We start from the raw sequence: 122499 nt of genomic DNA, 5'->3' as shown, positions 1-122499 counted from the left end.
TGGGCAGTTCGTGTTGCTGGCTTGCTGCTACTTTACAAGGAACATGCGCACTCAGGGCGTGTTTGGTTGCTGCCCTGGCGAGTATTTGCTTGGCCTGGAGCTAGCCGGATTGGTTGCTTCCCTGAATAGTGTCTATGCTCAGGCAAGGGTGCCGGACTCAGGCCACTAAAAATGAACACCTGAGTCAGGCGTGGGTATGTGTCTGATCCTCCCCCATTGATTCTTCATTGATGTGACTGCTATTAACACTTGTCAACATCTTACTCAAGTAAACAAAATGTTTATATATAATATATTCACTCAGGCGTAGGTTTTCAACCAAACAACAAAACATCACACATGCCTGGTCAGGCACAATAAAACACAGCTTTTCTACCACACAGGCATGGATTTTTCTCAGGCAAGTCACTCAGGTCACCAACCAAACAAGCCCTCAGAGACTAGCGGCGGCCGCGGTTGAGAGAAAGGTGGTGATGCCAACAGCCCGACATACATGAACGGTGATGGTGGATTGGTGGGGTGACTAGAATATATATATGGTCACCCCACCATAATATATATCGGTGTGTGCGTGTGTCGTGGTGTGAGTGCAGTGTGTGTTAGTGTGAGTTCTGAGTTGTACCCTTCTAAAAAAAAGAATATATATCTCGATTTCCATTGGTTCTTGCCTTCTTGGCTGATGTTCTTCTTCGATCTAATAACTCAAAAGGTCGGAGCAAAGTTTGCCGCAAGTTGGATAGCGCAACTCCCGGTCTCCTTTTCAGAAATACGCGCGCGTGCAGTATTTTGGCTGCACATAACACACAAATTTCTCGTTGGTATAACCACAAGCAGAGTGAGCTATACGCAGAGCACGCAGCTGTTCTCACTTCTCAAGTCGTCGATCGATCGCTAAGGCATCGATATATTCATCTGCAAGAGAAGTTATGCAGAAATAAGATCCTTTCCCAAGAGAACAAACAGTACAAGGTTACACGGATCTGTGGATATACTGATGGCATATGCTAAGCCTCGGGTGGAGAGATGTGGAATCAGATTCTGATTTGCCCACGAGGAAAGCTCCATCGATCGGCCTGGGGTTTCCTGGACCGTCAGATCGTCTGGATAGCATCCCCGTCGTATCGGACGGCTGCGAGGAGCTCACCTTTCGGCCTTGATTGTGACTGCACGGACGACTCCGGCCAATCAGCCAATTGTCCGGGAAACTATTTTTCCACGCAAGTAGGCGGTCAACGTATACTTATGTAGTTATATAGATCCTCTGGTTTAAATTTGTAGGCAACTTTAGAAAAATTTTAAGGATTAGCATGACACGGAGAAGCTGCGGTCGATAAAAAGAAGGAAATAAAGCGGGATGTCAAATCGAGCACCGTCCAGGTTTATCTCTTCTACTAGACACTGAACTCCAAAGAGCAAGAGAGACCAATCCAACTCTGAACTCTAAAGAATTGGAGATCAATCAAACGAGTAACGACGTATGCCAAGAAACACCTAAATTATATAAATGCCAAAATATTATAGTTGTAATTATTAGCTCACATTTTTTTTCGGGAAAATTATTGATTTGATAATACTTTATATGTTTTCGGATAATTGTCGCAACTCCCCTATTTAAATTTGACTAATAACAATTTTGTTCTGTAGGTTAATAGAATCACGGTATGAGATTTATCTCACGTTATATTGCTTTCGTAATATGCAGAGTTATGGGTAGTTTAAGGCGAAGTCAGATAGATCCCAAGCCTAGAGCTCACATGCGGGCCATTATATATTTTCAAACGTTATATGGTAGATTCATATAATCCTAAGGGTTTTTTTTTGTTTAGGTTTATTGGCTTGAACTTTTGACCTAAGTTTTTCTTATATGTTTTATTAGCCAATGGCTTTAGAGCACTAAGTTTAATGGTGAAGTCATACATGTCATAGTTATGGATAACACATACCCAATAATAATCGACTAAGCTCGGCAGAGTCCACCATATACTAAGTCTTATACGGAATCATACCTCGTATATAGAAGGAGTTCCGGATAAGGAAGGATAAGCAAAGTTCTACATGGAAATGCTTACCATCGGCCGTCCAACCAGAAATAAAAAATCGGACGTCTCAATCTAAAAGAACAACAGTGTAGGTGCATGGTGAAACAGTTGGTTAGGTGTACTGATAAGCCAACGGAGCATGCATGCAAATATGTTTCAAAATTTAAATGATTTTTTCTCTTAAACTATTTGTCTGAATTTCAATCTAATTATATCATTGGATTCGTTACAATTAAATCTTTATAACAAGATATCACATGACTACATTCCGACGACTTTTAATTTTACTTTTTAAATGTTGCACACATTGTTACTTAAATGTTCCAACAAGCATTTGTTGATGTTTCACTAATACATTAGCAATGTTTCATGATGTCTTTTTTTACATGTTTCAGCAAATATATTTTTTATGTTTCAACAATAATTATAATTCGATGTTTCAATCTAAATATAAAAAATGTTTCATTAGTCGGGACTTAATGTTTCATGTAATAATGATTATTGTTGCCATCAATACTTTTTATATGTTGTACTTCTTTGGAACAATTTGTGAAGTGGGTTGAAACATCTCCACAAGTGATGAAAGAATTATTTTAAAATAGTTCAACACAAGTTTGTTTTTTTCTAGAACACATATATATTTTTATCAAAAATATATTTATGTGAGATCTTGTTATAAATTATAGATTGGGTATATATTTTAGAATAAAATTTTGTTTAAAGTTTGATTAAGAGATAGAAAGTAATAGTGCCTCAGGCCACCTTGGCAACTAGCTCTACTCCTGCATTCATGATGCATGCATGCGACAACCTCGCTCCTCCAACGCGTCCTTGCATACAGATGAGGAGCAGCATTCGATATTTGAAAAAAATATTGAATGTATGATTTGTAGCGTCCGATTTAAAAATATTTCAACATAATTAAGTATTTGTGCAAAAATCTAATGGTATAATTGAAATTTAGATCAGATATATAATTTTGGGGAAAAATATTTACAATTTGAGGAAAAAATTAGACACGTGTAATAGAAGGGAGAGGGAGAGAGAGTATGCAAGCAGCAGCGCAAGCAACATATGTAGGGCAGGCAAGCAACGCGGCATGGAAGCAACGCGGGCGTGCGGCAGTACGGGGGTGAGCGTTGACCAACAAGTGAAACATTAAGTTATATATGATGAAACAAAGAAAACAACAACTGAAACATTTAAATATTTTTATGAAACATGGTGAAGATACACGTTGAAACATGTTGTTGTCACATATGAAACAACAAGTATTGACGGATTGAAACATATGTTTTTCTTTTATCAAAATATAATCATGTGATATCTTGTTGTAAAGATTTAATTACAACGAATCCAACGGTGTGATCGGATCATAGATTGCATTAGTAATTTAAAAGAAAAATCATTTTAAAGCTTGCTAAAATACATGCATGTATGCATACATGAGGTGGAGAGAGAGTAGTAGCAGTTAATTTCAGGAATTTTGTGAAACACACCGAAGACACATATTGAAACCTATCACTATCACGTATGAAACATTTTATTCTAACAGTTTGAAACACATGTTTTTCTTTTGACATAATATAATTATGTGATATCTTATTGTAAAAATTTAATTGCAATGAATACAACGGTGTGATCGGATCGTAGGTCAGATAAGTAATTTAGGAGAAAAACTATTTAAAGAGAGGAGGAAAGAATGAAAAGAAACAGTTAGACACATACGGAGTACGTTACAGGACAAGGTTCGTTCTCACATGCGCTCGTTTAGACGTCCAATTTTTGGTGTGATGCCGGACGTCCGAGCCGTAGCGCTCTCCGAGTTCTACATGGAAACTATAAGGACTATTCGGATCGTATCCATATTAGTCTTCCTAGTTCTATTTGGACAAAGAGATATCTATGGGTATAAATACAAGACCCCTTAGAAGGAGAAGAGACACACAAACCAATACGTCGCCAGATATCGATATCATAGATTAGCCTAGACAGACTCAATCTGGTGCCCGCGGAGGCCGACAAGAGGGATCTAGCGCCGTATCTGATCTCGTCTCGACGAGCTCGTATTCGAGAGGGGAAGACTACCCTATCGTCGACTATGTGTTGGTGATCCATGCCGCCAAGTCAACGACAGCTAGATAAGTTATCCCAAATATTGTACTTGTTTGATTCTGATGAATAAGTGCAAGACCGGCTTCGGCCAACAGGAGTAGGATTGTTACCCTCCTATGAAGAGGCCCGAACCTGTATAAAAATCTTTGTTTCTGTCTCTTTAGCTTGAAAAGCCAAATATAAAAACTGCTCGTTTGTTTAAGTTTAGTTTTTTTTTGTCTCACAAGCTGGCTTATAAGTCTAAAGAAAAATAGTCTAAATAGGATTATAGACTTATACCTATGATTCGTACATTTATAGTTTAGTTGTCGATGATGCCACATATATAGTTTATAAGCAGTCAAGCAGGGGCGGAGCTAGTGTTATAGCAGTGGTGTCACATGACACCAGTGGTCTTTGGCCTATTCCATGTACTCCCTTCTATTCTTCCATGGATGACACCAATGAATATTGTCTATTGACACTAATACTCAGCCATAATTGGCCCATTCTTCGCACGATTGCTCAACCCATAAACAACATCTGAGTAACTAACACGGGCAACAGCTAACAAGCTTGTTATTTACAACCCAAAACTAGTACGGATTGAAACAAGTGGATACATTTTGTTACCACATGTATGAATATGATGGAAACAATTCTTGAAAAGAAAATTACCACGTGTTAATGAAACGACTAGTACAGATAAAATGTATCAAACATTAATATTACTAGAGAGTGTGGATTAATACACAAGTTCATCGAAATTAGTTGGTCTCTTTAAATTTGTTACTCGTCACTATTTTTTATGATTTTTGCATACATCATTTGCAGCACATGATTGTTAGATAGTCGACTATAACACCTTATCGACCTAAAATCCTAGCTCCACCATGCAATCAAGTACTAATCATAAGCCTTCAGAACATTCTAGCTACCTGCTGCCGGTTTCCGTCGTAATCGTGAACTTAAACTACATAGCTAGGACAAAAAAGAAAGTATAGTTCAATAAATAGAATAGTGATCCTCCGAACTAACAGATTTGTTTCGTAGGTTACGCAAGAGTTTAGAAGAATGCTTAAGAAATCGATCCGGTGCTAATTTAAGTTTTTTTTTTCCAACTATATCGCACTGAAACATACTCCTTATTATCAATTATATATCCTCTTCTGATAATGTTTGGTAGTAAGGTGACTAACTTAGTAACGTACCCCTAAACTCTGCAAAAGATGAGGATAGAGCTAACTGTCCATTCAAACATTTTTTTTTCCTACCTGACATACTGATGATATTCGAGATCTTGAAGGCAAAATCAAATTCATCAAGGCCATAATCAAAAATAAAATATACATATGAGATGGCACAAATGAAAAAACATAAGGCCATTCTCAGTGAAGCGTCATTTTTGTATTTTCAAAGGTGCCACATAAGCACCAACACATTTAATTGATCATTGAAACAACTCACACAATGCGTGGTTTTATTTTTATTGTTTCATAGATAGCGCATGCAAGAGATAAATTGTATTAGAAATAGTGTAAACATGGTTTCATCTAGATGAAACTCATTTCATCTCTCACTTTATTAATTTCTTGTCACATCATAAAAGATATATTGACATGACACCCTATTTAGTGAGAATGGAACTCTTATTAGGAATGGTCTAACGGTGATTGGTGAATCTTCCTAACGGTGATTGGTGAATCTTCTATTAGGCTAGACATGCAATCTTCTAAAATACTCACTCTGTTTATTAATAATTGGCACGATACACTATTCTCTTTCAAACACTCATCTTTCTAAAAAATATTTATAAACACTAAAAACCATGTCATGTATTAAAGTGGGTTATGCTTTAAATATAAGTATAAAACTTTTGTTCACTCCGGTCTACTCCCTCCATCCTAAAATAACTCAACCTAATATATGGTGAGATCCATCCTAGTGTACAATGAATCTCAACAAAAGCTTATTCGGATTTCTTGTATTAGAATGGATTACAACATATTCTAGGCTAAGTTATTTTAGGACGGAGGGAGTAACAATTTAAGAGTAATCAATGGTCAAAGCTTTAACTGAAATATTAAAATTGTAGCCCCGAGTAACAAATTGTATTAAGATGGATCACATCACATTCTAGGTTAAATTATTTTAAGATGAAGGGAGTAACAATTTAAGAGTAACTAATGGTCAAAGCTTCAACCGAAAAATTAAAATTGTAACCCTTATTAACAAATAATCCTTTCTACCACCTATAAAAGATATCCTTTCAACCACCGAGAGAATTAAATGATGCTTCAGGAGAGGATAACTTTGCAATGACAACGTTGATTTTATCATGATTCCAGAAACTAGTCGAAGCAGACATATCTCATCATATCCATGTAATGATCAATAATACTTCTCCCCGTCCCAAAATACTTCCTATTCTAAATAGTTTAGCATAAATTAAGATTTAAGAAAAAAACTATAATGTCTCTTATTTAATAATGTACGGTTAGAAGTGAAATAATAATTGAGGGGTATAATCAGAAGAAATTTAAACTGACAACAAGTATTTTAGGACAAAATGTGAATTTAGTAAAGACAACTATTTCGAAAGCAATGTAGTATAAATTTAAGAGTACATCATTCATGTTATCATTATTTAGTAATTACTCCATTACTCCCTCTGTTTCATATTATAAGTCGTTCGACTATTTTGCTAGTAAAAGTTATTTAGATTCGACCAAGTTTATAGAAAAAATTAAAAAAAATCTACAATATAAATATATTTTGATGATATGTTTGTTTTATGTTGAAAATATTACTATATTTTCTACCAACTTGTTTCAAACTTAAAGAATTTTGACGAGGACAAAAATCAAACGACTTATAATATTAAATGGAGGGAATACTCCCTCCGTAAAAAAAACGCAACCTAGGACAGATGCGACATTTTATAGTACAATGCAGGGTGTGTTTAGTTCACGCCAAAAATGGAAGTTTTATTGAAATTGAAACGATGCGACTGAAAAGTTGGAAGTTTGTGTGTGTAGGAAAGTTTTGATGTGATGGAAAAATTAGAAGTTTGAAGAAAAAGTTGGGAACTAAACTCGGCCGCATATTCATTGTACTATAAAACATCACATCCCATCTAGGTTAGTTTTTATGGGATCGAGGGAGTAAGCAATAAGGTCCGTATCCTTTTCAATTTAAGACCTACTACTATAAGACGTACTCTCTTCGTTCCATAAAAAACCGATATAGTATTAGATGTTAACACATTGTAGTACTACGAATCTGGATATGCCTATATCTAGTACTAGTTAAGTTTTTTGAAACGGAGAAAGTATATATTAAGGGCCCCTTTGAATCGCAGGAGTGAAAAAACAGAGGAATAAAAAAACACATGATTCTGATAGGAATGCAAGTGTAAAACAGATGATTGTAAAACACATGAATGACCGTTTAATTGGACCGTGGAAAAAACGTGGGAATCAAATGAGAGAGATAGACTCAAAGGAAATTTTTCAAGAGGTTAAAATGGATGTTAATTTTTTTTTACATTTTTCCTCTAGAATAGTAGGAATAGGAAAGTTTCCTATGTTTTTTCTTTTCTCATTCCTACGAGTTAAAAGGTATGGATAGTGTAGGATTTCAGTTTTTTTTTCTTCCAATTTAAAGGGGGCTAAGCTTTGGTGGAAAGATGGCTATTTCCCAGGCACAACATAATGATACCGACCACTATAGCGAAAAGGCAAATAAAAAGACAGTAATAATAATGCCAAACAATTCCAGCTCCGGAAGAAGGAAGAACGCGGCGGTGCTCTTGCTCACAAATCACTCTCAAGGCCCCGGCTTAAACGCCGTTAAGCCATGCCGTGACGATCTTTCCCACCGGAGCGTGGGCCCCGCCGCCTCCTGGCCCCACACCCAATCCTCGGCCCAACCAGCCCCACAAAGGCCCAGTCGCAGCGACCCAGCAAAGGACGCGGCCACGTGGACGGAGGCGATCTCCGCTGCGGGGGTGGATCCCGGGGCAACTGCGGGAGCGCGCGGCTTTAGATTTCGTCGGATCTCGGGCGGAGCGGGCCCCACCCCCACACCCTCCCCACCTCCACTTGCTCCACGTCACCTCCCCCCGTCTCCTCCCCCGTTATCTATCGCCTCCTCCTCCTCCGCCTTCCGCCTCTCACCACCACCGCCTCCTCCTCCTCCGCGTCGTCGTCCTCCTCCTCCTCGCGGCTTCCAGCTCTGGCCGTAGCAGCAGCAGCGCGCGCGCGGGTGCCTGTGTCCGCCGCTGCTCACGGCTCCTCGCCGCCGGCTTGTGCCTCCGATACGTGAGCTCCCCACGGTGCGGCGCCCCGCCGTACGTCGCCGCGTGCGCGACAAGAGCTCGGTCGCGTTGGGGTTTGGGGATCGATTGATTTATAGGCTTTTTTGTTTTTGTGCGGCAGGGGGTGCGAGGGGGTCTGGAAACCGGCGGATCTCGGCCGCTCGCCGCCGGAGTCCGGCACGGGTGGAGGAGTACGGCGACCCGCTTTTTTCTTAGCGATTTTCTTTCCTCTTCTCTCAGGCTGAGGCATGCTTCGAGCGCTTCGTCCGTTCTGATTTTTTTTAGCCCGACTGTTTGAGAATCGTCTGACTGACCTGATAAAGCCTAATTTTACTGCCATTTTAGCTCCCCAAGCGCCGTGAATTGGTAGGACTTTTGTGGGAGGCGCTGGTTTCTGCTCTACTCACAGCAAGTTTCTAAAGTAGGTGAATCCTCACGGCTCCGGATCTCCTCTTTTGAGGATTTCCCCCGAATTTTGATCAGATGTTCGATGCTTTTCAGGACTCGGAAGCAATTGATTGTGAAGTATTCCTTTCAGTTCGGCTTGAAGTAGTCCTCTCAGACCATTGCCGCATATAAGAGTAGCTTATTACCTTGTATAGGAAAAAGTAGAAAGCTTATTCCGAGCATGTCTTGTTCATAATAGACTGGACTCTTTGATTCCTGTGTGTTTCTGGCAGATCCAAGTAGCTGACTGGGTGCAGCATATGCTTTTTCTAACGTTGGGCGTATGATGCACCCGATGCACCCCACAATCTGTGAACTATCCCTAGTCACTCAGATCAACGGCGCATTATCTCTCTTCCAATCTGGTTGATGGGTAGCGCCTGCGAAGCTGGTACGGACGAGCCTTCCCGAGACGATGTTAAGGGGACAGGGAATGGCATCCTGGAGAATGGTCATAGTCACAAGCCAGAGGAGGAGGAATGGAGGAATGGCATGGGAGAGGACTTACCCAATGGGCACAGTACACCACCAGAGCCCCAGCAAACAGATGAACAGAAGGAGCACCAAGTGCGGATTGTCCGGTGGGAGAGGTTCCTCCCTGTGAAGACACTGAGGGTCTTGCTGGTGGAGAATGATGACTCTACCCGTCAGGTGGTCAGCGCACTGCTTCGTAAGTGTTGTTATGAAGGTATGCACTGCAAATTGCAATACCAATTTATTGTTAATAAGTTTTTCTATTTTCCGAGGGAAGTTAAATTACTTTTATGATCACATATTCGTATTGGAGAATGGAGAGTAAGATGAAGATTTTACCTCGGTTTTCCTTAGCATGCTTTTCAAACTACTAATGTTGTTTTATGTGAAAACTTTGTATATAAAAGTTATTTTAAAATATCAAATAAATCCATTTTCAAATTTGAAATAATTAAAACTCAATTAATCATGCGCTAATGACTTTCTCGTTTTACGTGTACATATTTAATCTTCATGTTTAGCATGTTCAAACGGGGACTAAAGGTTTCCTAACTACATATTTATTTCTCAATTCCAGTTTTATGTTGCATTCAGTTGTGATTTTTTCTATACAAGGGAAAATTTGCTCTCTCCACTATATAAAAAATATGTATTGTGCATTGTAAAAAAGAAAGTGCGGTTGAGTCACATTTTTGAACTTAGACGCGGTAAAAATTCACCATGCTATGAAGCTATATTTAGAAAAAGGCATTTTTTGTCTAATTATCTCGCTTAACAATTAGTTGACTTGCCCTTTTTTCCTTAAGAAGAAAGGTTCCAAATATTGAATATCACTATCTTTATGCATCAGCTGATTGGTCTCATTGGCATGGTCATTCTTGGTAACCAGAGGGGTATAGTGCATAGGCCTGCTTCCAATACGCACGGCAGGCACTATAGTTAGCATAGACAGCAGACGAGTGCATATTCCAACACATGGCAGTTGAAGATAGACTAGTGGGCCAGATGTGGACTGGGGATATTCTGGTGATTTTTTCTATATAGTCTTGAATTTAGTTTTAAGTACTCATCCACATTCCTCTCCCAATGAAGAAAAAAAAATGGAACATAGTGCCTCTACATTTTACTACAGGCTGCCCGCAGGACCAATCTCTTCTGTATCCTGGATCAAGTAACTGACATGAAAAGACCTGCTATAGGCATCGGTGTTATTTTCTGTTAGCACCACGTTCCCCCAATTTTCAAATTTGCCATACCATCAAGTCATCTTGGCATCACTACTCCCTCCTCCCTCTTCTCTTGTTAATATGCTCAACTACCTTATTATTGGCGCTGGATCCAGGGTAAAATGCCACTAGGGTCACTCTACTTACATGATGGTAGCATTGACTATTTACAAGAGCAATTTACCATACCGAAGGAGCATTGACTATGGACCTGATGCTTGCATGCTGGACCTGACCCTGCTGATTGTGAATGCTTGCATTACATGATTTTTCTTCTGCAATTTGATTGGGCAGATTCAAGAGGGTTCTGCGCTTCCAGATTTCCAAGTGCAGGTGCTGATGCACCAACTGCCATTTTCAGATAAGAGTGTGATCTGGTCACATAGGTGTGACACTGGATTCCTGTATTTGCCATGCAATGCACCATGGCTTTGCCCTGGATTTTATCATTAGATAACTCTAACAATAGTGCTATTCCTACAGTTTCATTTTTGGTTTGTTCTTTTGTCAATCTTGCTTCCACTCTCTTCTTTTAAAATTTTTTACAAGACCTGAACCAAGCCCAGACATTCATGTGCTAAAGGCCTGCTCGACATTAAGATGGTTTATGAATTTATGATAACCTCAGGGTTGTCGATAATAATAGTTCCATGACAGGATTCCCTATGATTCTGTCCTCTCCATGAAATTAATCATAATATTACACATATTTGAATTAAAAACAGCATACATAGATAATATACTCCTAGATTTCTGTTTTCTTTAAGATTCCTAAACCTGTTTAAACTTTAAGAATGGGGAGTACTGGATGCAACACCTACTACTACTACCTGCTAGACAATTAGATTGTCAATCTTGGTGGCAATTGTCAAAATATCGAATTATGCTGAAGGAAGCATTTTGGAAGTTACATGATCAAGGCCAGTAGATCCAATTGTTTCTCTCTTTTTTTTCATGTTGAACTCAACCACATCTATTATTTAATTAACCTTATTACACTAGGTAGAAGAAGATTTGAATAAGGTGCACTGACTGATTTGAACAACTCGATTATGGTCAACTCTGACCTAATGATGTAGTTTGTTTTCTAACTATCGTCTTGTTCAAATGTTTTAATAGTTTTGTATTTGTACTGGTATTGTCTTGTCATCGATGAGTGTTCTGCTTTTTATTAGCAATTAGTAAAAACTGGATAACTCTTGATTCATCATGTTTTACCTTTGTAACTCTGTTAAATGTCAATTGGAAATTCTGTAAGAGAACTGACCCTTTTCACGTTGTTGCACAGTGCACATAGTGTCAACCTGTGCACCTTGTGTCAACCAGCTACTACAATTGGACCATTTGAAGCCCCAATCTTCACTTAACTGTTGATGTCAAAATGATTCTAAGTTAATATTAATTTGGATATTCCTCGTATGCCACTGACATCTGACATATAAAGGGACATTCTGTGGAAAAAGAAGGGGAAAAGGCTCTTGTATATGAAATCATGATCTGTTATTTACTTGGTCTGATATATTTCCATTTCCCGATATTCGATATCAGCAGAGGGTGGATATGCATGGAACTAACCACAAAATCTAGGTAGTTACATTCTGGAAGGTTACCTATAAGTTTACATGATTCCTTTTTCCAGTTTGGACTCTGAGAAAGTTCTTTTTTTGTTCTTATGGAAGGCTATGCAACTATAGTGTTTTGACAAATGTTGAACTTGTGTTCCTACTGTCACGTAGCAATTGAAGCTAGAACTTTACAACGTTGAGCTCAGCCTCTGCAATGTTTGTTGTACTCGGAGGAATAATTAAATACATCTTGAAGTGAATTCTATGGATCGTAAACATGTTAATTGCATCATGATTGGTTTGTTAACCTGGAAAGTATGTTTATTGTATGTTATATGTCTTACTAGAATTATGCATGCTTGTTTCTCTTAGCACTGAAGGTTTATCTAAAACTATGTTTTGCATTATGTTAGTTTATTGATTTGGCATCTACTGTATCTCTTTCATTCTAGTTATCCCTGCTGAAAATGGGCTACATGCATGGCAATGTCTTGAAGATCTGCAAAACCACATTGACCTTGTATTGACCGAGGTCGTAATGCCACGTCTGTCTGGCATTGGTCTGCTTAGTAAGATCACAAGCCACAAAATTTGCAAGGATATTCCCGTGATTAGTAAGTAGCATTCTTGCTCAACCACATTTTTCACTTACATACTGTGACACATTTCTACATAACCTTTTAGTCTGAATATGTTTGACTGATGCTGATGTCATTCTCATGCAGTGATGTCTTCGAATGACTCAATGGGTACAGTCTTTAAGTGTTTGTCAAAAGGAGCAGTTGACTTTCTAGTGAAGCCTATACGTAAGAATGAACTTAAGAACCTTTGGCAGCATGTTTGGAGACGATGCCACAGTGTAAGTTTGTTTTTTTTTGTTGGCCTACCTTTAATGTGGGATCAAGTCCCCAACTCTCCGTGTAACTCATAGTATTTTGATTCTAACTTCTTTGTCTGAATATTTTTTATGTGACTAATCTGAATATAATTTGTCTATTTGTAATTCAGTCCAGTGGCAGTGGAAGCGAAAGTGGCATCCGAACACAAAAGTGTACCAAACCAAAGGTTGATGATGAATATGAGAATAACAGCGGTAGCAATAATGACAACGAGGATGATGATGACAATGATGAAGATGATGACGACTTAAGTGTTGGACACAACGCTAGGGATGGCAGTGATAATGGCAGTGGCACTCAAGTAAGAGACCGTTTACTACTTTTCGAAACAGTGTTACTCTTATGTGTTATGTCTATTGCTAGATATATATGAATATGAACGCTAGTTAGAACTTTTTGCTAGCATTCATCGCAAATTAACTGGAAATACATATCAAATTTATCCGCTGTTTTATAGTGGGTATATCAACCTTATGTTTTAACCCTGAATTCTTTTTCATGGAAAATAATACAAAATATCCAAAATTCTAAATTTATACTAGCAAATAGAGTTGCAATGTTTCCTCCTTTCTTTCTATCTATCTATTCCAAATATGAGTTGGCATGATCTTTCATGAGGATAGCACACTACCTTTTATCATGTCAACTGCCAATAGTTTCTTCATATGCATGTTTGTTTATATGGTAAGAAACCTCTATTTTGTGCAAGTGATCAGACTTTATGTCCGATGGTTTTGTTGTGGAGGTTGAAGAGACGATTTACTAGGGGACTGAATCGTTAGTGGTGAATTGGTGACATGTTGACTGGTATTCTATCCGGACATAAATATTTGATGTTTAGGACAATATTTGATTAAACTTTTAAAAATTCCAACCATCAATAATTTCTCAAATGCTTAGTTTACAAACAGGAAATTTGGTAGACATCGATTTTCCTTGAAAAGTACTATTATAATATCATAAACTTACTAGGTTTTATAAACTTATTCTGATATAGAATTTATGGTAAGAATTTCAAATTTTTGACCAAATCTTGTCCTAAATGACAGATATTTATGACTGGAGGGAGTATCTGTCTATCAGTGATGTATGTATAGAAACTAGAGGGTGCAGAATAGAAAACTAGGATTTATTGATTTATTTGCTTGATTATTAGAAAAATAACAATATACTGTAAAACTTCTCCACACTATTGAAATTATTGCCATGTTTCTCTTACCGCTAGCTAAGTAACGATTTGCTTTGGAGTTGTATATGGAGTTACCACAAATCAACAGTGTCCCAACTAAGGCCCCGTTTGGCAAGTCCTAAATCCCCACCCATCCCTGGGGATGGGCCAGGAAATCTGATGGTGTGAGGATTAAGATCCATCAGTTTTTTTAATGAAATCACTATCGCCTCTTTCTATGATCTCAAATTTAAGCCATACAGGATTAAACACTACTACTACTTGTTTTGTGGAACATTTAAAGACCCATGCAAAATAAACAACTTACATGTGCCGATGGCCACATAATAGCCAAACTGATTATATAACTCTTGTATAAGACTTTACAGTAAAACTGACTTACATGCTAATAGGTGGATTGGTGAAAATGTTGCATTCTAATGTTGTAAATGAAAAAACAACTTCGCGAACAGTTTTCTCTAAATGTAGGACAATTGTGCCAATGTATTCTCATGCCATCAGCCTGTTTTAAAACGCAGAGTTCATGGACAAAGCGTGCAGTGGAGATTGACAGCCCACAACAAATGTCTCCTGATCAACCATCCGATCTACCAGATAGTACTTGTGCGCAAGTAATTCACCCCACATCAGAGATATGCAGCAACAGGTGGTTACCGACTGCAAATAAAAGGAGCGGAAAGAAACATAAAGAAAATAACGGTACTATGCTTGATACATCCATGGTAATATAGAAAACGTTACCTTTTTGTTCAACCCAACTATACTCATTTTTCTTTCTTTTCTCAGATGACTCCATGGGGAAGTACTTAGAAATAGGAGCTCCTAGAAATTCTAGTATGGAGTACCAATCTTCTCCAAGAGAGATGTCCGTTAATCCAACAGAAAAACAGCATGAAACTCTCATGCCCCAAAGTAAAACAACAAGAGAAACAGATAGTAGGAACACACAGAATGAACCAACTACTCAAACTGTTGATTTAATTAGTTCAATAGCCAGAAGCACAGATGACAAACAAGTAGTTAGAATCAATAATGCTCCTGATTGCTCCTCCAAGGTTCCAGATGGAAATGATAAAAATCGTGATTCTCTCATTGATATGACATCTGAAGAGTTGGGTTTGAAGAGATTGAAAACAACTGGATCTGCAACTGAAATCCATGATGAACGAAATATTCTGAAAAGATCAGATCTCTCAGCTTTCACCAGGTGCAAAAAATAATATCAGTGTCACTCCTGAGTTATGAACATGGCAATAAATTGCGTACTAATGTTTTCTTATCTTGCAAGGTACCATACAACTGTGGCTTCTAATCAAGGTGGAGCTGGATTTGGGGGAAGCTGTTCACCTCAAGATAACAGTTCAGAGGCTCTGAAAACAGACTCCAACTGCAAGGTGAAGTCAAATTCAGATGCTGCTGAAATAAAGCAAGGCTCCAATGGTAGTAGCAACAACAATGACATGGGCTCCAGTACTAAGAATGCCATCACAAAACCTTCTTCAAACAGGGGAAAAGTGATATCACCATCAGCTGTCAAAGCTACCCAACATACATCAGCATTCCATCCTGTGCAGCGTCAAACGTCACCTGCTAATGTTGTAGGGAAAGACAAAGTTGATGAAGGAATTGCTAATGGAGTTAATGTGGGCCACCCTGTAGATGTACAAAATAGCTTTATGCAGCACCATCATCATGTTCATTACTACGTCCATGTTATGACACAGCAGCAGCAGCAGCCATCCATTGAGCGAGGATCATCAGATGCTCAGTGTGGTTCATCCAATGTATTTGATCCTCCCATTGAAGGTCATGCGGCAAACTATAGTGTGAACGGGAGCATTTCAGGTGGCCATAATGGAAACAATGGGCAAAGAGGACCTAGTACTGCTCCCAATGTTGGGAGGCCAAACATGGAGACTGTTAATGGTATCGTGGATGAAAATGGGGCTGGAGGTGGCAATGGAAGTGGGAGCGGTAGTGGTAATGACATGTATCAGAATGGGGTCTGTTACCGAGAAGCTGCATTGAACAAATTCAGACAGAAACGGAAAGTGAGGAACTTCGGAAAAAAGGTAGCCTGTTTTCAGTTACACGCCTATCAAAGTCATGAGTCCTAAAATTAGTAGTATTAATCACTTGAACTCTTTGAGGGGGCTATGAATTCTACTCAGTATAGCAAAAACGAGTGGTAGTATATTCTAATGATTGGGTAAACAAAATGACAATTGATACAATTTCTTCGTACGGATGTGAACACTACTTTTGAAAAGAGTATAAAAAAGTGTTGTTTCTTCCAAGGGCGGGCCAAACTTTAATAAGTACCAGGATCGAACCAGTGAATTACTACATTCCACAAAGTAATTCATAATGTCTAATAAGGGGAGTATGATCTTTAGGCAATAATCGGTTTTGACACTGTTGTTTCACTTTTGAGGAAAAAGACACTTTTTTCTTGCTGCTGTGCCTGACTAAGGTTAGCATTGAACCGGTATCTTTCTGATGGCTTTGTCCGCCTATTTTCAGGTGCGCTATCAGAGCAGAAAGAGGTTGGCTGAGCAGCGCCCTCGGATCCGCGGGCAATTCGTGCGACAATCTGGACAGGAAGATCAGGCAGGCCAAGACGAAGACAGATAACTAAGAACCACCTACATATCCAACATGGCATCTGCTTTGACGGCTGGAGAGCTACGCAATTCATTCCATAGCTGAAAGCAGCTCATCAATCCCCACATTGGAGTGCTCAATAAATAAAACCCATATGATTATTTTCTGTGCCTGACTCCAGATGAAATTTGTGCTATGCAGTGGACCACGCATTTAATTTTAATATGGCAATCGGTAACAACTTAGATGCGATGGTTATTTGTGACCTCCAGTTCCCTTGCAGAGATCCACTTGGACACTTTGTCGAGAGTCTAAGGAGGAGCAAACCATCTGACATTTCTACCGGATCATGAATGCTAAATCTTTACTACTACATCGAGCTGACATCAGTGAGGGTTCAACTGTTCATTGCGAGACATTATTTTCAAGTCAAATAGTACATACTTTTCTGCTGGCTGCATTTCTTTTTCATGTTAATTTCCGCTGGCTCCAATTTTGTGGTTGACTACTGTTATGGAGTAATGGCAACCCCAGTGCAGTAATGACGGTTTCTTTTTAAGTTTTGCTTTAGCTTTGTCTTGTAATGAACCTCTGTGATGTTTGGGATTTCTTACAAAGCCGGATGCTGACGATCTTTCCTCTAAAAAAATTGCCATGGTAGGCTGGTTCAGATAACTTTCTGGACAAAATGCTTTCGTCGTTTTGAACCTGAAACCAGTTACGCTATGAAATGATGCAACTAACGTAGTGTAACGATGCCTATCTAGCACGGTTGAGTAAAGACAATGCTACATGCGGGAGAACCTCAGCTTACTGGTTCTTCCCAATAAACTGAACCTACTGGTTTAGTCCTCAATTGATACATTCTGTGAAAACATTTCATGAACATTTGCCTAAAATACAGGAGCGACACGCATTACAACTTCCATTGCTTCTGTGATTCCCGTGTCTACCGAAGTGATACATCAATATGCAAGCTAATGTCTGCTCCCAGGGTAGAAAAAGTCAGCGCCGTTTTCCTTCACTCTAAAATGGAAGTTCCAAATTCTCTGTGCTTTTAGCCTTTGCTCCCTGAATGTACACTTGTTTACCACTGAAAGCTGTTGAAAATGTTTGAGCAACTTCAATAGTTATTATAAATGAAATATCCAACCCTGGTAATAAGATTCTCATGCAAGTTTATCAACAATTGCTACATTTTCGACAGCGTGGATTAATAAGGGCAAGAACCTACCTGTCCATGAACATCAGCAGCTAAACCAGTGCTCAAAGGTGCAGCTCTGATCACAAGATCTGCAATGTAGCGCAGATGCAAAAGGACCCCCACACCTTCCTCACTCGAATATATATCCTCATGAATAAGGAAGACCAACGAGCAATTCTGCCAAGTCATAAACAAAAGGCAAAAAAAACATGAGTGCAAGGCAAAAATTACAGAGATCTCAGCAACTTTTAATAGATCTAACATTTACCATCTCAGAGGTAAGTGTAACACAATAATGCAAGAAGTCCAACACATCATCTACAGAACCACCTGCTGCAACTTCTAACAGTGAAACATCATCGATCATGAGAGTAAAGCGGCCTGTATTATCTCCTGTCCTGCTAGCGTCGATGGCTCTTTGAATGTCACCATACAGTCTAACAAAACTATCAGAAATGGCACCTCCCTTTGCTCCACCTGCGTACAGAAGCAAAGCAAACCTGTAACTCAGTAATTATGCCTTTATGCAATATCATTTGGAACGAATACAAGGCATTGATGTGATTGCTTGCCTGGGAAGGCCTGCAAGTCAAAAAAATGAAGCCTCTCACTCTTCCTATGCAAGGATAGGTTACAGCCCTGGTAAATTTGAGAAGAAATCATATTACATGCTATATTTCAACTAGGAAAGGCATCCATTATGCATAGCACTGTATAGCAGCTTGTCCAAATCAAGGTTCATAATAACGGTAGTGGAAAGGAATTCATGATTTGTAATAAAACGGTTATCCCATTCCCACCCTCCAGTGTACCAGTAGAAACTTTACTAGGAAATTTTATCCCATCTCATAAGGCGCAAGAACTGTTCAGTTCCTGGCTTGGCCGGTTATACAAATAATAAAAAAGGTTGTCCCAGATAGTACATGAGCTTACTAAAGCTAGAAAATAAGCATATATTGCTAGTCTTATCTGGTTGAGTTAAGAATTTCTGTACACCACAGCTAAAATAGCATAATTTAGCATGTAGTGCTCATAGCAAAAACCAATCTTCTCATGATTCTCGGTCATCATACACTAATAATTTCAGCTTTCTATCTTCCAATGATAATTGATTTCAACCTTCTAGTTCTGGTGCAAGACACCTTATTGAAAATTGAACCAAGAGCTCATTGACTAATGACTAGAATCTCGGAACAGTTCAACTTCTCATAACATCTGGTGAACTAACAGCCCCATCCCCTTCCATGCGCACTTCGATCCTACTTCCTCCGTTTCACAATGTAAGTCATTCTAGTATTTTTTATATTCATATTGATGTTAATGAATCTAGATAGATATATATGTCTAGATTTATTAACATCAATATGAATGTGGGAAATGCTAGAATGACTTACATTGTGAAACGGAGGGAGTACTATTTTGTTTTTCCCATCCATCCTTAATCAACACTAACAAATGTGTGAGCTCCACGGCATTAAAAATCTAACATGCACCATTAACCCGAAGAAGAACGGCAGGCCCTTGACGCAATTGAGTTGAGAACGAAAACTAATTGCTGGTCTCGAATTTGATAGCGGAGTGCTCAAAGTGCGACTTGTAAATGTGAATCCCCCGGTCATTGGGGATAGGTCAACGAAGCCAATAGACACAAGACATGTTCGACGAAACGCGGGCAAGGGAGTCGAGCGGATCGAACGGAGCGGAGCGTACCATCTTACGGAGAACCCGGTCGTAGTGGGAGAAAGGCTGAGCGAGGGCGAGGAGCGCCGCGGCGCCGCCACCGGCAAGCGCGCGCTTGAGGAGGAGGTGCAGGGCGAAGGCCCCGGGCGCCTCGACGCGGTCCTCCACCACCACCACGCGCGCTCCGGAGCCCATTGCCTCGCTCAGGAAGTCCCCGCCCCCGTACTCCTCCATCGGGGCCTTGGAGGGCTGGACCCTGATCGCCGCCTCCTCGCTGGCCTCCGCCGCCGTCTTCAAAGGCCCCGCCGCACCTTCCCTGCTCCCTTCACCGTCCCGTTGTGCTCGCCGCCGGTCCGCCGCCGCCGCCGCCGCCGCCGAATGACTGAGAGGAAAACCTACCGCGAGCGCGAGGACTCCACGCCGCCAACACGATGGCCCAGGCACGAGACGGGCACGCCTCAGTAGACGGGCCGTTCCGGCCCACGTGCTCGGCAAGCAGCCCAAGCACGGCCCAAGAGCTTCACCGGCCGGGCCGTGTCGACCCGGGCACGACGGGCCAAAAGCAGCACGGCAGCCCGTTTAGCCCGCAAAATATATATTTATTGTAATAATAAAAGAAAAGACAAAAACGGAAGGTAAAAGAATAAAAAATGAGGGCGAATGGGAAAAAAATTGGGAGAAATTGGAAAACACGGGAAAAGAGAAGATATAGGAAAAAATAGATAAAAATATACTCCCGGGAAAAGAGAAGATATAGGAAAAAATAGATAAAAATATACTCCCGTTATAAAAAAAACTTAAGGATGAATATAAACATACATATGCCCATATTTATTTATAGGAATAGACTCTTTTTTTTTAAACATAGGAAATAGTTCAGATTTTTTTAATGGAGGGTGTACATCCCTATGATCATAGAGGGGTACTAAATAATATATAGTGGGCTAGTAGTGAATTAGGATCGTTATAGTAGCTTAAAAGGGATCGCAGACACTATATTCTGATAGAGGATGAAAGAAGTACTCGGATTTTTTAGTTTATTGTGTATATATCATGAGTTCAAATTCTATTAAGTCCAAATTCAATGTAGAAGGTAGAAATAGGCATGTATGTAATACTGTAATTAATATTTAGATCTTGTTGATTCTTATACCAACCAATATTTGTGCATTGATGAGAGTCAGCTGCGGAAAAAAAACATTTAACTTTAGCTTTCAATTTTCAACTCTAGTAAAAATAACGATTTTTATAACGTCGTATTAAATAATCGTTACTGTTATTATTAAGCTGCGGTAGCATCCGTAACATTACAAGTCGTTACTTGGAAGTCTTTTTACAATAGCGGTAGCATCCTTACGGATGCTATTGTTGATATAATAAGTCATCTTTATCCCCACTATTTAGTATTATTCACGTGATTGGTATTACTTCTGTAAGAGATAAAAAGGAGTTGGAGAGGAGCAATTTTTTTTATTCTCTCTCATCCGTCAACATTTTTTAAGACTACCGGTATCCTTCGATATTGCTGCACCTTTGCACTGAACACCCCCCAACCTCTCTCTCTCTCTCTCTCTCTCTCTCTCTCTCTCTCTTCCCCCGTCTTCTTCCATCGCTGCCGCAACGGCGCGCGCTTGCGCGTCAGGAGGAGAAGTCGGCGGCGGCCATGGGGAGCTGCTTCTCATCGGAGGGCGGCAACGAGAGCAGGAAGGAGTCCGCGGAGAGGCCACAGATCACACCGGACGAGACGGCCGCCTCAGGTAATTAATGCTACGGCCTACGGGCTCTCCTCCCCTTGCTCTTGACACCCTCTGCTTCCGCGAACGTGGCATCGGTTCTTGGCCATAGCATTGCTTCGGAATCTGATTTCGGCGCTAATTAATTTCTTGGTTTCGAGTTTCGACCCGTTTATGGGCGATGACTGGTCGAGCTTCGTGGTTTTCTGACTTCCTATGCGAGGGTTCTTGACTCCCTTCTTGGATTCACCGGGCGGGCGATGGTTGCTGGCTCTCGCGCGATCACCGTGGTTTTGGATTCCTCCCCTTATCTTTGCTTCATCGGTTATGACTTGTGATGTTCTTAAACGTATATTGAGATTTTTGCTCGTTAGCATCAAGGCATGGACCTGAATTCTTTTTATTACTGGAAGTTGGAACTTGGGATGCTTTGAACCTTCTAAAAAACAGTTCAGAAGGCACCATGATTTTTCTATTTTCTAATCCGTGCTATGTCGCAAGTAATCAGATTTTTTTTTTGGAAATTTAGATAGTCCGTTTAATTTTCTTGCCGATGGTGTAACTAATGTCGTGGAACGTGATTCTGGGCATTGAATTGCCCTTTCTTTCATATTATGGTTTGCCTATGCTGTTCTGATTTTCTTTGAAAGGTGTTGAAACTCTTTACTTGATTTCTTGCCAGTGGAGTATTGATTTCGTAAAGAAATGGTGTTTGGGCATTGGCATGATTTTGTCCTGATCTCCTGAGTAAGGTTCTCCGCTTGGGTGTTTCTTGTCAGCTTTCACTGGCTTTTCTTGGAACGGTGGGAGTAATATCACAAAATACGCGTGTTTTACTTTTTTGTCTGTATTGCTTTCGGTTGTTTTGATAACAATACTAGTAGAAATACTTTTACTTTGTCTTATATATGTTAATGTTATTACCTTATGTTCTGCAAGCTTACAATGGTTTGGTTTAATTTGTCTTCTTTCTCTTGTTGAATTTAAATAGCTGACACCATTGCATTAGTGTGCCTCATGCTCATCTGCTATCATTGTTTCTGCAGAGATGGATGTGAATTTAAATACCACAAATGCTGATTCCATCTCGAACCATGGTATGGAGAGGCTTATTCATGGCCAGTCATTCACCTACGGGGAGCTGTATGCGGCGACAGGGGGCTTCAGTGACGATCGCTTTCTAGGAGAGGGCGGGTTTGGCCAGGTGTATAGGGGCGTGCTGGATAACTCCCAGGTGGGTACATGCAACATGTGTTTCTGCAAATTCTTTAGTTGATTAAGGTTTGTATGTAGTACCAAAGTAAGATGATGTTTTGTTGCTAATGTATCTGGGTGAACATTACGGGTCTCAGGTAGAATTGAAGCTGTTAGACACAAAAGGATTGCTGTAGTATTTCCTTTCATGTATATTATTCCTCTCGAATTCATGCTATTGTTAAATTGATAAGAACAGTTAGGGTTTGCTTAAGGAAAATGTGAAAGTGTTTGATGCATGTATCATCTACGGGTGTTCGGCATGCATTTCGGCGTAGTAACAAGGAAGATGTCCAAGTCAATCATTATCCTCTTTATTATCCTTTCTGTTATTTGGTTTTGTCCTTCTTAGTCAGTTTGGTGCTCTTGTTGGAACTTGGTTGCTGTTCTTTCTTCTGTTGCAGCTCTTTTGTGGCAACTTGATCTCTTTGTGGTTGTTTGTACTTTGCTCTTGTAGCAGACTACTCTCTTTATCTCCAATTGAAGTGGCCTCCTGTAGCATTTCAATTTTTTTGTCTGTGAAAATTGATAGCCGTGACTCGTGAGAAGATCTTGTAGGGTCTAATTCACTTGTGTGCCACTCTAATTCTCGAACCATGCAATTGGACAGGAGGTGGCTATAAAGATTCTTAATCTACAAGGCAATCAAGGAGACAGGGAGTTCATCACCGAAGCTTCAGTGTTGAGTAAACTACATCACACAAATCTTGTCAAGCTTATTGGCTGTTGTCAGGATGGTGATCAGAGGCTTTTAGTTTATGAATACATGCCTTTGGGTTCCCTGAAAAGTCATCTCCATGGTATGTTAGTATGTTACAAACTAGTAACATATATAGTTCCCTCCTTCATTACACTGCTTCTAAATAATTAGAAGTTTGTCTAATCAGAACTGGGTCTTAATTTTTCCAGATCTTTCCCCTGATAAGAAGCCTCTTGACTGGAACACAAGGATCAAGATACTTGTCGGGGCAGCTAAAGGCCTGCAGCACTTGCATGTCAATGTTGACCCTCCCGTCATAAACCGCGACGTGAAATCTGAAAACATTTTGCTTGGAGATGGATATCATCCAAAGCTTTCTGACTTTGGCTTGGCAAAGATGGGTCCAACTGGTGATGACACTCATATTTCGACTAGAGTGATGGGCACACTTGGATATTGTGCGCCTGATTATCTTGAGAGTGGTAAACTGACCGTCCAGTCAGATATTTACAGCTTTGGTGTGGTCATGTTGGAGGTCATCACAGGACAAAAGGTTATAGATGACAGTCGAGCTAAGCCTGAGCGAAATATTGTTGAATGGGTAAGCCATTTCTTCCTGTTTTAACTTAATTGTGTTATTTGCTTCTCCTGCATGCACAAGTCTGCTCATGAAAGAGCACATAACACTATCTTTATATAATTACTTCAACTATTTGATCATCTTAGACTAGTGTGCTTCTGTTATTTTTATTTCGTCTCATCATTGCAGTCGCGATTTTTTTTAGTCTTACATATTATGTCATGAGAGAAGTAGCCAGTAAAGATCGATTTTAGATTCTAGCTTCATCCAGGGTTTATTTTACTCCCTCACATTCAACTTATATCCTTTGGCCGAAATCTATTTTCTTTGTGTACCTTGAATTTTAAGCAAAATTGGAAGATACCAACTGTTAACAAAGGAGACAAAACAGCTGATATGTTAACTGCTTCCATTATGGCTCTTACATGCTTTGTTACGAGTTATTCTTTCGCCATTAATTTGTTGCATAATTTCAGGCCATCCCCAAGATCAACAAAAAGGATTTTCCCAAATTAGCAGACCCGGTGCTTAACGGTCAGTACCACATGAGGTCCTTGTTCCGGGCCCTTACTGTTGCTGCTCTGTGTGTTGACAGAACAGCCAACCGGAGGCCAGATATCACAGCAGTAGTTGATGCTCTTACTCAGATCTCAGAGTCACAATCCAGCAGAAAGCGGTGGTCATCTCGTCTGCAATCATCTGTAGGTTCCAGTGCATCGACTGAACCGAGGATAGAAGATTGGAACCAAGCCAAGGATCAGGGAGAAGGCAGCTAGGAAGCCCAATTGCAGAACAGCAACATGGTTTCCCTGTCACTATCAGTCTCAAGCCTTGCTCTTTGTGTCGTGAGCCGTGATGGTTACTGCCTGAGAGTAGTAGAAACTGAAGAACAGCGCTGTTCCATTTCGGAACATATGGTTGAATTTCTGGAGGGAACTTCTGTTCCTTTTCTTCTGTACATGGATGAGGCTTGTCATTTTGTTGTCTTTCGACATAGAGCTCCATACTCCGAAAGCATCTCCAGATGGTTTCATGGCATTGCTCCTATGTTGAAATCAGGATGAGATGGGTCTCACGTTTGCTTCCCTTTGTTGTATGGATGTACTTAAAAGGGATTAAAGTTTTTTTTGTGTTTGGATACAACTTTGTTTTAAGGTTACACCGAGGTTCAGTTCAACCTCTGTCCATTTGTTGTATGGATGCACTTAAAAGGGGTTAAAGCTTCTCTCTTTGGATACAACTTTGGTTCAAGGTTATACCCAAGTGTCAGATCAAACTCAGTCCATTTGAGTATGGATGCACTTAAATGGCGTTGAAGTCTCTCTTTGCATTCAACTTTGCTCTAAGGTTATATTTTGTTTTCAGTATTCCTCTTCTTTCTTGTTTTGGCCAATTGGCCGCGTAACTCTTGACCAGCCATCAATAAGATGGTTATAAGGTAGAGTCTCTCTACCTTTCAGCGTCAAAAAAATATCTAAGTGCTTGTTCAACCTGCCCATTCCGGGCAGTGCAAATGCTTCGACTTGTCTAGTTTGCCAAGTCATATGCAATCACTACAATGTTAAGAGTGATTTACTGTCGTTAACGAGGTACCGGTTTTATACTTTGTAGATACCTTGAACCATAAAATTTCTGTGTTATGGCAGTGACAGCTTGCGCATAAATGGATATGTCTGGTATAGAGGTTCAAGGAAGAAATAGGCATAATCTCACCAAAATTCTGAATGACCATTCCTGATTTATTATATGATCCAGTGGTTGATTATTATTATTTATTTATTTATTTTAAAAAAGAACATTCTCAGTGGAGACTCGGTGTTTACACAACATATGAAATTAATATGCTTAAGGCACTCGTGTGAAAGCAAGTCACATGAATAAAAAAACATCATTTCTTTGCACTACTCCTGCACAACTCTTCCCGAAGAGGTATAAAAACAGCTCTTCACCGGTATAATACCACGACATCGTCGCAAACTAATCTAATGTGTATGGGAAGTAGTGTGCCTTTTCTTTCTCCTATCCGGAACTAACTATCGACAATCTTAATGAAACTAATTGAAAAAGAAAATTTACACGGATGCATTACAACAATTCGAACCTAACAAGGAAGCTGCATCTGACAACTGGGCTCGATATGATACATATGACAATTTCAGCAAAACTTCATGGGAAATTCATGTTGAATCTTCCCGCGGGCAAAACATTGATGCTTGCATGAACGCATTTTTCTGGTGATCAGGTAATCCAATCCTTAGCAACAATCATGTCCTGATTCGACAGGAGTTTAGCCTTCAGGTGTTTCAGTGGAACTAGACTTTCCCTGATAAAAAAAAAATCAAAGTTAATGAACAATTGTACCTCAAGTTTGTATCATCTTCCTAGAGCCATTTGGCTCATCATGATGTTAATATTTTTTTTTTCTTTTCCAAATATGAAATAAAGAGGATATCCCCTTTTTTTTTACTCAAATTAAGTCGTATCTTGAAGCATTAAACAAATCAAGGTACCTTGCTTTTCTCTAGCCAACCAAGGCCCCTAGAAAGCAAGCCCAATCTCCTGTTAGGTGCATCCTGGTTAGGATCTTGATTTGGCTTCCCAGACTGAGGGGCAGCACGAGGTGAACTACAAAAGAATCCCGAGTAAACGAAGTGTCACCATGCAAAGACAGTGTTAGAAAGTTGAATGTTAAAAACCAACAAGAAACATCAGTAATATGTCATTTGTAGCTAAGGATGATTTATGTTAATAAATGAATGGAGTACTGAGAAAACGAAAAGGAACTATCTGAAGCATCACCACTAGCAAGTATGATACGATGCAACAAAAGCAAATTAGTCATGCCCACTGCTCCCTAAATGCTTAATGTGTGGTTTTGTAAAACTTTAGGACCATAAATACCTGGGATTATGTGCCACATTCCGAAATTCCTGTGGTTTTGTGCAACTTATACCATAATAAGTGTGTTTTATGAAATTTACTTAATTAATAATTATCATTTGATCAGAACTCATCCATGATACTGGACATATAGCATAGGAGTTTAAACATACCTTGGATTGAAGGACTGGTTGGCCTTAAACTGCCCTGCCTGGTACTGCTTTGTAGCTTCCAACATAGTTTCGGCCATTACAGCTCTCTTCTCCATTTGTCGAAGTGCTGCCATCGCTGCGTCATACTTCTCCTGAATGTACGAGGAACAAAAAGGTTATGCAACTCCCTTTTTACAGATATTACAAATTGTACGTGTAAAACTAGCAGTTTGAGAGAACATCTTGAAGCAACCTGGAGCAACTGAGCAGCATATTTCTTATCAGCAGCATCTCTCTCAGCAGCTATGCGGGCATCTTCTGCCACTTTCTGTTCCTGCTCCATTCTTATCAAAACCTGCAGGCATATGTAAATATGTATATATTTTAGCCAACCAGATGGCATAAAGCACAGGCATACTAAGCTGTAAGATAGAACCTGAAGCATTGCCTGCTCTTGCTCTTGCTTGTCTGCAAAGGACTTTCGCAACTCAGATACCTCTGCCTCCAATTTCTCAACCTGAGAATCTTTTCTAAGTCAAGAATGAATATGCCCAAATTTAAGCCCGAAGGACAAAACAGATTTAAGGACTATAACTACACTACTACTAGGTAATCTTCAAGCAATTGGTTCAATTATAAAGAAGTCTTGGATTGCATTAAGTTGTGCAGTCCTGGAGGGGAAAGAGAAGCAATTGTAGATAACATCTTACCTTAGCACTCAACATATGTCTGTTGTCCTGCTTGACCATTTCCATCAAAGCAGTTTCCAACTCCTCGCTTCTGAGAGCATGACATGTGTTAATAGATCATGATAGGAGTTGGACACAGTACAAAACTAAGTTAATGGCCCAAAACATTACAGCGACAACTTAGATGAAAGTATGCATGAATTTGACGAAGACTTTACCAATTATTTTAGATGCAAAAATTATTTAAAATTTACTGTGAAACTGAGAAAAGGGGGAATTATTCTTAAAGAACTAATTACTCTTGAATGCTGGGAGCTGGCCTATCTGGTTGGAAAGAACCAGACACATCTTTGATGGAATGCTCCAAATAAGTTTAGATGGAGAAATTCCCTCCTTAACGATTTATATTTAAGAGTTCCGAGTTTTGCAGGTTGTTATATCTAGCAGTGGCTGGGATAGCTTCCGTACTATTGCTATTCTTCTTTGTAACTATACCTGTACAATTTAACTATGTGGATAAATAGATCCAGAATAGAAGCACAACAAACCTGAGTTCAGCTGATCTTTTCTCCTCGAGCAGTTTGCACAGCTCAACTTTCAACCATGTTACCTGTGAGCATTGCTTGAGTAGTTGAGTATAGAAATTCATCATGTTTAACATAAGAAAAGGTAACTAAAAATTCCATATTGGCAAAAAAACATCTGAATATTAAGCTCAGAAAGGAACGTAAATATTGATAGGAACCATTCAATTATACAGAAGGACCGTGACACAAATTCCTGAATGTCAATTATCAGAATGACCAATAAATTTGAATGCATATTATAAGCACATTGTTTTTTTGTTTCTGTTAGAGAAAACATCAGCTCATTCAGTACAAATAAATCAGTACAGAGAAGTTCTTACCTGATCTTGAAGATCAATGCCCTCTTCCAACTCATTATCTAGAGCAGAACTAGTAAGGTAGGTTTCTAGATTTGCTGACCCAGAATCTAAAAATTGCATTTCCCCATTCACTTGCAAATCATCTTCCCCTTCCTTGGAATTAACTTGTGGGCATAGAGGATCATGTTTAAAGCTGTAAAGTTTAGTTGCTAAACCCTTCTTATCTTTCCAAGAATGGCGGTCTTTTGATCTTTCCTCCATAGCAGATATAATATCAGGCCTGTGTTTTTTCCTTAACTCCTGCAGCCCTATTTCCCTGACTGCTTGAAAACCCATACAAGCTGTCAACACAAGTTGACTGCTGTCAAAAGTAGAGCCAGCAAGAGATTGCAATAATGTAATTGCATCTCCAGCATCCTTTGTGGTCACCAGGGCAGGCCCTACAAATCAACATACAAAGACAACAGTGTAGATTACACTTACACATCAATGCTTATTAGAAAAGAACAAATAATAGGAAACAATAGCTTTTTCAGGGATTAAGTTATACCATATAAGTCGAGCAAAGCAAGCGTTGTCCGGAACAACATCGTTCGATTTCCTTCAAAAAGGATCACATCCCAAACACGAAGAACTAAGAGAATGCAAAAGTTTCAATCAGATGATGTTAAACCTAACTATTTATTAACATACATGACAAGAATATGTAACATTCAAAAAATAATAGAATGGGATTCTCATTATCCTAACAATTTGGTATGCATGTTTCGTTCAATTTAAGGGACTGGTACCGAACATCAAATGTATAAGTATGAGTATATATCTTAATGAAAGCACCAAGCTATTGCATAAAACCTGACCACTTTCCCATGGAAGCATATTGATGAAAATTGAAAGAAACCATGGTCCAGTCACCCATGCCACCTGAACTCCCAGGAAATCCATATGCTTTGCTGAAAGAGGGTTGTAATTGATGTAAGTACAGAGTGATACACCACAAAGTTGATACATTATGTGTTCAAACAAATAAAGTCATCTCAACATTTCAACTGAATACAAAAGCATGACCAGGACCATGTTTTTTTTAAGATAATGTGAAATGCAGAATGCTACAAAAGGACAAGTGTAGTAATAATATCATTGAAATACAAACCAAGTTTTGGGAATCTTTCTCGTACAACTTCCTCAAGAACAAGCTGGTCAACCTGTAAACGGGCAGTAACATTAACGAGGATTTTGGGAAACATTACATGTATCATGAATTAAGAAGTACCTGAGATTCAATCATTTCCTCAGTGTAATAACCATCAAAATACTCATCAATGACCCCCACCAGAGCCCTGAAAATTCAAAATGATGAGCGAAAACGAGAAAAATAAAGTGGAATTAGAGTTAGCATACAATCTTGAAAATACAAAGAAAAATTATCAATCAAGTATCTTTTTTCAAGAGACAAGGCATTTAATAAAAGCATACCAGAATGCATGCTCTTCAGGCATGAATAATAAAAATAGGCCAGCAAAAAAGTTCATGGCCTGCAAGAAGAACAATGAAGATATAAGGTAAAGAGTAAAGGCACTCTAGTTATATTGACAAAAGAAAATGCAACAGATGTTTCTGAGCCAGAGTAATGGTGTCTAGCATATAGAACATTTAATGATTTTGCCAGCCTTGCAAAGCTAGCTAATAGTTGAATTGCATATTTGGAACTTGGGATAGACTTAATTGATTTTAACCTTGTAAATCACCTCTGAAGTTACAATATTCATAATTCGTTTGTCAGCGTGGATGATTGAAAAGTGAAAAGTTTCATAGTTCACGATGGATCTCTCAGTATAAAATACAGCCCTCATCAATTCATCTTTTACTCAAAGGTAATACATTATTTCGCAGCACATGCATATGATTATAAATTGGGTAATTTTACCATCCTTGAGAAGGTACCACATTTTCTAGTGTAAAATTTGGTATCTCTAGGTACCAAGTACCTTGAGGTACCAAATTTCTAGTGTAAAATCTTCGTACCTCCAGGTACTTTCTCAAGGACTATAAAATTTCTCATATACTCCTCCGTCCTACAATATAAGGGATTTTGAGTTTTTGCTTGTAACGTTTGACCACTTGTCTTATTCAAATTTTTTTGCAAATATAAAAACAAAAAGTTGTGCTTAAAGTACTGTGGATAATAAAGTAAGTCACAAATAAAATAAATAATAATTTCAAAAAAAAAATTGAATAAGACGAGTGGTCAAACGTTGCAAGCAAAAACTCAAAATCCCTTATATTATGGGACGTTGGGAGTAGATTACAAGAGGTTAAAAACTAACATAAAATTATCCAATGAGCATTTGTTCACCTGGCAGTATCCAACTGATGGGTTATGCCTTGCATATGCTGTTAATAACCGTCGCAAAGCATTTCTCCCGTCCTCATCTAGTGCAGGGTGTCCCGGAAATGTTCGAGGCAAATCCTATAATGATAACAGGCAAATCAAGCATTCAAGTGTGTAGAGAGTAGAGACCTAGAACAGTAGAACTTCTAAAACATGACATTAGTTCCTCCCATTTCAAATCAGAGAGCAACCTTCTCTATCTGTCCCTTCCACTTCTCTGGGGGCTTTTTCTGTGCATTTGTCTGATCTTTCAACTCTTGGTCCTCAGGGTTCTTTTCATCCAATTCCTCAGTACCTTCATCTAGTAATTTGTTGTAGTACCCAGTAATTTTACGAGCACCAACACCCACAAATGCTTGCCACATCTGCAATAAAATCAACCATATGTGAGTGTAGGTATATATCTATTATAAGGATATAAAAACAGTACAGATAATTCTGGTTACAGTTGCACCTCTCCTCTAAGAGCCATTGGCACACCTCCACGGACCAAGCTCTCGAGTTCCTCCCTCCAAGGGAAATAAGACTCGCCATTGCCTCCCTCCAAAGCAGCACTGGCAGAATCACCTTGTTCCCTGTCCTGTGCCTGCTCCACCTTATCTGGATTAGAGGATTCCTCTGCTGGATCCCCTCTACAACTCTTATCTGCTGCCCTTTCCTCCTCTTCAATTGATGCAAGCTGTGCTTCACCATTTCCACACATGTCATTTGCAGTGTACCTTATCTTGCCCACTCGAGAGCTCATCATTTTCTCAATGATTCTGATTGATGCCCGCACCCGCTTCCCAGACTCAACTCTTATAGGCTTCAGTTCATCCAACAACCCCTTATCCAAGAAAAGTTCTTCTAACTTTTCCGAGTTGTCATTGTTCGCTTCACCTAATCCTTCCAAGGCGCCATGAGAATCTTTTAATCCTTCAGAATCACCATTCTCATCATTTAATAGTTCCTCTGAACACCCAGTCACCTCCTTCAGTTCTTCTGGAGCTTTGTCCGATTCTACGGAGTTTGCAATGCTCTCCTGTTTCAGGTTTTCTGAGTTGGCAGATACATCATTGATATCGTCCGCCTCACCATTTGCTTCTTGCGATTGATTGTTGCCATCAATTTCCTTCGAATTTTCTGGTGTATCGCTCTTTTCTGCATCCTCTTCTCCCTCCTCTTCTTCATTGTTGCATTTTATTCCACCCCTATTGCTATTCTCTAAGTTTTCAGCTCCATCAAGGTGTTCTCCACCATTGACATCTCCAGCAGCAGAGTACTCTTTGGAAGGTGAAATGCTGGTTGTGATGTCATCTGCAGATTCAGCCAACCTGTCCAAGAAGTCCTTCCATCTGTCCGCTCTCTCCTCTTCTTCCTCCTGATAAACCAAACAACAGCCAAAAAAATAGTACAGTATGTATCAAAACTTAACCTGAAACAAACAAAAACAACGCATTTCCATTTCTACTCTGGCCCTGGTAAATTACCTTGTAAATCTTGGCATACTCGCGGAAACGCTGCAGATGCTGCGGCCGCACCGCGAATCCATACGCATCCCTGCGCCAAACCTCACCACCATCAACCACAACTCCCGAAGGCAATTCCAACCACCGCATCATGCCACACAAATCCTAACCCAAATCCAACCTAAACGAACAACGACGTATGCAACAATACAAGACAATAAATGCTAGCGAGAGGGAGGCGGAGGAAAGGAAAAGGAGGCGCCTTTTATTGGGTTTTACCGGCACTCGCCGTCCATGGGGATCAACGCGCATTAAAGAAGAAGCGACAGGGCGACCTCGGCACCGCACGCCATGGATTGACCAAAGCCATACTAAACCCTAGCCCCGCGCCCCGAGATCCACGCACATGGAATGGGGAAAAAAAGAAAGAAAAATTCCGCGAAGGGAATCAAAGAATTGCGACGGATCGCGGCAAGGTGGAGCTGCGCGCCCGTTAATTGCACCACGCCCCTCCCCGCGCGCGCCGCCCGAGGCCCCAGACGCGAAGCAACGGAGATAGATATAGAGAGAGAGAGAGAGGAATAGAAGAACAAGAAAGAGAGGAACCGCAGATTGGGGGGGAACCAGAAGACGAAGAAGAAAAAAAACTCGTTTTTCGCATCGAGGCTAGAGCGGGAAGCACGTGGCGCGCGGGACGACGATGCCGCGGCGAGCGCGCGCGCCCTCGCCTTTGACTCCTGCTGCTCTGCCTGCCTGCCTGCAATCTGCATGGCTTCGCTGTAAGCAGCTCGGTCTCGGCGATTTACCTCTTGTACTCGAAGTCGAACGCCGCCGCGCCCATGGCGCCCATGGCGGGCGGCGGCGGCTTGGCGGCGCGCGCCGTGGCGGCCGGGTCGGGGAGCAAAGCAAGCAAAAGCAGAGCCCTTCTTCTTCGAGCACCTGTCACGTGGAGGCGTGGACCTGTATACTGGAAATGGTGCGAGCCGAGCCGAGGGTGCAGAGATTGCAGCGCTAGTCAGCCTTGGAGGGGAGAACGGGAATAGAAATCGAATCGCCTGGTTTGACCTGGATTTGGAGGTTGTACTACTCCTACCCGTTTGGTATAGGGAGTGGTTGTTTACAGTTGTGCTATATTAGAGCAAGGTCAACAGTATAGCCAACTGCTGGCTCCAAAACATTTATAGCCAATCTAATAGCTCATTCATACAGTAGTTAACTATAAAAATATACTACACCATTAATACATGGTCTCACCTCTCATACACACATAATATTTTAGAGTCCGTGTTACAGCCGGCTATAAATATGTAGCCCGCTTTTTTCTTTTTTCTTTTCGATATATGGTTACAGCCGGCTTATAACCTGCTATTGTACCTGTTCTTAGTAGTACTAGTTGATTGATGAATGGTCCATGGTGTCATTCACTCGTGTGGTGTGTTCTTGTTTGTGTCAGGCATTTGGCCATTTGCCTACACTCCTGTAGGATAATCTTTGCTCTCATCCAGCATCTGGCTCGTCGTTTGGTGGTTTGGTGAGGACCGGATAATCCGTGGGCCAGCATCCTGATGAAACATGGTACTAGTACCAAATCGGTTGATGGTGTCACCTGTCAGCTCATCATGCGATGCAAGCACGCCCACAATCCGAATTTTAGACAGCCGCATGCCTGCATCTTGTTTGCGCTTCTGTAGTTACACCTGCCTGTAGTCCTGTACAAGCGGAATTAGTACGCTTGAGTGTCGGGCTGAACAGGACGCGATTCCTACCGGACGGTACGATCCATCTGGGTCCCTTTTGTTCGTCGCCGCGCCACTCGCCAGCACATGGCGGGGCGAGGAGAGCGCGAGGCGGCGCGGCGCCTGGTGGATGGTGACCGCCGGGGGCCGTGCAGGCACGGGGGGGTGGTTGGGTTGGGTGGGGTGGGGTGGGGGAGGAGGAGCTCAGCTCGCGCGGCGCGTGCGACGACTGGCGGAGAACGAGAAAATCAGCGGTCGTGGTCTCGCGTGATGATGGCAAAGCAAATCAACCCTTCCGCCCGCGTACCGGGCCGGCCTCGCGCGCGAAGCAGTTGCGTTAGACCACGCTCCCCCGCGGCCCGCGGGTGTGCAAGCGCGAGGGCAGAGGCGCGGTCCAACTTGCGTGATGGTGAGACGGCGGTGGGGAGGCTCGGGGCCCGGTGATTTTGAGCGGACGATAGGAAGAAAACGAGCCGGGTAGGTGAGACGGAACTGTATGGGCTTAGGCCAGCGGCTGAGCGGCCTGCTGGATAAGTACTTTGGGAAAAAAAAACAATTTTAACCCTCTTTAAAAAAAATGGCCCGCGCAAAGCATCATTATATTTTCTCTCATATAATAGCATATATGTTTTCTCATTATATTATTCAAATATATTAAAATGACAAAATAATTTTAAATTTTGCAATAACTTTACAAAACTACTAATGTGTAATATTCATATTATATTTTATATACGTGTTAATTATTAATTATTTTTAACATCAAATTTTAATTATTTGTAAATTATATATATTCCTATATGGACTCTAGACTTGTCTTTTAATATTTCTTTTTTTTAATTCCGAATTTTCTGTAAATTGTATTTCTATATAGACTATATGCTCTTCTTCCAATATTATTTATTTTTATTCTGAATTTTTATTATTTCTAATTGTATTTCTATGTGGACTCTAAACTCATCTTTCAATATTCTTTAATTTTTAATTTCGAATTTCAGTTACTTCTAAATTGTGTTCCTATATTGACTTTAAACTCTTCTTCCCATGTTTTTCTTAATTTCAAATTTTAGTTATTTGTAATTGTATTTTTATATGGACTCTAAAAACTCTAATTTTAATTTTATTATATTTATTCCAAATTTTAGTTAGTTTTAAACTCGTATATGGACTCTATACTCTACTTCTAATATTTCTTATTTTTTAATTCCGAATTTCTATTTTTTCCTAATTGTATTTCTATATGGACTCTATACTCTACTTCTAATATTCCTTATTTTTAATTCCAAATTTCTATTATTTCCTAATTGTATTTCTGTATGGACTCTATACTCTACTTCTAATATTCCTTATTTTTAATTCCGAATTTCAGTTTTTTCCTAATTGTATTTCTATATGGACTCCAAGGTTGTCAGGATCGGGATACTAGGTGGTATCGTTTTGCTCAAAGTAATATCGTATCGTAGGATCGGGATACTATGAGATTTTCTTTTTTAAAATTTAATTAATATTTATATTAATTATATATAGCCATTCTATATAAAAAAAGTAGTAATGATATATGTCATGTAAATAGAGACATTTATCAAGAGAAACCACGTTGGTTTTGATATATTTAACTGATTTTCATATAAATTTGAGCATATTTAGTTACACTATTTTCAAACCATGTTATTTTAAATAATATTTTGTAGTATCGTAGGGATCGTAGGATCGAGATACCACCTAAGATTTTGTAGGATCGTGCAGTAATGAATAGTAGGATCGAGATGCTATGAAAAATAGGATACTAGGTGGGATCGGTATCGTTTCGGCTTAGTAGGATCGTAGTATCGTAAGATATTAGGATACGAATCGGGATACTGACAAAATTGATGGACTCTAGTATTCTCTTCTATTATTCCTTATTTTTAATTCCGAATTTTAACTATTTCTAAATTGTATTTCTATATGGACTCTAGTGTCCTCTTCTAATATTCCTTATTTTTTAATTCCGAATTTCAGCTATTTCTAAATTGTATTTCTATATGGACTCTGCCTTTTCTTTTTCTCCGATTAATGTGAGAATTTCTAAGCCATGAGAGCGAACGTGGAGGCTCCTTTTTTCTATTCCTTTAATAATATAATAGATAGGTCGAATCTGATTCGTATCACTTAAACCGCTACAACGACTCCTCAAACTACTAAAAACACTCTAAACTAACTTCCTTAACTGTTTTGAGAGTGGTTTTTACTAATATAACATCCACGTGGCAGCCAAATTATTTGATGAATTAAAAATAGATGTGCACCCATATGTAAGTAAGTGACCAAAAAAATACGGAGTCCATATGCCAGAGCCACTCTTTCTTCGTTCTTTCAGACGGGCTGGCACAAGAACCCACTGAGTGTGTCGTCATTGCCGACAGCCTTCTCGTGCCTTCTTCATCGCCGCTACATCCTTGCCAGAGCACACCAAGAGAGATGACGAAGCACAAGAAGCGACGAGATTGAAGGAGCTCATCCTCTCCTTGGTGGGGCCGCAACCCATCCTACACCACGGCACCGTAAAGGCCTCATTGATGCCCTCAGCCGGAGCTTCTTCCTCCCGCTGCAGCTTCTTGCTCAATGACGTCGCGATGACCCCTCCTCTCTGACACTCGCTGTCGCCGGGAATGGGGATAAGCCCCTGCCGCATGGTCTTGTCCGCAACGTGGGCAAGTGCCATAGGGAGGGATAGCGCCATGGAAGGTTGTGGGAGGGGGAACTCGGTCTCTTCAATCACCAACAATGGTGGCTCATCTAGCGGCTCCATGAGAGTGTCGAGGTTGGCTGTCGAGGAGTGTGCCGTTGACTCACACTCTGCCGCCTTCCTCGGTTGATCCGCTTTCTCACTCTGCTGAGTTTGGACCACCGCCGCTCCATCCTTCGTTCGGAGCGAGATATAGGAACTGGCATTCTTCCGCCATTGCATCACCCCAAACGCCCAATGAGAGCAGAGAGAGAGAGAGGAAGAAAGGAGATATATAGTGTTATTGGCAAGTGGGTCCTACATCTTTTTTTTATTATTTTCTTTTAAGATTGGTTGCCACATAGATATCACATCAATCAAAACCACCCTCAAACCCATCGAGGGAGTCATTTTACGCTGGTCTTGATTGATTGAGGAGTCATTATACCCGGTTTTGTGGTTGAGATGTACAAATCATATTTAAAAATTTTTTCCTAGTACTTTCCACCGTTTGGCCCTCTTTGAAAACTTTGTTTTATATACTATAGTAGAAGAACTTTTTTCTAAAAAAGGTGGAACCCTTTCAAACAGGAACATAATATTTGTGGTCATGTAGGTATACATAGGATGGTCCATGAAAAAGTTTTCATCGGAGTTTATTTGTGAGGAAGGACCAAAACTCCAAAAGAGATTATTCACGCCAACGTGGTATCCAGTCCATCATATGAGCTTCTCTAATCGGACAGTTATGTGTGTCCATCGGGTTATTTGGATTCACACGTCGAAATGTGAAAACCATTCACTTGCAAAACCACAAACATGCGAACTATATCCACCACCACATGCCAGCTCATTGGACATTGGTGTTGCAAAAGCTGTAGAAGTACTAATTTCATCGTGCTTTGGTGCCGAGGCTGGAACGTCGGTGACCTGTTGCCCTTCTAGCTCGGCACGGGATCATTGATGCACTGCAAAAGCGAAAACACCATGCTGCCGGCCCGGTATCAAAACAACGTCGACCGTTTCATTTGTGGCACAGTGGCATAGTGGGTTTTGCGTCAACCCAAAACGCCACCACACTAGGTGTTTGTTTAGTTCTTAACTTTTTCTTCAAACTTTTAACTTTTTTATCATATTAAAACTTTTCTACACACATGAACTTTAAACTTTTTTCTTTAAACTTTTAATTTTAGTCAAACTTCTGATTTTAAGGTGAAACTAAACACAGACTAAAATACTGGGAGACGGAAGGTATAGACGTAGCGACGGTAGCTTCGCCTAGCCGCGTCGGTCCGAGGCCTAGGAGTACAGCATTGTAGCGGCTGGCTAACATCAACGTCGCCGCCGTCGCGTTCATACGGTGGTGATGATGGTAGTGCACCCGTGCGGCCCATGCAAAAGCCGCGCCGGCGAATCGCCATCGAACGTGGGGACCTCTCCGAAACGTGAGGGCAAGAGCGGAAGGGAAGGATACGATCAACCCAACCTAGAATCGAATGCCTCTGGCTCTCCGTCCACCGTCCGCCACAGAAAATATCTTCGTCCATTTCCCCCTGACCGCAGTGGCCCACAATACAGTAGTACTAGCACTACTCCCCGGTGTCCAGATCCAGATCCCGGCGTCCCCATCACGTATACGTCCGTGGCGGTGGCCGCCGCTATCAGTCGGCCAGCCTAACCGAAACCCCCAAGTTTAGCCGTGCGATGCGAGTGCGTAAGCGTAACTCCTCCCTCCTCCTCCTCCCACGTCCCCCGCACCTTTCCCCCCAACCCGCAGCCCAAACAAGAGGGAATCGACCAATCAATCCATCAATCAATCAACCGATCCGACCCATGCCCCCATCCGTCGCCACCCACGCATCCCTCCTCCTCAAAGCCGCCGCCGCAGCCGCGCACCTCCACCCCAAGCCCTTCTTCTCCCCACGCGCGGCGCCGCCGCGGATCCCGTCTGCCCCCGCGCCGCCGGCCGCAGGAGGCAGCCGCTACCGTCCGACGACGACGACGACGGCGGCGGCGACGGCGACCAGCGCCACCGCCGCGTGCCGCTGGTTCCGGTGGCCCCCGCCCGCGCAGCCGCCCGTGAGGGGTCTGTGCTCCTTGCCGCATTCTGGCGGTGGCGGTGGTGGTGGTGAGGGTATGGGATCTGAAGGGGTCGGGAGGAGGAGGCGGGTGGTGGCGCCTGCGGTGAACGGGGTGGCGAAGGACGGGGCGCCACAGCCGCCTCCGCCCAAGCTGCTCACGCTGCCCACCGTGCTCACCATTGGCCGCGTCGCCGCCGTGCCGCTCCTGATAAGCAGTAAGTTCGAGCGACAGCTTGTTTGTTCCTTTTAACTTTGGGAATTTTTTTATGCGTTTCTTGTCGGGTTGTGACGCGGTCGTGTATATTGATGGAACTAGTACCGAGAGCTTTGATTTGTTGGCGACTTTCTTTCGTGTGCTAGTAATGTGGGAAATCTGTCAAGATGATCAGGGTTGTCCTTCGAGCACAATCAAGTTCCCCGAAGATAGTGCTGGAAACGCTAGGAAATTGTAGGTTATCTTGCTGCGAGTAATGTGCCGGAACAAATTGATTGAGGAATAGTTGAAACTGGAAAGTTTTGGAGTACCCCAGCTAGATATGCTAATCCCCTATGTCCCTCTCGTTCGTGGCGCATATCCATTTATTGCATAAAACAATTATTATTGTGCTTAATCGTCAAGGAAATGGAATCAGCAGATCGGTAGATCAGGTAGGTAATAATTCCTGAATCGTCAGAACAATAACCATAAATGGAATTGATGGTCCAAAAGATCGACACTATCCTCCGTTTTATTTTTAACATGCTGTGCTGCTAACTGGATGATACTGCTATCTGTTTTTGTATCCGTAATTTCCTAAATTCAGAACATGGTGCATCGCAGTAGTTGACATATAGGGGCACCTGTGCAGATAGTCTTTACTGCCTCTTCTGTCTATTGTTTTCCAGGCTAGGCCTGTCTACTCTACTTAGAACTGTTAATATGCACTACTCACTAGACTTTGTATCTCCTATGTGACACAGTGCTGCGCTTAGTCTGCTTAGTCTATTTCATCCAAACCTTCACAGGACCTTTTTCCGTCCTCAATTTTTTTACTGTATCCCATGTTGTGCCTGAGAATTCCTAAGAATCCTCCCATATGAACCCTGTTGCATTATACACATTACTCTTCCCACCCATTGGGGAAACGAAGTGGTTTTCTTGTTAATCTGTGTGCTAAGAACATGTTCATTTCTTCTCCCAAGACACCTACTTTTTTATATTTTCCCTTGTTAGACTAAGAAAGCATGCCTCAGTCACTGTATTTGACTTTTTTCTAGAACCATAGGGCAAGAAAAACCTTTTCCAAGTCCAGTTCCGTTATAATGATGCTGAAAGGTTGTCCTACGTGATGCTTTTCACCTCCTATAAACTGAAGGGATATTCAAATTAAAGTATCCTATCAGCACTGCATTTTTAAGTTTCTGGGATAATCACTATATATATAGAAGGTTTAAATATCTAGCTCCAATGTACATCCCTTTTACAAACATGAGGAGCTTTTGCATTCATTCACAGTTTACATCCATTAGCTTTATCGAAATGACTAGTGATGCTTTTTTGGTTATCAATGATTCATGGAATTTCTGCAACAGTTAGATGGATTTGTACAAACTTATCATCTGTAGAAAGTAAGAAAATGTACTTGTTTGTTTCCTGAGGTCAAATAGTATGTTTACCTGACAATAACCAGCAGGTAAGGTAACATCAATGTAGTTGAACTTATCGAATCACCTTTACATCCTTTAGCAGTTATGCTCTTTCTTCTATTTGGATATTGTCTTCACAGTCTTTATTGAACCTTTGCCTATATATTTCTATCAGTTTACACTGATCAATACTGGTTGATATGCATCTGGTTCTGGTGCCTGTTTGTTTATTTTTGACAGACTAATGCCAATTTGTCGCTCTGATTTATTTACATTTTAACTAACAGCTTAATATTTGTATTGCGACCAGCTTTCTACATGGAGGGGCCTTGGGCAGCAACTGCGACAACTGGCATCTTCCTTGCTGCTGCAGTCACTGATTGGCTAGATGGTTATATCGCGAGAAAGGTGTGTCACAAATACCGATTTAATAACATGCCAGACAAGGTGCTTACCAGCATTTTTTTAGCCCTTTAATTGTTTCCTCACACAATTTTCTGTACAGATGCAGTTAGGAACACCTTTTGGTGCATTTCTTGATCCTGTGGCTGACAAGGTTGCTTTTCTCTTTCTGCTCACTTCTTAAATTGCCCTTCCCACCCATTTTGTTACTTGAACAGCTGTGTTTTCGTTTTTCCTGTTGGATTGTTTATGTTCAAATGTGAGCTAACTTTGTTACTGCCATTCCCTGCTGCAGCTTATGGTAGCTGCAACATTAGTGTTGCTGTGCACCAAACCTTTGGAAATTTCACTGCTCAGAGATGGGCCATGGCTTCTAACGGTTCCTGCCATTGCTATTATTGGGAGAGAGGTATTTCCTTAGCCAATCTACATTGTCAATTCATGCACATTTAGTGAAAATTTGGTTTATAGTAAAATTTTTTTTGTTGGTGAGCTATCATAAATCTTGGGTAACATCTTGATTTCTTGGGTTATTGGATCTGGTCAGCTTATCTTAATCTCTAAGTTTATGTTTCAAACCTATGCAATATATGATAAGTTGACAACTTCCCATAATAAAAAGAAGCTGACAACTTGGTGTTTTGCTTTTGCAACGTAGGTTCTATCTAGAGCACAGATCTAAGGGTAAGACTACATAATTTATGATTTAATGAATGCTGTTTGGCCAACCTCTATCTTTTGGGATTGAGCCAATTCATTCTCTTTTCTGTGAGGTAGAGTGCCACCATCATGTGGCTTGCTTGAAACAGAAGTGAAAAGCCTGCATTGAATAAGAAATTTTATCTCTTCTTTTTTTCATGCTTTAAGACCCTAATTCCATAGTTTCTTGTCAACCTTGTAATTCCATGCGAAGGTGTGTGGTACCATGAGCACCATTATTTCTATTTTCTAGTTATGCAAACACGTGTATCCATGTAGAACAAACGTAACTGACACAGTGTGGTGGAATAGTGATGGTTGCTACAAGCTAGTATCCTAACCTATTACACATCTATCTTGTGTTTATGTAGATCACAATGTCAGCTGTGAGAGAATGGGCTGCGTCTCAGAATACCAAAGTTCTTGAGGTTCCTCCTGTGCTCAGTTATCCTTGGATTCCATTGTCATAATTTGTTCAGCCATTTAAATTTCTACTTGCTACAACAGGCTGTGGCAGTTAACAATTTGGGGAAGTGGAAGACCGCAACGCAGATGACAGCATTGACTATCCTCCTTGCGAGCAGAGACAAAAGGTTTTCTTGTTTGGTATTTGCATGGAGTTTTAACATTGCGCAGCATTCTTTTTATTATTTCTGTGTTGATGGTTCGGTTTTTTGTGCTTTGTACTTTGCAGTCTTCCTGCACAAGATGCTCTGGTTACTTCCGGCGTCGCATTGCTTTATGTATCAGCTGGACTTGCCATATGGTCCCTAGTGGTGTACATGAGAAAGATATGGCGGATACTTCTAAAATAGCCGTAGCACATAGTGTAATAGAAGGAACAGGAGCAAGCCAGCAAGGTGATATTACATTTCAAGAGCATACAATTTTTGAACTGCGGAGTTGATTGATGGACCTAGAATTGGTTGAGATCCTCAGCTACTTACGCATTGTCTCAGTTTGGCGGATTAGTTGCTAAGTTGCTGTGCCTGCAAGATCTCCGTAGAAACAAAAAACATAGTAGCAAGTAGTATGTTGCCCGGGTGATTACTTCTTCGAAAGCTATTTTCGGAGCCTATCACGGCTCGAGTGTTGGACACTGGGTGTAATGATCTGCAAAACTGAAAAATGCAGAAGATTGTAACCGTATACGAATACATAACCATGAGGTTTGAGTGTGTGACTCTGGGGTTTCTATAGTTTCTACCATTGTAAGTTTACCCATATGATATGTCAGAAGCGAACATTATTCTTTGGACAAGTGGTGTTCTTGTTGTGCATTTGAGCCATTTAACCAAATCTGTTTGATATTACACCTGGATTGCTACACCTCCTTTTTCAAAGAAAATTAGGTGAAGAAAACAGCTATTGCCGTCATATGTGCCACTTGCTCTCGTGGGCCTCGTGGCCGTTTGATCTGATCTCAACGGTCTAGATCACGCGAGGCCCTGAACTAGTAGGGGTCACAGCCAAAAGCCCAGAACTCTCATGCCCGCGCCGGCGGGTGATCGGAGCTGAGCATTTCACGAGCAGCGGATGAAGCTGCCGGCGTGGCTCACCGCCGTGCCGCCGGATCCTAGGGCGTACGGTCACCTCATCCAGCTCTGCGCGGAATCCGGCCACCTCGCCGCCGCCCGGCAGATCCACGCGCGCCTCGTCGCCGCCTCCGTGACGCCCTCCAACTTCCTCGCCTCCAAGCTCATCTCCCTCTACTCCCGCGCCGACCGCCTGCGCGACGCCCGCAGGGTGTTCGACTCTATCCCGCAGCCCAGCCTCTTCGCCTGGAACGCCATCCTCATCTCGCTCTCCCTCCACTCGCCGGACCCTTCCGCGGCCGTCCGCCTGTTCGCCTCCTCCGCCGTCTCCCCCGACGAGATCACCCTCTCCACGCTCCTCAGGTCCCTCGCCGCGTCCGGCCCGGCGCTCTCCCCACTCGTCACCGGGGAGCTCCACGCCGTCGCGTTCCTGCGGGGCTTCGGGTCAGACCTGTTCGTGTCCAATGCGCTCATCACCGCATATGCGAACGCCGGGGACATGCGCTCCGCTCGCGCTGTGTTCGATGAAATGCCGAGAAGGGACGTCGTGTCCTGGAACTCGCTTATATCCGCGTGTGCCCGTGCATGCTGGTATAGAGAGTGCTTGGATCTGTTCCAGGAGTTCGTGCGGGTTCGTTGCAGTGATGGTGATGGTGTTGGGCCGAACGGTGTCACGGTGACAAGTGTTCTGCATGCTTGCGCGCAGCTCAAGGTTGTTGATTTCGGGATTGGTGTTCACCGATTTGCTGCGGAGAGTGGGCTGGACATGGACATGGTAGTATGGAACTCAATAATTGGGTTTTATGCCAAATGTGGGAGGTTACAATATGCACGACAGTTGTTGGATGGAATGACTAGGAAGGATTCAATCAGTTACAGTGCAATGATCACAGGGTACATGAATAACGGGCATGTTGAAGAGGGAATGCAGCTTTTCCGGCAAGCAAGTGCTCGGGGCATCAGCATGTGGAATTCAGTGATTGCGGGCTTAGTTCAAAATGGGCGCCAGTCAGATGTTCTTCGGTTGTTGCAAGAAATGATTGCCTCTAAAGTACTACCCAATTCAGCCACACTTTCAATCGTCATGCCTTCAGTTCCTTCTTTCTCAACACTACTGGGAGCAAAGCAAGCTCATGGTTATGCGATCAGAAATGACTATGATCAGAGCATCAGATTGGTCAGTGCATTGATTGATGCGTATGCAAAGGCTGGATTTCTTGATACAGCCAGGAAGGTGTTTAAACTGACTGAACATAGAAGCACAATTGTTTGGACATCAATCATATCGGCTGTCGCAGCTCATGGAGAAGCAGTTGAAGCATTGAGCCTGTTCAATCAGATGATTACTGCTGGTGCGAAGCCAGACACTGTAACTTTCACCACTGTGCTTAGTGCGTGTGCCCATTCTGGCAAGGTAGCTGAAGCTCGTAAGGTTTTTAACTCAATGCAGGCTGTTTTTGGTATCTCTCCAGTGATTGAGCAGTATGCTTGCATGGTTTCTGCACTCAGTCGTGCAGGGATGCTCAAGGAAGCAGTTAAGCTCGTCAACAAGATGCCTTTTGAGCCAAATGCAAAGGTCTGGGGTGCATTGCTTAATGGAGCAGCAGTAGTTGGTGACGTTGAGTTCGGGCGTTATGCATTTGATCGCTTGTTTATCATTGAACCTAAGAATACGGGTAATTACATTGTTATGGCTAATTTATACTCAAATGCTGGCAAATGGGAAGAAGCTGAAACCATAAGGAGCATGCTGTGGGGAGTTGGATTGGAGAAGGTTCCTGGGTGTACTTGGAATTGAGGGAGAACAATCGCTTGCAAGTTTTATTCCTGTGTTTGCCTTAAAGCCGAAAGCTACACACATTGATTTGGTTGTTGAGGGGTTAAATGGGTTGAATGATAGAAAAGATCTTGACATCAACCTAAGAGTTGGATGAAGACAAGTTATGTCGATAGCATTCAATAGAGCTAAAAGTTGAAATGTGATTATCATGCCTGAAAGCACATCGGCATTTTGGAATTATTTGGACCATCGGATTCCATACGCCATTATGTGGTCAATTATATTGATCTGACCAATTATCAAACCCTAGGATGACAAAGGAAAATGAGAACTGGAAACAATAAGAGCTTTGCTACCACAATCTTCAAACCTTTCGAAGTGTGTGATCTTGAACTCTAATTTTTAATAAGGCCAACAGTTACTACAGCAACAGGAAAGTCAATGATTACAAAAATGATGAAAGCAGTTGCATTCTGATTTGAATTTTCAGGAAGTGCCTCCACAAGTTAAATCTCAGTGTTTGATGAAACACCAAAAGAGCAGCATACAAAAGTTAGTTCAGTTCATCAAAAGTAGTTGTTCTAGCTTCAGTGTTTTTATCTCATGAAAATCACTACTGGATCATTTCTTTAGCCCACCATGCTTTTTTGCATTTTGAAACTGGAATCTATGTGGTTAATGGAATTGAACCTGTGATTTTTTTCTCCGTCCAAACCAAATCCTTGTCTGCTTTGCATGCATGTGCCCAATCCTATCCTGCATTAGAATTACAACTGCATAGAGCTAGCACAACAAGATCTGTCTTTTAGTACCCTCGTGCTTGTGGATCACGGTTCACATGCTTGGATCATTCTACCTCTTCACTTCTCAGGTCATGAACTCCAAAAAGGAAAAGCACACAAGTAGCTCTCCGGACTGTGCCCAACTTGCTCTGATCTTACTACCAGAAAGCCACGACTCTTATTTCGTTCTGTGCCAGCACTCACATGCTAAAACTTCACAGGCTGAAGGTTGCAGCGATCTCCACATGCACTGACCGACCAAATGAAGCAGGGGATAGTATTACTAGTGGCAACATTGATGTGAATTCCAATGTGAGCTCCAGCTCATCCTGGAGCCTTGGAGTTTTTTGCCGGGTGGAGCCTTGGAGTTCAAGTGAAGCTAAGTGAGTATAATCACCACACCTCTTTAATCATAGTGTACATCTATTCATTCGCATTTGAACGTATACAGGTGGAGCGCTCCATAATTGGGATCACATCATGCATAGGCGTTGAGCACTTGAGCCATGACAAATTGTACCACAAAGCAAGCAGCAAGACAAATCAGGTGGAACTGTTTCCTCTTTAATTTTCTTTTGGCTTTACCTTCACTGTTTGTATCTACATTGTTGCGCGGTTGTCCATTTCTGTGCCTTGATCTAATCCAGAATTTCAAAATGTTTTGAATAGTTTCGGTGGTATTATATATGTTATATCTCTGTGCACGTGATACACCTCCCAAGCCTCCCAGGTCACGGTAATGACCAGCGGTGGGAGACAAAATAGGCCGTGTCCTTCAGTCCTTTGTGCATTGGCTGAGCGGTGAGCCGGTGAGCGTGGCATGGGCTCTGTCCTATGTGTCCCTGCATTCACTTGCTGAAGAAGCGTCATCATCATCGTTCATCGGCCTGTTGCAAAGGCTCCACTCTTAGATCAGGAATGATAGTCACCGTTGCGTAGTAGGGTCGTCGTAATGATGCCGGGCAAAAAAAAAAAAGAAAAAAGAAAAGAAAAGACCTGGACCAGCAGTAGAAGAAGAATAGTACAGTAGTGTACCTAGCAGTTACTAGTTACATAGCATTTCCAGTGGAATCTGGTTGGAAATTCTTGGGACAGGCAAGTTCTTTTTATTGTTCCGCTTCCATCGCTTTGATACTTTAACTGCCTGCTTTTTCAAAGCATAATTTTTGACCCGGAAAGCTCTTTGTGTAGCTATGGTGGTCGAAGATCCTGCGGCCTGCAGTATCATCGCTCCAGAATCCGAAGCCTCAGATGCCTAGGAAACACTGTGCACCGTACTGAGCTTATAGCATGAAAAAGCCGCAGCTATCTGTCTACCACGTACCACTCTACTACCTCCAGCCAAATTGTTGGTGTATAATTTCATAGACTGTTAAGCTCGTGGGCAAGGAATTGTTGCGCCAATAGAATCAGCAGGAGAATCAAAAGTACACTCGCAGATCACCACTCATCCCTCACATGATGTTGGGTGCAGTGCTAACTTCCAATCTCACCAAGCACCAGCGAATTCCTCGACATTCAACGTGGCAGATCAGTTCAGCTCAGCCTAAATATTCCTTCCGTTCCATTTTAAATATATAAATATAGTTGTGAATTTTCATTTTAAATATATAAATATAGTTGTGAATTTTCATTTTAAATATATAAATATAGTTGTGAATTTTCATGTCTAACATTTAACTATCTATCTTAGTTAAAATATTTTTATGATTAATATTTTTGTTGTTATTAGATAGTATTTTATGTGTGACTTGTTATTTTTTTAAAAAAAATATAAATTTTTCTAATAAGACGTACGGTCAAACGTTGAACACGAAAACTCACAGCTGCATTTAAAATAGAATGGAGGTAGTAGTTTACACTAATTTCCACCAAATTCTGTATATATTGTTTTCAGAGTTCAGGCTATTATTTTTAACAGCCGCATGCAGGAGAGGACAGCTCAAATGTCATTGTTAATACTTTTGTCCTGTCGCTAATCTGATGGGTAACCCTACTCAAATCATTTCAAATGCAGAAGAACACCCATAGGCCGCTCGTGACTGAGGCGCCGCGACAGGGACACTCGAGGCGTTTTTGTCTTTGTACTACCGCAGTGTAGCCGTCCTCCTCTTCTTTTTTCTCTAGAAAATACAGAAGTCGATGGCTTCCCAGAATTTCAGATGCTGCTAAAAACCACGAGGAAAAGAAAACCCGGCAAGAGGACACCAAGGCCTGAGAAGATGGGGCAAAACAACGAGCGGGTTAAATGAACATTGCAGAGCGGCCTTTCACGTGGCCTTCTTTCTGCCCTCCCCTTCGCTTCGCTCCCTCTTACACTGCAGTTATGCAACCCCCAAGGTAATGACCCCACATGTCCCCTGCGACCATCTCTTTGTTAATTATACTAGTTTAGTAGTATCATTACCACGCTTATCTGTACTTCGCAAGTTAGGTTAGGTTTGAGCTTGTGTACAGTATACAATTGACAAGTCTTGTTGGCAGTTGGCTGATGCAAACTTTTCTTAAGCTCCTCAACACAATCTCTAGCATGTTACTTCTCCCTTCTGCTCCAGTGCATCCATCTCAAGACCTCATACCATCTCTCTTTTGCAGGAAACTAATGTTTGCGTGCAGATTATGTGACTGTAAAAAAAAAAATCAAGACAAAAGGAGGTTTCTAGGGACACCAGTTATGCACCTCACGGGTGGCGGTCACGGACAGAGCCGGTTACTGTGGTCATCAAATCAGTAGGTTCAGTACACGTCCCCTTACCGTGATGAGGCGCCTCACCTCACGCCTCAGCCATCAGACATCAGACGGACGCCTTCGGCTTCAAGCCTCCACTCCTACTACCTCCCTCCAATTCAGCAACCGTCTGCACCCCAAGCCCAAAAGCAGAGGCGCATGCAGCGGCAGAAGCAGCCACAGCCGTCACATATCGTACGCCCATCCCTGACCCCAAATCTTGGTCCCTTGGATACTACTACTACCACCAGAAACGTCGACGAGAGAAGGGAAGCTAAGCTAGGAGAAATGGCTGCCACAGCCATGCAATGCAGGTTTGCTACGATTTCGCTTCTTGGGTTTTTTCTTGGATGCCTTCTTCTAGCTAGGATCAGTTCTTGGATTTTCTGTTGATGGATTTATGGGATCCTAGGATCGGTTCCTTGACATCATCTGCATTTGCGTTGCGTCTCATTGATTGCAGGGGAGGTGAGCGCAGCGAGGACGGCGGTGGCGGTGGCATGAGGACAGTGGAGTGCCTGAGAGGGAGGCTGCTTGCAGAGAGGGTAGCATCCAAGGCTGCCAAGGAGGAGGCTGATTCACTCGCCAAAAGGGTATCTTCTCTTAGCCACATTCCCTACTGTTACAACCTCCTTGATAGGAAGTGTGTGATACTGTTCTTGAGCTTTTTTTGGTGGTTGGTTATGATTTGGTCGCAGCTGGATGAGCTGGAGAAGAAGCTCTCCGACGAGGTCAAGATCAGGAACAAGGCGGAGAGGAGGCTCAGGAGGGCCATAAAGAAGCTGGAGTCCCTCAAGATTTTGGATGTGGAGCTCTCGGACAGCTCCATCGGGTCACTCTCCTCCAATAGCTGCTCCGGTCACCGCGCGCCGGAGACGGAGGCGGACGTGAACAATCCTGGCTCCTCGGCTGGTTCATGCACTCAGGTGAACTCCTCCCAGGAAGGGAGCTGGTGCTCTGTTGTGTCCGAGCAATCACCATCTGTTCATTGCAAGGAGGAGGAGGAGAATGGCTTGGACCCTGAAGATGCTAAGAACTGCGGCTCTGGGGAGGAGGCTGGTGACCATGACTCAGAGAGGTAAGCATGCGGATTAACAAGAGGTGTTGTATTATTGGTCAAAAGTTAAATAACCTGCTTAATGTTTCTAGGATTACCGTAATTTCGGCAGGAACTAAACAATCTCGCATAGGTATTTCTGCATTTTAGGTTTCTATGTTGCCTTATGTCTCGCCAGAACTAGGACATAAATTCCCTCCTTCTACGTTTTGTTTTTCGGTTCATGGCGGCTACCTCCACAGGCATATTTCACGATTATTGTTAGGTATTGAGGAAACAACCTGTACCCTTTGTGTCTCCACAAGCAGAATGATTGTGTTTAGGATAGCAAGGAGATGGACGGATTGTCGGTGTTGTACGCCACACAAATTGGACCAAGCCCACCTGAAATTTTTCACTTTGGTGAATGTTAGTAACTCAACTGTATGAAGAACTGACTACGTGTAGCTGCCACCAATTATAGCATAAACATGTGCACAATTGACTCCGGTGTTAAAAATAGAGCAGTTGCGCTTGCTTAAACGGCAACTTGATCCTTCAAATTTGACTATTTTTTAATTCCTTGGAAAATGTCAAATGCTAACTTTGTACTTAACAATTTAACAACCTGTATTACTGATGCAGAACACATGGAACGCTCCCATGTAGCAGGGATGATGAACCTGTTCATGTGCCATCCGAGTTCGGCTCATCAAAATCCCAAGATAACCAACGCGACGAGGACGACGACAGGCTAGCGCTGGTGCTGGTAGACCCGCAGCCGAATGCAGAAACAGGCAACGAAGACGATATGCGTATCGATATCCAAGCACGGAAGGCTCAGGCCGAGCCCAGAGAGGGAGACGGCGAAATGGAGGAGGCGAATGAGCTCGCGATCGTGCTCGTGGACCCGCAACCCGAGCCCAAGGCGGAGCCTGCGGCGACGGCGAGGCCGCGCAACGACGTGCAGTCCGTGCTCCTCGCGCTGCGGCAGGTGAAGGAGCAGCTGCGGTACACGATCGAGAGGAGGTCGGAGCTCGTCGCCCACCAGGAGCTTTGCGGCCACTGTTGAGAGCGCTGCACCTCGTCAGTTTTGAGCAGCGGCTCTTGCTAGTATTTGCCACGATACTACTAGAGTTCTTGACAGTGATAGTGTAGTAGAGTATTTGTAGAGAAATTGGAATAAGATTTTGCTCCCGTGGCTGTGTTACATACACGGGAGACAAACTGAGATAATTCAGTTGTGTACAATTTGTTCTCCATCTGTCAATGTTATATATGATGGTCTGATACGTCTGTTGAAAGGAAAGCATTTCATGGATTTTTACTATCCATTGCAAATTTCCAGGATCATCGGTTGGCTCTTTAGAAGAAAAAGGCGGTTTATAGGTAAAACTTCTGTATATATGTCCATAACGATTTAAAAGAAAAGGCTGTAAAATAAACTACAATAAAAAAGTTTATAAAATCAACTCTAAAATTAGTTTTAAAATTTAAATTTTGGCTTAAAAGCGGTTGAAGAAGCGAAACGATGGGAGCCACAAGCTTTTAGTAGGGAGATCGTGGACCATGTATGCACTAACGAAATGCATCATCAGATATTCACATGCCCCGCTGCCAAGACATTGGCATTGTTGCGTATGTCATTTTGTAACACGAAGGAAGCATCTAAAACTTAGAATACGATAACGTCTTAAAAGCTAACTACAACAACATAAGTTACTACTGGTACATACCTAAGGAGCCATGGTCACTAAAAGAGGGAGGTAACAAAAGTACAGTATTATCCCAAACCAAGCAGCAAGTCAAGCTACACTGCTAGGGAAGTACAGTAAGCAAGTCAACACAGTAAATAGCACTCAACATGGCTAGGAGAAAACATGATGCCACTGATGTCGTTAGTGTTGTACAAACTACGGCTTCACCCCAAAAGTAAGGGCCATGTCCGAGATCTGCAAGAATGGAGTGATACTTTGCATGTCAAGCAACAAGCCCTTGGCAATGGGAAATATTGTAGGATGATAGCAGCAATATATAACCTCACAAAAGGCAGGGAGTGCTTCCATTATGCCGTGCCTGCCACAGTGGCCGCGTCCTGCGTCTTGCAACACACATATGGGTCGGATACAAAAACACACAAAAGAAGCAAAAGTTACACACAATACCATGATAAACTTACCGGCTTGGAGCTGTCTTTGCCATTTTCTTGAGATGGTCCACTAGATGTTTCTGCAAACCTGGGAAAGTAGTGAAGAGATGTCAGCTATAGCTGATAGCTAGGTTAAGATTCTATTAGCAAGAATGATATAGCACTGCCACATTCGTACCTAAGAGCTCGTGCCTTTCTTTTCTCTTCTTCCCCCTTGTCAACATTTGTACTCTGACCAAATCGTTCTAAACGAGCTTTTTTCTTAGCGTCTTCGTCAGCAGAAGATGAGGCAAGGCCAAATCTGACAAAGTGACAATTCATCCAACTATGTATCAGTTCGCCATTACGGGGAATAAGAAAAATCTACAATAGCAGAGTGCAAATAGTGGTATTAACACACCTCTCAGCCCTGGACTTCCTCTTTTGTTCCTCCGCCTTTTCATTTGAAGATCCAGTCCCAAACCTTGTAAACAAGATGAGAGTTAGTAACTGAAATAAGTTGTTTGGGCAACATATCTGATGCAAAGCTAGGAGAGGCAGAAAATTAGTTTAACAAAGGAGACACTTCATTTAGTTCCAGTCAAATTTAAATCCAGCACCAACTAGATTGAAAGCAGGATTTACTTTTTTAAACCAGTACTAATACACATGATTGAACGACAGTCTAGTAAATGAGCTCTGATATCAACCAAAGGTACCATTATTTCCATCCGAATAACATCTAAAGTAGCTGAATTCTCTCAAAAGCTTTTGATGAATCATGATAAAGCAAACAGATGGTTTAATTCTAAAGGAAAAAAACCATAGCTTTTGTATTCAAAACACCCTCTTCATTAAGAGCAAGAAATACTATCATAAAAGAATAGGGTGTAGTTAACGGCCTTTTATTGGATTCAATATAAGTCTGTAAAAGGAACCAAGAAACTTCTTAAACATGGTGTAAAATAGTATAAATCACAGTAATTAATTAAAAGCATGAATGCCTTAAGAGCATTCAGCATTCATCCGTACAACGGCTTAATTTGGATGTGGCTTGCCTGTGCCCTCTGTATGCTTCAATCTATGTTCCTCAAGCAAGTGTCAACCATCAAACTTTAGTCCATGCCAGAGAATTTTTCTCCTCTAATCTGCTCCGTCTTAGAGAAGATATCATGGTGGCCAGTGTTGGATTTCATAGTGATTGAAAGCTAGTCAATAAGGGTAGCCTAAGAACCTTCCTATAAGAGAATGCACTTTTCTTGTAAGTTAAACCATGATGCAAGTTTATTGTTTTCCTTGTTGTAACTAACTGCACTTCATCTAAACAATTTGAACTGGAACATATTTTCACAAGAATACTATTAACCCAAAAACAGATATTTAATTTTCAAACTGTGGCAGCTAGATTTCAGACATGCATTGAACACACCATTGGGTAAAAGCTTTGTTAAGCATCTCCCACCTGTATTCTTAGTGACTGAATATAGATAAAATAACTATGTTGCCAATGGTTCATGGGATTTGGTAGTTAGTCCAATGAAATAAAGGTTGATAGCCAAAACTCAAACTGAATACCCAAAACTAGGACCACTACTGTATTACAGAAGCAGTATGAAACAGGACATTTAGTGCTAAACGCCTAAACCAATAATATCCTAGACAAATGAACTATGGTTTGCGCTAGGACCTAGGTGATGCAGCGCATAGAGACTAAATTAGCAAGCAATTGCATAAACCTCACAGGATATTGCCAAGGGAGAAACACGAGCACCCTTCTCTTAAGCAGGGAAACCTTGTTAAAAGAGACTGAAAGGAATACATCGTATTCGCCTTTTTAAAGGCTCCTAGCCGTCTGGTAGCAAACAACAAAGTACTATTTTCTACCACGGGAAAATCTCCTCAAAATCCATGTATAAATGATAGAGTAACTAAAAACTGCAACATTGGTGCACAGTTAAATCCTGCATGCATCCTATATATTGTTTTCTAACAATACTAAACACATCTGTTCATGGCTCAATATTACCAAGGTCTTTTTCTGAATCCATCATTTCAAAAGACGATTAATTATCCCATATTCACCCTCACCATGACCACGAAATCTCCAGGATCTGTTAGGCCAAAAAAAAAAAATCTAAACCCTAGAAAAGAAGGGACTGGACAGAGCAATCACCTCTCGGCGCGGCTGCTGCGCTTCTCCTCCTCGGACATCACCACGGCCGTCCCGAACCGCTCAGCGCGGCGCATCTTCTTCTCCAGATCCGTGGCCCCGCCAGCGGCCGCCCCCGCGGCAGCGGTAGGGTTTTGGGCTGGCGTGGCGGCCGACGCGGGGTTCGGAGCCGGCGGCGCCTCCCCCGCTGCTGCGGTGGCCGCCGGCGGGGACGGCTCGGCGGCGGCCTGCGCGGGCTTGGTGCTCTGCGACGCCATCGAGGGGGGAGCTCTCGTCGGGGGGAGAGACTAGAGAGAGAGGTAGAGAGGTCGCACCGTCGCAGACTCGCAGTGGGCGGAGTGCGGCCGAGAGTCGCCTGGTTTCTTTCTCCTTTTCCGCGATTTTTTTTCTGTGTTTTTTGCTTTGTCCGCTTGCGTTCCCCCGTTTCGACACCTACACTTCGCATATGTGCTACCAAATGGGCCCTTGGGCCATTGTAGATGGGCCATAATGCTCCTTATATAGGAGAAATTGCATTTTTGGAATTTTTTATTTTAATTTTTTAATATTTAGTAGAAAATAAATTCGTATTTAAAAATTTTGCAGAAATATATTCCTCCGACGATATTGTAGGACATGGCATGTAAATTGCCCTATGAGATGGCAATTTATTTGATGTGACACAGCACGAGAGATGCGTCGTGCCAAGTTTTTAGGTGGCCTCCTCTGTGATAAACCGCTCTCCCCTAGGACGATTTATCAAAATTGTCATGGCATGACCCATGCATCATCAAACTTTGCGTTGTGGCAATTTTGCAGCCACCCCCACAATAAATTGCCCTATGGGAGATGTTACACAGGGAGATAAATCATCGGGAGGGGGGCACCTACAAAATTGTCGTGTTACATAGATTGCTCTATGCCCCTCCCTAAGGTAGAGCGGGAGGAGATTTTTGCAAAACTTTGAAATTGTAATTGTATTTTTTATTCTTTTAAAAAATAAATATAATTTTTTCTTAAAAAATCACAACACTGTTGTTGTGAGATAAGGCATAAAACCTGGTAGCACAAGCATGCTATCTAAATCGTATGGTATATGGATATGCTGGGAAAATATGTGGTGGAAATCACATATGTACTTATGTAGGGCCTGTTCGGCCGCTTGGTACAGCCGCTGCGCTGCCACAGCCGAAAGAAACAACACACTGTGCTGGTTGGCTGCAGCACAGTGAAAATAATGGCAGCCGAACATAGCCGTAGTGGAAACTCGGAAACTACCGATGGATTGAAAAATGGACATCCGAGATTCGTCCATGTCATCACGAGTAAAATGTTGCTCACGGATTTACTGCGAGATTTTTACTCGTGATGATGTGGACGAATCTTACACGTCAATTTTTCCATCCAATGATTGTTTCCAAATTTCCACTACATATGTGGTTTCCACCACATATTTTCCCGGATATGCTACCTAGTTTTTAATAAGATGGCATCGTTAATTTTTAACGCATGTTTAACTGTTTATCTTATTTCTTAAAAATATGTAATTATTATTTATTCTGTTGTGAGTTGTTTTATTACTAAAAATATTAATAATGACGATTTATCTCTTATGTATTTGTATAATTTTTTTACTGGAGGAATTCTATCCTTACTCATTTTTTTATATAATTGCCTGGCGAAATTTTCGTTTATAATTAGATCGCATAAAACACTACTCACTATGTCCCAAATTATAAACCCTATATTTTTTATACGGTCTTTAATAACATATTTTGACCAATATTTTATTCTATTATACGATCCCAACAAATATAAAATTAGCATCACATGAAAGTACTTCACAATAAATCTAGTAATATAACGTACATAATACTTAAATCTAGTGATATAATATATATAATACTTAGTATAGATATAATTAGTATGATTATTAGTCAAAATATTCCGAATTTGATTCTCTTTAAAAAAAAGAGCGTCCTATAATTTTGGACGGACGGAGTATAACGCTATCAGTGACTAAGCTACTCAAGATGACATAATCAGTTATGTCACAGGAGACCACCAAACAAAAGCTATAGAAATTAGAAAAGGGCCAAAAGGCAGGTTACATTCTTCAGCCACAAAACCTACCACTTAAAACATAAAGATGACCCAATCAGTTGTGTCACCCTGCCATTACGCATCTCAACACACCATTAGTCCAGTCAATGATTGGAGCTAATGAACTTGGTTTGCCAAGTGCCCTCGCCGCCACGGACACAGACGTTTCCAAACCATTTCTCCAAACAACTGCGACCCAATAACACAATGTGTTAACTAATCAACTCGTCTCCCATCTCCTGCAAGTATAAAAATACTCACCCAGATCAACCACGAATCACTCAGCATATCACATTCACAGGCCACATAATTGGATCACTCCTCCCTCTCCCAGCTCATCGCCATGGCCGCAGCTGCAGCACCGCGTAGGTAAGCCATCATTTGATTAGTAGTAGTGCTGTGAACCAACTACTGATTAGCTACGGAAAATGGCAAAGTTTTTACCCTAATGACGATCTCTGTGATTAATTACGGCTTCGCGTGTGATGCAGCTCCGGGAAAGAAGCGCTTCCCGCTGCGCTCGGCTCCGCCTCTGAGCCCCCTCGCCTCTTCGACGGCACCACCAGGTGAGGTTAACTTACGTGACAGATAATTAATTACCATGCCTCTAAATCCCTTTTTTTTTCTTTTAACTTCTGCGTCGAAGTAAATCTTCTTTTGTGACTCTTGTGAAGGCTTTACATTTGCTACTTCTGCCCGTTTGCTCAGCGCGCTTGGATTACCAGGAACTTCAAGGTGTTTGTTTCTGAACTTCTCTGACCTTTGGCTGCAGAGTTTCATACTCCTTTTACTCCTCCTGCTAAAAACCTGAATTTTTTTTGTACTTTTTTTTGGCTGTCAATTTGGCCAGGGCTTGCAGGACAAGATCGAGCTAGTCGGCATTGATCTGCAGGACAAACCAGCTTGGTACAAAGAGAAGGTTTACGAACAGGGCACGGTACAGTACACCTGTTCTTCCTTCCTGCATGTCATCTGAATCTCTTCATGTATAATTTTTGTCGATGAACAATTGAGTAGTATGGATGTTGTTGTCTTTCTCGATAGGTGCCTTCTCTAGAGCACAACGGCAAGATCATGGGGGAGAGTTTAGATTTGATCAAGTACATCGACAGCCATTTCGAAGGCCCTGCACTGCTCCCTGAAGTAAGGCAGAGAAATTCAGTGTAACACGTGACAGTGATGCAGTTTTTTTAGGGAGTGACAATGATGCAGTTTTTTTTTTCTCTGAGACGTGGTTTACAGCTTATAATAATGTTTGGATCTGGAAAATGACAGGATCCTGAGAAGAGACAGTTTGCTGATGAGCTTATTGCGTATGCCAATGCGTTTACCAAAGCACTCTACTCACCCTTAATCTCCAAAGCAGATTTGTCAGCTGAAACTGGTAAGAGCTACTCCCTCTGTTCCACAGTATAAGTCATTCTAACATTTCTCATATTCATATTGATGCTAATAAATCTAAACATATATATCTATCTAAATTCTTTAGCATCAATATAAATGTGGAAAATGCTAAAATGACTTATATTGTGGAACGGAGGAAGTAGTTGTGTCAATCTAGCATTGCAGCATCTATGCCATGTTTGTAGATAAGGAGATTTGCAGTTTTAATTCATTTGCATGCTGTTCGAGAAAATTCATTTGCATACATGCTGATTTACTGAAATTATGTATCATCATCAGTTGCTGCTCTGGACAAGATAGAAGCTGCCCTGTCAAAGTTCGGTGATGGTCCATTCTTCCTTGGACAATTTAGCTTGGTATGTCGATTCGGCTTGTTACAATGTGGTTCATTTTCCTTTCCAATGTTTAGGATGTGTCGAAGGTAAGGGTTGGGAACTTCTTTCCCGCGTACATAAAACGGAGTAATTCATTAGCGCATAAGTAATTATGTACTCCCTCCGGTTCTATAATTCTTCATGTTTTAGACAACTATACGGTCTCCAAATATATCTTTCACTATGTTTTTTATTATAATATGTAAATTAAATAAATAAAATTTTACTTTTATTATAGTACTTTGTAGGTAAATCTATTGTTCTAGTGACTTTAACTAAATATCTTTAAAGTTATTGATAGTCAAAGATATATAAAACATTGTTCAAAATGTCACGAGTAATAAAATCGGAGAGAGTATTAGCTAAAAATACTTGAAAAATAAATCAATATGATTTTTGATTTTTTAAGTAACTTTTGACATATTTTTTTCAAGAAAAAACTGTGCGGAAAAAAAAACAGAGAGTAGAAGTTGAAACTCCTACGGAGCACACCCTTAATTTCTCCTAAAAAACTTGTGGCCATTCTTCGATTTCCAGGTGGACATTGCGTATGTGACAATTATTGAAAGGATTCAGATATACTACTCTCATATAAGGAAATACGAGATCACCAATGGCCGGCCCAACCTCGAGAAATTCATCGAGGAAATCAACAGAATCGAAGCATATACACAAACAAAAAATGACCCGCTTTACTTGCTCGATCTTGCGAAGACGCATCTTAAGGCAAGACCACTTCCTGAAACAAATGCTCAGCCTCCGCAACTTTGATCTGCCAGTTTTATAGTCACTTGACAATTGCACTTCTTTAATTTCCAGGTTGCCTGAAGATGTTGAGCCAGCGATGTACTGAATGACAGAATGATGATGATCCATGCCCCGCCCCCCCCCCCCCCCCCCCCACACACACACACACGCACACACAAAAAATCAATACTCTTTTCTTGCTACTCCAGTTGATAGTACATGTTTTGCAGCTTTTGCTTCCAATAAACCGAAGTTGACATGTGGTGTAAAAGTCATGTTTGAGTAATAAAATACTGGTGTAATTCTATGTTACTCAATGTCGTTGGTCTTAAATATACTTTCATGTCATTGAAAATAATCTTTTGTTGTCAAACTTATTTACTAGTATTTATTATCCCTACAGTTTCACGTTTTAACTTATTATAAGCAGACCTCTAACTTAACAAAGTTTGTAGAATAGGGTAGTAATAATTTCAACACAAAACAAATATAATACTATGTAAATGTTAGATTTAACGAAACTAATTTAATGTTGTAGATAGTGTTATGTTTTTTTCCTATAAATATAGTCAAACCTAAGAAAGTTTGTCTGATTAAAAAGTTAAAACATATTATAATATAAACAGAGAAATAAGTTTTTTAAAAGAGAAATAAGGTTTTTGAATTGTTGAGTCACATCATAAGTCCTTTCAAAGCACCATTAGTGTGAGTGTTTTGGTGAAATCATTGGTATATATGACCATCCATACGATGATTCTGGTGCCTATAATATTACATAGACTTGGTCTTATTTTTTTATGAAGCCATTTGGCACACTTGAATGATATGAAAACATAACACCCTTCACTAGAATGTTTAGCAACAAGTTAGGAGTTTGTGCTATTAATAGCATGTTTCGTGACGTTATCTTTCCTTTTAACAGATAATAGCACAAAAGTGCCTTTTCATTGAATAGAGCAGGAGAAAATACAACCTCTAGGATAAAGCGAAAAAGAGAGAGGTCACGTAAGCTATACACTATACAAGTTGCAGGACGAACTCGTGCAATCTTTTAGCCCCTGCTAGAGCCCAAAGGCTAGCCTCTTCTTTGATTTTTGTTAGGAGAAAGCTTGTTGCCACCTCTTTGTGGTCGAAAATCCGTCGATTTCTCACCTTCCAGATTTCCCAGACGACTAACAGGATGAGGGATCGAAGACCCTTTTTTGGGACGTTGAGCGTATTTGCTAGGCTCTCCCACCATTGATGGACTGACCGAGCTTCCTCCCACTGAGCCGGCACCAATTGTTGATATCCCACCTATCTAGCAACGAGGTGTCAGATTATCTTTGTATATCCTCACATGGTGACGAGATGCAAGGCCGTCTCGGCTTCACAACGACAGAGAGGGCAATGGCTATTGTTTTGTCAACTCTTTCGCAAGCCGGTCGGACGTCCAAACTCTATTCTGGATGATGAGCTACGCATGGAATTTGTATTTCCCCGACGCCCAGACTTTCTAGAACAAGGAGTTGAGACTTGTGTTTGGCGCCCGCAAGCACTGTGCATGGTAGGCCGAGGAGGATGTGTAGTGCCCATTACTCAATTTGGTCCGGTTCTTCGTTGTTTAAGTTCACATTCCGAACCGCTTCCCACAAGCGGACTAACTGGTCAACAAGGTTGATTGTGAAATATGAGTCTGCATCGAGGGTCAGGTCATGCACCCAGGTGTCGTCTTCTTTTCTTTGGCGTAGGGACTTTCCTTTGTTCTTGGAGATCGCATAGACAAGAGACATGAGGACTTTTGGTTTGCGCCCATCAATCCATGCAGAACGCTTGATGTTATGGTACGTCTTTTAAGTGTGTCAAAGGGAGCGCCTTTTCGTGTGTGTGTACGTAGGGGTAAAAACGGTCGAAATCGGTAGCATCTCTTCAGGAACAACGGTCGATTAGCCGGTAATTGATCATATTTATCATTTAAACTACTTAGTGTCGACATTAATACGATGCAGAAAGATATTAGAAAAAACAAAATTTTAAAATAGCAATAAACGGTACGGTCGAAAATGGTACCCTGTATACAGAAATGGCGTTTTGGAATTTCTGTAACCATTTTCACCCCCATATGCATGTATGATGTGCACACGAACTCAAACTAGGATCGAAATAAAACATACTACTTCGTCCGTCCTAAAATATAAGGAATTTTAGGTGGCTATGAAACATCCTATCACAATGAATCTGGAAAGGCTTATGTCTAAATTCATTGTAATAGGATGCGTCACCTTCATCGAAAATTCCTTATATTTTGAAATGGAGGTATTACTAGTTAGGTGGGTCTCAACAGGCCTATCTAGAACAATTCCCTATGTAGTGAGCCAAGGAGGTAGGATTGTTCCCTCCGTAATGGATCGAGGATGTCCGTCTCCTTAACCCACTTCAAAACGAACATATTGTGGTTTTGTATAATTTGGGCCGAGGAAAACCCGAAAACATCTCCCTCAGTCCCACCCCAACAAACCACCGGTTTCCTTCTGGAGAAATCCCGGAAGAAAGCACAGGAACACGGGAGGATGTGCGTGCACCCACACCACGTTCTCGTCCAGGTGCTGAGCGGCTTGACGAACCTGACCTTCCGCGCCCGAATCAGCTGCTGACGTATCGCCTCCGCCATTACCACCTCACACTCTCTCTCCCCATGAATTCGCTCGCTTTCCCTCGCGGCCGATGCTCCCCGTCACCACTGACGCGCCCCTCCACCTCCCGTAGTTCTTCCGTCCCATCGTCGCGCACAATAAAGATTCGCCCGAGCTCGCGAAGCGTCGCCCGGTGCAACCTTCGCGACGCCAAGAATCTCTCCCCGTCCCGCACCGTCGCCATGGCTGCCGCGGCCGCCGCACCGGCAAGGTGAGCACGCGTGCCGGCTGCGGCGAGGCTGAGGAGAAGAATAAACCGCTTGTTGCGGTTCTTGATTAAAATCTGAATTTCTTTGCTTCTCTTACTCATGTGCAGCTCTGAGAAGGAAGTGCTCCCCCCTTCCCTGACCTCCTCATCGGAGCCCCCTCCCCTCTTCGATGGAACCACCAGGTAGGGTTTATGCAGACAAAAAAAAAGTTTAAAAAAGAAAAAAAACGAAAGGAATTGCAGTTATCTGAACTTTTCTGGTTTCTGCAATCTGCATAGATTAGGGGTAATTTGATTTGTTTGCCTTGCGCAGGTTGTACGTTGCGTACCACTGCCCTTACGCGCAGCGCGCGTGGATTGCCAGGAACTACAAGGTATTACATGCTGTTCTTTGATTTGCGGACTCGGTTCGTAGTTTTGGGAGATTGGATCACATACCCTCCATTTAGATCGGGAATTGAAGACTTATCTAGTTTTGTGGTGGTGTTTCTCCGATAAAATTGGATCTTTTTTGTTTGTCTTTTCGTTTCCAGGGTTTGCAGGATAAGATCAAGATTGTCGCGATTGATCTTGCAGACAGGCCTGCTTGGTACAAGGAGAAGGTTTACCCAGAGAACAAGGTATAGAGTATCCCTGGTGTTGAGTTGTGATCCAAATTTATTTGCACTTAATAAAAGCGAGCTTCAGCCGACGGATCGTCGTCCCTTTTAGGGTTCCACCATATATATACCTCTTGTAAGCCGCCGTGCGGCGATGTAACCTCACCCCAGATATAGTGAAGATATTTTGCTGGCTAGCGCCCGTGGTTTTTTCTGTTCGGTTTTAGGAGGGTTTTCCACGTTAAATCTCGTGTCTTATATGATTGATCTATTATTATTTATCGTTTGTTCGCCTATCGTTTTCTAACACCTGGTTACTGTCAAGTCTCAACTCTGCTCCAATAAAAAAGAAAAATCCTTTACAGCTTAATTTGCTATAGGTGTGCACTTACTTTTTTTTGTCGGGTCTGTGTATGCACTTTTACTTTTTGATAGGTACCTTCACTTGAGCACAACAATCAGGTGAAAGGAGAAAGCTTGGATTTGGTCAAGTACATTGACACCAATTTCGAAGGGCCAGCATTACTCCCTGATGTAAGACGATATGTTCAACTTTCACTGGTGTAATGCTTGCAAAAAGAGAAGTAATTTATAATGTGTTAGCCTTTGAATGTGTAATTTGACAGGATTCTGAGAAGCAGCAGTTCGCTGAGGAGCTTCTTGCGTACACTGATGCGTTCAACAAAGCATCGTACTCATCCATAGTCGCCAAGGGAGATGTGTCCGATGAGGCTGGTGAGAGCACTCGTGTACTACTACTTGATTACTCATTTGAACGATTTTTTATGCATAAATTCTGCAGTTTGTATCCACGTGCTAATCTGCTAATATAATACTCTTCGTCAGTTGCTGCTCTTGACAAAATAGAAGCTGCTCTGTCAAAGTTCAACGATGGCCCATTCTTCCTTGGCCAGTTCAGCTTGGTACGCCACTATAGTCTGGGAATGTTTTTCCCTGGATTATCATTTAAAATTATTTTTGAAAGCTTTTTGTTTTTGCTGAAAAAAATGTGCTTGATACTCCTTATTTCTTTCCAGGTGGACATTGCGTATGTTCCATTTATTGAAAGGTTTCAGATATTCTTTTCTGGTATAAAGAACTACGATATCACCAAGGGCCGACCCAACCTTCAGAAATTCATCGAGGTAATTCAGAATGATGGTACATGAGAATGTGAGATTGCGCCATATGTTAGTTGGTTGGGATTATGTTTACCCTATTTTTATTGACGTTGTTTCGAATACTAGTTCCTGTGGCCAAAGATCACATGGTGTAGTTCAAATCAATGTTCTTGTTAGAAAAAACTTCGCTGAGGAGAAACTAACTCAAATTGATATGTTACAGGAAGTGAACAAGATTCATGCCTATACAGAAACCAAACAGGACCCACAGTTTTTGCTTGAACACACAAAGAAGCGTCTTGGGGTAAGATATATTTACAATTGTTCTTATGATCTCCTTCCGCCGACCCGGCAAAATTGTTCTTATGATCCATTTCATCTGCCGACATACTACATTTATACATTTTTTGCACATTTTAACTTCCAGATTGCCTGAAGATGTGACCAAGGATGAACCCACAACAACCTGCGATGGAGACAGGGAGCTGGTGCAGTATATAGTAGATAAGGACTAGTGTGCTTCATTTTAGCATATGGTTTATCTTGAATAAGATAATGCATGTCATGCAGACCATGCTTATGGAACAAACTATTATGTATTTGTGGTTTGGCTGTGTACAGCTGTTAATGTGAATTTCCCGTCATATAATTAATTACAAGCTTCGCGAGGCGTTGTCTAATAAATCAATGCTTCTTGTATCATTATTACTAGTTGTCAGGATGATTTTCATAGTGAAGTACTTCTGCAAATATGCTAAGCAGAAGTCAACCGGACGTTCTAATGATGGGTGAGGAAACTTGGTGATAAGCACGTATCATAAATTCACAATCCTCCAGAATGGATCGTTGAGAAACGTCTCCTGCGAGAAAGCGCAGTGAACTGCGTATGAAAAAGAGTAAAACAGAGTTCGTTTTTTGTTTCTCCGAAGCCCCGAATGGATTGAATCGTTACTGCTTTTGCCAACGAAATGAAGGCCGATCCTGAAGCCCTCTCCCTCTGTCCTTTTCCACTTTGCTAATCTTCCTCGTAGAAGCATGATTATGCAGATTATTGCATTGGCGTAAGTGTGAGGACATGCCATGGTTGATCAGTTACAGTTAGTGGTTCAACCATGGCCCATTGGTTCAGAGCTGCAGGTGTTACTAACTTACCAGTATTAGGCGATTCAAAAGCATTCAAGTAGTATAAAACCGGCGGAGTAATTTATTTGTGTTCAGTTTACAGCGGCAACTGCAAATATTACTCATGCTCTTGTTAGTACTACCTTGTAATCCTTTGCTTAATACTCCACTACTACATGAATACCTTTGTATACATGTTAAGATCACTGAGTTGGCTGAGCACGAGTAGTCAACCAAACTCGAGAAATGAACACAAATGCCAGTGTCCATTTCATGTGGCCTTGAAAAACTAATCACTCTTTTGACAGTCATAACCATACAAGAAGTCTACGATGTACTCCCTCCATCCCATAATATAGCAACCTAGTTTCAGACGAGACACTTCATAGTACAACGAATCCGAACATGTTTACTATCCAGATTTCTTGTACCAAGAAGTGTCCCATCTGATTTTAAATTGTTATATTATGGGACGGAGCGAGTAGCAAAAATTGGTTAGATGTCTATACCACGCATGATGATTTTAGTTGCCTTGTATTCTCTTAAAATACTTGTATCTCCCTGCTCTCTCTTTTTTGGCACCTCTCTGTGACACCCTTTAAATGCTGAAACTTTGTATGTTGAAACTTTGTATCTCTCTTCTTCTATAAACGAAATGGCAGAGCTCCTGCCCGTTCCTAAAAAAAATTGACCGCTCTGGCACATCCTGTGTATTCTTCTCCAGCTCGTGAAGAACCGTGTGCAAGATGCCGACTAATCACCGCTTTGTAACGTGAGACGTTCCAGGAGCGACATGGCACCAGCCATCACCACTCGCTCCTCTTTTGCTTCGGCCGTCACCGCTGACGCCTCAAGTTTTCTTCTCGTTTTACCTTTCAACGCCCGTCTTACTCCTGTACTCTCGTTTACCAGAGCACGGTGTGACAGATGCAGCGGTTTCACCTACAAAAAGTGCTCATTTTTGCAAGTTGTGTACGGCAATCGCAATGGCAATGGCAGCAGCAGTAGCAGCAAGTAGGTGCGATGCAGTTTCTACTCTCTCTTTTTTTTTCAAAGAAAAGTTTCTTAGGGCAAGTTTTATAAAAGAGGTGGATGTTACATCTAATGTTGACCACATCATCAACTAATAAATGTAGAGGTAACATGTACAATATATCATATCTATACTAATTCTAATACACTAGCCCTAATGTTTGTTTGCCCAATCTACTCTTCCCCTCTCTCCTTTTGTCTTGAATTTTGTGCAGTGGTTGCCTCTTGCATGAGAGGTGGCTGCTTATCTCTCTCATCTCTTCTCTCCTCCACCTCACTATTTTAGCTTATGTGGCATCTAGGAGATTGTGCTTGGATGCCCATAGTACTTGCCTAAGGCAGCGTTCGAGAGGGTGAGAGAGTGAGTTTGTTTGTTTCGTTTTCCATGCGCACGTTTCCCAAACTACTAAATGGTGCGTTTTTTGCAAAAATTTTCTATATAGTTGCTTTAAAAAATCATATTAATCCATTTTTAAAATTTAAAATAGTTAATACTCAATTAATCATGAGCTAATAGCTCACCTCGTTTTGCGTATCTTCCCAATCTCCTCAATCCCCTTCTCCTCAAACACACCCTTACTCTATTGCAACTAATAATACGTACTATATCTGAATCACATAATTGCACGGTATGATTTATCGTCTCTGTTGGATTTAGGCTTGCAATGGAAGTTCTCCCGCCTACTATGCCATCTGCTTCTAAGCAGCCACCTCTCTACGATGGCGAAACCAGGTTGATCAATCATTACTGTTTATCTGAAATTACCTTCTCCCTTTCAAATCTTTCAGAAAATATGCTATCTGTAACGTCCACAATCACCTTGATCTGCATTTGTCAAATCATCTCGACCTTGCTAATGTATAAAAAGTTGCAATGGCAGATTGTACATGTCATACATTTGCCCATATGCGCAACGGGCATGGATCGCAAGGAACTACAAGGTACTACAAAACCAAGCTGGTCTTCTGAACAAGCTTGATTCACTTGTCTTCTTTAGCAAATTGTACGTCGGTGGTTTTGAATTTTGATTGTTTTGGGCATCAGGGTTTGCAGGAGAAGATCAAATTAGTCCCCATGGACACGAATGATAGGCCAGCATGGTACAAGGAGGTGTACCCCAAGAATACGGTGTGGCTAGTCTTAAATATTATATGAAAATGTAGATAATACTTGTTTCTTAATGCTTGATACTTGTCATGACAGCTGCCATCCCTGGAGCACAACAACAAAATCATTGGAGAGAGTTTGGATTTGATCAAGTACATAGACATCAACTTTGCAGGCCCCAGATTGACTCCTGATGTAAGCCTATCAAACTGCTTAACTCCAAATCTGTAATAACAAGCCCTGACAGGATTGATACCTCTACTGGTGACATTAGGATTCTGAAAAGCAAAGGCTTGCAGAAGAACTCCTGGCTTATTCAGATATCTTCAATCAGGCTGTGCGTTCCGCTCTGATCTCCAAGGATGCTATGACAGCAGAAGCTGACAAGAACTGAAAACACTAACCATAATTCACTTGTAATTTTGACATTTTTTTCTCTTTCAAATATGAGACTGACTTACGAAGCATCCCTGATCATCAGCTGCTGCCCTAGACAACATAGAATTCTCCCTATCAAAATTTGATGATGGCCCATTCTTCCTTGGCCAATTTAGTCTGGTAATTTGCATAAATGATTTGAAAACCTCACCCACTGGTTATTGCTGGTTAAACATGGTATTGATGTTTTTCTTTATCTTTTGGACAGGTTGACATTGCTTATGCACCTTTTATTGATGGATTTCAGACACTGTTTGCTGGCATAAAGAACTATGATATTACTGAAGGAAGGGCTAACATACAGATTTTCATTAAGGTAACAGACAGCAAGAGAACAAAAAAGAAGACCAAAGATAGAGCATATGAATGATGATTTTGATGATTTACTTGTGACACGGAAAATAATGCTTAACAGGAATTGAACAAGATCGATGCGTATATGCACACCAAGCAGGATCCTAGCGAAGTGATTGCTCTCACAAAGAAGAAGCTCGGGGTAAGGACGTAAGGTTGACCAGCAACCAAGAAATGCTTATTACAATATCTGCAAATTACTCAAACTTGACGTTATTTTCCCTGCAGATATGACGATACTCACATCGATCAACTGGTGAAGGATGCACGCATAGGATAGGACCAACCTGCTATGAGCACAATAAAATGTCACTACGTAGTGCAGTTAGCAAGGACGTGTAGGACTATCTCGTCAGGCAGATGTGCACATTTGTGATTTAAGACAAAATGGCATTTTGATCAGGGGCGGATTCACCGTTGGGGCTTGAGCCTCAGCTCCATCTCGGCAGAACCCCCTGCCCTGCATGCAGAGCAGCAGCCGCATGGCTTCGGGAGAGAAGCAGCGTATTGCATAAGTGCAGATCAACCAGGTCGCAAGGAAGGAGCAAACAAAGACAACATATCGCGATCCATGGGTGATTAAGTGGACTAATTGGCTGCTGGACCTTCCTTATTAAGCTACTGTATTAGTTTTTGCTTTCTTTTCTGCCTACTTCAATGGATGGAACGATCAGGGGATTAGTGAAGTGAGTGGTTTTTACTCACAAAGTAATCCAACAATTATCAACAATTGTGTTATTGAATTTGTGGTTGTGCCTTTGTCGTATTGTCTTTCATAATGGGAAAGCGTTTTCATTTCTCGAGGAGATATCCCATCGTTTTATGCATGTCATCTAAATAATCATCAAAAAATTGAAAAAAATGATTAATATGAAATATATCACTCCACAAACATGCAAGTTAAATTTCAACTTCTACAAGTTGCGAAAAAAATATATAATTGTGAATATACGATAACTATTTTCAATTTAATTTGTTATTTTTGTTGTAACTTGTAGAAGTTATATATTTACGGAGTAATATATCTCATATCAATCCATGTTGTCATTTTTTTTCAAATTAATTAGAACTATTTAGATGACATGCAAGCTTCCATCATACTTCCTAAAACTCATTAGAAAGGAGCACCCCCTATATTTTTGTTCTAGATTCGCCACTGATTTTAATGGTGTAATGATGTATAAGTTCAGTACAAACAATTCCATCATATTGCTCAACCATATAGGACTACTCCATCAGTCCTAAAATATACTACCTCCGTCCCATAATAAGTTAATCTAGTATGAGATATGATATATCCTAGTATATGAATGTTCATATTCATACTACTAAAATATGTCATATGTTGTACTAGATTAACTTATTCTGGGATGAAGGGAGTAGATATTTCTAGCGTTCAAATTTTGTCCCAAAATATAGCTACTTAGAGCACCAAGAGATGTTTATAGTGAATTAGTGATAAAATGTCTAAAATACCCCTATGTTCACAACCCCAACCTCCCACCAACCAGGATAATTAACGAAGGTAACCCAGTCTGCCTTAATCTCTATAAGAAGTAGCTATATTTTGGACGGAGAGAGTACTTCTATATTGCATCATACTATGGATTAAAGTGCCTGATAAATATCAGCTAACACTTAATGGAACTAAAAGGAGACTATTTGTGGTTAATGGAAAATTTTACAACATATTTCATCCCAGCAACAAGCCAGGCGTTTCAGGCAGGCATTTTGAATGCATGATATGCGCCACCATAAGGATCCCAACAATGGAAAAGAAATGTGCAATTTTGAACATTTATTACGGATAATTCCTTCTGATGTTTCTGTTGTAAACTGGGGGCAACAGCAACTTCCAGTTTACACATGAAATTAGAGAAATGAAGTAGCACAACTAAAAGCACAAACAAAATAACATAAAAGCGACTGACAGTAGAGTGCAAACGTACAAAGTCAAACTTTCTACCACATTTGCAGATAGGAGTTCAGATCCAAAGGCTGAGAGGGTTCATTTTGGAGCTGATTGCCATAAGCACGATAAAAATGGACGGGCTATTGAAGAACACGCATGCTCACAGGGTTGTTCAGGCAGAAACCCCGGTTCTTAGTAATGAAAGCATTGGCGGCATCAGTCCTTGAGCGGAATTTAACCAGCACCACTCTGATAGGATCTGGGACACCAGGTCTGTGCAGTAGACATGGGTGGAATCAAACAAGGATGAATGGAACAAATTTAAATGCTACTTCCTCCGTTTCATATTATAATACTTTCTAACATTGCCCACATTCATATAGATGTTAATGAATCTATGAATGTGAACAATGCTAAAAAGTCTTATAATATGAAACGGAGGGAGTAGCAAACAAGGATGTCTGTCCAAATGCTTACCTGAGAAAGCTTTCAAATGGCGGAGGTTCAACATTGGTGCCACACAGGAATCGTTCTATGTCCTCTGGTACAGCATTTCGAGGGACTCCTTGCAATAGTATCTGCATGGGCGCAGACACAGATTACAATTATTTCCAGATAAATTATTATATCCATAATTGCATATGAATTGTAACTATAAGATAATGAATAGCTGGTAAATGGGGGGAAATAAGATAAAGATATGTCCTCCCGATTTTTGACACCCACTCAATAGTACTCCCTCAGTCCCTCTATCCAAAAGTGTTAGGCATATACTCCCTCCGTTTTTTAATAGATGACGCCGTTGACTTTTTCTCACATGTTTGATCATTCGTCTTATTCAAAAATTTTATGCAAATGTATAAGATATAAATCACACTTAAAGTACTATGAGTAATAAAACAACTCATAACAAAATAAATTATAATTACGTAAATTTTTTGAATAAGACGAATGGTCAAACATGTGAGAAAAAGTCAACGGCGTCATCTATTAAAAAACGGAGGTAGTATCAGTTTTTGCTTTATTCAAAAGAGATGGTCATATTTGTAGTCGCCATGTGCTAAATTAATTGTTGATAAGAACCCAAGCAGCCATCTTAAATACTTATTGGTTGCATGCATGCATATAGTTCCATGGTTTTGTTATATGGGGGGAAGAGGGGGGGGGGGGAGTTAATTCCTCCTTTGTCTTGGTGACAAAAGAAATACTCCTATGTCTTACATTTTTTGATGGAGGGAGTAGTTAGGAAGAACAGAGATAAAACTACACTTGCTTGCCAAAACACAATATATTCAAGTTTTACTGGCCTGCCCAGAGGACAAGGCAAAACAACAACTTACAGCTTTTCCATCATAAGACTGCTTCAGATCAAACTCCTCACGACTGATCTGTAACATCATAGTATAAAAATATATTGGTGTTTTGCCATAAGCCCATAACCAAATGATAGAAGTGACAAAAACAAGCTTAGCCTAACCATCTCAAGCCTGTACTGACGACCTTCTCGTGTTTGCCTGACTGCTGTGTTAAATAATGGCACTGAAGAAAACCTCAACAACCTGATCAAGTGAAAAAAAGTTTCAGGTCAATAGTCACATCGCAAAGTGGGCAGAAGAAAATCACTTACTCATATGTTCAACGGTAAATCTATGCTCTTGTCACTGTAACAATCACAGTGCAGTTAATGAGAGTGCATTCCATACATTTATTTTTCAACAGCATTAAGGGAAAGATTTTTATAGGAAGAGATCAGCTATTCATTTTTAAAAAGCCTGCCTAGCAAAATGGAGAATATGAACTAATGACGAAAAAGTCAAGAAGTAACTATATTTCCTGCGTATCAAGCACCCAAGAAAAAGTGAAATGTGTTGGCAGCCTGATACATAGTGTACTGGCCAACAAAACATGAGCATTCACTTTAGACTTTAGTACTTTATGAATAGACAATGACAAAGGGTAATCTGGACTGAAGCTTACCAAATACAAATAAGGCCTCAAGAAAGACTTCAAAAGTAGGGATGGGCACGGGTTACTCTGTGCCTCTGTGGGTACCCGTTGACCCACTCTAATTCAACAAATCAACTAAAATGCACTTTTTATTGTTTTGTGTATTTAGTTCATTTGGTTGAAATAAAAGTGGCTGTTGGTTACCCACGTTGTGCACTGCACCTATGTTTATCATTATCGAAAAAAATATGTTGACACTTCAATTACAATCCTAATTTCTAACAGGCTAAAAACATAGCTGCTCTAGTTGATTGGAACCTCCTAGCATCACAGAATATAATAGGAATATTATGATATTACTCAGCAATATAAACTGCTTATGCATATTCAGTCCAAAATCAAGTGAAAAAGGTACATAAATAAATGGATATATGTAGTATTTGACACAAAAACAAGGAAAGATGGGAAATAGGAAAGGAACCGTACGCGCCCACTGGATAATATCCCCTGTTATAATCAATCTTCACATCGTCCAGTGACAGTTCAGATTTATCAAGGTGGTGGATAATATCAGTTTTGAGCATGCTCTTAGGGAGACGGCTGCCTCCAGGAATAACACTGTAGAACCTTCCATATGCCACACCTGTTTCCGCAGAACATTATTTCTGATATATATACGATGTGATACTGTAAAGCCAAATGTAAAAAATGAAGTTTCCAGAGTTACAAGACAATGTAAGTTGCGGTTATATGCACTTGTTAATATAATGGGAAAAAAAACCGTATTGCAATATGATAGTGCAAAAGTACAACTTTTAGAAGATGTGGTTCGCATTTCCAAACGTTTGACACTCGTCATGTGAGATATTCGCACCAATATGGAATAAAAAGAATGTAATTTCTCATTAGTGCAACATCAGAGTGAGGTATTTTACTGTATCTAATCCATCAATCTACATTCCTGACCCCAAATCCTAAGCGGCTAAAGACATTATAAACATTTAAACCTCAAACCCCTAATTACAGATCACCACAGGGAAAAAAAAGCAATCGGCTCCGCAAGGATGGGAGACCTACCTTCGTCAGAAGGCTTGAAGAAAGGCTCGTCCTGCGACCCCTGGGCGGCGGCGCCCGCCGCGGGGGTTTCTCCGGACGCCTCGGTGGAGAAGAGGCGAGGCGCGAACGGAGCAAGCACGGACGAGCGCGAGGAGGACGAGGGGATCCCAGATGCGGCGGTGGCCCTCCGGAGCGCGGCTGCCGCGAGCCTCGACATGCCTACCGGCTACTGCTCGTCGGCTTCGGCGGCGGCGGCGGCGGAGGAGGAGAGGAACGACGGAGCTTGGAGCCTTTGGGGGACACACGACCGACGGAGCAACACGACGCGAATGGACCCCTGATGGGCTTCTGATCGGTGGCTGGCAGCGAGCTAGCAAATTATAAATGGGCCTAAATGGGCTAGGCCCATTATGTACATGGGCCTTCTTGGGCTGTCTAGAGTTATTGGGCTATACTATCCTTGAGACACGGCCCATCAGCCCATGTAGTAGTATTTGCGTTTAATCGATATAAGAAATACGTTTTCGTAGAAGAGAACACGGGAAATATTAGGTTACGCCTTTCGCACGTGGCTCTGGTTTGTCAAGCATCGGGTTCGCGCAAGAAGGAACCAGTCCCTTCTCTTTCTCTCTCTCCATCGGGTGGACGACGAGACGACGACGGCGGCGAAGGAGGAGGAGGAGGAGGAGAAGAGCGAGGAAACCCGTCTGCGCGGCCACGCGACGCTAGGGGGCCGAGAGCCTGCAGCGGTCGCCGCGGCTGGAGCATGAGGTGGCCGCGGCCCATCTCGCCTGGCCGCCGGCTCCTCCCGGTCGTCGTGCTGTTCGTCGCCCTCTGCTCGATCCCTGGTGAGATCTGAGCTCTCCCCTCACCTAAGGCGGGTCTGTTTACCATTTTTTTATGTTGCTAATTTGATCGCGCGGACAACTTGACCGTTTTAATCGCATGTGTTTTTTCTATTGCTTCGATGGGAAGTGCTAGCAATTTTTTTAAGTTTGTGTAATTGCAATGGATTTGTAGATGGCCAGAAAATTGGCTGCAAGGTAAGGTATTGGATGTGATTGGCCTCTCAAGTTCAATCGGCGTTGCCGGAAGGGAAAGTAGAAATGATGATTTATGGAGCCCTGTGTGCAAAGCAATTGAATTTAATCAGATTGGTCATAGCACCGCATTGATTTTAATAGCAAATAGGATCAGCAATTTGTATAGCATATAAGGTATGTTTGGAAAGGAAAACTTAGCCAGAGTAGTACACATTCCTGATTAAATATTTCCAAAAAAAAAAGGTGATATGGACAAGAGGGAAGGTCTTTAGTTATATGCCTGTGATGCAGACATCTCTCTCCTGGTCCGAGTTGAATCAAGCAATGCCGAACTCTGGACAGTCTGTTTTATGGCGTATTTATTGGTTCAGCTGAAGGAATTTTTTTTCTCAGACTTCATAAGGTAGTTTAAGTGTTGGGATGTTCTTTGACAAATAATAGCGGAGGACAGATTGTCTTTCCTACTCTTGTTCCTGCCATATTGTCCTAATAAAGGATGGGCAAATTTTGGATCCCTCACCTAATATTATTACACGGAAAATGATTTGTGTACTAATTTCTAGGGTCACGTGAGAGGAACCCGATTTGAGGAGTAGGGCATAACACTATAAATTGATTTCTGCATATATAATATGCTGCATTTCACAAGTTATATTCAAACAGACTTGCTGTGATGAGTCCAGGGGACTCAACCAGCGATGCTAGGTAAATGTTTAGTTAAAATGTAACGATATGGCCTATTTCTCTAGAACCTAGATAATGATCGGTACTGTGTTTATCCTGCTTCGTTGTTTTCTTAAAATAAGGCTGGCTACTGCCTATGTTCTAAAACATAACCGTGCTCTCCCTCTGTAAAACATTGTCTGGTTTGGTTATTAGAGCAATAGATTGAATGCTCCACACCTCAAGTCATTGATGATTTTATCAATTCCAGTTAGTAAATTATATATTGCATGCCCATGTTTTATGTCATTGACGGATAAGCCTCAAAGAAAGAAAAGCCAACCGATACTTCTCCTTTGTTAAAATAGATCCCAGTGTGACACGAGTTTGAAATACGTTATTCTTTTTGTGGGGTTGGGGACTATATGGAAGGTAAACTGGTAAAGTGCCCATTTCAAAGCCGTAAAGGCTTAATAATCCTTAATGTCTCTTATCTCTGACGAGATGGAGATGGGTAAAACTGAAAGTCATGGATATTTATAGTAGTATCATTTTTAACTGCTATTTTTTGCGTTGTCTTTTCTGATACTTGGAGAGGGTAGCTGAACTCCATAGATGCCTTCTATTACACTCACTAGCTCTTTGTTCATCACTGATGATGCTTAATTTTGTAGGGATTTTTTCTCAGAGGCTCGTCACACTTGACAGCATTGATATATTTACTACTCATGAGTGGTTCCCGAGTAAGCCAACTGTGTATTTCCTTTGCAATGGTGAGGACAAGGTGTATTTGCCTGACGTGAAGGATGCAAACAATATATACACCTTTAAGGGCGAAGAATCATGGCAGGTTAGTCAACCAAAAGGGCTGCTTCCTCTCATGTCTCATGCGCATCACAACTATACTTTTCTGTTTTCATTTCTTAGTTTCCTTTTGGCAGCCCTTAACAGAACTTCCAGAAAAGAAATGCAAGAGGTGTGGTTTGTACGAAGAGGATACATTTAAACATGATTTGTATGATGAATGGGAGCTGTGTTCTAGTGATTTCAAAAAAGGAAAATACACCCATTTCAAGGAGGGCCAGTTCAATGCTACTTTCCTATGCCCAAATTGCACTGCCTCTGCGGGTACGGCTCATATCCAATGCCTATGTTTTAGTTTGCTAAGATATTTTTCATTCATAAACTCATTGAGCTGGCTAGATCCACAGTTGCTTTTCTGTCATATGCCCTTTTGATTTTAATTTCCTCTATAGAATTGATTAATCATAAAATACTAGTAATGATCTTGGTGGTTTGAGTTCATCATAAACATTGCTTAAGATACCTTTTTCCCTACCAGGTGATTCTGCAAACCATGATTCTAGCTCAGAAGTGGAAACTAAAAAGTCATCCGTTACTGTAATCATAATAGTCAGTGTTCTTTCTTCTGTCCTTGTTATCATTGCATTATTTGGGGGCTACAAGTACTGGCTGAAGAAGAAGAGGGAGCGGGATCAGTTACGATTCCTCAAACTCTTCGAAGAGGGAGACGACATTGAAGACGAACTGGGCCTTGGCAATGAACTCTGAACAGCACATATAGTTAGGTTCCTGAAGCTCTGTGGAGAGGGAGGTGACACTGAAGATGAGCTGCCCCTGGCAAGGAACTCTTTCCAAAACATCACGTACAGTCTGACCTGGGACCTTTTCAGATGGATTCTCCATGTCATGTATAAATGGACAGCTTTAGCTTAGAAATTTTTGTTATGTAGTGATACACCATAGTTTCTGAATGAATGATTGACAAAAAAATGTTCTTCAATTCATAGAAGTTTTCCCCAGATACAATGTGCATCATTTGGAAACCTTCTACTGGTCTACATCAAATTTCACTAGAGTTAACTTCGGTTTAGCTACAAATATCACTGCACATGGAAGAGGCGCATTGCATATTCTAGTCTTCGTCATATGCTTCTCTCTCCCCCTTGTCAGACAGATTTCCAAGCTTGTCCAAGTAGCCACCGTTGACAAGCTGACCAAAGACATTCTTCAGCACTGCCGGTTCCAATGCCGGGTCAAAAATCTCAAACCCCGGGATGCCGTCAGCGGCATGTCGCTTGACCATGAGCGCGAACCTGACGGCCGCGCCATCTTGCCTGATGTGTGGGATGGTGTGCTCGTCGAGATCATCGTACTCCTCCGGCTGGTAGAGCCGGTGGCAGCGGCCGGGCCCGAGAATCCGGCGATCGCCGCCCGCGCGGCCGCCGCCTCCTTTGAGATCCTCACCGGCGGCTGTTCCGACACCAGGCCGGTGTCGACGACGTACGTGATCCCGTGGACCAGCACGGCCGTCTCGGCCACGTCGGTGGCCAGCACGACTCTCCTCCGGCCGTCGGGCACCGGCGAGTTTATCAGCATGATGTCGATGAGCTCCGCCGGGAGGTTGTCGTGGACGTAGCGAACGGCCAGCCCTGGCACTGGCAGGCCGAGCAGCCTCGCGTGGACGCCGATGATGTCGGCGTTCTCCGGCAGGAACACAAGCACGTCGCCGGGCGGCTGCGACGCGTGGATGGCCGCCACCTCGTCGGCCACCGCGGCCGCCATGTCGAGCACGGGCCCTCGCGAGTACCGCACCTCGACCTGGTGCGCCGCGCGCGGGATCGAGACGACCGGCGCGCCGCCGAAGAAGGCGGAGAGCATGCCGTCGGCCGGCCCGCCGGCGGTGCAGACCACCACCTTGCATCGGCCGCCCATCGTCGTCCCCGTCGCCAGCGCGGCCTTGACCATCCCGAGGAGGACGTCGGTGCCGAGCGTGCGGTCGTGCGCCTCGTCGATGACGACGGCGCCGTACCCGGCGAGGACCGGCGCCGGGGAGCTGAACCTGTCGAGGAGCTGCCGGGTTGTCGTGAACTCGATGTCCGAATCCCACTCCTCGCCGACCTTCGCCATGGCCACGAACGCGGCCAGGTGGCGGGGCTGCGCGCAGAGCACCGGGCCGTATCCGCTCTCGGCGAGGCACCGGGGGAGCACCGACGACTTGCCGGAGCCAGGCGCGGCGGAGACGACGACGACACGGTGGTCTTCGAGGTACTCAAGGATCGCCGGCATCTGGTGGTAGATTGCCGGAGGCCACGACTCAGCCTCGTGCTCTTGGTTAGAGCCGGCCATGACTGAAAAAATTGCGGGAAGCGACGAGACGTGGAAGGAAACCGTGACGCGCGCACAGGAACCGTTGAAAACGCGAGTCAATTTATTGAAAATCACACTAGATTGTACCTGTCAGAGTTATAAATAAGATTATACTGTTAGACTTGGCGGGGTCCATTATAATAACAAAGTCTTATACGGAATCAATACACATATACGAAAGTTATTTGTGATAAGAAAATAAAAACAGATTCCTACTCGAACACTACAAATATTACTCGAATCATACCTCTCTAGTTATATTTGAACAAGGAGACATCTGACGATATAAATAGAAGACTTCTCAAGAGGAGTGGGGAATGATACACGAAGACATGCCTAGATGGAATGATAGATCTAGACAAGCCAGTACAGATCAAGACAAAACCAATAACACATTGACATAAGCCTAGACAAATACCATATGAAGCCACAAAGACCGATAAGAGGGATTTAGCGCGACCTCCAATCTTGCTGAGTTCCTATTCGAGAAAGCCGATATTATCCATCAACCACCTGATCGAGCTTCCGCTATTAGATTGACGGAGACTAGATCAACTCATACTCAATATTGTACTCGTAAGATATTGATATGTAAAGGCAACACTGGCTTCGGTCAAAAAGGAATAGTGTTATTACATGTCAGTAAGGGGCCTCAAACCTGTATAAAAATACATGTGTCCTATATATTTTCACGTGTATACCTTAATATTAACGATCTCCGTACTTTACAAATAGTGTAGACGGCTACACAGCCCATCAACAGTAACACACCTCATTTTACTCAAGCTTCGCCTAAAAAATTCAAAGCCGATGTTATTATAGCCATTGAGCTGACATTCTTTTCAAAACACTCCACCATACCACCGAGGTAGTATATACAGGAGTAGTTTGTAGGAATACATGTGAGCAATTCCACTGTTAACATAAGTAGTTTGTAGGAATACATGTGAGCAATTCCACTGTTAACATAAAAACCTAATTACTTACTAGTTTATTTTCCACACAGTGTGTATAATTTCTTTTAAAAAATTACAGGTGAAATAAGCGGATAGAAGAAAAGTCTCCGCTTGCCCACCCCGTATACCTAGGCTATGTTTAGTTCACGTTAAAATTGGAAGTTTGGTTGAAATTGAAACGATGTGATGAAAAAGTTGAAAGTTTATATATGTAGGAAAATTTTGATGTGATGGAAAAGAAGAAATATTTTGGAACTAAACACGGAGCTAATATCTTGTGCTTGGCTGCTACTCCTGCCTTGCCCGTTGCTAGTTGCTGCAAGCTAACTATAGTAACTACTGCTGCTGCTGCTCGCTACTCCTGCATGTGGCTAGCTGCTGCGTGCTATCTACTGTTGCTGCTGCTCGAATGGGCCAAGGCCCAAGGCCGGCGGCTCTGTTGCTGCATGCGTTAGCTAGCTGCGCTGACTGCTTCTGCCTTTTTTTTTTTTTTTTTGCCTTTTGCTCTTCTTCTCTTCCTATTTTCTTTTCTTTACTACATATTAATCTTGCGATAGATTTATAGCTTTGGATGTTTCTAAATTTTTAATCAACTAGAAAAAATGCCCGTGCGTTGCAGCGGGTGAAGACTATTTTAATTTTATTATTGTTATATGGTTTAATTAAGATGAAAATCACTTTGAGAATTCGCTTGGATATATGTTCTTCTAGAAAATCATAAGCCGCAATTAGGAGTCCGATCATCACAAGTTAGAATGCGAGTTTTTTAAAAATATTTTTTTCTATGACTCCTTCTGTATTTTCAAAAGAGAACGAACTTAGAACTTGACTCCAATACAGATCTACATTTCCAAAAGCAAACGAACTTAAAAACCGACTCATATACGGATGACTTACCAAAGTACCGGCAAAAAACAACTTTAATTTTTTATAATAGTAGAGATATAATATATATATATATATATATAATAGGTAAAGAAATACAAATATTACATATTCAACTGGTGAATCTGTCGACGGGTGATACCCGTAGACCGGATATAGAGGATATTGGGGTATGTTGGTACAAGGGTCTACGTAATACGACATCCAGCAAACAAAAGACGAAGATTATACTGATTCAGGCCCCTTGATAGGTAATAGCCCTAATCCAGTTGATGTGGGATTATATGACGGAAAACACAGGTTACAAAGGGAACGATGGAACTCGATGGATCCGGCGAGATCATAGTTGAGTTGGTTTGACTAGATCCCCGGCGATTTGGCTCCTGCAGGCTCCGACTTCGTAGGCTGTGGGGGTTGTGTTGGCTCTGAGATTCGATCCCTTAGGTCCTCCCTGGGGGGTCCCTTTTATATCGCAGGTCAAGCGGTTTCCAAGTAAAACTCGGAGACATCAGACCCTACACGATACATTGACGACCCAGTCTTGTCCGAGTAGGACTCTTTTCGTCCGTAAACTCCGTAAAGGATTTCCTTAGTGTATGTAGAGAGTATCCGTATGCGCGTGGGCATGCCATACCGATATGTGACGTATATCGAAAAGTAAAGGATATACCTAACCCGTAACCCCGAATACAAATATTACATATTCAACTGGTGAATCAACGAAAGAAAAACAATGAATACAGTTAAAAGTGGCTTAGTGAAAAGATGCACAACACAAACGTACATGAAAAACGCATGGGTTGATAAAATTATCAAATTCATCATAAATCATGTATAATATCTTATCCCATTTATTTATACCAACATAAAGTAGAGAATTCAACAGAAAAAATAATTATTAACTATTTAGCTGGGCAGGAGCAGAACCAGCCAAGACAGGAAGGAGCCCAAGAGGCCTACGGCGATGGACAGATGGCTCAGCTGGTAAAAAAAAATCAGGACTCAAGAGCGCTTACTGCCTTCCTCGGTCAGATGCAACAGCGCCTGTACATCTCCGTCTCCGAGCGACGTGCGGGCGTGCGGCAACTATGCCGATGCGACGACGGATAAAAAATCGGACAACGTACGAAAATTTGAGGCAAAAACATCTTAAACTTTTATAATAGTGGAGATGTATATGGCCCATTTAAATGAAAATAAAAAAAATAAGCATATAAAAATCTCAAATATAGAGAAAAAAACTATTCTAAAATCTAATTTTGATGCACTATAACTGTGTGTAAGTAGTGTAAGGGACGCATGCATTATTGGAATTTAAGACCAAACATTGAATTACTCGACTCGATGATCTTACGAGTTAGTACATCTTTCGACTCGAATTATACTTACAACACCTGCGACCGAGAAAACTGGTGTTTCCCGCGACCAATGCAAGTTTCTTGCATATAAGAGATCAATGAAAATCTACAACTTTCAAGTTCTTCCTTGAACATAAATACAGACACGAACATGTACAGAGACACGGTGTTGTTCATCTATCGGCGTACTTAGATCCTGAAGCGAAGGTCAGGAAAAGAATTGCTCTGCAGCGGCGCGGGAGGGAGGGGAGAAAGAGCGGGGAGGAGGAGGGCAAGCAAGGGATCTCGCAGTGCAGACGAGCCTGGTGGGAGGGAGGAGGGAGAGGGAGAGTGACAGTTGAGACTTGAGAGAGAGAGAGAGAAGAGAGGCAGATTGGGAGCAGTTGGCGCGTCGCCGTCGCGCGCCACCATCCCCACCCTGCGCCGCGTGCTGCAGCGCTCGCCTTTATTACGCCCCCGCCCCGCAGAGCTCGCCTGGGCGAGCGAGCAGGCAGGCGGCGCTCTTTGTCTGCGCACACTGGGGCGGCGAGCGGAGCTGATCTCTCGGCTTTAGGTTTTGTTCAGGTACACGGGAAATATCTCATCCTTTTTGTTTCGTCGCCGCCGCCGCAAGTGGCGTCGGCTCTGTTTGTGACCGAGGGGGAAGGGGTAGATTAGATTTGTCCCAGGGTTTCGCTGGATCGATCATTGTTTTGAGATTTTTTTTTTGCTTTTTTTTGGGGGATTTTGGCTGCTGGTTTTGATCCTTTCTATTGGTGCGTGATGCAGGATGAGTGTTCTTGCGGTTATTCTTCAACGGATTGGTGAATTCGTAGTGGTATATTTGGATGCTTCCCTTTCACGCAAGCGCGTTTGTGGGGCAAGCCTTTTTTTTTTTTTGCTTCAGCACGGCGACGGCTAGCTTTGAGCCTTGAGTAGTTTTGCTATTATGCCACCGCCGCCGCGCTTTTGCTGATAATTGGTAGCGCTAGCCGCCAGGTGAATCGCGGCTGATTGATTTCATGCTTTGTTCCTCTGATTACGATCTTGCTCTGTTGCATGCTGTCTTGATTAAACCGAATTCTAGTGTAAAAAGGAATCACTTTTGCTTGGAAGATTAATCTACTAGAGTTAGTGTTTGAGTTTAACTCCTACTCTAGTTGTGCCATTGTCATTAACAATTGATAGATTTGTCTGTTGCTTTGCTTTGATTCCTCTAGAACACTTTAAAATACTTTATTTAAAGTGTTCCTTTATTGATACTGTATTGAATCATATAATTCAGTAGTATAGTAGATTATTCTCTTCGGTCTGCAAAGAGACAACGCATTATGCTAGTATTTAGGTATTCCCGTGTTATGATCTGTCGTACCATCAGCTCGTTTATTGCCGGTTGGTACGCATCACTTGAGCGTTTTCGTCTGTTCTTGTTATTCTTGGTTTCTTCCGGGTACTGACCGCGGTTTGTACCAGAGGACACCGAATATTGGCTGGTGGTCCACGCCAAGGCAAAGATGTCGGTAGCCAAGAAGGAAGAGGTACATGAAGTTTCCTCCTTGGAGGTCCATTCTGGTGGGCTGGATGTCTCTTTCTGCATTTGTATAAAAATTCTGGATGTTGTATGAGCAGGTTTGCAGTCATCGGCTCGGGCCGCGATTGGATGAGCCGGCGGTCGGCGTGCCCATTAAGAAAAGGCCAGTTTTGTTGTCTGATAGATTGCTTCCGTCTGGAATGCCGCCCTCGATGAGACCATCGTCTCCGGCAACGGGGATGGCCGTTTCAGTTGCAGAGGCAGGATGCAGCAAGGACACTTTCTTGAACAGATCTGTATCAGAAGAAACAAGTGCAATCGCAAAAGGTAATGGGATGTTTAATCCCCAGGATCAAAGGCATGCCAAGAGGTCATTCATTCAATCTTTGACCAAGAAAAAAGGGTTGTCACTTGATGGATCAAGTGGAATCCCTTCTCGCATAGAGAGTGGTACAGGTAATGTTGCTCCCGTTGATGATACTCAGAGTCAGAAGTTTTTGAGTTTGGGTTTGTGTTCAGCATCTCGTCTGAATGGTAAGATCAATTCTAGTTCCAATGTCAAGGAAGAGAAAGATGATCAGGGTCTTTCTAGCTTTCCATCAGCAGATTTTCAGAAGGATGCTGGAGCAACAAATGAACCCAAATCATCTTCTGACAGTAGCTTTGGGCGACTACCGAATTTGGATCTTAATGTGCCATTGGACCCTCATGATCCTGCTGAAAGTTTGCCTATAGTGCAGGATTCCAGTAATATACTCTACCATGAAACTGTTTAGCTTCAGAAAGCACATGTTCCCCCAGTGCCCCCAGTTTCTACAGTGAGCAATGGACTGCGTCGAAACATTGACAGTACTTTGAACCTTTCCAATGCATATGGACTTTCTAATAAGCGTGGGGCAGCTGATGTTACCTTAGACTTGCAACTTAAACCACCAGCTAGACCTGAGCTAGGCATAAACTGGAAAGGACTTGCTCCTGTTCCAGGACTAAGTCTCTCTCTGTCTAGTAAGCATGTTGAAGAGTCTGAGAACAATGCTGGATTAAATCTCTCTCTATCTGGTAAGCACGTTAATGAGTCTGAGAACAATGCTCCTAATGTTGCAATTAGATCTGAACCTGCTGTAAGTGCCAAAAAGATCACCAGGGAAGTTGGTATACCAAGGATAGATAAATCACCAGTTGAGGAGGTTGTCAAATTGGTGCCCTTGAATGAAAACCCTCATAAAACTATATCATCAAGTGTGGCTAGAATTTAGAGCATGGCATCTGGTTGTTTGGTGAAGAAAGAGCCTGAAGAACAGTCTCAACGACATGTTCAGAATGATGTAGAAAAAGAACAACCATTAGAATCACAAAGTGTTGGACTAGCTAACAATCGCGCTGAAATTGAAAAGCCTGACGGTGCCCACCAAGTTCCTGGAAAAGCTGCCCTTGATTTGAATTCTGGAATCTTTCCAAATGTAGCAACTGCTAACGTTCCACTATCAACTGAAAGATTGCGTGATGCCATCCGCACTGAGGCCATGCATGCTGACCATGAAGTTAAGAAATCTATCAAGTGTGAGGAAACAACTGCTGCAATCCCAAGTCATGCAACTGCATCAGTAAGTAGTCGCTGCTCACCACTGATGGCCACAAAGCAATTGCCTTTGGGAGACCGTGATGCTAGCCGCGCTGGATTACGTGTATCAGCCAGCCAGCCCTCATTGCCTACTGAACCTGCATGCTGTAATCCTGATGAGGCTAATGTTGATTGCAAACCAACAATGAGTCATGTGAATTCTCGCAATGTTGTTGAAGTTTGTGGTTCATTGCAAAGTTCCTCGAATCCTATACCTGAACCATCGATTTCCAATTCTCGGAATCGTTTTGGGTTTGATGGTATGTCACAAGGGAGTGCTGAAATGGACTGTTCAGAAGATGATGACAATATTGTATCACATCTATCTACTACCAATAAACCTCATGGAGGGACACTAGGGAATAATCAAACCTCTGACAGTATGGGTTCGGGTAGAAATCTACAGAAGGAACATGACAGTAATACACATCAGAACTGCTCATTTGTGACAAATAAGATCGACATGCAAGGTATTAGTGATGACAAGCGTTTTAATGTTAAAGATGGTGTTTTCCCTCATTCATGTCAGAACAGTCATCAAAGTGGCAATGTTGTCAATAAAGAGTCCAAAAATAAACAACTATTGGGATCAGATAAGAATACTCCAATGAATAACAATGACAGTACCATACGTGTTAAGACCATCACAGGCTCAAGTACAGCAGATACCCGAAGGTTATCATCTTTGGAAACATCCACTTCCCCTAAAATTGAATCCATTATGGAACCTTATAAGGAATCAGGCAGCTGCCTTGAGAAGAGTACAACTCCTAAAATAAAGTCAAAAGGGTGTCAATCTCCACTTGGTAAGCAAGCTGCTAATTGTAGCGAGGACCATGCGGAAAATGCTGCTGTGAAGATTGAGCATTAGACAGTAAGTGAAGAGGTTGCCAAAGTCTTAGAATTGCACCCAAGGGATTCTGTCCTAGGTGAAGATTCTCATCCTGATGGCGCTTCAAGCAGTCAACTGCACGATGAGTGTGGAATGGTAAAGTCGGCATCTGAGAGGTTAGAATGTGATAAATCCAAACCTGACTCTTGTAGGACAACTTCTGTACAGAATGAAAGAGATGGTCAGGTTGACGACCCACATTGGAGAGGGATGGGGCATCCTTATGTCAATGTCAATAGGTATGATTCTTGTTGTTTTGTTTCTTTTGTGGGATGCTGCAGTAAGCGGGACTGGGTTTCCTCATCCATATGGTAACTATCTGTTAGGTATTGTATTTGGCTGGAGTTACAAAGTCTTTGTTTTCTTCTCCTCTTTGTGCTTATTTTACAGGAATGAAAGATGGGAGAGGCTTATGCAGTCTAAGAGAGAGAAGAACAAAGGAGAGTACCATGGTGGCAGGCATGCGCCTGATACATTCAATCAACGAAGGCCAGATTACCGTTATGGTGGACGTGGTGTTGGATCCCGTGGTAATCCAAGGAACTTCCGGGGTCCAAGAATGAATGAATCTGAACTTTACTTTGACGATGAACCTATGGCCCGCAGAAGGCGCCCCTTTGAAGATTACCTAGGGCACATGCAGCGAATTCCACATAGGCAGCACCGCTCCCCGCCAATGAACAATCAGTTGCAGGGCGGTCTGATGAGAGATATGGACATTGATGGTTTCTCTGGAAGAGATGTTCCAGACCCTAGGCTGCTGGCACATGAGCATATGGAAGATCTATCTGATGACATGATGGAGGAGAGGTTTTATGTACCACATTCCCGTCGGCATCATATACAAGGTGACCATGCATTCATTCACAGAAACAGGAGCCATTCACCTGGGCAGAGAAGGGGTGCACCTATGCATTTACATAGAGGACGGTCTCCTGAAACAATGGGCAGATCACCACCATTAATCAGAACTGACAGACCATACTTACCTCATCGACACCACACCCGCCGCCATGGTTCGCCCTTTGACCGAATTGAGCATGATGACAGAGGTATGCAAAGAAACATGAGAAGGTGTGGCATGCATCATGGAGGTGTAGAAGGAGACTCCTTCGAGCCACATCTACATCCTGCTCAATTAGCCGAACTACATGCAGAAGCTGAACTTACCGAGAGAAGGAAGTTTGGCGAGAGGAGAGGCCATCATCTCCGACCCTTTGAAGGCAGCCCCGATGACGACGAGGTCATACTTTCCTACGGCACGGATGGTGACATGGACTTCGCCGAAGGTGGCAGCGGTGGTCCGCCGCCAGGAGAGCTCGACGGCCGCTTCAGGAGGCACATGGGGAGGGATGAGGAAGAAGAAGACCACATGTGTCATGGACCTCATGGGTGGCGCGATGGCAGCTCTAATGGCAGCAGGGCAAAGAGGAGGTACTGACCTAGTCGCACAACTGTGACAGCTGCGAGCCTATCTAAACTAATGCATAGTGGCGTTTTTTGGTTGGATGGTTCATGCATCACCGACTCACCGATTCTCTTAACCAAACCTTGCTATAGGTTTGCAAGCATGTCTCCTTCAATATTTATGGCTTGTTTCTTTCATTCTTTCCTCACGGAAGTACGCTACCCTGCAGCTTAACACCCACAAGGCTGTCTGAAGTACCACTATATTTACACTATATATCTCAATAAGGTGATATTAGCATGTGGACATGGTCACATGGAGGTGAAACTGACATTTCAGGACAAATCAAAGTAAACGTGGACTTGTCTTTGCCCCTCTAGCTTGCCTTTTTTGCTTGGTAAATCAAATTAATTTGAGGAAGGAGAAGAATATCCGGGTCACAAAGCTGCTTTGCATGCCATTGGCTGGTAGGGTCCTTTTGTATTGAAGTGAGCTGTCTCCTCAAAGTTTGCTTTGATCTGATCTAGAATGAAGATGGGATAGTGGGGTTATACGGAGTACTCTTACCTAGTAGCTTTGGTGTTTTGGCTATATGCTTTCTTGGACTAGATATTTGTTTCTTTATCGGACAGGCATGGCCAAGGGGCAATTTAATTTGCGCCCTGTAATAAATTATTGCTTGGCATCTTTTCGTAGTGTGTGGACAAAGGTACGCAAGTTGTGAAGTTTTGACAAGGACGACATGGCCCGGGATGTGTCACATGAGCAATACCTGCCATACCTTGGTCGTAGGAGCTAATAGGAAGCAGCCTTGAAGCATAGCGCCTCCGGTTGGTGAAGTCAAGTCGTCGGGTCGGGTGTTAAGAAATTTAAGCACGACGCTTTTCATTAGCTAGTCTGAGTCGGCGCTGCCTGATGTGCCTTCTTGCCGCCTTCTTCGTGCTGGTCCAATGAGATGCAAAAATCAGCAAATGTAAACAGTTTCCGCCCTGTACGGATAGTGGTATATCGCCCACTGGTATAGGTAATAGATGGGGGCAAAGAAGTTGTGCGAGCTCCAGAACGAGGAATCAATCGTGGTTGGTACGAGGAAACGAGGCAGGTAATGGCATAACTGGGTCTCGATCTCATCCTGATGCTAACTCCACGCGAATTCACATCTCGGCATCTCAGAATTTGAGAATTAGGTTCCTCAATTATGTATAAAGGAAGGCAGTTCTTGTCACAAACAAGGGCGTAATATGAAGAGTACAGAAAGGATTTCTCTTTTTCACACATGGTTAACCGAATTTCGGTGGAGTATTTCACAGCGCGGTTTGTCGATACCGTACCGTAACTCGAGGAAAAAGAAACCACCCTACCAAAAGCCAAAATACCACGAAGTGAAGTGCCCATTCATTCACCGGTCTGTCGTCGGCATTACGGGACTGGCGCTGATCTGCTCCTTATTATACTTACGAACACGACGGACGACGCTGGTCCGGCAGCAGAAGCATAAAATTGTTGCGCTGAAGATTTCCCTTCCAGAACCAAATGCGGGCAAGCAGCCTGCAGCATACGCAGCAGCATGAGGCACAATCATGATACTATTGAAAATTTCCAAACTCAATCAATTAGGGCGAGGAAAGAAAAATTAGTCCACGTCTAACGGCACGTCTCAATGTGCTCTGGCTGGCAGGCGACGTACTTGTGCGGAGGGAGGACTGAGGAAAGGGATTGATTCTGTAATCCGTTGGTAAGTCTTGCCGAAATTTTGTCTTCCTCAACTACAGCCAGAGTTTGATTTCGGAAATGCTCTTCGCCGCTCGCCCGACGCGGGGGAGCTGGATCAGGCGCTCCCCCCGCGCCCCTCCCCCACGTGTCTACTTGGGCCCATCCACTTCTGCTCCCCTTTTTTCTACAAAAGATGTTTCACCTAGTGTATTTACAATATTTCACTATTTATAGATCTAATGTTGCAGTGAATTAAAATTCTCTTTTGCAAAAAAAAACCCACATATTTTGGAAACTCTCTATTGAGGGAATTTGGTTTATTTTTTTTCCACCTAAAATATTTCACCCAGTGTACTCACAATGTTTCACTATGTATAGATCTAATGTTACACTTAACGAAACATTTCATTGCAACAAAAAGCCCACATATTTTGGAAACCCCCTATTAAGGGAATTTGGTTTATTTTTTGTTCCACCAAAAAAATGTTTCACCTAGTGTACTCACAATGTTTCACTATGTATAGATCTAATGTTGCAGTGAACTGAAACATTCTTTCGCTATTTGCTGAAACATTGTTTTTATACAAGGTGAAACAACACCCGATTTAAACGAGTGAAACATTTTTGATCTACTTAGTGAAACAATTCCGATATATCTGGTGGAACATCGTGCAACATTTAAAAATAATTCAATAATAAGCTAAAAAAAATTTCGTCGGAATATATCCATGTGTGGTCTTGTTTTGAAGATTTAATTGCAACGAATTTAATGGTGCAATCGGATCATGATTTGGATAAGTAATTTAAGAGATAAATCAGTTTAAAGTAATTTTGCACGTAAATTGGACGCTAACGTCAGCGCCCGATTTTACCCCCTCCAGATCGGGCGCCCGACCGGGAGCCATTCCCGTTTGATTTAGGTCCCTTACCCACAAATCCTTTCTTTTCTATGTAGATGGAACCCACTTAGTGCAATTACTACTATAAAGCAGCCACCAGGTTAAGCCACGTCATCACAATTATCTCAGCTATTAGATATAATCTAGATGCTAAACGATTATCGAACCAGCCCCCTTCTCTCTGAATCCTACAAATTCTTAGTGGATCCAATCCGCTTCACAGCTAGCCTGCCGCATCTACTTCTCCCATTACGATAAGCAATTGTGCAGCAGAAACTGCCTCCAATAATTATAGCAGCGAGACCAAACGTCATGGTTAATCAGATTTATTCTCTTCCATAGCATCTTTAAAATCCTCCTGCAGCCACACATACCAGCGCTCTCTTTTGCAGACCAACCGGCCCCCATATTTCATCATCAGATATTGCATGGTGAGTGATATATTTGCTATCATTTTTTTTCTTATTACATCTCCATAATAATTTACAAGTATTATCTTTTTTCCCAAGGGCAATAGCTTTTTCTATCAACTAGGTGATAAGTGAATAAGTGATAACATATTTGATTTGATGATTTGATCGGTTCATTTGACTCTGACTTTTGATTCGATGCTGATCTTGAAAGTAATTTTGTACAACCTCCAGATTATATTGCCTTCCGTTGTTCTATCAACCGCAGGATAGCTTTTTGATGATTTGATCAGTTTAAGTCCTTTCTTTATTTCACTCTGATTTAAATATTAATGGTTCTTGGGCAGGTATAGAAATACGATATGGGCATATGGGTGTGCTCCAAGAAGGATGAGTCAATGATGAATGTGCTAATTCAAGGACAAATTTGTAGCAGATTATAGAACATCGAAGGATGCTTATATACAATGATTGGAATGATATGTTGTCAATGGTCTACAGTTTTCTTTCCGGAAATTCTATGCACGCCATCAATTAGCTATACTGCTTAGTTGTTCGTCTGTTTTGCATGTGAAATTTTCATAGTTTCAAATTGGAATTCATAAGTATCCTAGCAGTTGCTTATATTTGTAGTGCTGTGTATTTATTCGTAAACTACAATTGTTATCATCTTTTTCAGACTTTTCCCTTGCACATTGTAGGCATTGTTGCTAAGAGCTGACTGTTAAATAAGAACAGTTCCTTCCCTTTTTTTTTCTTAACCAGTCAATGAATCGAAAGTTTACGGTATGTCCTATGATTGATACGATGGGTGATTCTACCCATACAACAAGAATAGCCATATTTCTTGGATTTATATTCTATCTGGACAATTGTATCTCCACTATATAGGCATTGCCCTGAAACAATTAGTCATCACCAATTTGAATTAATGGTATTATGTACACACCCATGATTCATGAACAAAACCAAAAGTTGTCTGGTTTTATTGACTTTTATCTCAATCTTTCACCCATTCTTCAGTTGTATTTTTCATTTCTCGCGGCAACGCGTGGGGTATCATCTAGTTAGATATATGATCCTTGACTATTAAAATTGGTCTATTTTCCTATAAAAATTGGTCTATTTTGCATTCCAGAGTGGTTTGGATAACAATTTTATCGTACGTGATGTGATCTTTATTCAACATGACGCCTACGTGGTACTTATGTGCTATTGCACTTAAGAAAAAGTAAAGTAAAAATAATTATAGGTGTCGAATGTCAGTGACCCTTTGTCTGCTCTTTGTATAGTTTATATCCTAGGGCCTATTTAGGGAGCTTTAGATTTTAATAAGTAGCTAGTGGCACTCCGCTGATGGATTTTGGTTTTGGCTTCTAGTTTTTTCTTATTCTAAAACTATAACTTTTTAGAATCTACGTGAAAGACTCGACTATTTGGAATTGTTTTTGATTATGAGAGAACCTGCAGTCTGCAGTTGTCAGGACACCAAACAAGTCCCTTGAATTTTCTCTCCTCCTGTGTCCACGGAATCATTTTTTCCAGGCAACTACCACGACAGTTGATGGAGGAGACGATGGCATGGTGGAGGACCCAAGCAAAGCAGGAAGCCCGGTGCCCATTGCGGCGGTGCGCAGTGGAGGCATAGATTCAAGACGGTTGGTGGCGGCGGCGGCGAAGATGGCTCCTCGACGACAGTCACTTCCACGCTCATTGGTTCTTCGCAAAGTAATGACACTCGACTACTTGATGACGATGAGGCAGAGCTCCTTGCCACCAGCCTTACTCTCCTACCCTCTCCACCCTCCGCGCCACCAACCTTCCTACCATCGACGGAAACGAGCGGACTCCAGCACAATGCGAGGCAGTGCCTGGCGATGATGGTGATGAAGAAGAAGATGCGTGAGGGGAGGAACTTGCGACGACCACAACGAAGGCCTGAGTCCTAGTGGCGGCCTGGCGGGACCCATCCTAGGGAAGAGGAAGAAGGGTTGCTTCCCGCCATTCCCCCTAGCCATGGCATCACGGCAAGCTTGCGCCATGTCCATGCGGGAGCCACTCCACCACCTCCTTTGCCAAAGATTTCCATTGACAAAGCAAGCCGCAGTCGCTTCACCACCATTCGTCACGGCCTTAGAGCAAGTTAGGAGGCCTTTGGCCGGCCGCTTCATCGTTACCATTGGACCCGCATGCCTTGGGCCAGAATAGAGTCCAAGCTATGTGACGATGTCTGGATTCTAGCCGTGGTTGCCCTCATCCTCAAGCCTTCGCAATCGTTAGCGCTCACTCGCTCAGTTTCCTTGAGTTTGGGGAATATAAGAGCATGGGAGTAGGATCAAAGGAGAGGTTTTACTGTCGTGTGGGGGCACTATTTTTTTTTTGTCCAAATACAATATCACATAAAAGTTGCATCAACCAAAACCACTCGCAAAATGAGAGAGAGAGAGAGATCACGGGAGCACGTATTCTGGGTTTTTTAGTTGGATTGGACTTATAGTTGAGGGGAATAAGTTCACTTTAGGTCTCTCTATTTGTCGCTCAGTCTAATTTTCGTCCCTGAACCCCAAACGGGTACGACCCGTCCCTCAACTTACGAAAACCGCGCACATAAGGTTCAAGGCGGTTTGGATAGCTATTTTGGCTGATGTGACGTCAACGTGGCTGGTTTGACTAGGTCTCCGTCCCACCTGGTATTGACGTGGCGCCTACGTGACAATTATATCTCGGAAAAATAATGAAAACCATGGGCCCACATGTCAGCTACACAAAAAAAAATGGCGGGACCTACATGTCAGCTACACAACAAAATAAATATGGTGGGGCCCACGTGCAGTGGCGTAGCCAGCTAGGTGACACCGTGGTCCATGGACCACTTAAAAATTTAAAATTATAGTATATGTGTTAGTTAATATAATAAAAATTGTATAGTGGACCACCCTTTTAATTGGCATATCTATCTATCTATCTATCTATCTATCTATTATTATATTATTAAAACAGCTTTGAAAGAAGGCACCACGTTCGCTGTGGTGGCTAGAAATTCCCACATTAATCGGAGAAAAAGAAAAAAAGAGTCCAAGTAGAAATACAATTTAAAAATAGCTGAAATTCGGAATAAAATTAAGCAATATTGAAAGAAGAGTCCATATAATAACCCAATGTGAGATTAATTAATATTCGAAATAAAAAAATAAAATCCGAAATCTCTATCTCTTCTCTACTACTTTAAAAAATAGAAATATTTCCTTCATCCGTTTAAATGAAAAAAAGAAAAAAAAGAAAGTCTGATTCCCCTTGGAAAAAAAAAAAGATCCGAACACTTAAAAAAGGAAAACCAAAAAAGTGCGATTAATTAATATTCAATCCAAAATCTCTATCTCTTCTCTACTACTGAAAAAATAGAAACATTTCCTTCATCCGTTTAAAGGAAAAAAGCGAAAAAAAGAAAGTCCGATTCCCCTTGAAAAAAAAAGATCCGATCACTTAAAAAGGAAAACCAAAAAAGTCCGAGAAAAAATACCGTTAAAATAAAAAACGAAAAAAAAATAAAAATAAAAGCCCGATTCCCCTGGCAAAAAAAATCTGATCACTTAAAAAGGAAAAAAAAAACAAAAAGTCTGAGAAAAAATAGCGAAAAAAACAACTAAAAAAATGTCTGATTCAAAAGTGGCGAAAAAACAAAAAATAAAACCGTAGATCCGTTTCCGCTAAAAAGGGGTACGGTTCCTGTACAAGGCGGAAAAAAAAAGTGGCGGACAAATAAAAAAATTTGCGAAAAAACACCCAAATATGGCCGTCCGATTCACTGTTCATAAAAATAAAAAACGCATGAGAAAAAAAAGTAAAAAGGCGGAAAAAAAACACGGCAAAAAAAAGTCAAATTTCTATTCGTTTTAGCAATCCGTATATATCTTTTCTCTATCTCGAATCTAATTTAATCAAACTATTTAAAAAGAAAAGTTTTCATCGTACAACAAAAAAGAAAAAAAAACGCGTGAGAAAAAAACAAAAAAAAACATGTGAGACAAAATGTCAGAAAAAACCAAAAGAAACACTTAAAAAAGGTTTCCATCGTCTATAAAAAATTAGAAAAGCGCGCGAGAAAAAATATTTCCATCGTCCGTAAAAAATAAAAAAAACCATGCGAGGAAAAAACTATTAGAAAAACATGCCATTTCTAAAAAAAATGGTTTGAAAAAACCGCTCAAGAAAAAAGGTAAAGCACCATTTATAAAAAAAAAGGTTACTCTGAAAAACTGTGAGAAAAAAAATGCTAAATTGATCTATGCTTGGGTTGGATAGCATCCATCGATTTTGTTCATCTCCTACAGAGCTTTTGTTTCGCCATCTATTTTCCTATATTGGAAAAAGCAAAAAAAAAACACCTAGAAAAAACACGCGAGGGAAAATATGTTAGAAAAAACAAGCAAAAAAAATGAGCGAGAAAAAAAGCAAAAAGAAAACATGCTAGGAAAAAACTGTCAGAAAGATTCATAAAAAACAAGCCGCTCTAAAAAAATATCAGAAAAAACACTGTTTATAAAAAAAACCAGGATCTAAAACAATAGGATTCAACGTGAGAAAAAACCATTGTTTCTAAAAACAGTTTGAGAAAACCGTCTGACTCAACGCGAGAAAAAAAACACCATTTCTAAAAAAGGGTTAGCGAAAACTATCCTACTCAACATGAGAAAAAAAATGTCGTTTGTAATAAGAACCACTCCTAAAAACCGTCCAACTCAACGCGAGATAAAATTGTTGGACGCTTGGGTTGGATAGGATCCATTGATTTTTTTTCCCATCTCCTTCATGACTTTTGTTTCCCTATCTATTCTCCAGTATTGAAAACCATGAACGTCTCTATATGCAATTATCAGATTATTTTTGTTAAGTATAGCTATTATTCTTGATAACATAGATATAAAAATAATATTAAAAAATAAACATATTTTAAATTGTTATTTAGAGAAGAGTGTACAATGACTCTATTTTGTGTAGACTTGACCATGCAAGGCGGTGCATGATTTGATTGATCATGTTACTATTTGCACGAATGAGATTCGCTGTGGAGGCTAGAAATTCCCACATTAATCGGAGAAAAAGAAAAGAAGAGTCCAAGTAGAAATGCAATCTAAAAATATCTGAAATTCGGAATTAAAAATAAGCAATATTGAAAGAGGAGTCCATATAAGACCCTAATACGAGATTAATCAAAATTCAAAATAAAAATAAAATAAAATCCAAAATTAGAAAATAAAAGGAGAGTCCAAGTAGGAATATATTTTAAAAATAACTGAAATTCAGAATTAAAAATAAGGAATATTGAGAGAAGAGTCCATATAAGAACCCAATACGCGATTAATCAAAATTCGAAATAAAAATAAAATAAAATCCGAAATTAGAAAATAAAAGGAGAGTCCAAGTAAGAATATATTTTAAAAATAACTGAAATTCGGAATTAAAAGTAAGGAATATTGAGATAAGAGTCCATATAAGAACCCAATACGAGATTAGTTAATATTCGGAATAAAAATAAAAATAAAATCCATAATTAGGAAAAAGAAAAGAAGACTTCAACTGAAATTCGAAATTAAAAAAAGCAATATTGAAAGAAGAATTCATATAAGAACCCAATACGAGATTAATTAAAATTCAGAAAAAATAAAATGATATCCAAAATTAGAAAAACCAAAAGAGAGTTCAAGTAGGAATACAATTTTGAAACAACTGAAATTCAAAAAATAAAAAATAAAAATATTAAAAGAACACTATACGGTATTAATTAAAATTTGAAAAAAAAATAAATTCTGAAATTAGAAAAATAAAAGAGATTTCAATTAGGAATACAATTTATAAACAACAGAAATTGATGATAAAAAAAGACTATTGAAAAAAAGACTATCTAAACACATGACAAGATAAATTAAGTAACAAGCCTATAAAAGGGTACATGACAAGATAAATTAAGTAACAAGCCTATAAAAGGGTACATGACAAGATAAATTAAGTAACAAGCCTATAAAAGAGTAGAGTGGTGGCGGTTGATACGACATATAAAAACTATTAGTAAAACACCAAATATAATCGTAATGATGATTAAAAGGAGGACGACAGGCAGGCCGTAAAGCAAACGGGCAAGGCGGTTGCCGGGACTTCTAGAAAGTAAAAAAAAACTCATTGATAATCATATTCGATTTTTAAAATCTCAATGACAATAAAAAGGAGAAGTAGCGTGCGGGTGTATAGGACTTCTAGAAAATAAAAAATAAATTCCAACGATAGTTATATTCGATTTTTAGAATCCCAATGACAATAAAGAATAGGCCATAAAGGAGTATAGTGGCATCGTTTGACATGACTTCTAAATATTATAAAAAAGAAACCCAACAAGACAATAAATTCTAAAAACTACAAGGTCCAATTTTTAAAGGTTCGAAACTTCTAAAAAGTAAAAAAAAAAACAATGATAATGATGTTTGATTTTAAAATCTCAATCACAATAAAGAATGGAGGCAGCGGATGAGCCATAAAGGAGTACAATGGTAAAGCCGCTAACGGTTTGGCGGGACTTATAGAAAGTAAAAAATGAACCCGAACGATAATTATGTTCGATTTGTAAAATTCCAATGACAATAAAGAGAAAAGACAGTGGTTGGGCCGTAGAGGAGTATAATGGTAGTGTTTGATGGGACTTCTAGAAATTATAAAAACGAAACCCAACGAGATAATAAACTCAAAAAATTATAAGATCTAATTTTTAATGGTTTCAAGGAAAATGTACAAGGAAACAGATCACCAGCAGATTAAGCAGAGCATCTACAAGGAAACAGATCACCAGCAGATTAAATAGTATTTTGTGAAAGTGAAACGAGTTTAGCACTGTGCATTTACTATTTTGCATGCTAATTTGCATCAACTTATGAATTATTGGGTTCATCATGAAGGACAACCAACCAGCCCAGTCTTGCATGATGCAAGCTATGACTGTAGTGAGTCTGTGAGTTAAAGACTACAGAGTATTAGAATTGAGCTTATGGCACTAGGGTAACTTTATTGGTGTTAGGAAACGAATGTCAAAGAAACGATAAAGAACAATAGATAAATCACAGAAGACACAAGATTTAATATAAAAAATCCTCTCAAAGCAGGAGAGAAAAAACCACGGGCGCCAACGAGCAATCTATCCAGGATAGCCCACTGGCACTCCCTAAATTCTGACATATGGGCCCATTATTCATCCCCTCTTTAAATAGGTGTGCAGGGTCTGAAATTTGAATTAGAAATAGCCAGGGTTTGTGAATATGAGTATTTCTTTTCTATTTTTAGTGGTAGACCGAGCAAGCAACTAAAGAAGGATATGATAGAAGTAAGAGGTAGCAGCTGGTGTGACTTTTAGAAACTATATAATTAGAAATATGGGGATAGCTATTTAATAAATCTTAAGTAAAATCATACTTAAAAATATATGATTTTGTTTGAGTGCTAGCCGCGCAAATGCGTGGGCCACCCAGCTAGTTACATATAGATGCACCACCTTTACTTTAAATTCTAGCTACGCCACTATCACGTGGGCCTCACATTTCATTCCCTCTCCCCTCTCGGCTGTCCCTCTTCCTCGTCGCGCCGTCACCTCGCGCCGCGGCGTCGCCTACAGCCGGCAGAGCGGCGGTAGGAGCATGCCGGAGGGGCGGGCGGAGCGGCGGGGCGGCGGCAGGCCGTGGGATGCTCCTCTTCCTCGAATAGTGCCACTGCGCTCGCATGTCGGCGCCGACCGCCTGTATGCCCACGGCGTTGGCTGCCCATGGCACTAGCTGCCCGCCTCGCCACCGATCTGGCCAGCCATCGCATGGCTGGAGGAGCCGCGCCGCCCGAGCAGCCGCGAGCGCCACCCCATGGCGATCGGTGCCATAGGAAGAACACAACTAAGAAAAGAAGAAAAGAAAGGAAAATTGAAAATAGAAAATAAATGGAGAAGACGACGCCGGCCGCACCGCCGAGGCCGCGACCCGCGCTGGGGCCGGCGCCGCCGCATGGCCACGCTCGCACCGAGCCGCCACTCAGCCGCCGTCACTCGGCTGAGCTCCTCCGCATCGGCCCCGCTGCCCGGGCGCCCCGCTGATGCCGTGACCCACGATGTGCCCTCGCCGGGGTCGGTGCCGCCACACAACCACGCTCGCGCCGAGCAACCGCTCAACCGTGCCCCGTCGCATCGGCGCCGCCGTCGCTCGGCTGAGCTCCTCCGCATCGGCACCGTTGCCTGGCCGCATCGCCGCCGCGGACGCTGAGAGGAAGGGAGAGAAAGAGAGGGGGAAGGAGAGGATGTATTGACAAGTGGGCCCCACCTATTTTTTTTCCTTGACATGTGGGCCCCTGGCATTTTTAATTTTTTTGTGTAGCTGATAGGTGGATCATGGTTTTTATTATTTTTCCAAGATATAATTGCCACGTAAGCGCTACGTCAATGCCACGTGGGACGGAGACCTAGTCAAACCAGCCACGTAGGCGCAACGTCAGCCAAAACCGCCGAGGGACCTTGTTTGCGCCGGTTTTGACAGTTCAGGGACCGGTTGTATTTGCTTTTGGGGTTCAAGGACGAAAATCGGATTCGGTGTAAAATTAAGGGACCTTAGATGAACTTATTCCTAGCTGAGGGAAGTAAAATGGACTTCCTCCAAGTCTCGTTGACTTGGTGAAATTACAATGCAGGCCATATCGCCGAACGAAAGCCCACGTTTACTCTCCATCAATTCCTTGTGTAAACGGGCCGTATTTTGGATCGATAAGCGATTTCCTTTAGGAATAAGTTCTTCTGAGTTCCCTTAACTTGTCAACGAATCCGATTTTCATCCCTCCACCCGAAAACTAGATACAATGGGTCCCTTAATTGTTAAAACCGGTGCAATAAAGGTCTCATACTGGTTTGGACGGTGGTGACGTGGCACCTACGTGGCTTATTTGACTTAGTCTTCATCTGATGTGGCGCTTAGGTGGTAATTTGATCCGAAAAAATAATAACAATAATAAAAATGGTGGGGCCCACGTGGGCCCCCCCTGTCAGTCTCAATCCCCTCCTCTTCTTCCTCCTCTCCCCATCTCACCATCATCACCTCTCTCTCCTTTCCTCCCTCCTCTCACCGGCAGAGATGCGGACAGCGTGGAGGCGCGGCCTTCTCCATTCCCGCCCCCATGGGCCTACCGTCGGCGGCCGCCGCCCCTCTCCTCGTCGCCCACCGTGCCTGCCTCTGCCACCTCCGGATGTTCCCACTGCTCGTCATCTGAAGTCGAGCCACGGCGAGGGAGGAAGAAGCATCTAGAGGCGCACGGACCTCACCTTCCTCCCATGGCGCCGCCCTTGGCCGCCGCCGCCGCCGTGACCGTATCCTACTCTTCCCCTCTCTTCTCCTCCTATTCGTCCCGCCCCTCCCCCGCCGCCATCTGCCCCCGAGCTCCATCTCCCTCCAGCAGCGGCGCCGCTCGACCACCACGGCCTCCTCCTCCGCCACCACTGTCGCCGACGTTGAGTCCGCCGGGTCCCGGGAGGCCTCTTCTCGGGGCCCTCTGCCACCGCCATCACCGTATCCTCCTCTCCCCCTCTCTTCTCCTCCTCTTCGTCCCGCCCCCTCCCCCGCCGCCATCTGCCCCCGAGCTCCATCTCCCTCCGGCCTTGGTGCCGCTCGACCGTCACGGCCTCCTCCTCCGCCGCTGCCGCCGCCGAGTCCGCGTCTCTGCCATCCGGCGCCTTGTCCCGCCTCCCGCAGCTAGGGCCACGGCTGCCGGAGTCGTGCCACCGTCGCGAGAGAGGAACGGGGAGAGAGAGTTGAAGAAAGGGAGATGGGGAGAGAGGAGGAAGAAGGGGGCTGAGAATGACATGTGGGGCCCACATTGGCCTGCCATTTTTTATATCAATTTCTGTGTGAAACTGACATGTGGGTCCCACGAGATTTATTATTTTTCCGGATTGAATTGTCACGTAAGCGCCATGTCAATGCCACATCAGATGAAGAGCAGGTCAAATTGGCCACGTAGGCGCCACGTCAGCCAAAACCGCCGAGGGACCTCATCTGCACTAGTTTTAACGGCTGAGGGACCCGTTGTATCTGTTTTTCTGGTTGAAGGACAGAAAATCGGATTCGTTGGGACCTGCGATGAACTTATTCCTTCCTTTTACAAATGAGCCATTAGGGCCATTTACAATTGTTACTCTCTCTGGGTTGATAATATTAGTTGTTTTGAATAAGGGTAAAGTCAAACTTTAAAATCTTTGACTACAAATAATTTCTAAAATATTTATCTTAAAAATATAAAAACCATATGTGTAGGTTAGTCTTAAAAAGTACTTCAATAAAACCATATATTTGTTGATATTTCTATATATATTATAATAGAAAATAGTTGTCAAAGTTACTTTTTAAAGACCATACCCTTATCCAAAACGACAAGTATTATCAACCCGAGGGAGTATATATATTGGGCCATTATCGACACGCAGATCATAGGTTATTGGGCCAAGACAAATCAGAAAACGCGGTGGTGTACGCCATTAACGCCAACACGTCTCAGAAGCGGACCTACCATCGGAGACGATCCACCACAAGACGATCACACGAGCTGCACATTGCCGCACGCGCGTTCACCTCCTCCTGTTCCTGCTCCCGAGCACAAGCGTGAGGTAGAAGAGCGCGCGGAAGAGGAAACCCCACGCGACGGTGACCCAGAGGCAGCTCCACTTGCCGAGCTCCGTCACCGCCTGCCTCGCCAGTATGTCCGGCCCCGTCGTGATGCACGAGCCGCTGTTCAGTTCCAACCCCATGGACCTGCTCATCGCCTCCAGCACCCTCACCTTCGTCTCCACCGGCAGCCTCGCCATCGGCGTCCCGTCGAACATCTGCACCCCGCGCATGAAGCACCTCCCGGCCTCCGCCCCGAACTCGTTCTGCATCACCGCCTCGTACGGGTACTTGATCAGCGACAGGTAGTGCAGCCATATCCAGTAGCTCGGGATGCGGTCGCGGGTGATGAAGAATCCGCTCAGGAGGAGGAAGTAGGCCAGCCCGGCCACCACCACCGTGTACCCGATGATCACGTGGGGGACCACGCCGGAGAGGAACGTGACGAAGCCGCTCCCGGCCCAGAAGGAGGCGAGCACGATGAGGGCGAAGAAGAGGAAACCCCCGGCGCCGCCGGCGAGGCCGACGGCGAAGAAGGTGATGGCCGTGAAGGCGAGGGAGAGCGCGACCAGCGGCGGGAAGGCGACGATGGCGTTGGAGACCGTGTAGGAGGACCGCCTGTAGGCGTTGTGCGCCGTCTCCCGGAGGTAGATGTAGCGCTCCACGAGGAACACCGGGAGCGCGTCTGCGCTGGTGTAGAACATGGTGGACACGGCGATGGCGAAGAAGCCGAACCGCTCGTTCACGCCCTTGGGTGTGTTGTCCAGCCGCCAGAACACGGTGGCAAGGATGAACGCCGTCACCACCACCGTGGCCAGCCGGATCAGGAACAGCTCCGGCGTGCGCCGCGTGTTGGTGAACGCCCGCCGCGCCAGCACCCACACCTCCGCCCACCACGGGTTCGCGTACGTCGCCACTTTGGCCGTGGACGCCGCCGCCGCCGCGGTGCCGTTGTCGCCGGTGCTCGTGGTGGCGCCCGACACCAGCTTGCCACGGGCGATGCTCATTCTGATGGCCTCCTTAAGCGGCAGCGACGGCTTGTCGTGGCGGCCGGTGCATGCCGCCGACGAGACTGCACGGGCCAACGCCTTCTCTCTCCACGCTTTGCTGAACTCCACGAGCTCGTCGGTTCCTTCTGGGATGGCCTCGAGCTGGCGTACGTGGTCGAGCGCGAACTCGACCGGGTTCTGGCCGTCGGGGATCGGGTGGCCGAACTCCGAGAAGAACAGCGGCAAGCTGGCCGGCGGGCCGTAGTACACCGTCCGGCCTCGGGAGAGGAACATGAGACGATCGATGAGGCCGATGATGCGGTAGCTCGGCTGGTGGATGGACATGATCACGACGCTGCCGCTCTTCGCGATGCCCTGCAGCACCTTCACCACCATGAACGCGCTGGTGGAGTCGAGCCCGGAGGTGGGCTCGTCGAGGAACAGGATGATGGGGTCGTGGATGATGTCGATGCCGATGGACACCCGCCGGCGCTCGCCGCCGGACACCCCGCGGCGCCCCTCGTCGCCGATGATGGTGTTCGCCGCGGCGCGCAGGCCGAGCTGGTCGATGAGCTCCTGCACCCGGGTCGCCTTCTTGGACGCGGAGAGCGACCGCGGGAGCCGGAACTCGGCGGAGTACATGAGCGTCTCGGCGACGGTGAGCATCGGGTAGAGGAGGTCGTCCTGCATGACGTACGCCGAGATGACCTTGAGCATGCGGCCGCCGAGGGGCTCCCCGTTGAGCGTGACGGCGCCGCGGAGGCTGTCCCGCTGGATCCGGTCGGCGAGCGCGTCGATCAGCGTGGTCTTGCCGGCGCCGCTCGCGCCGAGCACGGCCATGATCTCCCCCTCCCGCGCCTCCCCGGAGACGCCGTCGAGCAGCAGCGCCCCCTCCCGCGCCCTCGCGCCGCCCCCGCGTGCAGTCGTCGCGTCGGTCTCGACGTGACGGCTCCGCCGCCAAAACGCCATCCTCCTCGGCCGCCCGACGTTGTACGTCAGGTCGTGGAACGCAAGCACGAAATGCACGGGCATGCGACCGACGGGGTCGAGCTCGAGCTTGCCGCCGCCGTCGACGTTGGCCGCTGTTGGCCGCAAGTCGACGACGACGTGCCCGGGCGAGTGCGAGCCGAGCACGACATGCTGGTCAAGGTTGGTGGAGCTAGCGGATCTCCTGTCGGAGCGTTGGTGACCGGGCAGCAGGTCGGCGCGTGGCGCGTCCTCGCCATCCTCCTCGATCGGCAATGTCCTCCGACTGCGAAAGCTACTCGACATGGCTGCACCCGCACCACCACCCTGATCAACGTTCGGTCGTACACTGTCACTAGCTGTAAAAATGTTAGTAACGGTGGAAGCAGAATAATGCAACGTCGCAACGGTGTATCAGAAGTCAGTGGTTCACAAGTCGGGTTTGTGGCTTTGTGATTTGTGTTTAAGTTTGGTCGCGAGTGTACGTGTATATATATGGACGCGATGGGCTGTATTCCGTAAGCCTGTAGTAAATTTAAAAAGTTTTAAATCTTGCCGCCCGAATCGAAATCCGGAGCTCGAACTCAAGCAGTTTAAGCACGCAGTTTAGAGACTTTTGGGCAGTGCACAGGATCGGAGTAAGGACTAAGGACTGAAGCGAGGTAAAGGGGATTGCGTATCTGACCGACCTTGCATCATACGGTCATTGTTGCGCCGCGCTCGACGTTACTCTACGTTGGTTCAGAAATACAGTAAACAAGTTATTTCTACCTCTCCCCCTCTTGCCTCCATATGCTTGGCGTCATGATGTGGCAAGATGCCATTCAATTTGCATGTGAGAATTCAAGCAACAAACTGTTACTCACTCGCAGGATCTATGACTTGTGCGAAAGCCAATTGTTAAAAGCAGGAGATACCATTCATGCTACGCAAGCTTCACAGCGATGGTTGGTTGGTTGACAGGTTTAGTGACACCATCCAAATTAAACAAACGCTTCATGGCAGAAGTTGTTGATCATGACTGTTTTGCTGGTGGCGGCTAGCTAGTTCGAGATAACATTTATGGCACTGTCTGTTCAATATACAACCCTAATTATTTGAGTGTGTAACTTGATACACAGTCACACCGTTACGTGCACAAATTCATATATTTGCCGTCTGCACATGCTTGAAAATCGTCGAACGGTCGAAAGCACTGAAGTCATGCTAGAGCACGGACACTTACATACCCACGGAAAAATATTAGCTTAATACTCTAAAATTTTGTGTATGCCAGTCTCAAATCTGACTGAAACTCTAACGGACTAGATGCACACCCCCAACTAGCATTTTCTGAATGCTAAAGTTAATCAATTATCTTACATCATCATCTTTTCGCTTATACTTACACTAGCTTATCAACTAAAATTTAAATTTTCAAACTTAAATTTTAAGTTGATTTTAGGTTTTTTTTTCATGGAAGTGTATTTTTTTAATCTTTGCTTTTATATCGCTAAAAGCACGTATATAAAAGTTTTATTCATAAGTTATTTTTCGTTTGCAAATAAGCCGTCTATATAAGCCAAACGATAGGTCCCGACAACTTTTTTTTAATTACACAGAACAACGCAGACACTCACAACTCATGCACACTCACCCCTATGAATACACATACGCAAACCCTACCCCTATGAGCATTTTCGAAAACTGAGCCGGCAAATCCTACAGATTGACAAAGTCATCACAGGCGCCTCGCTGTCGACAGGTACGTCACAGGCGTCTCGCTGTCGACGGGTACGTCGCCTATCACCGAAAACACAAAGCTGTTAAATCCTGAAAAATTTACTCCCATGAGGAGTCGAACCTAGGACCTAAGATGCTACTGAGGCTCAAAGCTGTTAAATCCTGAAAAATTTACTCCCATGAGGAGTCGAACCTAGGATCTAAGGTGCTACTGAGGCTCTTGTAACCACTACGCTACATGCCCTTTCATAAGTCCCGACAATTTTTGACCAGCTACAGTGTTATGTCCTCCCAATATTACATTTTTGAAAGCGGCACTTTCTGTAGTTCTGACCAAAGTAACAGAATATACTATGGAGTATATACCTAGAAAATGTTTATGAGACTGACGAAGGTGTATACTGTATGGTGAATAGACAAACTTAACAGTCGTGTTTCACTTTGTTGGCAAAGCAACACGCTTGCACAAAAGTAATTAACTGTGTTCTGCGAGATAGCTAGGTAACAAAATATTGGTGCCTTCATTTTTTAAGTAGTCCCTGTCTCCTGCCATCTTCAAAGCAACTAGTTTAAAGTACAGGAAGGCATCCTTATGTCACTGAAAAGAGGATTGGAAAAAAAAAAGTGTACGGACATATGTCAATTGCCATCGTAACGAATGGAAAATTCCCTATCGTCGTGTTTCTGCCGGACCAAAAGGGATACAACAATTAATCAACCATAATCATATCCATCGTTACCGTTGCATTTCTGCACATGGATTTGCTCAACTTGGTCTTGGTCTGTGTTTCTTGGTAACTAACTAATCCTAGCCTAACTTTGATTTTTCCATTTCGTATACTACTAGTTAATTAGGCTAGGCCAGTATACCATTGTACTCGTCGCAGGAGAACCCTCATTCAGAAGATGCGTGCAATGTGAGCTGCATGTGCATATCATTGACGAGATTAATTTGCATCGACCCACCGTGCTCAGCAGCTAGCGAGACCAGCAATGGTCTCTCTCTACTTACCTCAACATAATAAAGTCTGTTTACTTTGTGGATAAGTAGTTATCAGGGGGTCTTGCTTGCCAAATCCCCTGACGATCGAGTTCAATCAGCGAGCAGCTAACACACGCTACTCGATCAATCGAACGTAAGACGGTTTCTGTGCATTCAGCGGGACGAGGCTGTAGTTTGGCAGGTACTTATTAGCAGAATAGCACAAGTAGGTTTCATCAACATTGATACGAAGCAAGAAAGAAACATACCTAGCAGAGTATCAGTTGGCGTAACCGTGTAGGCAGTTGGTGTAAGCAGTCGAGAGTGATTGGAGCGAGGAAATGTCAAGAAAAATGTTGGGCGGTGAAGCCGTTGCAGGCCGCGGCGCCTGCGATGTTCGCCTGTTTTACTGCACCCGCCAGCCAGCAGGGAGTCATGTACCTAACTGAGAGTCTATCCCTTTTTTTAACAAATTGGTCATTTTCAAAAACTTATTTTGAAATTAGTCCCTGTAAAAAACTTCAACCAAAAATAAACCGTGAACTCAGCGCCATGGACCTTGGCGCTGAGCTATAACGTCTCAGCGCCAATGTTATTGGCGCTAAGCTCGTATCCGAGGTGACATAAATTTGCTGAGTTATCACAGCTTAGCGCTAAGGTATTTGGCACTGAGGTTTTGATGATTTTAATTGCTTCGGAGGCAATCATCTACAACAACACACTGATAGCATAATGGTAGTAGGCTTCTACTCTATCCCAATGGAGCAGGGTTCGATCCCACATCTCTACCATTTTTTTTCTTTTTCTTCTCTCTCTCACTCTTTTTTTTTCTTCTTTTTCTTCTCTCTCACTCTTTATTTTTTTTCTTTTTCTTCTTTTTTTCTTCTTTCGATCCCCCATCTCTCCCATTTTTTTTTTCTTTTTCTTCTTTTTCTTCTCTCTCTCACTCTTTACTTTTTTTTTTCTTCTTTCGATCCCCCATCTCTCCCATTTTTTTCATTTTCTTCTTTTTCTTCTCTCTCTCACTCTTTATTTTTTTTTCTTTTTTGTTTGTCTCGTGATACTATCTTCAAAAGATCTGTTTAAATTGCAAATTTTTTGAATTTGGAAAAAAATATTAAAGTGGTATATTATGTGGCAATTGAGAACTCAAACTATTTTGTAAAACATATTAATTTTAAAAGAATGCTATGAGGAAGAGAAAAGGAAAAAACCCAAAATATAAAAAAGAAAAAGGAAAAAACCAAAAATACAAAAAAAATTCTTTTTCTTCTCTCTCACTCTTTTTTTTCTTCTTTTTCTTCTCTCTCTCACTCTTTTTTTTCTTTTTCTTCTTTTTTTCTTCTTTCGATCCCCCATCTCTCCCCTTTTTTTTCCTTTTTCTTCTTTTTCTTCTCTCTCTCACTCTTTACTTTTTTCCCTTTTTTTTCTTCTTTCGATCCCCCATCTCTCCCATTTTTTTTCATTTTCTTCTTTTTCTTCTCTCTCTCACTCTTTACTTTTTTCCCTTTTTTTTCTTCTTTCGATCCCCCATCTCTCCCATTTTTTTTCATTTTCTTCTTTTTCTTCTCTCTCTCACTCTTTTTTTTTTCTTTTTTGTTTGTCTCGTGATACTATCTTCAAAAGATATGTTTAAATTGCAAATTTTTTGAATTTGGAAAAAATATTAAAGTGGTATATTATGTGGCAATTGAGAACTGAAACTATTTTATAAAACATATTAATTTTAAAAGAATGCTATGAGGAAGAGAAAAGGAGAAAACCCAAAATATATATTAATTTTAAAAGAATGCTATGAGGAAGAGAAAAGGAAAAAACCCAAAATACAAAAAAGAAAAAATTAATTTTAAAAGAATTCTATGAGGAAGAGAGAAGGAAAAAAACATTTTAAAAGAATGCTATGAGGAAGAGAAAAGGAAAAACATTTTAAAAGAATGCTATGAGGAAGAGAAAAGAAAAAAAAACATTTTAAAAGAATGCTATGAGGAAGAGAAAAGAAAAAAAAACCTAAAATACGAAAAAAAAAAACATTCTAAAAGAATGCTATGAGGAAGAGAAAAGAAAAAAAAACCTAAAATAGGTGAGGTGGGATACCAGGATTCGAACATACAAGGTTCAGGCTCACAGCTTGAGACATCAACCAATAGGCTATCACTGTTTTGCTACACTAAGATGTTTGCGCTTCTATTTAAATCGTCAGGACCTCAGCGCCAAACAGCTTGATGCTGAGCTACAATGACTCAACAAATTCATGCCACCTCGGATTAGATGTTAGCGCCAACGTAATTGGCGCTGAGACGTTATAGCTCAGCGCCAAGGTCTATGGCGCTAAGTCAACGGCCTATTTTTATTGAAGTTTCTGCAGGGACTAGTTTCGAAATAAGTTTTTAAAAAGGACCAATTTGTTAAAAAAAACAGGAGTCTATCTGGGAAGTTTCTAATAGCTGTAGCTTCTCTTACCGCTATAAGCTTCCCTATACAGTCTGACAAGCAATAGTTGTAAAATCCAGAAAATGAGCTAGAAGCCATAAACTGGGTTTCTCAACTTCTCCAGATTCTCACTAACTGCTTCTCAAAATTTTAAGCTCCCCTAAACAGAACCTGAGTTATGGTTCGAGAGATAGAAGAGCAGTCAAGCACATTAATGGCAGACACCAAGATAGGGGGCTCGACCAGAAACTCTAAATCTTGACGAGACTGTGCAACACTAGAATCAACGTAGCTCGACAAGAAATACAACGGCGTAGAAGGAGTCGGTAGCGGCACTAGAGTTTGATAGCAGCATAACTCAAGGAGGTGGCGACACTATAGGATCTTCATACCGTCATACTCGTCGAGCTTCTGATCAAGTCCCCTACCTTTTACTTCTCTTTGATTTTGAGTCACTAACATGTAGAGTAGCTGCGTAAAATGCCCACATGTCAGTGACACAAGTTGGAGAGAAGTAAGTTAAAGAATATTAATCCATTGACAATAAGGTTAGAAGGTCTACGCCAGACGTCAATTGCTTGCATAGGGCACATGGCGACATGGGCATGAGTGCCAAGTCGGCTAGAGCTAGGATGCTTGATCCTGATGACATTGTGGTCATGGTCTATTTTTGAAATAAATAAAAATAAGTTTTGCCATAATATTTTTGAAATAAATTTTCCAAAAAGTTAAATTGTAAAAAATTCGACGTCCTGGTTCTGGCGGCCTGTGCCTGCAAATTTGACAAATTTTGCAGAAGGAAATGCAATGTCGCGCTTGCAAAGGAAGACCTTCATTCTCTCCAATTGGACCGGGTCGTAGGAATGTAAAGCCCCTCTTCTGGCTGTGGGCCATAATTCTGCCTCCTGACAAAGGATCGAGTTATGGGCAGAGCAACCCTTCCCCTCACGAATCACTATGGGAATAAGTTCACTGGAGACCCCTCAACTTAACAGCGAGATTTTCTTAGTTCCTTAACCACAAAACCAGAAATCTTCGCCCCTCAACTATACAAAACCTTCTAATTTAGGTCCCAAGGCAGTATAAATGGCTGGTTTTGATGACGTGGCATTCTAGTAAGCAAAAATAATTAAATAAATATGTGGGGCCCACATGTCAGCGAGAGAAAATGATGTGGCCCCACATCTCTTTTTTCTTTTTTTTCCTCTTCTCTTCTCAACTTCTTAGTTCTCACGCGCAGGCGGGCAGATAACGGCCGACGGCGGAGTGAGCGCGGCTGTCGGCGCAGCGGGCGCTGCGGCGCGCGGGGAAAAAGCGGGAGAGGGGGAGAAGAGGCAGCCGGCGCCAGAGAAGGGGAAAGGCGGCCGTCCCCAAAGAAGGGGACAGAGGCGGCCGGCCTGACCGCCCGCGACGGCGGGAGCGGCGGCCGGCGGCCGCCTCTCCCCATCCGGAGCCATGGCGGGTGAGGGGGCGAGCGGCAACCTTGTTGTGGCCAGCCACGCCGCCTCCACGGCGCCACGCACCTCCTCGGCGCGACACCGGCGGAGGATGCAGAGGAGAGCGGCCGGGGTGGACGCGTATGCCGATGGGAGCGCTGGGAGAGGGCTCGACGGCGAGCAGGAGGATGGGTAGGCCACCGATGCTCCATCGCGCGCTTGTCCGCCGATGCCGCCGCTTCACATGCCTCTGGAACGCGCCGCGGAACCCGCTACGGAACGCACGTCTGTCCAACCAACGCATCGCCTCTGGCGTTCGCTCCTTCGGCGGCACCGTCTGCCTCCGGCCGTCGTCGTCGTCGTAATGAAACATCCATTAATTAGTTTTCACACTGCACGCAGCTAGCTAGCCAACCGACCATGCCCTGCCCAACCATGGGCTGGTCCAACATGGGAGGATGCCGTGTTTCTCCAGTTGCCCACACGGCCCGACGCCGCTCAGCATCAGCAACTGCGGCCTGCGGGTGGCTGTGGCCGCCGCCCGCCGCAGGCTCCGCTCTCCGCCGCTCCGCGTGCCTGCTCGCCCGCCGTCACCGCTAGTAGCCGCGCTCACCCGTCGTCGCCCGCCGCCTGCTCCGTTCTCCAACGCTTCGCATGCCTGCTTGTCCGCCATCGGCACTCGCAGCCACGCTCGCCCGCCGCTGCTCGCCTGCCGCTGACTCCGCTCTCCGCCGCGGTGACTGCTGCAGCTCTCCCCTCTGCGGCAAGAAAAGGGAAAAGAGAAGAAGAGAAGAAGAAAGTAGAAAGGAAGGGGATGATGCTGACAAGTGGACCCTTACTGTTTCCTTTGTCTCACATATTATTTTTTTTATCTTTTTGCTGACTAGGATGTTACATCAGCGAAATCTTTTTGCTGACTAGGATGCCACGTCAGTGAAACCGGATGTCTATACTGCCTAGGGACTTTTTTAGACGGTTTTACATAATTGAGGGGTACACATTTCTGTTTTGTGGTTAAGGGATCTTAAAAAATCTCACTGTTAAGTTGAGGGACCTTGGGTGAACTTATTCCAATCACTATGCTGCAGCCTGCGGGAGCCCAACATGTCGGCCCATCTAAAAGGTTTTGCGCTTGGGCCAGTTAGTACTCCTGAAGAAACTAATACGAAACCCTAATCGTATATGGATTAGTTTGGCGTGCAGATCACCTACCCTGAACTAATACCTCGTAAGTCGTAACTCGCAAGTTTCCTCTGTGTATAAACGGATAAACCTGTGCCAGTTCAAAGAATTTTGTATATACCATTAAGAAGGATTTTTTTTCTTATTGGCGAATTAGAAAGGAGAGTGAAAGTGTCATGGGTATACCCTGATCAACTACCTACAACTACCACAACCGTCGTGAGCTCACCTGTGCGTGCAACTGGTTGCTCTATGTTGGAAACTTGGAATAAGCCGTGCTTGTCCAACAAGCTTCGTTTAGTTTCTGCAATTCTGCTCACCAAACAAACTCTGGAAAAAAAGAACAAAAACTTGTGGTGTGCTACTGTATGCAAAACGTCACCGCCGTACGTACGTGACGGCGATATGCACACAACTTGAAAAACAACTAAGACGTCAAGTTTCAAATACGCTCATAGGAAACGAGAAACTGGAACTAACGATCGAAGTGAAAAAAAAAAATGTCATATCATCCAGATACAATTTCGACTTGCAACTTGCACACAAATTTTACAAACAACTCCCGTCCCATGTTAATCACAGGCGGTTAATCAAAAAACATCGAAATGTTTAACAAGTGAAAAAAAAAACAAGGGAAACCATGCAACCAATGGTGTCCCACGCGTCGCTTGCGCCAACGAAGCCGGCCGGTCCACGCCGCCGCTGCGGTGAGACGAGGTGACGATCGCTATCACGTACGAGCTACTGATCGATCAGCAAGGTGGTCGTCGTCGTCGTCTACCTCCGCTTGTTCCTGCTGCCGAGCAGCAGCGAGATGTAGAAGAGGATGCGGAAGAGGAATCCCCACGCGACGGTGATCCAGAGGCACTCCCACTTGCCGAAGTCGGTGATCGCCTGCTGCTTCAAGAAGTCCGGTCCCGTGGTGATGCACGTCCCCGTGCCGATGTTCACGCCGAGCGACGCCGACATGGACTGCAGCACCCGCACCTTGACCGCCGCCGGCAGCGCCGCCAGCGGCGTGTTGTCGAACATCTGCACGCCGCGGACGAAGCACCTCGTCGGGTCGCCGAACTCGTTCTGCATCACCGCCTCGTACGGGTACTTGACGAGCGAGATGTAGTGGAACCACAGCCAATAGCGCGGGATCCTGTCGCGGTTGATGAAGAAGCCGCTGAAGAGGAGGAAGTAGGCGAGCGTGGAGAGCACCACGGGGAACCCCAGCATCACGTGCGTCACCACGCCGGAGAGGAACGTGGCGAAGCCGCTCCCCGCCCAGAAGGAGGCCAGCACGATTGCCACGAAGTAGAAGAACCCGTTCACGCCGCCGGCGAGCCCCACGGAGAAGAAGGTGGTGAGCGCGAACGCGAAGGAGAGCACCACGAGCGACGGGAAGCCGACGATGGTGTGGGAGAGCACGTAGGATGAGCGGCGGTACGCGTTGTACGCCGTCTCCCTGAGGAAGATGTAGCGCTCGCTGAGGAACACCGGGAGCGCGTCGGAGCAGGTGTAGTACATGGTGGACATGGCGATGGCGAAGAAGCCCAGCCGCTCCTGCACGCCCTTGGGCGACTCGTCCAGGCGCCAGAAGATGGTGGCGAGGATGAACCCGGTGACCAGCACCGCCGCGAGGCGGATGATGAACACCTCCGGCGTGCGCTTCGTGTTGATGAACGCGCGACGCGTCAGCACCCCCATCTCGATCCAGAACGGGTTGACGAACTTGGACACGGACGACGACGACGGCGGCGGCGCAGAATGGTCGGAGGCGGCGACCGACACGGTGCCGTCGGTCGCGCCGGACACGAGCTTCCCGCGCGAGATGCTGGCGCTGATGGCCTCCTTGAGGGACATCGCCGGCTTGCCGCCGTACCCGCGGCCTTCCCCGTGGTGCTTCAGCTGCCACGCCGCGTTGTGCTCGGCGAGACGCTTGGTCCCCTCCGTCTCGGTCTCCATCTCCTTGATGAGGTCCAGCGCGAACTCCGTCGGGTTCTCGTTGTCCGGGATGGGCTTGCCGAAGTCGAGGAAGAACGGCGGCAGCTCGCTCGGCGGGCCGTAGTACACCGTCTTCCCGCGGGAGAGGAACAGGAGGCGGTCGAGGAGGCCGAGGATGCGGTAGCTCGGCTGGTGGATGGACATGACGACGACGCTGCCGCTCTGCGCGATGGCCTTGAGGACCGTCACCACCATGAACGCGCTGGTGGAGTCCAGCCCGGAGGTGGGCTCGTCGAGGAACAGCATGATCGGGTTGTGGATGATGTCGACACCGATGGAGACGCGCCGGCGCTCGCCTCCCGACACGCCGCGGTGGCCCTCGTCGCCGATGATCGTGTTCGCCGCTCTCTTCAGGCCGAGCTGGTCGATGAGCTCCTTCACCCGCTTCTTCTTCTCCCTGGTGGGGAGGGAGCGCGGCAGGCGGAACTCGGCGGCGAACATGAGCGTCTCCTCGACGGTGAGCATCGGGTACAGAAGGTCCTCCTGCCGGACGTACGCTGAGATGACCTTGAGCAGGTTGCTGTCGATGGACTCGCCGTTGATCGTGACGGAGCCGTGGAGGCTCTCCTTGGCGATGCGGTTGGCGAGCGCGTCGATGAGCGTGCTCTTGCCGGACCCGCTCGCGCCGAGCACCGCCATGATCTCGCCGTCCCGGGCCTCGCCGGAGATGCCGTCGAGCAGCGTCCTCATCGCGGGCAGCTCGGGCTCGTCCGCCGCCGCACGACGGAACGGCAGGCACGACCCCTTCCTCCGCTGCTTCACGCTGTACGTCAGGTCGGTGAACTTGAGCACGAGCGCCCTCGGCTGCCCCTCGCTGCCGCCGTCGTCGGAGTGGTGGTCGTCGCTCTCGCTGCTGACGGACTCCGGCTTGGACCCGCCCAGCTCGATGGTGTAGCGCGGCGACGAGATGGGCGTCGACGACCCGCTGCGCGCGTCGTTCACGCGCTTCAGGAGCTGCGCGAGCGTGACCGACGTGTGCTTCGTGCTCGTCGGCGGCGACTGCTCCAGCGGCAGCATGTTGCTGTGCGGCTGGTAGTACTGGTGGTGGTGCAGCTGCCCAAGATAGCCACTGCGCGGGAGGCCCTCGGCCTCCTCCATCGGCGACGGCCTCCGGTCGAACAGCGGCAGCTTGTCGACAAACCGCGACATCTCCGGCAAGCTCACTCTCTTAGTCTCTTACCAATACAAGTATACAACCCCCTCCCCCTCCTCCCCGATATTTATACCTTGCAGACGAGCCACCTCGATCTCGCTGCCTGCCGCGGCGAGAGCAAGAGCGAACTGGCAATGCTGGCTTGGCCTCTGATCACCGTGGCAGTGACCATTCTTATAGCTCACCCAGCTCGAGTCAAAAGCATTTTGGGAGTTTGGTGAGGGAGATCGGCTGCTTCGCTTCGCGCGATTTCTTTTCGTTAGTTGGAATTGGTTACTTAAGTTGGAGCCAAGGCTAATCCACGAGAGAGAGAGAAATAAAATTGATGGGTGCAATTGTGCAAATAGCGGCAGTAGCAGTAGCTTGGGTTTAGGAGTGAGGGGTCAAAAAGGTAGTTGCGGTGGGTGGAGCTCGCTTGTGTGCGCGCAAGAAATGGCGCCGAGGTGGGTAAGTGTAGCTCAGCCAAAGCTCACCAAATGGGCAGCTAACATTGGATGGCTGGCTAACTGCACGTACGCTGGGATGGATATCTGCAAGGAGAGGGGAAATTTTGTGAGGGTTAGGGGTGTGTGTTGGCCAAAGTCAGGAAATGTGGAGGCAAAATTAAATTACAGGGCCTCTTTGGAAGCTGCTTAATTTAGTACCAGTGTGTTTGTTGGCTTTTTTTTTTAGCGTGTTTGTTTCTGCAGCTTTGGAGATGCAACACCATTGTCAATGCTTTTGTTGGTTGGAGAAACTGTTCCGATGAGCAAATGGATAAGTTTTGGCTTCCCTTGCAGAGATGAATTGTTTTATGCTTTTATTCAGAGTCTTCAGACTGTAGTATAAACAACAGGAGCATTGCAAAATGCATGGGCATTATTTGCTCGATTTGATGCTTCGTATAACTCTGCTTAGGTGAAACCGTGAAAGCTGAGCTCATCAGCTACTTTTTTAGTCTAATATATTGACGTGTAATTTTTTTACGCGTTCGTGAAAAAAAAATCAGCTACTCGTTACGTGACTAGGAACGTTAAACAATTTTTGGTCGAAATCATGACCTTCAGAATTAAGGCTTTGAGAGTGTGCTGGTTACTTGTTGCGGTGGCGAAGAGGAAGGCTCGACGTGGCATGTTTTATTTTAATCTATAATCGTGGACTCTTTACTTGTGGGCTTACCTTTCAGGTTTCACGCAGGGTGCAGCTGGGAATTGGTGAACGAATAATCATCTGACCATATGCGTGAACATTTTCAGAACTTTAGTTCTGTCAGACTCTGAATAACCTCATCTTGTTCTTCTCTTAGCTCTAATTTCACAACTCTAGAAGGACACACGAAATTTCAGCAACTCTCGGTGCTTCCAAGCAGATGGAATCTGGTGCATTTTTTTGGTTCGTTTCAAGCAACATAGTCTGACCAACACTACCAAGCAGTAGTGCCAGCACAAAGTGCCCAAGTCAACGGAAGTTGACCGTACACGTTCTCAACAAATGCGATAAAAGCTCCACCTTTTCAAGATTACGTGGGGTAGGATTCAATGGAATCATGAAATGCTCAGCGGCGTAATAGCCATGTTCTTCCTTTCTTATATATGACACTCAAATTTTCATTACTACCTCGGTTAACATCCATGATCTGCAATTTTTGGATTAGACATGTACAACTTCTCTTAAGAAGTCTTAACTGCATAAACATTTTCAGAACTCTATAGTTCTGTATTTTTGTTCTGTCAGGGACTGAATAATCTCACCTTGTTCTTCTCTTAAGTTTAATTTTATAACTCTAGAAGGACACACGAGATTTCAGCAACTCTCGGTGCTTACCCGCAGATGGAATATGGTGCATTTTTTGGCTTCGTTTCAAGCAACATTGGTCTCACCAACACTACCTACCAATGTAGTAGTGCCAGCACAAGTGCCCAGGTCAACGGAAGTTGACCATACATGGTCTCAACAAATGCGATAAAGCTCAACTGTTCCAAGATTATGTGGGGGTAGGATTCAGTGGAATCATGAATTGTTCAACGGCGTAATATATATCGTATAGTCAGTTATGCGTCTCTTATGATACTCAAATTTTCATGTACTACCTTGGTTAACGTCCATGAATTGCAATTTTTTGGATTACACATGCACAACTTAAGTATTAACTGCTTAAAAATATACATCTGGAGAGCCTAATTCGGTCTTGGTTCCTCAAATTTCCTATTTGTATTTATGACTGGAATTTCGTGGAGTGAATTTCATATAACCACATATACAATGGAAAATTTGCGCTACAAAGAGTGTTCTCTTAAACATGTACTACCTCATTTTTAAAATGTATGACGTGGGTAAATTTTCGCACAACATTTGACCATTCATCTTATTAAAAAATATAGTATAGTAAAAGTATAAGTTAATATTATATTTTATTTGATGACAAAACAAGTCATAATAAAATAAAAATAATTTATTTTTTAATAAAATAAATGGTCAAATATTATACGAAAATTTAATGGCAACATACATTTTTAAAATGAAAAGGAGTAGTAATTTGATGATTTTGCCATTGTATCAGTAGTTTATTGAAATTTATTCGAACTCCTAGGTTTAATTTCCGAGAGTACCATTGTTGAAGGTGGGCCAAACCTATGGCCAACGAACAGCCCAACCATCCTTGCCATATTTCTTCCCCACGGCCCATGTGAACGCCCAGCTCTCCCCCTTCCCGCCGCTACACGCTCCTCTACCGCCGATTACCACCGGCGCGCCGCCGCCGTCGCCGCCGCCGCCCCAACTCCATGGAAGAGCCACCACTCCTTGCCTCCACCTCACGCGCCACCGCCTCCGTCGCCTCCTCCTCCTCCGCAAACTGCCCCGACCCCATGGACGAGGGACCCTCCGTGTCGGTTCCCGGCCTGCCCTTCGCCGAGCAGCTTAGGGCTGCGGGGCGGGGCGCGTCCAGCGGCTCTCCAGGGGGGCCCGAGGCGCAGGTCCAGGCGCTCGCCTCGATATCCCGCGGGATCTACCCGTTGGCGAGGGCCGAGGCGCTCCGCGGCCTTGCCGCGGTCCTCGAGACGGCGGACGCCCCCGGCGGGGTTGTGGAGCTGTGCCACGGATGCGCGGTGGGGCTGATGAGGGACGAAGACGAGGGCGTCAGGTTGGCCTCCGTGCGATTGGTGAGCTGTTACCATTCTATTGGTATTTTTGGCTTTTGTTTTCTCGACTTGTTAGTTGGTAGGCTGCTTGAGGGTTTAGCGACCATGAAGTTTTAGGAACTCAGGAAATGTTTCTGTTTCGATGGCCAGATAGCTCTATGTGCGGATAAGTTGAATACGAGAGAAGGATCGGATGGAAATGGCGATAACCAAACAGACATTATGTTCCTTCAGGTATGGTTTCAGATCAGTGGAGGTTCCGGTGGATTTGATGTTACCTTACAATAGGAGTAACTAGCTAGGGGGTTCACCACTTGGTATGATTTTAGATTTTTTTTTATGCTGGCATTTTATTGAATACAGTATTAATGGGTGGAGCTAAAAATTTTACAGTTTATCATCACATATTTTTACCATAAATTGTTTTGATGGTATAAGACGGTATAAGGTGAAGGTGCTGACTGCTGATATCGAAAGAGATGTAAACATGTTCTTAACTGTTCAACCAGATACACAAATTTATGACTTGAAATACTTTTTGTGCATTTTGTGTTTGTACATAAACAAGTTTTTCCTCACTTCAATGCTTACAGCTTACTTTCTCTTTCCTGGCTCCTCCATCCAGCTTAGCTCCATGGCTAGGGACATGTGTACAAATGTAAGAATTGAAGCATTCAATGCACTTGGTAAAATGCAGAGAGTTTCTGAGGGTGTTTTGCTTCAGTCACTGTCTAAGAAGGTCATAAAACCCAACACTGGGAGTGGTTCTATCATCAAGGGAGAAAAAGTACCTCCTAAATTAATATATCCCTGCGCTGCCGGCATTTTTGCGCATGGTATTGAAGATGAGTTCCATCAGGTTTTATCATTTCTTGTGTACCATGGTTTCTCTTACATTGCCATCTTTTTCTTTTTCTTTATTGTTCCTTGTACTACAGGTGCGGACAGCTGCCTGTAAATCATTGGGAGCACTTTCAAAACTCTCTGCTCAATACGCACAGAAAGCCCTGGACTTATTGATGGGCATGATGAATGATGATACAGAAGCAGTTAGGCTGCAGACTTTGCAGGCCTTATTCCATATGGCAACATATGGATGTTTGACTGTGCAGGAGATGCACATGCATATGGTACTAACTTCTAGCACTCTAGCAGTATAGTTTCAATCTTTTCGAGGGAGTCCGAATCAGACCTGCTTTGCCTTTTTTTATGAATGTGGTTTGCCCATTGTAAGCTAGAATGCTGGACATATGGGTTAGTTTGGCCATATGGGTTAATTCTTTGTGCCTTAGCTATCTCATGTCCACTATTCCTATGGCATTAACTGAGTGCTATTTATTAACTAAAAGTTAACACTTATAAGCAATAAACTTTTCGAATACTACACTTAACTGAAAATAGGTATTAAGCTTGCTTTTTTTCTAATTATATTGATCACATAATTTCCCTTAAGGCAGATTGTCACTAGTCAACAATCAATCATCCTTTCATGAACCTATGAGTACAGCAAAATGCATATGCTTATTTTCATCATGCTTGTTTGTTGGCTTGTTGATGCATGTTGTCATCTTGACTTTTTCTGGAACTGGGAATCTTATTTTTGTAATATATTTTTATATCTGTGGTAACAAAGTTCCTGAAGCCAGTACTAGTGTCCTGAAGGATGATAATGACTGCAGATGATTTTGAGTACTGTCATGGTACAGTCCATACTTAAGCTTTTGAAAAAAAAATGTCATTGGACAAAGGCCAAGAAGTGGTGAACCACTTTGCCCTGGGACATCCCATTTGAGTTTGAGGGTGTTTTGATTTTCATTTATATATTTGAACCTGCCGAATAGTCAAATGTGGTTTTCATCTAGATAGTATTTGTGCTCAGTTTCGCTAAATGCTAAATTTTGTGACCTGATGTAATGTTTGTTTCTCTTGCAGTTCCTTGGTTTGTTGGTTGACATGAATGCCTCGATCCGAGATGCAACACGCAAGATCCTAGGTTTAGTCAATCTGCCTAAACTTCAAATGTTCAAATCTGCAATCGATGTTCTCATTACAAGTTTGGAAAAACATCAAGAGGTATGTTAGTCCAATACTGTTGCAGAACAATCAACACATTTCTGTCTTGACTTTCTCAATTTTTCAGCAGTGATTATCAACTTAGACTATGATGTGCCACTGTAGTGTACTCCTATTTTGCTCCGAATGCTTGAGTATATGACTCATCTTTTTGTAATAATTAATGCTTTTCTTCCATGATGTAGCTGTGTTTGTTGCATGCAGGAACAAGAAATATACAGTGTTCTTTTTTCCGTTGGTAAGAATCATGGGAATTTTTCAGCCAATATAGCTAAGCATTTGGCCAAAGAGGTCTTTCTCCAATACTCATTTCCAGTTTATTTCTGTTTTTTCATGCCATCTGGAATTTTTGTGTGATGTTCACTAATTATGAGTTACCCGTCCAATATCTCTCTTAAGTATCAATAAATCAGATACGTGTTATGTTTTACTCTCCCAACATTTTTTTTACAATGTTTACTGTTTACGTATTTTGCCCCGCTGCTGTGTTTTGCAATGATGTTTTTGTACTATGTATATAGTTTCGTCTCCCTTCTTAAGTGCATGCTACTTGCTTTATAAATGATCCACTTGGCAATTTCACCTCCAGGGATCCAAAACTACCGAAATGTTAAATAAGGTGCCAATATATAATTTTGGATTCGTTTTTCCTTACTTGTTTATACATTATTCTTGTTGTTTTATGTATAGACTCCGGTTTATGTGCTTTGAGATAGCTTGGAATTATTCTTTTTTTTTTCTTGTTCTGATATTGCATTCTATGTATGTCACAGATCAGTATGCCATCTGATGGAGAGCTGATCTTGGACAAACCCAGGATAAAAGCATTGTTAATAGTGTCTATCTCTGTAGCTTTCTCTGATGATAAACACAACAAACGGGATATACCTGAGGTTATCTTTTCACATGCAATTTCCCTACTGGGAAAGATCTCTTGTGCAATAGGAGAAGTAGTTGATCAGAATTCACTCTTATCCTACTTTTGTCAAAGAACTGGAATTCCATTTTGGGAAACAAAGTTGCCGTCTAGAGAATCTGAAGGATGTAGTGTTGAGACAGTGGCTGATATTCGTCCTCGGATAGAAAAAACTGTAAAGTCAACTAAATGTTTAGATGAAGTTCTGACGATGCAATCAGTTAAGTCCATAATAGAAACAGTTGAAAGGACTTGGACTATCAGAAAGTCGTGCAATATTCGTGATGTTCGAAATATTCTAAGGTATCAGTCACTCTAATCCTTTCTCTTCTTTTTGCAAGGACCAATCCTTTCATTTTGACATGACTAGTATTTTACTCTCTTCTGTAAATGATTCACTGCTTTCAATGTTGTTGATTGTAGAACATGCAAGGAGGAACTAAGAATATTAGCTTCAAATTCTTCTGGATCAACTGGAGCATTCTTGAGCTTTTTGTGTGAGTATCTTGATGCAGTACAATTTATTGTAGAAATATTACGATCGTTTCAATTGGATAATTCATATGACCTTGGCCCAACTTCACCTGATATTTTACTGGAGAAGTTAGATACATCTATAAGAAGGATGAAGTGTTGTTATGCTGGATTCAATAGGGGAATGGAGATTCAAGTCTGTGAGCTTGCTTTGTTGGCGAATTTATTTGGACTTTCAAAGGTTGGGATTCAGTCGAAACTAGTGCTGGATAAGTTGCATTGGGTGATTAATCGTTTAGATTGTCTGTGTGCTGATGGATCATGCGAGCTTTCTTACTTCAGCAGAGAAATTAAGAAAGCCTTTAATGCTAACTTTGTTGGCCATGATATTTTCACTTTGCTCGAGCTCTTTCATCCAAAACCAACAACAGATTATGGAATGCTGAAAACAATAAGCGCGGATTTGCAAGTAAGAGACAATGACCCTGAAAATTCATCAACATATGTTTGTGGATTACCTGTGGCTGTGAGCTTATACATATCTCTCTGCAACATCTCTAGTCAGGACAGATTGTGGCTCCGCATGATTGTTGGCGAGTCTATCCAGCACACCTTCTTAGAGTTGTCCAGTTTTGGAGGTAATGATGAGGTGAAGAGCTGCTCTACGATTATTCCTTTCTATGCTACCCCAATGGCATGCTCATTCGTTCTGAGGGCATGTCTGGTAATGGAATGCCCATACGGAAGCGTCAGCATTCGTCAAGAATGCAACAGAGGGCCAAGTGGTTCTATAATCGAACTCTCTGATGAATTGGATGTCTATTTTGTCTGTACTAAACGAAGGTGATGAATGAAACTACAGTGATGGTATGTTACACATGAACATCTTTAGCATGTGCCCTTCAATCAATTCTGAACCATATAATGTTTATGCTTAACTGATGAAAATGAACAAAGAACTAGAAGATACTCCCAACAAAACAAATTGCCTTATACATTATGTTAAAATGAAGCTGAATTATTCGCAAGCATCTGAAATAGGGTTTTTATTTGAAACTAAGAAATTCTATCTCCACTACTTGGGAAAGAAAAAAAATTGTTTGCCAATTTTCAATGGCATATCTACACGAAGCTAGTCCTCTGCAAGGGCCGAGTAGAAACTGATTAGCGGACGAGCTAAACCACCTCGTCGGCGCGACCAGTGTAGCAACGACACACTTCGCCACCGGTTGCGAACGGTCACAAAGTCCGGGCCGTTTTTCTCCGTGGCAACAAGCGCCGGAGCGCCGGTACCCGCGTCTCCTTCTCCCCAAAGGTTCTGATCTGGTAGCTCTTGAGGAATTCCTGGCGCATCACGTGGTACTCGGCCGTTCCGCGAACGGCGCGCGCGTCCTTCTCACGAACACCGGTCGTAGTGTCGTCTCCTCCCTCGGACCCCGGACAGTTCGCCGGCTGTTTAACCGTCGCGTGATCGTACCCTGCTGCCTCCGTCGTCTCCTCCTCGTCTCTCTGGAAGGGGCAGTAGTCTCTGAGATACCTCTGCCGCCGCGCCTTGGCCTCGGCGATCTCCGCCCAGCGGTTGCCGTGCACGCCGTGAGACGAGGCGCTTCCTCCGCCGCCGCGGGCGGCGACGACGGACTCCAAGAACGCCTCGAGCGACTCCGGACCGCAGCGATCGGCGTACGTGATGCGCGCCGGCGGCTTGCACTGCTCGTTATATCCTCCCGGAGGGAACCACGTCTTCTCCTTCTGATCCACCGCCGGCAGCGCGGGCGGCGACGACGACATCCTGATCTCGTCCTCCACGAGGAGGTGTAAGTGTACATTGGTTCTCTCCTCCTCTCGGCCGTCGACGACCGCGGCAGCCGTGCCACCGCCGTCGCTAGGTTTGCTCCGGATCCTTCCCCGATGACCTGCCGGTGCGCCTGCTCGCCGTACTCTCCCATTCGCCGTCGTCGTCGTCGTCTCCGCGACCAACAACCGTCTCGTCTGGCCGAAGCCGAACCACCGCCTCCTCCCGAACTCGTACACAAAGGCTTCCGTCAAAGCCACGTGCACCTTGTAGCGGCTGACGGCGCCGGAGAAGGGGTTCCATGTCTGTCTCGAGCTCACCTCCGTGACCGGCCGCCGCTGCCGCTTGATCGTCGCCGTCGTCCTTCGGCTCTTGTCAACTTCATCGTACGCTTCCTCGGCCGGCGGTGAAGGGCCGCGAGCAGAGCGGGTGCAGCACGAGAGCATCGCAAGCTAGCGGACCTTAGCTAATCATCATCTGCATCGCCTTCTCATTGAGAGAACTAGTTGCCTTAGATTGGCGATCAATCTGGTGGAGCGTGCGCATCTCTCGGAGTTGGGATCATGCACGAACGTTGGTTGCGCCCGCGGAAAAAGAGTCCTGTTTCGTTGCATGAAACGACTTCCTTTTTCTGGGGTTTTTTTTTGGCCAATCCAGAGCTACGAAGTAGGCCTCGGTCGGGCCTTCATACGCACGGGAACGGCCCGGACTCGAATAGCGCGCAATGCTCACCGTGCTATCATTATTTTCGCAAATGGTTTTACAGCCATAACATTTTTTCAGATCAGTGATGATGAGCTGGTAAGCAAGAAAATATGTACTATTTTCTTGGAAAATATTACTCTATCTATTTTTTTAATATATGACGCAGTTGATTTTTGTTATAACCTTTGATCATCCATCTTATTCAAAAATTTTATACAAATCTTAAAAATATAAGTAATGCTTAAAGTTTTTTTTGGTGATAAATCAAACCACGACAAAAGAAAATACATTTACTTAAATATTTTTGAATAAAACGAATGGTTAAACATGATGTAAAAAGTCATCAGCGTCATATATTAAAAAATGAAGGTCTTGTCATATATTTTAAAAGCCATTAATTTTTTCTCAAATAACCTCGAAAAGGACATGAGCTCCTACAATACATCGCAGAATAACATAGTTGAGAAATTTTATAACAATGCGATTAATTGAAGAAAATTCAGCACGACCCACATAAACACTTAGACATAGAGATGTTGAATCTACATCACCAACAGACATAAACACCGACGACACAAAGATGTATCGTTGGTCACGTATACTATTGAGTCTCCCAAGCTAGTCATCTACTAGTAGCATTGGAAAAACTGCAACATGATGACTTTAAGAATAGTGTGTCAACAAAACGATGAAATTGACCAATCAAGACATGGGGTATGTCCACATCCAAAGAGCTCCCCTGTAATGTAGGGGGGAGAAATACCTGTAGCAATGACTTCAACTGGGCTTTATGACATTTAAAAGTGTCGTTGACATTAGCACCAGTAAGCTGAGTAAGGCTTTCGCCTTAGAACCTCTACCCAACCACCAAGTTTAAGAGAAAAGTCACCAATGTTGTTTATACGCCTCATGTTAGCTACATATAGAGTTGACATTACTATTGCGCCTCGACATACCGTATAGCCATAGTTAGCTTCAACTTCACAATAAAGAACGTCAATTGCATAAGTGCCATTGTTGCCAAGCTCATGAAACAATGAAGTAGCTCAAACTCCACAAAGCATGTCACACCTTATGTGCGCCATCATTTGCTATTGTGCATGATCATATCGAATAGCATACCTCTTCACCGCCATGCCACCAAGCAACCACACCACCTAATGCCATTGATCAAATATGAAACATGAGGGGGCGTGTTTGAATCCTAGTCACCAGTCCTACCACCATGCCGCTAACGAATGCCAGATGTCCACTGGCCAGCAACACACTATATATCTCCATGACAGGATCAAGGTCTGTCCTACACGATGCCCCGTCAGTCGGCAACCTCTTG

The 122499-nt window shown here is 43.0% G+C and overlaps 15 protein-coding genes and 2 pseudogenes across 23 annotated transcripts; 10 read left to right on the top strand and 7 right to left on the bottom strand.

The window, feature by feature from the left end:
* The first annotated feature begins 8790 nt into the window (after positions 1 to 8790).
* Positions 8791 to 17397, top strand: LOC127767774 (two-component response regulator-like PRR73). 2 transcript variants are annotated; one of them, XM_052293216.1, is made up of 10 exons: positions 8791 to 8872; positions 8953 to 9000; positions 9132 to 9586; positions 12616 to 12777; positions 12889 to 13022; positions 13172 to 13363; positions 14770 to 14950; positions 15038 to 15458; positions 15540 to 16323; positions 16775 to 17397. In XM_052293216.1, exons 3-10 carry the CDS (start codon positions 9268 to 9270, stop codon positions 16883 to 16885), a joined length of 2304 nt encoding a protein of 767 aa, XP_052149176.1. In that variant the 5' UTR covers positions 8791 to 8872; positions 8953 to 9000; positions 9132 to 9267; the 3' UTR covers positions 16886 to 17397. The 2 variants fall into 2 exon arrangements, with proteins under 2 accessions (XP_052149176.1, XP_052149174.1); XM_052293214.1 differs by having other exon boundaries at positions 8953 to 9586.
* A 251-nt stretch (positions 17398 to 17648) lies between these two features.
* On the bottom strand, positions 17649 to 20154 carry LOC127767775 (elongator complex protein 6). The gene is made up of 5 exons (XM_052293217.1): positions 19770 to 20154; positions 18632 to 18698; positions 18328 to 18536; positions 18090 to 18236; positions 17649 to 17955 (listed from the first exon to the last, which is right to left on the bottom strand). Exons 1-5 carry the CDS (start codon positions 19971 to 19973, stop codon positions 17833 to 17835), a joined length of 750 nt encoding a protein of 249 aa, XP_052149177.1. The 5' UTR covers positions 19974 to 20154; the 3' UTR covers positions 17649 to 17832.
* Positions 20155 to 21293: 1139 nt separating this feature from the next.
* On the top strand, positions 21294 to 25348 carry LOC127767626 (serine/threonine-protein kinase PBL27). Its single transcript, XM_052293021.1, has 5 exons — positions 21294 to 21496; positions 22519 to 22706; positions 23337 to 23526; positions 23636 to 24027; positions 24483 to 25348. Exons 1-5 carry the CDS (start codon positions 21403 to 21405, stop codon positions 24780 to 24782), a joined length of 1164 nt encoding a protein of 387 aa, XP_052148981.1. The 5' UTR covers positions 21294 to 21402; the 3' UTR covers positions 24783 to 25348.
* Positions 25349 to 25865: 517 nt separating this feature from the next.
* Positions 25866 to 33503, bottom strand: LOC127767394 (uncharacterized). 4 transcript variants are annotated; one of them, XM_052292722.1, is made up of 18 exons: positions 33260 to 33503; positions 32475 to 32544; positions 31460 to 32365; positions 31197 to 31370; positions 30970 to 31083; positions 30090 to 30148; positions 29887 to 29953; positions 29767 to 29818; positions 29474 to 29566; positions 29164 to 29247; positions 28635 to 29053; positions 28276 to 28337; positions 27749 to 27818; positions 27475 to 27555; positions 27292 to 27393; positions 27060 to 27190; positions 26517 to 26631; positions 25866 to 26329 (listed from the first exon to the last, which is right to left on the bottom strand). In XM_052292722.1, the coding sequence occupies exons 1-18, from the start codon at positions 33301 to 33303 to the stop codon at positions 26294 to 26296; spliced, it is 2679 nt and encodes an 892-aa protein (XP_052148682.1). In that variant the 5' UTR covers positions 33304 to 33503; the 3' UTR covers positions 25866 to 26293. The 4 variants fall into 4 exon arrangements, with proteins under 4 accessions (XP_052148682.1, XP_052148683.1, XP_052148681.1 ...); XM_052292723.1 differs by lacking the exon at positions 33260 to 33503 and adding an exon at positions 32733 to 33192; XM_052292721.1 differs by lacking the exon at positions 33260 to 33503 and having other exon boundaries at positions 27487 to 27555; positions 32475 to 32709.
* A 5082-nt stretch (positions 33504 to 38585) lies between these two features.
* On the top strand, positions 38586 to 42872 carry LOC127768624 (cardiolipin synthase (CMP-forming), mitochondrial). Its single transcript, XM_052294242.1, has 7 exons — positions 38586 to 39192; positions 40914 to 41011; positions 41109 to 41159; positions 41301 to 41414; positions 42076 to 42132; positions 42212 to 42297; positions 42399 to 42872. Exons 1-7 carry the CDS (start codon positions 38601 to 38603, stop codon positions 42517 to 42519), a joined length of 1119 nt encoding a protein of 372 aa, XP_052150202.1. The 5' UTR covers positions 38586 to 38600; the 3' UTR covers positions 42520 to 42872.
* A 190-nt stretch (positions 42873 to 43062) lies between these two features.
* On the top strand, positions 43063 to 47805 carry LOC127768623 (pentatricopeptide repeat-containing protein At2g37310). The gene is made up of 3 exons (XM_052294241.1): positions 43063 to 46184; positions 46253 to 46348; positions 46993 to 47805. Exon 1 carries the CDS (start codon positions 43241 to 43243, stop codon positions 45035 to 45037), a length of 1797 nt encoding a protein of 598 aa, XP_052150201.1. The 5' UTR covers positions 43063 to 43240; the 3' UTR covers positions 45038 to 46184; positions 46253 to 46348; positions 46993 to 47805.
* A 92-nt stretch (positions 47806 to 47897) lies between these two features.
* Positions 47898 to 50874, top strand: LOC127768625 (uncharacterized). Its single transcript, XM_052294243.1, has 5 exons — positions 47898 to 48141; positions 48397 to 48843; positions 48993 to 49122; positions 49228 to 49607; positions 50211 to 50874. The coding sequence occupies exons 2-5, from the start codon at positions 48689 to 48691 to the stop codon at positions 50635 to 50637; spliced, it is 1092 nt and encodes a 363-aa protein (XP_052150203.1). The 5' UTR covers positions 47898 to 48141; positions 48397 to 48688; the 3' UTR covers positions 50638 to 50874.
* A 354-nt stretch (positions 50875 to 51228) lies between these two features.
* Positions 51229 to 54255, bottom strand: LOC127768626 (protein MODIFIER OF SNC1 11). 2 transcript variants are annotated; one of them, XM_052294244.1, is made up of 6 exons: positions 53867 to 54255; positions 52115 to 52177; positions 51893 to 52015; positions 51745 to 51802; positions 51605 to 51666; positions 51229 to 51517 (listed from the first exon to the last, which is right to left on the bottom strand). In XM_052294244.1, the coding sequence occupies exons 1-5, from the start codon at positions 54118 to 54120 to the stop codon at positions 51631 to 51633; spliced, it is 534 nt and encodes a 177-aa protein (XP_052150204.1). In that variant the 5' UTR covers positions 54121 to 54255; the 3' UTR covers positions 51229 to 51517; positions 51605 to 51630. The 2 variants fall into 2 exon arrangements, with proteins under 2 accessions (XP_052150204.1, XP_052150205.1); XM_052294245.1 differs by having other exon boundaries at positions 51605 to 51660; positions 53867 to 54254.
* A 1920-nt stretch (positions 54256 to 56175) lies between these two features.
* On the top strand, positions 56176 to 63772 carry LOC127765187 (uncharacterized; annotated as a pseudogene).
* A 2246-nt stretch (positions 63773 to 66018) lies between these two features.
* LOC127768296 (protein IN2-1 homolog B-like) lies at positions 66019 to 68341 on the top strand. Its single transcript, XM_052293845.1, is given in 9 exon segments — positions 66019 to 66117; positions 66119 to 66166; positions 66270 to 66353; positions 66429 to 66527; positions 66607 to 66712; positions 66811 to 66890; positions 66979 to 67086; positions 67186 to 67266; positions 67528 to 68341. Coding segments are annotated over 9 exon segments (885 nt in total). The 3' UTR covers positions 67708 to 68341.
* Positions 68342 to 68858: 517 nt separating this feature from the next.
* LOC127765333 (uncharacterized) lies at positions 68859 to 72378 on the bottom strand. The gene is made up of 6 exons (XM_052290200.1): positions 72061 to 72378; positions 71470 to 71626; positions 70514 to 70595; positions 70377 to 70424; positions 69514 to 69614; positions 68859 to 69309 (listed from the first exon to the last, which is right to left on the bottom strand). Exons 1-6 carry the CDS (start codon positions 72254 to 72256, stop codon positions 69177 to 69179), a joined length of 717 nt encoding a protein of 238 aa, XP_052146160.1. The 5' UTR covers positions 72257 to 72378; the 3' UTR covers positions 68859 to 69176.
* A 265-nt stretch (positions 72379 to 72643) lies between these two features.
* On the top strand, positions 72644 to 75549 carry LOC127765404 (uncharacterized). Its single transcript, XM_052290304.1, has 4 exons — positions 72644 to 72887; positions 74420 to 74595; positions 74687 to 74873; positions 75088 to 75549. The coding sequence occupies exons 1-4, from the start codon at positions 72806 to 72808 to the stop codon at positions 75315 to 75317; spliced, it is 675 nt and encodes a 224-aa protein (XP_052146264.1). The 5' UTR covers positions 72644 to 72805; the 3' UTR covers positions 75318 to 75549.
* Positions 75550 to 75681: 132 nt separating this feature from the next.
* LOC127765181 (pre-mRNA-splicing factor ATP-dependent RNA helicase-like protein cdc28) lies at positions 75682 to 76895 on the bottom strand. Its single transcript, XM_052290027.1, has 2 exons — positions 75863 to 76895; positions 75682 to 75782 (listed from the first exon to the last, which is right to left on the bottom strand). The coding sequence occupies exons 1-2, from the start codon at positions 76893 to 76895 to the stop codon at positions 75682 to 75684; spliced, it is 1134 nt and encodes a 377-aa protein (XP_052145987.1).
* Positions 76896 to 80712: 3817 nt separating this feature from the next.
* On the top strand, positions 80713 to 85579 carry LOC127766567 (uncharacterized; annotated as a pseudogene).
* Positions 85580 to 99044: 13465 nt separating this feature from the next.
* Positions 99045 to 101496, bottom strand: LOC127768349 (ABC transporter G family member 6-like). The gene has a single exon (XM_052293904.1). The coding sequence runs from the start codon at positions 101494 to 101496 to the stop codon at positions 99199 to 99201; it is 2298 nt and encodes a 765-aa protein (XP_052149864.1). The 3' UTR covers positions 99045 to 99198.
* Positions 101497 to 109416: 7920 nt separating this feature from the next.
* On the bottom strand, positions 109417 to 112221 carry LOC127765736 (ABC transporter G family member 5). The gene has a single exon (XM_052290681.1). The coding sequence runs from the start codon at positions 112081 to 112083 to the stop codon at positions 109720 to 109722; it is 2364 nt and encodes a 787-aa protein (XP_052146641.1). The 5' UTR covers positions 112084 to 112221; the 3' UTR covers positions 109417 to 109719.
* A 2519-nt stretch (positions 112222 to 114740) lies between these two features.
* On the top strand, positions 114741 to 119616 carry LOC127768815 (protein SIEL). Of its 4 annotated transcripts, none has more exons than XM_052294468.1 (9): positions 114741 to 115227; positions 115357 to 115440; positions 115832 to 116065; positions 116145 to 116336; positions 117139 to 117279; positions 117484 to 117570; positions 118053 to 118498; positions 118619 to 119138; positions 119231 to 119446. In XM_052294468.1, the coding sequence occupies exons 1-9, from the start codon at positions 114850 to 114852 to the stop codon at positions 119309 to 119311; spliced, it is 2163 nt and encodes a 720-aa protein (XP_052150428.1). In that variant the 5' UTR covers positions 114741 to 114849; the 3' UTR covers positions 119312 to 119446. The 4 variants fall into 4 exon arrangements, with proteins under 4 accessions (XP_052150428.1, XP_052150430.1, XP_052150427.1 ...); XM_052294470.1 differs by lacking the exon at positions 119231 to 119446 and having other exon boundaries at positions 118619 to 118692; positions 118850 to 119076; XM_052294467.1 differs by having other exon boundaries at positions 118619 to 119616.
* The last annotated feature ends 2883 nt before the right edge of the window (positions 119617 to 122499 follow it).

This window comes from Oryza glaberrima, chromosome 3 (assembly GCF_000147395.1).
Source record: "Oryza glaberrima chromosome 3, OglaRS2, whole genome shotgun sequence".
In the NCBI taxonomy this organism is placed as follows: Eukaryota; Viridiplantae; Streptophyta; class Magnoliopsida; order Poales; family Poaceae; genus Oryza; species Oryza glaberrima.
Note: the sequence above shows the minus strand (reverse complement) of the source record. Positions and strands in the feature narration are given on the sequence as shown.

Bases quoted from the DNA above. Each gene is read 5' to 3' on its own strand.
- LOC127767774 (XM_052293216.1), top strand. From the start codon at position 9,268: ATGGGTAGCGCCTGCGAAGCTGGTACGGACGAGCCTTCCCGAGACGAT. The intron at 14,951-15,037 runs GTACTATGCTTG...TTCTTTTCTCAG, and splicing joins GAAACATAAAGAAAATAACG to ATGACTCCATGGGGAAGTAC. The intron at 15,459-15,539 runs GTGCAAAAAATA...TTATCTTGCAAG, and splicing joins GATCTCTCAGCTTTCACCAG to GTACCATACAACTGTGGCTT.
- LOC127767775 (XM_052293217.1), bottom strand. From the start codon at position 19,973: ATGGAGGAGTACGGGGGCGGGGACTTCCTGAGCGAGGCAATGGGCTCC. The intron at 18,699-19,769 runs GTACGCTCCGCT...CAAATTTACCAG, and splicing joins ACCGGGTTCTCCGTAAGATG to GGCTGTAACCTATCCTTGCA. The intron at 18,237-18,327 runs GTAAATGTTAGA...ATGACTTGGCAG, and splicing joins TTACACTTACCTCTGAGATG to AATTGCTCGTTGGTCTTCCT.
- LOC127767626 (XM_052293021.1), top strand. From the start codon at position 21,403: ATGGGGAGCTGCTTCTCATCGGAGGGCGGCAACGAGAGCAGGAAGGAG. The intron at 23,527-23,635 runs GTATGTTAGTAT...TAATTTTTCCAG, and splicing joins CCTGAAAAGTCATCTCCATG to ATCTTTCCCCTGATAAGAAG. The intron at 24,028-24,482 runs GTAAGCCATTTC...GCATAATTTCAG, and splicing joins AGCGAAATATTGTTGAATGG to GCCATCCCCAAGATCAACAA.
- LOC127767394 (XM_052292720.1), bottom strand. From the start codon at position 32,606: ATGATGCGGTGGTTGGAATTGCCTTCGGGAGTTGTGGTTGATGGTGGT. The intron at 31,084-31,196 runs GTTGCTCTCTGA...TTATCATTATAG, and splicing joins GGAAGGGACAGATAGAGAAG to GATTTGCCTCGAACATTTCC. The intron at 27,819-28,275 runs GTTTGTTGTGCT...TCATGCTCTCAG, and splicing joins AAAAGATCAGCTGAACTCAG to AAGCGAGGAGTTGGAAACTG.
- LOC127768624 (XM_052294242.1), top strand. From the start codon at position 38,601: ATGCGAGTGCGTAAGCGTAACTCCTCCCTCCTCCTCCTCCCACGTCCC. The intron at 41,012-41,108 runs GTGTGTCACAAA...TTTTCTGTACAG, and splicing joins ATGGTTATATCGCGAGAAAG to ATGCAGTTAGGAACACCTTT. The intron at 42,133-42,211 runs GTTCCTCCTGTG...TTGCTACAACAG, and splicing joins AGAATACCAAAGTTCTTGAG to GCTGTGGCAGTTAACAATTT.
- LOC127768623 (XM_052294241.1), top strand. From the start codon at position 43,241: ATGAAGCTGCCGGCGTGGCTCACCGCCGTGCCGCCGGATCCTAGGGCG.
- LOC127768625 (XM_052294243.1), top strand. From the start codon at position 48,689: ATGCAGCGGCAGAAGCAGCCACAGCCGTCACATATCGTACGCCCATCC. The intron at 49,123-49,227 runs GTATCTTCTCTT...ATTTGGTCGCAG, and splicing joins CTGATTCACTCGCCAAAAGG to CTGGATGAGCTGGAGAAGAA. The intron at 49,608-50,210 runs GTAAGCATGCGG...TTACTGATGCAG, and splicing joins GGTGACCATGACTCAGAGAG to AACACATGGAACGCTCCCAT.
- LOC127768626 (XM_052294244.1), bottom strand. From the start codon at position 54,120: ATGGCGTCGCAGAGCACCAAGCCCGCGCAGGCCGCCGCCGAGCCGTCC. The intron at 52,178-53,866 runs GTGATTGCTCTG...CTTGTTTACAAG, and splicing joins CGCAGCAGCCGCGCCGAGAG to GTTTGGGACTGGATCTTCAA. The intron at 52,016-52,114 runs GTGTGTTAATAC...TCACTTTGTCAG, and splicing joins AGGAAGTCCAGGGCTGAGAG to ATTTGGCCTTGCCTCATCTT.
- LOC127765333 (XM_052290200.1), bottom strand. From the start codon at position 72,256: ATGTCGAGGCTCGCGGCAGCCGCGCTCCGGAGGGCCACCGCCGCATCT. The intron at 69,615-70,376 runs GTAAGTTGTTGT...GCGCCCATGCAG, and splicing joins AGTCTTATGATGGAAAAGCT to ATACTATTGCAAGGAGTCCC. The intron at 69,310-69,513 runs GTAAGCATTTGG...TCTACTGCACAG, and splicing joins CCATTTGAAAGCTTTCTCAG to ACCTGGTGTCCCAGATCCTA.
- LOC127765404 (XM_052290304.1), top strand. From the start codon at position 72,806: ATGAGGTGGCCGCGGCCCATCTCGCCTGGCCGCCGGCTCCTCCCGGTC. The intron at 72,888-74,419 runs GTGAGATCTGAG...TTAATTTTGTAG, and splicing joins CGCCCTCTGCTCGATCCCTG to GGATTTTTTCTCAGAGGCTC. The intron at 74,874-75,087 runs GTACGGCTCATA...TTTCCCTACCAG, and splicing joins AAATTGCACTGCCTCTGCGG to GTGATTCTGCAAACCATGAT.
- LOC127765181 (XM_052290027.1), bottom strand. From the start codon at position 76,895: ATGGCCGGCTCTAACCAAGAGCACGAGGCTGAGTCGTGGCCTCCGGCA. The intron at 75,783-75,862 runs GTTCGCGCTCAT...TGGAACCGGCAG, and splicing joins CAAGATGGCGCGGCCGTCAG to TGCTGAAGAATGTCTTTGGT.
- LOC127768349 (XM_052293904.1), bottom strand. From the start codon at position 101,496: ATGTCGAGTAGCTTTCGCAGTCGGAGGACATTGCCGATCGAGGAGGAT.
- LOC127765736 (XM_052290681.1), bottom strand. From the start codon at position 112,083: ATGTCGCGGTTTGTCGACAAGCTGCCGCTGTTCGACCGGAGGCCGTCG.
- LOC127768815 (XM_052294467.1), top strand. From the start codon at position 114,850: ATGGAAGAGCCACCACTCCTTGCCTCCACCTCACGCGCCACCGCCTCC. The intron at 116,337-117,138 runs GTACTAACTTCT...TTTCTCTTGCAG, and splicing joins AGGAGATGCACATGCATATG to TTCCTTGGTTTGTTGGTTGA. The intron at 117,280-117,483 runs GTATGTTAGTCC...TGTTGCATGCAG, and splicing joins GTTTGGAAAAACATCAAGAG to GAACAAGAAATATACAGTGT.